The sequence below is a fragment of the Diadema antillarum genome, unplaced genomic scaffold, assembly GCF_040938485.1.
Source record: "Diadema antillarum isolate AM-2024a unplaced genomic scaffold, OU_Dant_1.0 seq00000846_RagTag, whole genome shotgun sequence".
NCBI classification, from domain to species: Eukaryota; Metazoa; Echinodermata; class Echinoidea; order Diadematoida; family Diadematidae; genus Diadema; species Diadema antillarum.
This window is the reverse complement of record NW_027271720.1, coordinates 114020-258198: the sequence shown is the minus strand read 5'-3', so window position 1 is coordinate 258198 and position 144179 is coordinate 114020. Positions and strand designations below refer to the sequence as shown.

Below are 144179 nucleotides of genomic sequence, written 5' to 3'. Positions count from 1 at the left end.
TTGGAGAAACAGCATGCAAAACAGTATTGCGTTTATCTACTCACAGAAAGACGATCATGGTCTCAAACGCATTTCAAATCGCCCTGTGAATTGCGTTTCAAATCTGTGTTTCTAAACATGTTTGAAAACATGGTTGCATATTATCGCCTAGCCTGATCAGACGCCATGCAAAGCACAGCGTCCCTGTGCATCAGCATGGCCGTGACACTTGTGTTCAGCGACAGGGCTGTGTATAGTTAATTATCGCCCCAAAATGCCTCAAACAAGTTTAGGATTACGATTCTGCCTCAGAACATTTTTAGATAAAGTGCAACTGAAGTGTTTAGATTCTTCTACTTGTATACAGCACTAATGTGATTTTTAGTAAGTTGAATTTGCGCTGTGCTTGTGAAGATGGTGGAAGAATATGGGGTGGATTCTATGTTCAGAAAGTTTCTCTGGGTAGAAATATTCTCTTCAATAGCTCTTTGAAAACTTGTTCAATTTTTTTTTCTTAATGAAGTTTCCCTGACCTTAAAATGAACCAAGCTACACTCAAACACTCTTTGTTTTAATTTGAGGTAAAGCTCAGTGGTGCAAATGGCTAAGTACTTAAGATAACCATGGTTTTTGCAAATTTGAGATCCCTTATTTGAGTCCTGTGGCAGCAGCAACTGTGCTCGATATCCATATGCAACGCACTCAATTCCTCGTTGCCTGTGGTCCAGTTCTGAATCGACAGGATTTCTTGCAGCTAGTCCCATGGTTTCTTGCTTGCAATATTATATTCAAGCATTTAATTGTATTCTAAGCACCAACACAAAATCATTGGAAAACTGTTGTACATTTGATAACTGCAAATAGCATAGGCCTGCCAGAATAGAATCGCCTGTCAGTGAATGTGTGCATTGAAGCATTCAACTCCAGTGGAGATCCTTTGGCTCTTTGCGTAAGTTTACATCATAGAGATCAGTGAAAAAAATGCTATATGTATACACAATGCACAATTTGTTATAACAGGGATTCTCATATGATCGGAGACAGGCCAACTTTCCCATTGCATGTATGATCTCCCCATGCCACCATGCTTTAAATGGGATGCAGGTCGATGACCAAAATGTCAGTCTAGGTAGAATTGACCCGGTCATATGTGTCCTTTACCAATCTCTAACTTCTCTTCACAACTTCTCTAAACTTGCCAATCTCTAACTTTTCTCCTCATCTGTATTTAATAAACAGGTCATAGCTGAGCTCAGAATCAGATAGAGAGAGAGAAGAGCAACTAAAGAAAGATGGCATCCCCTGAAGAGAGGTTGGAACTCATCACGAGGAATCTGCAGGTGAGATTGAATAGTGATAAGACATTTGCTTCTGCGACAATTGCTCCAGTCTTATTCTCTCCAAGGACTTAGGGTTAGGGTTAGGGGTGTGACAGGGTTTTAAGTTTAGTTTGATGTGAGGATTAGGAATCGGATTAGGGTTAGGTTTATTGTTTAGGTAGAATTTATGTTTCGCTTTAATAGTGTGAAGATATTTCATTGGAGCAATTGTCGCAGGAGCAAATGTGATGAAACCAAGATGAATGGCATGCTTGCAAGAGTTATTCTTCGTACACCTGTAAATAGGAGAAACAGGCAGATGAGTTTGCCTCAAATTCACTGCAAATTAGCATGCATTATATTGATATACATGTAATATGTAGTGATATTCACGATACACCATGCGTTTGTAGTGTAATATTTGTTTTCCTGCTATGCATAGTTTATGTCTTACTGCTCAGAGCCTAAATGGAAACAAAAAAATATCAGTCGTCGCCATCCATTTTGTTCAGCCTGCTTAGATTTCCAGTTAATGAAGCTACATGTATGTCTGCAAACTTTCAGAAATCACTAACACAAGAAAAACTGGAAATGGATAGTTTTACATGTGTTGCACATTGTGTTGTACAAGAAACACCTGATAACGGATTTGCATACAGATAACATTCAGACGAGACTTTTTTTTTTCTTAAAGCATACAGCTGTTCTAAGACTATCTTAAATATTGTGTCTTCATGCAAGCAATCACACACACAAATGCACACAATACACACTTGCATACTCTCTCATTCTTCCATTCTTGGTGTGTGCAGGAGACGCTTGGCCGCGACAAACTGGAGCAGCTGGTGAAAGAAGGCAAGGATATCTCGATCTACTGGGGTACTGCTACGACAGGCAAGCCTCATGTCGCCTACTTCGTTCCCATGAGCAAAATCGCCGACTTCCTGAAAGCGGGCTGCCAGGTAAAAATAACCATGGGTTGATAGGCAGTGTTATCTTAAAACTAAATGAGGTTTTAATCTTGAGATTCTCACTTGTCGCGTGGCAGAGAGTGGAGGTACAGCTTAAATAGCATATTCATTTATCCCCCTCTCCCCACACATTGCAAAGAAGCATTCATACTTGATTGGTTTACAGGTCATGGTGGGATTATCATCCTTCATCTGAAACAAGCTACCAGCTCTTACTCTTCATACAGTGCATATGTGCGGATGTCTTATTGATCACTCAACATATCATTTTCCTCTTATTGATTAGGTACCCAAACATGCCAAATTTGTCAGGCAGGGAAAGGGAAAACTTCAGTAATGAGTGGCTTTCTCCTCCTAATCTTTGAGACCAGTGTGAACACATAATCTGATTGAATTATATGTTACAATTTATCCAGCTGTGGTCAAGTAGTGTGTGTACATGTATATTCACTGTTAATAATTTCTACCGTAGGGAAAATGCATAGTACTTGCAACTTCACCTCTTTGCATGTGTGTATGTCTGTGGCATTTTTATGCTGGTGGTCTTGATAAGGTTGATAATAAAGAAATGAAATTACAGTGTGAAGTCTAGGCCTAGCTTTATTCCCGGAAACCAGAAGTCTTGTGAGATAGTGACATGGTCCATTCCCATGCATTTACAGTGGAGTTTATCAAAATCCTGCTGAGAAAAATTTTGTTTGTCCTCATGTGCATCTATGAATACATTTAGTGCTTCCCCATCAGAAATCTAGGGATTTTACCAGAAAGGTTATGGATGCATTGTGTTCTTATATCTTCTCCATGAGCATACCTCACATGATGTTCTCTCTTTGTTCAAGAAGATATCGTAAACTAGCAGAATTTTCATGGCACACACATCAAGTAGATGGTGATCCTTGCTTTTAATTTTAACAAGGGGTGATCTATGTTGTGTGTATGCATGCTTTTTTTTTTCTTGCTGCGTGACAGGTCACCGTTTTGCTGGCAGATCTCCACGGTTACCTCGACAACATGAAGGCCCCGTGGGACCTGCTGGCGCTGCGTACGAAGTACTACGAGGGAATCATCAAGGCCATGCTGGAGTCTATCTCCGTGCCGATCGACAAGCTCAAGTTTGTGCGCGGCACCGACTACCAGCTGAGTAGGTGAGATGGCAGGGGTGGGATGCAGTCAGTGAACAGTTTACAGTCGCCACCTCTTTGATGGGACACTTGGTTACAGTAATGACTAGGATCCATGAGTAGTAGATGCCCTCAAACATCAGTGGATGTTAGGCACCGTGTAGTGTAGCAGGATTGATATATCTCTCTATCTGCAGTACTCTTTGAAAGGCAGTAAACAAAGGGTTAATGCAGTAAGGTAACTGCATGCAGTCATTGCTTCTTTGATGGGATACTGATTACCATTAATCGTTCACAGGACTTCTGTCAACAGGAGATGTACCAGATAGGCTGATATGTTAACATCTGTTGCATGCTTATATTGGTATAGCTCCATCTCTTTTTTTTTAAATCTCTAACTCCTTGTCTTTCTCTGTGTAGTATATTCTATGAAAGATGTTAAGCATTGTGTAACAAAGTCTTTTATTTCTTTTTTTGTGATCGTAGGGATTTTTCAATAAGATGACAATGTCTCCACTTTAAAAAAAAAAAATAGGAATAAGCAATAGTTGACTGGCCTGGATGATGTAGGATATATCACGAATCAGAGAATTAAAGGAACACATGTGACATTCTGATGCATTAAAATGCACACAAGTTTCATTGCTTTCACCAAACAAGGAGCACATTTTCAAATGTAGTTACCAAAATGTCCCTTTAAATCTGCTTTTAAAAATGGTGTTTGTTTCCCCATTAGTGTGAATCTTAAGATATTTATACTGGAATGGTACTGTAAAAGCTGTTATTTTTGCAAGGGTTCAATTTTCACAAATTTTGTGAATCACTGTTGGGCCAAGAATTTGACAATATGACAAAATATTGCTACACGATTGGGTATGTACTAGTATCTGTGGCATGCAATTGTGATAGCCTTGGTGTCAATTTGCAAAAGCAATATCTTGTCAAAACGGCTATAACCTCATTTGTGAAAATATCTGTAGGACAGAATAACATCTTTTTAATACAGTAATGCAATTATGCTAAAGTGGTTAGAGAGCTGTGAGAAGCCACGTGTTTGAAGTGATGAAATGGCATTAATCCAAACCATCTTTCGGGGCTGAGCAAAGTTCTGAATGAGAAAAACGCTTTCTGATCAGACACGTGACTTGTAGTACTCGCATGATGCTGTTTTCAGCAGGAAAAGTCAGGCTGCCTTCATCCACAGCGCACCTTATACATTATAACTTTGACAGATGAGATTATTTCTTTTCACATTTAGATCTCACCCACCAATAACCTGTGTGGTCTTATTTTTCTTGTAGTTCAGCAGAGCACAAAATTCACAAAAACTCCCACACTGCAAATACTTTGCACTCACAGTAACACACGAGGGGGCTATACATGCAATTCCCGCCCACAGGGAGTACACTCTCGACGTCTACCGCCTCTCCTCCGTGGTCACCGAGCACGACGCCAAAAAGGCCGGGGCCGAAGTGGTCAAGCAGGTTGACCACCCTCTCCTGAGCGGTCTGCTCTACCCCGGTCTGCAAGCACTGGACGAGGAGTACCTCAAGGTCGACTGCCAGTTTGGCGGAGTCGACCAGAGGAAGATCTTCACTTTTGCCGAAAAGGTGAAGATCTTACAATTCTATGCAAATCTTGAATTTCATGTGCAAAAAATTAACTTGTTGAGGACGGTTTGATTTTGCTACAACACGCATTTCCCACAGACACCTGCCCGAGTATACTTTGGACTCATCCTCAATGGGTTAAACTGTACAGGAATCAGATCAAATTATCTTTGTTTCATAGAGTGCTAATTGGCCGTCCTGATACATATGTAACTTTTCTCTCTGTAAGCATCAACATTATTCATTGAAATGCTTAAGCTGCCCTTTTTTCAGAAAAGGTTTAAATGTGCTTGCCTTTATAGATTTTCATGTATTTAAATGTAAACTGAAAAGACTCTATGGCATGGAAAGCCTGAATGAAATCATTGCAAAGTCTCCCCAACCCCCCCCCCCCCAAACGGAGAAAGAAAATAAAAGTGAGAATAAAAAGCTATTTGTTTTCACTTGCTTAAAATTTTTGTCGTTGTGGCAAATATGATGCCTTCCAGATCGTTGCAATTTCCACCAATAGGCATTTCTTCCACTGTGAATTCGGCTGGAAACATTGTATGAAACACTCTAGTCTCTATTATTAACACTTACAGAGGTCCTTGTAGGTATTGTTGCTACAGGCATCTGAACTCCTGTTATGCTACAGAATTATAAGATTTGTGTTTGGCGATATATGCCCATGTCATGAAGGTAGGCATTCAAGATTCGGCATCCTTTGACCCATGCCACAGTGACTGCAAAATTTTGTGGACCATTAGAGTACTTTAGCTATATTGTTACATTTGTTTACAATATGTACAATATCGATTGTGCTTTGAGATGATACATTATGTGGAAGCGGTTACTGTAAAAATAGACATTTTCATGCGGCTAATTTTTCGTTCTCGGCTGTGCAAGAAGAAGTTCGCATGTTTTTAATTACATGGAATCAAGACATCAACTACTGGAACACACGGCAAGCAAAAATATTTGTCTGTTTTTATTTTTGCGCTAGTGTTAGGTTTCGCAAAATGTGCAAAAATTTCCACTTTTACAGTACTCTGTCCCTGCATGCAAATGTCACAGAACAAAAGTGAAGTGTATTTTTCTCTTATTTTTTCTTCGTTTGTCTTACACTGCCCAGAATTCTACAATGACCCTCCCCCCCCAAAAAAAAAACAAAAAAAAAAACAGCAGCAACAAACAAACAAACAAAGACTTGTGGCAAAGAAAGGCTGAGTTGTCCGTGTTGAATTTCTAAGTTGTGTGATTGAGAATTTTTGTTCCAAGTATTTATTGATATCAACAAAAACACACCTAACTCTTTTCTTACAGTACCTTCCACAACTCGGCTACGCCAAGAGGATACACCTTATGAATCCAATGGGTGAGAAAATATTCCCTTCATCTTTGCATTTTGGTGTTGGTGGTGTTAGTTGTGTCATCTCGTTCACTCATCATATCCTGCTAGTATCTTTAGCTCAAATGCATGAAGCTTCAATTTAGTTTTTAGAATACCAGCAGAAAGAATTTAATGTAGATTTGGGTTTGTGTGGTGTGTTTGTGTGTGTTTGCTCACATTTTTTTTTTAATCTGTGTACGTGTATCAGATGAGAGCAGGCATTGAGGAGATCGTTCATTCAAATCCAATCCGAGTATGTATGCCCCTGATTTTTTCATCTTGGCTACTACTAAAACACTGAACAATCAGTGCTTATATATGTCAACGTCAATGAAGTCCAATTTATTAATCAGTTGCAGCGTCAAAAAATTTGACACGGGTGCCACAGTGCTGATGATAAACCCAGGAGGCCGTAGTAAAATGGGGTGAACAACATTTTACTACATCTACAACACAAAGAGAGAAGACCATACAGCAAAGAAAGAAGGCCAAATCTTGAATTCAAAGAGGAAAAATAGCCAAAATCTAACAGTGCACTACGTTTCAAGCAAAAGAGGCTGCCATAGCCACCGGGAATACAATGTCAATGTAACACAAAGACTTAATAGGTATATTGATGTCATTGTGTTTGGTACACAGTTTTCACTCTGATTGCTCATGTGATCACTTTACAGTACCTGGTTTAACTGGCACAAAGATGAGCTCTTCCGAGGAGGTGAGTCCTTAATCTGAGTGTGTGACACGGGGTTTGTTTGTTTATTTGTTTTTGTACTGGAACCAAGATGTCAACTATCACTTCTCTTTTTGCAGTACCATTATTTTAAGCTGTTCAAAAGTAATGCAGGTTTCATGGAAAATACTGAAGTTTCTAAATTGTATTACTTCACACATTTATTGTAGGATAGGTAGATATACAGTATACTTTTTAACCCTCCGAATGCTGCAGTGCTATTTACAAGTTTGGCATTCCAGCTAGAAGCCCAATCCTCATTTAAGCATAGTGCCATACGGTATTGATATTGATGTTGTCTCTGTATAGTAATCTAAGATGAACAAACTGGTCGAGGCATACTCAGAACTGGACATACATCTGTACAATGTAAGATGAGCAAGTTGCAGAGTTGTAAAATCTCATATTTCATCAGATAGTAATGAATGTTGTTTGCAACCACTTGCAAAATGTCATTTTTGCTGTATCCAATGATTTATTTTGGGGTAGATTTTGATTGAAGAAATTCACAACATGTATGTCTGTATATTCCTTCTGCCAAGTAACAACATGTCTATAAAACATTGTCAAGCCTTCTCCTCCCTAGTGTTAGGGTTGAAAAGCAGAGTTCTGTATTCGCCGAATATTTCTTGAAGTTTTGATTTTCGTGAATTTTGTGAGTCCGGTGCTATTCATGAATTCATGGCTATATTGTAGGTTTGGATTTTCAAGGTGCCATCAATCGTAATCATTTCCAAAGTAACAACAAGCTGACTCTCATTTGTCCCATGTCCCTCTCGTCTTTCCTTGCAAGGATTCCAAAATTGATCTTCTTGATGATGCTGCAGCCTTAAAGAGGAAAATCAAGAAGGCGTTCTGTGAGCCGCGCAACATCGAAAACAACGGAGTGCTGTCTTTTGTTAAATTTGTGCTCTTGCCAAACATCAAGACAGGTAGGACAATGTTATGGTGCTGTGATGATTTTTGTTAATTCTAAGGTCCATACATGTATTTTTCTTGGAGAAACTCTGTACGTTTAGTGATTCTTGTTTAAAGATAACTGAAATTACTAAGTTGTGTCTTCATTTATGTGGTCAATATCTATGTCATGTGCAGTAGTTTAGCATTTTCATTTGCAGGGTAGGTAACATGGCAGAATGAATGAATTCCGTTGACACTGGCTCATTAGCCAATCATATGAAGTGACTTCTTCATCCCTCATCAGTTGACATGTGAACATTTCCAATTGCAATGTAAAAAAAACTGCAGGTAGTCAATATTGTACTCTAAGGACAGAAACAACACTATCTTGTACTTGTCCATGTGAAAGTAAATATTATGTTTTAACTAAAATATGAATGTTCATCCTCATCATTTTGTTTTTGATCCGTCATTTTTATGCAGACTTCGTCGTCGAGAGAAGCGAAGAACACGGAGGAAACGTTAGCTTTTCGACCTACGAAGCTCTGGAGGAGGCCTTTGCCAAAGGAGTAAGTTGGAAGCGTTTGTGACATTTTAACACTGCCTGTGCTAACGTCACATATTCTTTTCCTATGGCATTGTTTAATGTAAATTCAATTCTTCTGTGTGCTTGTATTTATAGTTTGCTGTTTTCAAGTGATTTAGATTGATAGATTATGAATATAAATACTACATGAAATTGTCACATATTCTGATGTTTTAGAGCAAGAGATCACATTCAGACGCACACAGTGTTATCTCTACAATTTAAACAGTCAGTAATCTAGCATTCCAAGGTTGAAAGAAGCACATCAGGTGAATAGATTTTTTACTGATTACACTTGGCAGACAGACATTTTTAGAAAATGTTGGCATTTTGAGAGTGTGGGCAAATATGTCTCCTCGTGGTAGTGTGTATTTACAACTTGGATAATACAGTCAAACCTGTCAATAGTGGCCATCCAAGGGAGATTAAAAAGATGCCGTTATAGACAGGGTCGTTAACATGGCTTTTCTCTTGAGGGGGGAGGGGAATTGCATTTAGTGGTCGCATACGGCAGGTGGCCGCTATAGACGATGGTTGCTATAGACAGGTTTGACTGTATCTGTTTCACTTCTAATAAACAATAACTTGTACATTAGAAATTTTCTAGTAGGCATGACTTTGTGTTCTGCTCAACTGTTTTCACTGAAGATGTATTCATGGTATTAACAAAATTTGGCATATGCTTATGTTCTCATTTAAAAGAATGAATAAAACATACACAAAGATTTTTTTTTAAAGTGATGAGGGAACAAACGTTAACAATTTTTTATTTAATCTTTGGTAAGCTGATTATTTTTGGAATGTCCTTGTGGTCATCTACTCTTACAGGACGTCCATCCCGGTGACCTTAAGGTGGCAGTGACCAGAGAGCTCAACAAACTCATGGACCCCATCAGGAAGAAGTTTGACACGCCCGAGATGAAGAAGCTGACGGCACAGGCCTACCCTCCACCTCCAAAGAAGAGTAAGAACTTGTATTTGCAACTACTGTTCTAAGATACTTGATTTTCATTTTTCTTGTTTATCTATTCTTTAGTAATTTGGATCCAATAGAAAGAAAAGAAGTGGGGTGGAGGAAGGGTGGGGGCTTGGAAATGCAGGTTCTGTGTCATCCTGTAAGATCTGAAACCTTTATGTGCATTTTGTAGATGTCACTGGAAAAAACAAATGCCAAATAGATATAATTTATATTAATGGAACAATACATAGATGCATTGATTGGGACCGAGAGCATATCTGGACCATTACTCCCCCCCCCCCCCCCCCCCCCCCCCGGCTAAATACTGGTTAGTGATAAGGTTAGCTTAAAGATTAGGGTTAGGGTTAGGATTAGGTTCAGGCTTAGGGTCAGGGACTGGGGTTATTGTCCTAGAACCAGGGGGGGGGGGGGGGAGACAGACAAACAGAGGTAGAGAATACTCCTGTCAGTTATGCTTTCAAATTAAATTTGTAGTACCTATTTGTGGTATGATATTTTTTGAGATGATGTGTATGAAGTGATGATATGGCATTTATCCAAACCATCTTTCGGGACTGAGCAAAGTGTTTGCTGAGTAGAACGCCGTCTGATCACACACGTCATGTGGTTCATGTTACTTCCCCTGTTAGCTATTTTTGGGTGGTGTAGTGAGTGGCTGGAGTAAAATTGTTTTCTCTCGTAGAAATTTTGAGGCATTCAAATTCTACTACTACTACTACTACTTCTACTACTACTACTACTACTACTACTACTACTGCTACTACTACTAAAGTAAATATCTGATTTCTCTTTTCTCTACCCAACTTACTTTGACCTTACTTCCTACAACTTCAACATAGATATGTGGGAACCCAGTCACATCTGTCTCTGACATTCAAAGTACAGGGGATGTATCTCAAATTTCTCAGAATAGGCTGTATGATTAAAGAGGACTAACCTTGGTAATGATGGGCATCTTCAATTTGGTTCCTCTTCCCCAGAGGGGGGTAACAAGGGTGCGACGAGCCAGGCTGAGGAGGAAATCATCCCATCGAGGCTGGACTTGAGGGTCGGCAAGATCCTCTCAGCTGAAAAGGTGAAGATTTCTCCCCCCCTTCTAAACTTTTTTATGTGTCCCTGTACCAAGGAATCATAACAGTCTTTGCTGAATTGCTCTTTCTGAAATGGATGCAGTAAGAAAATGTCAGGGTCTATATACTTTACTCTGAATCAGTGTAAAGCTGAAATGATTATTATAACAGAGAGTGTAAGTGTAACTGCCAAATCATTGACTGGAAAAGTGATTTCAGTTGCATATTCTACTCATGACAGCATTATCGCTTGATCTAATTTGCATGTGTTAACCCGTTGAGGACGAGTCCTGAGTATACTCGGGCAAGTGTCTGTGGGAAATGCATGTTGTAGCAAAACCAGTCCGTCCTCAACAGGTTAACATTAGCAACAGCATTGCTTTGTGAAACCACTTAAGTTTTAAAATTCCATGACTGTTCCTATATCTAGTAAAATTTTCATGCCACTTTTGTCATCCCCCGTCTGATGTCATTCTATGAATAAAAGTAAATTTTGAATCTGGAGTGGCATTTCAAGTATCCTGAGAGATTCTCAAATCAAATTTGTCACTATGACAGTGAATATATTATGTTGTCACACTTTAGGGCAGTAGTCACTGTTGATTATTCTGCCATGATACATTTTCTTTGTGGAAATCATATTGAACAGACTATAGCCACGGTCGCACTGGGTAAAACTTCACAAAGTTTTAAATCTTTCACGTTTGGCCATTCTGAATGCAAACTTCTAAAAAACTTTTCGCAAGACTTCCCACTAAAACTCAAGAAATTATCGGAACCCCCTGCAAATCTTCTGGAAGTTTGTGCAGTCGGAATGTCCACAGCCAAAACTTTGCAAAGTTTGTCATGTGTCCAGTCCATGTCTTATCTGCAGTGCCTCCAAAACCATCAGATGGTGCATGCTGTTTTCTTTGTTGTGCATGCGTGCCAGTGACCCAAATTTTGAGAATTATCAAGAACTGAAACGTTCTCAAAGTTCAACTTCTCTCAAAAATTTGCCAGTGTGATCTCGACTATTGTGAAGACTCTAAATTACCCAGAGCAGTGAAGTAGATGTACTGCAAAATTGTGCCAAATGTTAGGGATGATGTACATGTAGACAGAAAACTGTGTCATTATTTCCTTGTTGATTGATAGCACCCAGATGCAGATTCTCTCTACATAGAGCAGATTGACGTCGGGGAGGAGAACCCAAGGACGGTGGTCAGCGGCCTAGCGGGCGTGGTCCCCCTGGAGAGCCTGGTCGATCGCACGGTGGTGATGTTATGCAACCTCAAGCCCCAGAAGATGAGGGGTGTGGAGTCGCAGGCCATGCTTATGTGCGCGTGCAGGTAGGTTTGATGCCAAAAGTTTGGCTCTGTTACATTGAAAAGGGAATTCCATCCTGATATGTTGCTTTGTATTAAAACCATTAAAAAAAAAAACAGAGAAGTACATTAGTCATTATGAATGAGGGGATTGCTAGATGTAGGATCGTTTTGTCATGCAAAGGTGCATTATGTTGGTAAAGGTGACAAGACCATGTATTTCAAATTTTGATGAAAATCACTCTTTAAATTGAATGTCAGATAATTACTTAAGTGATGTTCTTGGTGAATCCTCTTTGTCTTACCCCCAAAATGAAGCCACCATGGCATGTTTTGTGTCAAAAGGAAAAGATATCCCATTTGGTAAAGTGCTTTTGAAAGCTGCCATGTTTTTTTCACTCTCCTGAACATTTTACATTTTTTTTTTAGATATGAGGTTTTGTTACTCCAACAGTAATTAGTCACGAAAAGTAGTGCCCAATGCTGTGCACAATTTTGAAGAGTTGTTGTAATATGAAAGTTCTCTAGCCTTCGCCACCATTGAGCTCACAATCCTGTGGGAGACGATCATCTGATTTATCTCTCCTGTCTTGCTTGCATCTTTCAAATGCAGGGAAGAGCCGAGGCAGATTGAACCGCTTTGTCCTCCAGAGGGCAGCGCTCCCGGGGAGCGAGTTTTCTTCGAGGGATACGAGACGAACACACCAGATGAGGAACTGAAACCCAAGAAGAAAATCTTTGAGAAAATCCAGGTGAGGGATTACTGACTTTTGTGAGTGATGCTTGTCATTTGCGTCAATGTTCAAGTGATGTTCTTTGAGCCTACAGTGCAAATTGTTTAAAAATTGGAAGTTAATGAAGCACTGAAAATATAAGTGTACTTTAGAATTGGTAATGGGGGAAAAAATGTACATCATAGCAAGCCATGTTGGTGACAAAGTGCTTTTGGAGAAGTATACAATAGTAAGTGCCATTGGTCGTTAGTTTCTCTTTCCAACTAGAGACACATCAAAACTACTCTTGAGGTTATACAGCAAGGTGAATGATTTTTTTTATATTTTGTGTATCATATTCCTCCATTTTACTCATGCTGTCATTCAGGTGCCTCATACTGCAACATTGCATTGTCCCTTTTCTTCAATATTTCATCCTTTTACTGCTGGCTTTATCTTCCCCTGGTGAAAAATACACAGGTTGACCTCAAGACTTCGGATGATGGCACAGCGGTGTGGCAAGACAAGCCGTTCCAGACCAAGCTGGGCTTTGTCAGAGCGCCGACCCTCAAGAATGCAACAATACGCTAGAGGAAAACATCTCAATTCCAATACTGTATATGTAATTAGAATGGAAAGCTTCCTCTGTGGATTCCAGTGCACTGAAGCTTCGAGGAAAAAGAAGAATCTTAAGCTGTAAGGCTTGTAAAAATTATCTGATTTTATGTGGGTTACCGGCATTTTCTCCTGTCGCTCAATACTTAATATATTTATATTTTCATTTTCATTGCATTTGGTCATTTCCGCACAAGCCTTATTTTAAGTGAAATTAATTTATTAATGGATGGATTACTCACAAAGACATCTTAAGAGACTGAAACATGCAGTCATTCATGGTGAAAACTGAATTAGTTCCCTTGAAAGTAACAGAAGGTTGCAAGAAATCGAAATTTGAAGTTTGTGTCAATTGCACATTGTTAGAGTAAATTTGAGGTATTGTAAAAGCTGTTGTTTTCACGAATGAGGAGATCGGGGACATTTTCGCAAGATGTTGTTTTTGCAAATTGACACAGATGGTATCGTAAAGTGCACTATTACCCTAGCTCATGGCAACATTTTTGTGTGTTGTTAAATTCCCGGTCCATCAGTGATTTGTGAACTTCACAAAAATGAAACTTTTGCAAAAATACAGCTTGGGCACCATATACAGTAATGTGTGTCTGCAAAATTGGAACCATTATGCAGCAACTTCAACTCTATGCACTCTATGCAAATGACAAGCATATTCATCCTAATTTTGTCTTCCCATTGGAGCAAGATTGGGAACTCTTTCTGCAGAGGAATTGTATCCAGGCAACTTTGATGTTTAGTTTTGCACTTTTGACAGTTAGTTAGTTTGTAATTACGGTCAGTGCACCATAGTAATGTCATATTCTAGAGGGCACTTCAGCCTACATCTCGTTACAGACTGCTGCCATGTTGGTTTGAGTCCAGCAGCCTCTAGGCCAGGCACTTTGTCTTCATTACTTCGTCCTTCAGAGGGAACTTAAAGTCCTTGGTCCATTGGTTGGTTGGTTGCTTGGCTTCTTATGAGCATTCATTGCTCTCTTTGCGGTCACATAAAACATATACAACTGTATCTTCAAATCAATCAGTCAATCAAACACTGGAGACCTCATGCAGGCACTTAAATTTCCAAGCAATACATCTTTAAAGGCATTGTTTACCATTTGCAGATGAAACAAAAACCCAGCTTTAGTGCTTCTAGATAGCTCCAAAATGTGAGTTAGGAATAGAAACAATCAGTTTAAAAAGCTAATCAGTATAATCAATGTTAAGAAGTGGTAAACATACAAAATGTGAACAAGAGATATAATAAGATTGTTTCTAGACTAAACCGTCTACAGTTATGCTATAATGAGAAAAATAGTGATATCTCCTTATATTTTAGGATTTATTGCAAAATTTTTATATGGTAGAATGTTTTTTTGATACAACTGACCTACACATATGCATCAAATGTGATAACTCCAAAAATTTTTAAATCACTGCTCCCAATGGTAAACAGTACCCTTTAACTGATGCGTGGTACAACAGGAACAAGAATATGTAGATTCTCTAGTCACTTTCCAGTCTAACAAACACACACAGAAAGAGACAGACACTCATTCACAAAAAACAAAACAAAACACCTCAACATAATGAAGAGTGAATAAATCGACATTGTAGATAACTCACATACCTCTTTTTGGTGTCCAGGGTGTCTTTTGGTAAGCTTGAGGTGACGGTGAGAAATATCTGAAGGTCATGGTGTGCTGTGAACATTATATTAGTTCTTCCCGTATTCTTCATCATTCAAGCGCTTTTCAATTTTCAATTTTCAATTACTCCAGACAAGTTATTTTTGTTTTTGTTTTTTTGTTTGCGAATATGTGTGTGTTTTTGTTGTTGTTTTTAGGGGGGTTGAAAGGAAAATCGGGTACACCCTGTTTTGCCAGGGAACTGTTGGCTCATCTGATATCAATTTGATTTTCAGATTTTTTTTTTTTTTTCCTCAGTAGGATTGTGCTCAAAAAGGCGTTTGAAATATCAATTTCCATGTTATGGAGAGTAACATGAATGTAAATATGTAGAAATTATTCACAAGAAGGACCAACATATTTGATGTGCTGTAAGGTGAATGATATGCTCAGAACTATGGTCAAACAATGACCATGTAATCACAAATATGATTATATGATGAGGAACTCACTTTTATTTCGTGATTACATATCGCTTATATTATATTGAAATTACCTAATGTTAAGTCAATCACAAAGTTTAAGATATTAAAGTGTTGTGCAATATTCTCCCTATCGTAGAATTCTATGGGTGATTTGCAGGGCCGGCGCACTGTTTTCAAAAGTGTGGGGGCCCACTTCTGGGTTTCATGAGCTAACAAGCAAAAAAAAAAAAAAAAAAAAAGAAAAGGTCCTCAGCTCATCTCTCCCCGTCCACTTCCGGGGTTTCTTCAGCTAACAAGCAAAAAAAAAAAGGTCCTCAGCTCATTCTCTCCCATCCCATTTTAGTGCCTCTTACATACTTCCGGGTTGAAAAAAGTGTGGGGGCCCAAAGTGATGACACCTTATGTATTCCTTTGTATGGTGCACAAAAAGTGTGGGGGCCCGGGCCCCCACGGCTGCGCCGCCCCTGATTTGGTATAATGCATAAGTAAACAACAGAGTCAGAGACTTATTTTCTTTTTTTCATTTTCCTCTCAAAATTATAGGAAAGTCTGAGTTATATCTGATATATGGCTGAGACTATTGTATGGTATACCAAGAATATACCACCATGCAACTGTGAAGCTGCCCAATGCTGAATGAAGTCAGAGTTATTTGAATTTGAGGCAAAAACCTTTGGGATAGAACATAAAAATGAAAGCATGTGATTAGATTTTTTTTTTTTTTTTTTTTTTTTGCTGAGAGTATATCATATAGGGCAAGCCTTGCCAAAAGAAAATTGTGTTATCAGAGAGAGATAGAGGGGGAAAATACACTTTATCATATGGTGAAATGAGATAAATACTGTACATGATCGATAGAATGCTACAAGGTTCCAAGATGTGACATTTACATGTTGCACATTGTGTATTTATCATGTAGAGATGTTAAAATCTCGAAAATAAGAATGACCAGGTGAAATGAAAATGTCAAAATACACATAGCTCTGTGCTGTCAAATTGATTTATTGTCTGTGTGTGAGTTTTTGTACAGTACTGCCTTTTCTGAATCTGTCGGTGATAATATTGGTAAGGCAGACCTCTCTATGGTGTACAATGACTCACGGAACGCAGTACACAGTGTCCAAATTTGTGTGTCTATGTGTTTCTTTGTCCGTGTCTGTGTTGCGGATGTTGAATAAGTGAGATATGTACCTGTGTTAACGTGCAACGAGTGTGATACTTTAGCATTGTGCGTACTAAGATGATTCAATGAACATTGGTTGAGAAATGGACAAGACATAGAAGGAACCAAGTACAAGAAGATAATAATGGACAGACAAACACATCTTAACATAAAACATACAGATGCTTAGATGAGAAATCTTTGAACTACCAACTGCTAATTAAAGAAAACAAATACAAAGAGAAGAGTATAGAACACTGAAGTTTATGCGAGCAGATTGAAGTGACATTGGGTGGCGTTTCCATGTGATGTTTGGATCTTGTTTTGTTTTGTTTTGTTTTTGGTGCATGTGTGTGGATGTGCAGGGGATGGGGATGAAAAGGAGGATAGAGGTAAAAAAAAATGGGCATAATGATAAAACAAATATACAGGAAGAATTTCATCTCAAGGTTTTTTTTTTTTTCCTTTTCTTTTTTTGTTGTTGCAACAGTAGATGTGTATCTCTGCATGATAAATTATAGTTCGATTATGATGCTCCTCATTATAAGCATCACATACTTGACAATATCAAAACACATGTACACACAAAACATAATGTAAGCCTGTTATATGAATATATGGAAATATGAAATGTATGCATACACAGAAATGAGTCGAATGGTGTACTTTGTATAAATGCCAGGAAAGAGAATTCAGAGCTTTGAAATGGAACTGTGAATTACTGAATTACACTGTCCTTCAAATGCAAAAAAAAAAGAAAGAAAGAAAAAAAAAAACAACAACAACCAACAAAACAAACCGTGTAAGCTGAGTCATAAAAGATGTCTGTGTATAAACAGGGAGGTGACCTCCCTGGCATAAAAGTATGTGACGCGTGGGTGAACATACAAAGATGTTGAGACTACGTTTATTTCGAAGATAAGTGTGTAATTTTTTTCAGACCCAGTACTACTTCCTGCTAGTGTCAAAACATACATGGTACCTGCACGCTGGCTACATTCTGAAAAAAGGGCCAAAAACCTTTTATTGCTGTAGTTTGGGCTGCCATGACAGCAGAAAGCCGGGGACAGATGCACGCTACCACCGCATGCCGTAGCTGATTTATTACAATCTACTACTATGAAACAGAAAAAAAAAAAATAATAATAAAACACACCTGAAACCCAAGACTAGACTGCAACTCGCCGCTACTTTCGTTTCTTACGGTATTCTGTATGGAGAAGAAGAACTCTCTGTGAGTCAATACCAAATTTTCTCCAAAATGTCTGCAGATGAAGACACAGAACTGAGAGATCTCGTTGCTCAAACCCTCGAGAATAATGGCGTTTTGGGAAAAATACGAGTAAGTCTTCATTCTGTCCTATAACACGACAGTGCAGTGATGTTGCAACGGCAACTGTGTGCTCTATGTATGTATGTATGTGTGAGATATTGCCAGTCCCTTACGTTCAATAATGTGTTATGTGATTAGACACTAGGCCCTACGTTCTAAAGTTAGATCTAACGTCGTTAGATTTAAAATTTTATTATTGTAAATCATAACATAACGTTACATTTTACATGTGTAGATAAATTTACCCCTGCCCTGGCTTGACCCATTGACACTGCAATGCAAAATCAATATGTTTTGTGTCTAAGCTCTGCCTCTGCTCTGGTTCGTAAAATCAGTCGGGGAAACCCGCTCATGAGGACCGCTCCCGTGTACGAGGACTGCCCCGCCTGCGTGTTTTTTTTTAGACGGCGCAGATTGGGGACCCTACAAAATCTATTGGGGACCCTATCCCTACACCTAACCCTAATCCTAATCCTAACCCTAACCATCAAACCCTAACCCTAACCCTAACCCTAACCCCAACCCCAACCCCAACCCCAACCCTAACCCTAATGCACTTGTCAATGTAATGACGCACCCCACTACCCCCGGACATGGGTGCGTCATGGTCATTTTTTGACTGACCACACGGGGTTTTTGACGGACACCACAGTCACTTTTTTGACGGACATAACGCTGCAAGTGACGAACACCACAGTCACTTTTTTGACGGACAACACGTTGAAAGTGACGCACACCTCGGTCACTTTTGTGACGGACATCCTCGGTACATTTAACGCACCCCCGTAAATACTGAAACGATTTTTGCATACGTTTTATTCAAGCAATTTCATTTTCTTTTGGTTCGTACACACAATTTGTAAAAGTTTCGGCAAGTTTCCCTTACCATGTAAGCACCGGCCGTATTGTCATTCACCGTACATCACGCTGCTGCTACGATATTCCGAACAGTAGTATGTATTCTGTGCATGCAATCCATACATGACAATCACATGTTCCCATGTGTGCAGAATGCGCTGTGTGTGCGCGGCCATTGCTAGTGCGGTGGATGCATACTGCTGCAGCGCAGGTAGGTACACACCACGCCACGGCATTCATATTCCCGCTCGAGTACTGCGTAACTACAGCCTAGTCGCGGTACGTAGAGATCTTATTCGCACAGCTAACAGCGTCGCGCGCGCGTCTGGCCAGCTGGTCGGGCTATCCCGCGAGCAGAAAATAGCATGCGGCAGGCTGTTCTTCTGCTGCCGTTTCGACAGGAAAGATTGAACTAAGTTGTTACATCGCTGAACAGTCCCTGGTTTGAGATTGAGTATGCATGATTTCATGGGTTTGTTGGAGGGAAAATGTAAGGAGAAAGGGTTGCTTTTAAATTCTTTGCTTGCCAGATTCTGGCAAGCATTTTTTCCTCTTATTCCAAAACGCTTCCCGACTTTGATTTTCACTTGCCGCGGGAAAGCGCTCACTGTAATTTCACCCGCGGTACGTGTATCCGGGACCGGTAGCGTGCAAAAATGCGTGCAGTTTTCCATAGCCAAGTAACGTACCATGACGCACCCCTCGGTTCAAAATAATGCGTGTTATTTTCCATAGCCAAGTGACGTACCATGACGCACCCCTCGGTCAAAATTTTGACCGACATTGATGGGATTTTGACGCACCCCTCGGTCAAAAATTTGACGGACAAAGCTGGTAAAATGACGAACACCTGGGTCACAAATTTGACGGACCAAACGAGGAAATGACGCACCCATGTCCGGGGGAAGTGGGGTGAGTCATTACATTGACAAGTGCATAACCCTAACCCTAACCCTAACCAAAAACCCTAACCCAACGTTTTTCCCATAGGTTTAACACGCGCCATGCCCCAATCTGTGCCGTCTTAAAAAAAAACGCGCCCCGCCTCATGAGGACCGCCCCCACGCCTCATGAGGCCCCCTATTCACTTCTATTCATCTCACATCTGATGTATAAATTGTCGCAACTTTGCACGGTGATTTTTTGTTACACACACATGTCCACTATCCATGATGAAAAGAAGAAAAAATCCTATCTGTTTTTTTTTTCAAAAATCGAGTTTTAATCAACCGATGCAGAGCGCCCATTAAAACACTGTGTTTCACCTTCGTGAAAAAAAACAAAAAAACAAGCAAACAAACATTTGATTTTGAAAAAGGAAATGAGGAAAAAATGTCTTCATTCCAGCCAAATCCAGATTTTTTTTTTTTTTGATTTTTTTTTTGTGTGTGTGCAAAGACGTGAGTACTGTTGGAAAGTAACTCGGAAATACTAGGAATCACAGGATATGGTACTGTAAGTGAGAATTGCATGCAATTACCACAATGTATCATTATGATTCTGTGTGATAGTCCTATTTTACCTTCAACCTTCAAACCTCCAAACCTTCAAGCAACACATCCCCATAATCCTCTTTTCCTTTTGTTTTATGCTCAACAAAAAGCTTACTGAGACTAGAAAGATAACATAATCTTTTCTTTGTATCTCAGGCAGAGCTCAGAGCCAGCGTGTTCCTAGCACTTGAGGAGCAGGATGCGGGAAAGAAGAACTCACCATTCGTGAATGAAAATCTGAAGAAGTTCTTGGCTACAAAAGAAGGTAAAAATGTAATCCAATTCAAATTTTCACACAACATACCAGGGTAACTGCAGAAAATGAGCTCTTTGCTATTTATGCCCATTTCCACCATTTTAATTTTCTTTGAAATACAACCATTCACTTATTTGTAACACTGAGTTCTTGTATCAGTATTTTGTCTTTCGACAAAGACAACCCACTAAGTTTTTGTCTTGTCAAGAGTGAGGCAATTATTCATATACAAATGATGCACAGGATAGAGTGCGTTAGTGTAGGCGTATAGTGCACTCGAGGGTATTTACAATTGTGAAACATGCACGAGGCGAAGCCGAGTGCATGTTGCACTACATTGTAAATACCTGAGAGTGAGCTACGCCTCCACTAACGCCACGAAATAATCCTGTGCATCATTTGTTTTATAAAATGGGTCGAAAATTCGAAAACTAACAGCATTTTTCAGCGTTTTTCACGTACCTTTGTGGGTCAAGACGTCCGAAGATGTTCGTCCCAAACATTTACGCACGTCGCACTCGGAAATCCCGCACATACAGTATAAGTATGATGGGGGGTTGGGTTTCCGGACACTTAAGTTCCCGCATGAAAACTTACTTATTTTACATAGAATATGCACCCTTTACCTTAAAGACATGATATAGACTCCTCATATAGGCCTACTAGACAACATACTCTGAAAACGGCGTGAGAATTAACCTGCTAAATCGTTGGATTTGCCCTTCAAAGTGACTCCATGTACGCGTCCGGTCCCACAACGCTTGGTCTACTGTACTGTACAAAGTGTACGTACGTAAGAGTATCCGTACGCCACACATGTTATGCACAAGGGAAGAAAGGCCAGCCGGCCGGCAGCCCGAACTAGAAGTTGTTTACAGGATTGACAGCGCGTATGCATGCAATTCAAAGGAGCCGCCGTGCGCACAGACGATCGGCAATAGGATTTAACACGCAGTGCAATGGGACTAGAATAAAGGAAGCACATGTGACTCATTTCAGCGCTTCCTATTGGCTACATTCTTGAACCCATTTTATAACATGTTTTATAGTATGCCTCATTTGGACGCATACACAAATTAGATGATTTCCGTCAATTGAGAATGTTGAATTAGTGTACCAGCAACAACCACAATCTTCCTCTTACATGTATGTCCAATACTCTGAGACGAAAATATCACAGGCAGCAAGACACTTTCAGCATGCTACATTGAAGAGCCTTAACAGATGTATTGTACATGGATGTATAGCATTGTAACTGTTGTTTGAATCATATAGCATGTGTAGCTTTGGGATTTTAAAGGTGCATGGTCCCGGTGTTTTAGTCAAATGCGTACGCCGGCGCACGGAGCAAGTTTCCTATAGAGACCTACGCTGTCGACTCCTCTTTAGCGCTTACGCTGTGGCCCACTTCCCCGAGTCCAAAGAAGTCCGATTCACTGTAGTCAGTGGTCCGATCACAGTTCGGCTCATGATTCGGCTGAGGGGGATGACAGCTTTAGCAAACCTCTTTTGTGATGTCATAATAACAAGCACATATGCAGGCACCCTGGCATTACTACAGACTGCGCGATGCGCAGAGAAGACAACGAAGGCAACGTTACTTAGCAAGACATACGCACTTTACTCTTGATGACAGCTTAACTTCGGTAATCTTCGTATCAATGCTGACGGTGATCGGCAGTATCATCAGCAGTGCCATCTACACTACCGGGACTATGCACCTTTAAAGACTGAGTGAGAATTGTACATAACTACATTGTAGGCCAAAGTTATGCAAATGAGTGGATCATGTGGGGATGATAGATTATCAGAGCCCAGAGCTAAGAATTTCCACAGATGTTGATGTGATATAATGGATGGCAAGAGGTATCATTTTACTCAAATGCAAAACTTTAGATCTCTTTTTGATAATGAAATGATTGAAAACAGTCTAGAGATACAAAGACTTTTCACAGATGCTGATGTACTATGATGGATAACAAGAGGTGGTTTTGAGTGGTTTTTTTTATGTAGTACAATGTATATGCACCAGTACTGAAATGGGTCTCAAAGTTTTGACATTTTGGTGTTTGCACATTTGTTAAAGAAGCTTTATTTGTGCATGGGCTTCAGTGTATGCACTTAATCTGCTATTTCAGCTGAATATGGGCTATACTGTAAAACGAGGAATGTTCGCGTGCATTTTAATTTCGCGAATTTCGCGAGCGCCAAGATTCGCGAAATTAAAATACACGCGAAACTTCTTGTCTACACTATATGTATTGAATGCCAGTGGCATTTCGCGAAAATTTCATGCCGCAAAAAAAGCCGTCGGCTCCAATTCGCGAAAAATTGATGCCGCGAATATATCATGTTTTACAGTAGCCATTTTCTCAGATGGAAATGAAACAAACAAAAATTACACTGTACACTATATACAATGTATATGTACAGTGTATCAGTATGTGTGTGCGGGATGTGGGTTTAAGCCAATGATATTATACATTCTGTCGTTCTTTCTTTTATCTACAAATGATAGGTTTCCAAACAGCTGCCTTGGTGAAGGAATTCCTAGAATACTTTAATCTTGATTTTACGGCAGCTGTCTTCAACCCTGAAACAAACATTGTAAGTATGCATCTGAAGTATTATAGACTTCCTACTCAGATTTTTAATTCAACACTCTCAAATTATCAGAAAGTTTCAGTTTTTCTGCTCTGTGATTTGTGTAAGGAATTCATGTTGTTGGTAAATTGCCATCGCTGTGTTCCATTTAAACTTTTCTTTTATGTTACGTTGAATATGAAAGGTTATTGTCAGGATGACTTTATGCTAAGCTTCACTTTGAGTATCTACCCCCGTTGGCTAGTTACAAATTGTATGTGATTTTCATGTAAGGCCTGTTTGTGAAAATGTACCTAACATCAAGATTGAAATCAAGCTAAGAGAGAATAAAAAAAGCCCAGCAGTTTCTAATGATTGATTATTCAAACAATCAAACAAAACAAACAAATAGATAAACAAACAAACAGAAAGACAAAATGAAAGTACACACACACACCTAAACTGGGGACCAGTCAATACTATGATAAGTGGTTTAAGAACTTCCTGTGTGGCAGTGCAGCCTTCACATAAAAAAGCTATGAACCCAGTTTATAGGGAAAATAGTTCTTCGTTCATAATATATGAACATGTGTATGTGTGATGTTAATAGCCATGTGTCTTGCCAACTTAGGGCTTTCCTGGGGAACAAAGGAGGTTTTGGATAAAACTAAAGATATCCATAAAGCATCTGCACCTAGAAAATTTAAGGAGAAAAAAACCCTTAAGAGGTGTTATCCCAGACTCAAAACAAGTGTTCACACCCAAAAATTTAGGGAGAAAACCCCTTATACGATGTTTTCTTAGGCTCAATACAAGCACTCACATCCAAAATCTATGGAGAACACCCCTGAAGAGGTGTTCTTTTTGAGGTGTTCTTTTAGACTCGAAACAATCACTCACACCTAGAAATTTCTTAAAAGGAGAAAACCTGTCAAGAGGTGCTGTCCCAGACTTGCAAACCAGTATGAATGCACTATTGAACTTTCAGCGTAACTCATTCCTGAATTTAGGGCGAGGCCTATGAGGGTAGAGATGCCCTGGCGGCAGAACTGAACATCAAGGGGGAGGACAAGACGCGGGGGAAGCCGCTGCTCTGTGAAGTCCTCCGGAGGAGCCAGGACGGCGGCGAGCCCAAGGGCAGACCGAGGGCGGGGTCAGAGGCCGAGGTGAGTTGTGCAGTCTGGTGATGCGGGGGATACTCAGATTGGGATGATATTCAGTTCCATGGCAACAGGCCACATCCTAGGATCCTTTATGTGCGTTGAATATTAGTTTAAATTGTTGCACAATACAGTTGTAGCTTGCTACAAAATGTATGATTTCACACCCAGTAACAAGAATGCTGACACATTTTCAACAATTGCGCTGCAAACAGAACTACATGTACAATCATAAACATGAAATATTTGCTTCGTGTATATTTTCTGTGAATTTTGTGTGCAGCTGAACTATTTAAGAAGATCACAGCACAGAAAATATCTTGTGGGGATGTTACATTTGTATAGAAATACTCTCATCGACAAAATTCTGAACATGTGAAGCTCACTGAAAATGATCCAGGATGAAACATTTTTTCTCTCACACAAGTACCTGTAAGTTTTCACCTTTCGGTAGCTTATGATATTCAAGGGAAGTTGAAATAAATTTTACGTGATTATCTACAAGTGTATAGTATGTGTCAAGTAGACAATGCCTGTATGAAGCTTAAAGCAGATTAAGCATGACGCTGTTTAAAAGAGACAAAGCAGTGTTGACCTCTTTGTATACCAAAATCCGAATTGTAATGATCCAAAATGCCAGGAGTGTATTTATTACAGTGTTGGTAAGGCATCGGTCCTTCATACAGATCCAAGTAAAATGTTATGGAAATGTTGAAGCTTAGGGCCTACATCATGTTGGTAAATGATCTATCCTGATTATGCAAACACCAATGATCTCTTCTTTTTGCAGGATGACTTTGTGATTCCAAAGGTAGACCAATATTTCATGTTCGCCTTTGGCCCATAATGCATTTTGCCACAATATTTTCTTTCACTAGACATATTAGGCGTTTTTACATCAGCCCAATGTTTCGAAATAGCGCGCTATTTTCTGACTTGGGAAATTAACCCGATCACGAAGTAGCGCGCTATTTGATAATGTGATTACAAATTAGCGCGCTAATTTTATCGCTCTGATCAAGAAAATTTCTCAAGTCCAAATCGGGAAATTTCCGAAATTGTGGGATAATTTGCGAACTAGCACGCTATTTGATAATGTGAAATCGCCTCAAGAAATTAGCACGATGCATCCCATTATGCCTAGCGTGTTTTTTTTTTTTTTGAAAGCGCACGCTCTACTGGTATACCCGACACTGTTTGCGCATGGTCAGCTGTCTAATTAGCTCGAAAAAATTTCGGGCTAATTCTCTTCTAGCTGATGTGAATAGGAAATGAAATAGCGCGCTAATTTGCGATCGTGAAAAATATCTCGAGCTTGGATTTTTATCGGGCTGATGTGAAAATGCCTTTAGTTGCATACATTTGCAATTTGCATAATATGATACACTTTACTTTGTATAGTCCCATCCGCAAATATGCATGCTTCCCTGCTCATGTTATGCATAAAGTTCAGGCAACTGAGTGAAACTCAATTCCATATACAATTCAAGAAATAGTCAAACCATGGACCTACTATACATGGACTAGAAACGAAGGTCTTTCTTTGATCCCATCATCACCGCCGCCACCCGATTATATGCATCTTTACGAGTACATTCAGGTGCTTGGATAATGACGATTATGCAATCGTGCATCGTCACTGACAAAAGAACCGTTTCCCTCATTGCGGTCTTATTTTGCTGAGGTGCCTTTTCAGACTCAGCTGCCTTTGAATAAACACGGATGAAAGGGAGCAGCAAACCCGAAACATGACATTTTTCCTGTCGCAAAATTTGAAATTACTGAAGTGGACACTTGTGGACAAGCATGTAACATGGCTTAGTCGTGTAGGACATACATGTCATCTACAGTTACTGTCCATGTTTACTCTGGAACAATGTGCAAAATATGGGGGAAATATATTACAAATCACAACCAACCTGTCAAAATGATTGCTTACCCTTGTCAGGTACGCGCATTTCGCAAATGAAATTATGTGAGCGATCCCAATGTACACTACAACTGCACATATGCATTTTTCTTGATTTAAGATAATTACTATCTTCTGCGCATGTAGTTTTTAGATTTCTCAAAGCATCGTCTTGTTTTTATCCTGGCTGGTTGTCGGCGGTGATGATAAGATCAAAGCAAGAAAGCACGCTTAAAATGGTTTTGTGACACTTTTGACAGAAACAGGTGCATGAATTAATTAATGAGCGATGAGTGTCCATGTATAGTAGGTCCATGGTCAAACCAAACAAGAAGGAAGAAATTATTTACAAAAAAGCTGAGAAGAATCATGTTTTAGATCCATAGTCTTGAGTCTTCTTTATGAGATTCTTTTGAGATCGCAATCTTAGAATGAAATTTTGTTGAGCATACAACTTCTTTTCAATCACTTTCAAAAGAAGGTGTTCAGAGAATATTTGTGTGCAAGCCATTTAAAGAGTTGTGACTGATTTTAACCAATAATGATGTTTCTTTAAAAAACATGTTAAACTCCAGGATTCCATCACTTTCTCACATTTGTCTGATTTGGTTAAAACTTTTTCCCTCCTGTTTGTGTCATTTAGTAAATTTTAGCTAATTTGAAAGCTGAGTGGAGTTTCTCTTTAAGCTTTTATGATACATTGTCTTCCATCCTGTTTGAATAAGTAAATTGCCTATTAAAGCAAAGCTACTATTGAAGTAGATGAAAGAAATCTCAAAATCATTTATGTAGTGCAAACTGTCATGAATCTTGATTTTACAAGTAGCAATTTAGTGTAAGATGCATGCTTCAAAATTTGAACAGTGACGCAGTTTTGATATCATGTCAAATACATGTATATATTGTTGTTTATTAAGTGAAAGTAAAAATCCTTGATAAGTTGAATTTCAGAGACTTGCTCACCTGTTTCATCAATTATAAGAACCACATAATAAAAATGAATTAAAACATACCATCAAAAATTGTGATGATGATCAATCACATCCAAATATATCATTTTCCATCATATTAGGATCTTTACATCAACACTTTATGCACTGGATACCATTTCATCATTATCGTCTTTTTGTTTCACAGCAATTATGTATTTCTGCACAATTTACACTACTGTATTCTTCATTCCAACCATAACAACTGTATGCATTAATCATATTCATGGTGCTACAAAAGACCGGTTTTCGAAAGGAAATAAAGTTATGACCCTCACAATATGAAAATCAATTTTGTGATACAAGTTCTAACAAAGCAGAGCAAAAGTTGTCATCCATACGAGATATTCAATCCCTCTTATATCTTGCACTCCACTTAAAAAGTGAATGTAAAAATGTAATCTGTGAAAATCCACTGTTTGTTTGTTGTCATTGTTGTTTTCTTCTTTTTTTGCAGTCAATGCATATTAGTTGATTGTCAAAAATGTCTTTGCTTGTGATTGCAGCTTGATAGGGCATCACCTTGCTTGTGACTTGGTCATTTTTGTATTTTTAGTAATTAATGCAAGCAAATGTTGCACACAGTGTAAAAATGCTCACTTTATGCATGCATCGTAATGTTACTCAAATTTTTCCGCCTCTCAACTTGTTTCACTGCAACGCCATGCCTACATGTAAAGCAGAGCGATCATCGTATATTATGTCCGGACGTATATTATGTCCGGATGAATGTCACATAGGCAGCTTACTTTTGTACATTGTGGATGCAAAAATTGCATGTACACTATATACATGTGTTGCAGTATGGCAGGTAAAATGTGTGCATGCATGAGATCCTATGCGGCTTACAGTATTTGTCCCCCTTGTGCTTTACAATGCACCTGTTTGTGTAGAAACCGTCAAGACGTGAAGTCTTCCCACCCCCGGTAAGGCTGATGCTGCCATCTCCTGAGTGCAGAGTATTGATATAATTGGTGTTAACCTACATTGTATAACCTTTGAATTGAACCTCTCCTGACCATAGTAACATTTAACATGTGATGAAGTAGAGTGGCTTACAGTAATCATAATGATAGGTTTGTTGTGATGTGGAATTTCATATGATTCAATAACCTTCGAGCTTTTTGAAAATCTGATGCTAAGGTCTAACATGTCCTACCAAATGATATGAAACCGAAGGCCCTACACGTTAAAGAGGTGGAGGCCTTTTCTGATATTTTCATGACAATTTTGAAGCATTTGATGGCATGTAATAAATGGACTTTTATGATAGAGTTCAACTTCTGAGTTCAGTGAGATACATGTAATCTGTATCGTGAGTAGTTTAATGGAGACAAGTAAGTAAATGTAGATGACATTGAGTGTATTAATTGCTTGTCCTTTGCAGCACATTAAGAATTTGATGTTGAGGATACTGATTTGATAAGTTTGTATGTCAGAAGAAAAAAAAAACCTGATTCAATACTCAATAGGCAAGCAGAAGATCACTCAAAAGCCTGCCCTCAACATTAAAACACAGCTCACTACTACTCACCCCTATTTATGCCAGGGACTTTGGCCAGTGTGTACAAGGCTGTGGGGTTTTATGTGCCAATCGGGATTATCTGTTGAGTTTCAGGGTACTACAAACCCAATTGCCTTGGGCAACTATAGTTACATTCAGACGGTGATCCTTAAACTCGAGGATAAGCTATCTTTGAGGATAAGCTCTGTGGGATGCCAAGTATTGCACAGACGATTTCTTTACGAATTCGACTGTTTGACACTTGGCACCCCATAGAGCTTATCCTGGAAGTTAGCTTGTCCTTGAAGTTAGGATCACCATCTGAACATAACTCATGTAACACCCACTGTAGGGGCAACTGAAAAGAATGAATTCTTACCCGTCAAAGGGATGGGGCTCTTGCCCAAATACCAGTTCCTTTTGAGGGCAAGTGGGAAAGCGTATAGGTTTTCGTAATGTCTTGAATATGCCTGTTTTTACTAGTTCTGATCGATAATTTTGTGATTATTTGTTGTATTTCATTTGCACACCCTGTGTAGCTTGAGCATAGACTTCAAGAAACTATTTAGCTACATACAGCTGTATGCAAAAGTTATGCTATAGACTAACTGTAAATTTCACTTTGTGTGACCTGCACTGTAACATGTGTGTTGTAAAGCTGTTGGATTTGACTCCAGAGTGCGATAACTTAGCTGCGAGAAAAGTAGCATATTATACATTCATGAGTTATTCCATTCTTCAATTCTTCTACAAAGTCTACAGCCAATAGCTGTGATACAGTGTAGCTCTGAAAAAAAAATTGAGACTTTAGGTAAAACAGAGATATTTAGCTCCTTTTATATGAGGTAGCAGCTGATAAATATGAAGCGCTCACAGATATTCAAGCAAGTAAAAATTGACACCCCTGAGAAAAGAATCTCCCTATTTGTAATTCATTAGAAATCTTACCATTGCCCTTAACATGTACCTGTATGTTTTCTGTTGCACATTGTTAATGTAAATTTATCAACATCAACTACAGTTTATTGCTTGACAGAAACTGACTGTTCGTTTGCTTTGATGCATAAGTGCTGAGTATGCTTGAAATGACAGAAATAGTTCAATTTCTAATTCACTGATATATTGTGTAATCATTTTTGCTAACATTTTCTTGTGTGTTTCACTCAAACAGGACCTAACCACTGCTCAGATCGCAGATGCCAGAGATAAATTCGAGAAATACGACAAGGTGAGAAAGTTTGCCAGATAAGTTACACTGCAAGGGTGCATTTTCTTTATTCAGAGATTTCACAACAAAGTCATTCCTGCAGTATGTCTAATGAATGATAATAACAAGGGAGTCAAGAATTGTACTCATTAACTTCATCAATAAGAACAGCTCTTTGTTACACAAATATTGAAATTCCTTGTTTGTATCATGCTATGTATATACATACATGCATCTAAAGAGTACCACAAAAGATAATAATATTTGGATAACATGTATATGAATGACAACACATTCTGCACCATCTTCACAATAACTTGTGCATGTTTGTTTTGTTCGTCGCTTTCCCCAGGATAAGAGTGGATCCATCGACAAGAATGAGCTGCGGAGTCTGTTTGTGGACATGTTTCCTACCTTCCACAGGTTAGCATGTAGTGCTAAATGTAGACACTGAATTTCAAACACTGAAATAAAGACCAAGATAAAGGGAGTATTAAAGGAAAGGGGGATGAAGGATAGAGGCAGTTACTGCTGAGTCTTTTTCCTTTGATCACCAGAAGGTTTTCTGAAAACTTTGGACTATATGTCTGCTTGTCATGAGAAGAAAATTTAAAGCCCCATTCAGGAATAATTTTTTTTGCCTTTCGAGATGCATGTAACAAACAGATAACTCACTGATTCTTTTTTTCTATCATTAACCTCTATGTTTTTCATGTGTGAATTTTGGTAGCCCTGCATTAGCAGCCAGACCTTTAGCATGTGATGTAAGGTGCAAGATGTACCAAACTTTCGTAGAGAGGAAATCCACTCCACAAATAGATAAACTTCAAAAGAAAGAGAAAAATATTCCCTACAGAGTGACACAAAAATGACAAAAATCGGATAAGAGATAAGGAAGATAGGACATTTTAAAACTTCACATTTTTTCTGAAAACATTTCTTGACCAGTCCTTATGAATATTCATATCAGCAAGTTGACGATGTCATGCTTTCACAATTTCTTATCTATTTCATACACAGAAATGACAAAAATCTGATACTTCAGTTGTATAAATGTATATAAAAACAGAACAAATATCAACTCTAATATATCTTTTTATGGGAACATGCTTTTTACCTTTATTAGCTAAAAATTTTTTTTTTTCTGAATTTCATATATAACATACATTTAACCTGTCTATAGCAGTCAACCGAGGGAGACCAAAAGTGGCCATCATAGACAGGTTTTTAACATGCTTTTTCTTGGAGGGAATTGTTTTTTTTTTTATAGTGGTTGTAAATGGCGGGTGGCCACTATAGACGGGTGATTGCTAAGACAGGTTTGACTGTATGTTGTGACATGGTTGCTATCAGATTCAAATATGCTTTTTTCAGATGTGGATGATAATTTACCAAAAGAGGAAGCTTTGTGGTTTTAAACTGGGATTGAAATACAAAATCTTTCTACCCTGTCCCTCCAAACATTTACTTCTTTTTATTCCCATATGATTGAAAGTGCAGAACGTAAGTAAAGTATACTGTACATTGATACTTCTGATGCTATTTAAAAAAAAATTTACTAAGTCATATGAATGTATTTGTTTATGTATTTTTATTTTACCCATTTTTTTTTTTTTTTGTTTGTTGGACAGGAACATGCTGGAAAGATATGTCAATGATGAGTTTCGGGCAGGAGACCGGGATTTCAGTAGTGGTATGTATTCATACAGCAAATAATTTTACAGCTGTTATTTGCATGGGGCTTTAATTTTCGCAAATTTTGCAAATCACTGTTGGGCCGCAATATGAACTACATGCAAAAATATTCCCACTTCATGCACTCAGGTTTATACTATTGTACATGTACACTAATGAATCAGAGTGAACAGACAGGCATTAGTGTACTTATGATAGCCTCGGTGTCAAATCACGAAAACGACATCTCACAAAAATGTCTGTGACCTCCTCATTAGAGAAAATATCTACACAAAAATAACAGCTTTAGTAGTATGTTGCTATTTTTAGCTGTCTGACATGAGCTTTGGAAAAAACAACTATTTTGTTTTTCCATGATAAGCAGTGCTTGTAGAGTTCTCATAAATGGTCTTCTACAAATTTGTTGAAGATTTTCTTGAGTTCTGTATCGCAACATTGTGAAGTGCACCAAGTGTGGATTCCAGCAGCTAAGATGCAGTTATGCTGTTTTATGACAGTAATAATTTAAATGATTATAGAAACTGGGGGTATAAACCATTCCCGCTCTATTTTGATAATCAGTTCACAGGGAGGCACAAAAATTTGTAGTGTGATTGCATATTTCTGAAGAAATGTTGTATATCATTTCCGGATATTGTGGTGTGATTTTGATCTTAAAGTTTTTTTCCAGGTATACCCTTGCACAAAACCACAATTGCTGTGAAATCAAAGGTGTATAAATGTGTGATGACTTGTAAGAAGGGACATTCTTCTATCATTGGGCACATTTTAAATATAGGGGTTGGAGGACAACTACAATGTATCCCTGGACATATCCCTGTCAGTACTGCTAATGTAATGCCCTGCTACTACCCTCCAGAACAATTTATCCCTAAGACAAAAATCCCCGCAGAAGTTTCTTCATGGACAAGTATCCAATGACACCCCATCGTCTCTAATGAAATTTGTGTTTTTCGCCATCCACATTTCAGTCATCGACTTTGACGAGTTCCTGGCCATGTACCGGAGACTGTTTGTCACATGTCGCAGCGTAGTGTCACATGACATCAACGACATTGTACCGTCCTCAAAGGTAAGGTTTGCAGAGGATCATGGCCAGACTTCAATTTAATTAAATTTGTTTATTCCACATGCTATAAAGAATACAAAAATTCACTTTTATACACATATTGCACATCACGTTTACATGGGAAACAGAATATCTGGGTGCGTTAGAGCGCTCTCCTAAAGCGAGCTGTACCGTATCGTACCCGTGCCGCTCCTAAAGTGTACTGTACTATACTGTACTGTACCGAGCTAAAAGTGGACCACTTGCCGATGTGCTCCAAAAGCATACCAAAGCATACCAAAAGTTCGATGTAAAGCATGAACGTATCATGCACATAAGTCACAATGCAAAGACATCATTCTCTTTGTTTGGGACAGCTGTAAGTAGTTCAAGCGCCAGGTGGTTGACATTCTTGCTACAAACAAGTATGACCTTTTCTAAAAATAACTAATGAGGTACGTTTTCCCGACAGAGCACTCGAACGCTCCAAAACTGGCACAGTTTGGTACGGTACGCTTTAGTTCAGTTCGCTTTGGTTCGCTTTAGATCGTTCAAACGCACCCCCTGAGATGCACTTTTGTAGCTCCTCTATCCACATCCAGTAGAAGGACTTGTATAGATGTTTTACTTGTAATGCTTTTGCAGTGCTATCAAATCATGCCAGAAATTTTGAAGCATCACACATCAAAGCAGCTGAAGCCAGGAACTTCAAACTTTACATCCTTGCCATGTTACTTTGGTATTACTCTCTTATTCTATGAATTTGTGAAATGACCCTTCATTCAAATTTTCCCTCAGAAGCGCAATATTCTTCTTTACCTATTTCAAGTATATTAAAGGTTGTATGCTGTTATGCTATAAATTATGTACATTTTTTATGCTTCTTTCTGATTTAAATGAATCATTTCTTTTGATAGCAATGCATTTGATGGCACTATCTTTACCTTTATGTGTGGTTAATTGTCTTCATGTTAAAAACTATTTTTAGTTCCCAGTTGTAATTTTCTGTGAAATCTCCTGTTTGTATTTCACTGTGCTCTTTAAAAGAGAAGAAAAAAATCCAACTTATGGTTTTGTATACCTCATGTGTACTATCACTGCCATGTAAGTAAAGAAATGATGAAGTAGATGTATAAAGAGGTTAAAAATCAAATCGTGTTGTGGCAATGAAGCAAATGAAGTTGTCATAGCAAAGTTGAAAGCCAAAATTCTGCACTCTGAGTAAGCAGTTTGAAGCGGTAGCAACCATTACTGATGGTTTGATTTTTAGTGGTATTAACTCATTAGAGAATAGATAATCCATGTCTACATGCTCGTCCTTATCATGTTACCTATTTGTGTTCCATCTGACACCTCATCCAGCCAACCCTGGTACCTGCCAGTGAGATCAAGAAGAAAGAGGACAGTATCAAGAAGGCGGATGATGATGACATCTTCTCCCCCTTGGCCAATAGAGGGCAGGCTTCAGCAGCCAAGGGAGGCAGTCTCAGCGACGACGGTGACGCATTCTTCGACGATCCTCTACCCTCGGGCAACAAAGCATTTGGAACGAGGTACTGAAGCCAACAGGAGCAAGTGTCTTGCATTTGTGCAGAGTCTGCTATTAAATGATAGTCTTCCCGCCCACACTTGCTATTGTTCTACCTTGAATTTTTGATAGCTGGGGCCTGTTTCATAAAGAGTTGCGATTGATCTTACACTCAAATTATTGAGCGTAACTCATTGAATCGAGCGTGAATGTAAGTCCTGTTTCATAAAGACACACCTGATTTCAAGAAAACTCGAGCGTAACTCTTGGTAGATTGAGTGTTACTTGCGGTCAATCGCAAAGTTGTTTATGAAACACAATTTGGGATTGATTTTAACTTGCACTCAATCTTTATGAAACAGGCCCCTTGTCGTGTAGAAGAAAGATTTGCCTTGGCATTGGTCTTCCTTCTCATTAAAAAGATTTCATTTTGCGGAAGTCAGTATTGATTGGCTATATATGATGCGATCATAGTGTATATCATGTTTTCTGGACTCGGGTTTTTTTTATAATGAGACAACTTTTCATGATACAGTGCACTCCCATTATAACGAACATGGCTATAACGAAATTCTTGTCACAACAAAGTAAACATTCAGCTCCCCAAATAATCATGAACATATCTAAATGTATTTTACTGTTAGGATATAACGAAATTTTGATATAACGAAAGAAAATCACCGGTTCCAAGGACTTCATTATAACAGCAGCCCACTGTATTCTTCATTTTTAGCTCACCTGAGCCGAAGGCTCAAGTGAGCTATTGCGATCGCTCTTCGTCCGGCGTCCGTCGTGCGTCGTGCGTCGTGCGTCGTCCGTCGTGCGTCGTCCGTCGTCCGTCGTGCGTAAACTTTTTACATTTTCATCTTCTTCTTGAGAACCCCACGACCGATTTTCACCAAACTTGGCAGGTAGCATCCCTAGGGGGATAGGATCTCAATTTGTTCAAATGGGCACCATGGCCCACCTGGGGGGCCCCAGGGGGACCCAAACACCCTAAAATTAAGGAATCTTTAAAAATCTTCTTCTCTAGAACCAGAAGTGATAGAGCTTAGTTAATACTATGAGTTAGTACATTGATGACTGTAGTTTCAAGTTTGTTCATGAGGGAATCAGGGGTGCCCCCCTTGGGACCCAGGGGAGGGAGATGGGGAGGGGCCCTAATGGGGCCTAAATTGTACATTTTCATCTTCACTTTGTTATCCCCATGTCTGATTTTCACCAAACTTGGTAGGTAGCATCCCTAGGGGGATAGGATCTCAATTTGTTGAAATGGGCACCATGGCCCACCTGGAGGGCCCCCAGGGGGACCCAAACCCCTAAAATTAAGGAATCTTTAAAGATCTTCTAGAACCAGAAGTGATAGGGCTTAGATAACACTATGAGTTAGTACATTGATGACTGTAGTTTCAAGCTTATTCATGGGATTGGCGGAATCAGGGGTACCCCCCCCCCCCCCCCCCCCCCTTGGGACCCAGGAGAGGGGATGGAGAGAAGTCCTACACTACAGTTGTAATGAGGCCTGAATTGTACATGTTCATCTACTTCTTGAAAACCTCATGATGAATTTTGGCCAAACTTAGCAGGTAGCATCCCTAGGGGGATAGAATCTCAATTCCTTCAAATGGGCACCATGTCCCTCTTGGGGGCCCCTAGGGGGCCCACCTCCCATCCCCTCCCCCCCCCCCCCCCCCCCACATTAAGGAATATTTAAAATCTTCTACTCTAGAACCAGAAATGATAAAGCATAGTTGATACCGTGAGTTTGTACATTGATGACTTTAGTTCCAAGTTTGTTCATCATAGATCCAGGGCTGTTCCCCCCCCCCCCCCCCCCGCCCTGGAGTTGGGGGGGGGGGGGGGTCCATATGCAGACCTAAGTTTCTAATGTTCTCACTTAAGAGTGTGCAAGAATGCGTGGAAGGGGAAATTGCGATACTCAGGTGAGCGCGTGACCCGCGGGTCTCTTGTCTTCAATGCAACCTATGCAGGAGTTCAAAGCAAGCTCCGCCCTCGTCTCCGCCCCTCAGCCCATCCAAAGCAGGAGCCCTGAGTTCACTCAGCAATGCCCCGCCCCTTGTTGGGAGTGGCCTGGGATCACTGACAGGAGCTCCACCAATCAGCCCGGTTGGAGGTGCCAAAGGTCAGCATACATATTCATTGGAGAGTCTCAGTTATGAATTGCTAATTTGGTGCCAGTTTATGTTATGGACTTCATTTCTCTGTACAGCAGCGCCATTTTGTACAGTCGTACTATTTTGACATTTTTCGTTCTAACAAGCTGACAACTTGTGTTTCATTTGCAATCAATCTCAACTCCATTAGCAGAGGATATGAATAAACTCATCAGTCCCCTTATGCAATCTATTTCATTGGATGGCCATTCATTACCCACGCCGATGAAAATCGGCAGGGGGTTATGTAAAGGGTTCCGTATGTTTGTTTGTTTGTTTGTTTGTTTGTTTGTTTGTTTTTTTGTTTTTTTGTTTTTTTGTTTGTTTGTTTGTTTGTTTGTTTGTGTACAAGATAACAAGAGAACGGGTAAACGGATTTGCACGAAATGTTCAGGGAATGTTTGGATAATGACAGGAAAGAATCGATTAGATTTTGGTGATAATCGGTTGACCCTTGCAAATTCTGTGTGACCTTGAAGTTTTGACCCCATGGTATAGTGACCATTCCGAAAATTTCCCGTTTCTCACTTTGCGATTTTCCGCTACCATACGAAGACATAAACTCCCCAACGATCCGACTTCGCTGCTCAAATGTTCGTAAGAATTCCGAAATTTACGTTTAGGCCTATTTGAGGGACTATGTCCTTCTAGATTTATGAAAGTTCGTTCTCCGTCATCACAAACTGGCCCGTATTTTGATGATTTTTCAAATTAACATTGATTGTTTTTTTCGTTGGAGGAGCATTTTGCTCGGTCGCAGTCACACTGCACGATATGCGTGCTCAATGTCAATGCGTGTGCAAGGCCGCTGAAAATGCATCGCGCTCTACACTGTTGGTGCAAAATTGCACCGGGGACGTTGCGGCGCTCGTTGGTGGCCGAATACTGGTGCAGTAGACATTTGCATTCAACCCTTGCATTGAATAATTCCCGTAGACACTAATCATAGGGGTAATTGCCTAGGGGGTACGTAAATTTTGTTTTTCTTTTTTGCTTTTGTGGATACCATCAAAGATCGTACACTCATACGACCTTTGATATTTGATGATTTTTCAAATTAACATTGATTGTTTTTTTCGTTGGAGGAGCATTTTGCTCGGTCGCAGTCACACTGCACGATATGCGTGCTCAATGTCAATGCGTGTGCAAGGCCGCTGAAAATGCATCGCGCTCTACACTGTTGGTGCAAAATTGCACCGGGGACGTTGCGGCGCTCGTTGGTGGCCGAATACTGGTGCAGTAGACATTTGCATTCAACCCTTGCATTGAATAATTCCCGTAGACACTAATCATAGGGGTAATTGCCTAGGGGGTACGTAAATTTTGTTTTTCTTTTTTGCTTTTGTGGATACCATCAAAGATCGTACACTCATACGACCTTTGATATCATCACACTCTCGGCTTGCTATAATCAAAATATCCCGCAAGAAAACGGCGTATTTCTCGATTTTTAGCGCTTTTTCCGCGACCCGTCGCGTAGACAATACTCTTAAAACTGGACTTAATTCGCGCGCGCTTGGAAAAGTTCCGATTCTGCACTTTTGACGGTGGAATTTGGGATTTTCGATGGATTTTTGGAGGAGACTTAAGGACTTTCCTGTACGTGAATGAGTGTTAATACCGTATGTGTAATTATGTGATTTGCGTGTGATGTGACTGTAGAACCAAAGATCGTACACTTCAGTGTACGATCTTTGGTAGAACTCACTGGCTGGTGATAAAGCACACTGGCAATTAAGTGGCCGAATTCTGGTAGATGACCGAATGCACATTATGTTTACCCCGACTTTGTACTTAGGCGTGGGTCTGCCGCCTTTGACGGCCCCTCTCTAGTTTTGTATGAAATGAAGTTTTATCAAGCGAAAATATATGATTTTTAGTACCATCGTATGTTGAACAATAACCCTGAAATAGCACGAGAGAGCATCTAGAACCGTAGAGCTTCCAGGGTCTTAGACCCCGGCTGCATTAAGGGACTTTATGCTTCGCGCTCGTGATGTGCGCTTCATGCACATCAAGTTGGAGTCTCCAGTTTCAGGCAGGAGAATCTCCAGATCAGAAGGTGCTTGGGGTTGGAGTCTCTGGGGCAGTCATTTGTGGAATCATTCAGTTTTACTTAGAAAATGAGGTGTGAGGTAAAAGAGATGGTCACATAAAGTACCAGCCCTTCCAAACAAGCTACTTTTGATAAACATACCATTTTGAATGATATCATTGATCTCATTATAGACCCTCCTATAAGATTTAATGCCAAATGTGAATGTTACTGTGCAGGGAATAGATAGTAGAAATAGGAGAATGCCTTTGCAGGCACACTCGGGCCAAATTATGCTAATGAGAGCATATAATGTTATTCAGATCATAACTGGCATCAAATCAAGCATATATCAAGTCAAACAATGGAGAGAAGAAAGAGCAAAGACTCAGAACATTTGTCAAACATCTGCTTGTGTGAGTGTTCATTGTATAAGATTAACTATTTTTTATTTTGATACGGATAATGAAACATCTGATTGCAACTGATTGACAAACTGCCCTTCATTGACATAAATGATAATTTATCAACATCAGTGAAGTGCAATTTGTCAATCAGTTGCAATAAAAACCACTCGCCACAGGAATTCATTACTTTGAAGAAACGTGGTGTTAAAGGACAAGTCCACCTTCATATACATGTGGATTGAGTGAATCCAGCAGTATTAGTAGAAGCCATCAGTGGACGTTTGAGGACAATCGGACAATCCGTTCAAAAGTTATGAATTTTTGAAGTTTCTGCGCAGTCACTGCTGGATAAGAAGACTGCTATAATAGCTTGTGATGTCACATGTGTACAATGATATAAAGAAAATATTAAGAAAATTCAACATAATTTCACTTTTCTCACATAATAAAAGGACACTTGACTCCCCTCCTCCAGAAGGCAAGGGGAATAATTTTACCATTAACATACGTCAGTGACAAGTCAAGGAAATGTACACTTTTTTCAAAAAATAAAATTTTGTGAAATTCTATTTTCCTTATATCGTTCTACGCACGTGACATCATACACTGTAGTAGTCTTCTCACCCAGCATTGACTGCACAGATACTTTAGAAATTCGTAACTTTTGAACGGATCTTCTGATTTTATCCAAACTCTCACTGATGTTTTCTATTAATATTGCTGCATTCACTCAATCCACATGTATCTGTGACCCGCTACAACAAAAGGATCCGAAAGTCAGGGAAGGACAGTTTTCTGAAAATTGCATGACATTATTCCCTTACTCTTCTACTTTAATTTCATATATAGCTCAACTCATAAAAGTACTCGGTTGTGGAGATATCGATGATTTTATTAGCGCATGTCAAGTGGTTGAGGAAATCAGAGTTTCGAGAAAAACGCCTCCAAAGTTATCCTTTCAATGCTATCATGATCAAGAGGAGGCGAGACAGTTTTCAGCGCTTGACAATAGAAGGTATGCTCCTAGCAACCTCTGCGATGTTCATTCAAGCTTAGCCCCAGCAGTCTGCGCACGACCAATCAGTAATTAGGATGCCACGCACTGACCAATAAGATAACTCCCTCGTTGCTGGGGGCGGAGCCTAGCTGTGGCGCTAAAGCCAAATCTTCAGACACGTTTCTGTTATGTTGAAAGTCGGAAAATCATGGCCCAGAAAAACGCTGATTTCTTGCCTTTCCTTTGATCATTTAGCTTCAAAATTTCGGCATATAATAGACAAAACATTAGAGTACAGAATTACGCCAAAAACAGAAATCCGACTATTTTGACCAATTTTGATGATACGTGACTTCAAACTCGATTTTCTCGGCTCAGCCGTCAGCGACATTAGGATCCTTTTGTTATAGCGGGTCACATATGAAGGTGGACTTGTCCTTTAATGAGCGTCTGGTCTCTTGATTGCAGGCTCCCGCAGTCCAGACTGGGGCGATCTGGAGGAGATCGACAACAAGATCTCCAAGCTGGGCTTCGATCTCTCGCAGAAGAGCGAGGCATCGAACAAGGGCAAACCGCTGCAGAGCGATGCCAGCCAGGACTACGAGGATGACTTCCAGAGGTGAAACTGGAATAACTTTGGGTGTCTGTCCGGCATCACTGACCGGCATGGTCCTCCTTGTCCTTATGCATGCATACAAAGGGACTTTATAATCATTCAGTCACTTGTGACCACTGTTTAGACTGAATTGTCAGTTTAGAACCAGAAGGTGTTAACTCCATGAATAATGTACAGTAGTAATGCCCTTTTGATTGTCAAAAGGTGATATATAATTACTTATCTTTAAGTTTGGTATATAAATGAGGTAATTACATATCAGCATGAACTTCAGGCTGTATTCATTGTGAAATGGCTCCATAGGCTGTCCTCTGTGTAGATGCAGGAAATAACATATAATTCATGGAGAAAATCATTAAGAAATACCTTTAAAGATCTACATATGTACAATATAATTGTAACGTTTTACACTGAGGATTTGTCAGAACTTCTGGGTACAAGTTGTTGAATGAATGGCCTCTGAATTTCCCGTGCAAGCTGTGTTAAAGTGTATTACTTTATAAACACACAAAGATTCAATGTATTGCATAATATTTCTTCTTCTTGCCCTTGATGGATGTTTAGAAAGCCCAAACACCAATATCATGTTTCTCGCCCTCAATGATTAATAGCAGCTCACAGGATAGTCCGAGCCAGACGCCAAGAGGGACGAGCAGCCAGAGAACGAACAGCATCACGGAGGAGATCTCAGAGGAGATCTCAGGAGATGACAGCTTTCTTGCCAGCAGCCAAGAGAATGTGAGTACAGTCTGTAGGTGGACTTTGTTCCACGCCATGTACGGTAAAAGTGGAAATTTTTGCGCATTTCGCACAACCAGACGCTAGCGCAAAAATAAAAGCATGCGAATATTTTTGCATGCCATATGTTCCAGTAGTTAATGTCCTGACTCCGCGGAATTAAAAACACATGAAATCCATCTTCCCCGGCCGGGCGCAAAAAATTACTCGCGCGAAAATATCCACTTTTACAGTACTCTAAAACCCAAAATGTTCACATGCACTGTAAATTTTAAAATTTTGCAAGAGCCAAGATTCGCTAAATTAAAATGCACTTGAAAGTGCTTGTCTCCGCTATAATGCATTTGATACACCAGTAGCATTTAGCAAAAATTTCATTCAGCCAAAAAGGCGGTCGGCTCCAATTCCCAAAAATTTCATGCTGGGAACATTTCCTGCTTTACAGTATACTCAACAAATTTTAAAGGTCATGTTAAATTTGAAGGGTTTTATTGCATAACGAGGCTACCTCCATTCTTGTTATGTTGTGATATTTGCAATTTTACAAAAAATAATAAAAAGCAAAGAGAATGATAAGAAAATATCGACATTTTTAATCATAACTACAAGAATATTCTTGTTCTGTTACAAGTGAGGTATCACTAGAATGGTTTAATTTAGCTCTATCTGATTATGGTCTTACTTTAAGATGCTTTAAAATAGCACGTGGCCCATTTTGCAATGAAACTCTTCATTTGTTCATAAAGCCAAGTGTTCCAAGAGGTTTATTGAGATAGCATGGACTAATTATGTTTCTAAATTGTACCACGTCATAAGTAACGTTTTTGCCATGGTTTGATGTCAAATTCAAACTTTGCTGTAATCACAGAGCCAAGGAGATATCTCTGTTGGATATTTCTTTTTCTTTACCTTAATGTTGGTGAAATGTATAAAATATTGATAAAAAGAGTCAGACAGTCCAAAAGCTGGTTTAGTAACTACTCACATAAATGGCCAACTTGACAATTTCAAAGAGCCTTTGCAATGACTATGCTGAAGGCTGCAAAATCCTAGACCATTCAACTCTCTCTTTGCCCACATCCCCAGTTCGATGATCAGACTTCGGATCGCACCGTCTCGCAGCTGAGCCAGAGCGGACCTTTCGACTACATGGAGGAGGTTCGGCCGCCCGCCGAATTATGACAGACGCCGGACGGGAGCCCTCGTGAGGCCAGCCCCGGCAGCAGCAGTCTCTATGGTTGGCCGGTGTGATGGCTGCGCTGTGTATCGAGAACCAACTTGCATCAAGGTGTGGTTTTAGGGGCTGCGGCCAGAAGTGGTGGAACTTTTGCACTGAGTGAACAGCACAACCGTGTGCCCCAAGCGAGTGCATAAACATTGGAAATTTACATCCAAGCACCTATGATTCCACAATATGTCAATGTTTTTTAAAGTAATTCTGATGAGATGCATATTTTGCGATAGATGCGGGTTGTGTGTGATTTCAACAAAACTTGCATGCCGTGATGTGGATATGTCATGTTTTCACATATGTTATGTTTGCACAGGATTATGGTAAGGGTCTGCTCAGCCTTCGTGGCATTTTAGCTGAAAGTGGAGAGTAGTTCTACTCAGGCTCATAGAATACCATGATATTGTAAAGGATGTTGGTTTAGTCAAATGTCTATAGAAAACCATTGTTCCACATGTGTACTTTGACTTGTGCATAGAATTAGATTAAAGCACAAGCTTGAATTATCTCCCACAATCTTATTTTATGAATGAGAGCACTTGCCGCAAACTACTTTTTAGATGAATTACATACAAAACCAATATGCTCTTAATTCCATTATCCATGCATACAATACAAACAAGACTATGGTTAATAGAAATCTTATCTGTGATCTATGACCAGAAAGGGTCATATTGATCCTCCTAAAGTTTATTGAAGTTAGATACTTATCAAACCATTAAGTTCACAGAAACCGTGTTTGTGTGATGTGGTGTTGTATCTTTAAATCATGTTTTTACTGTTCAATTTTTTATTGCTTTGCTTCATATAGTAGAACGAACAAAATTCTCCTTCATTTGAGTCCCTGGTTAAATTCCTAAATTTATTCCTAGTTCTCAAATTGGCAACACATTTAAGAAGATCAAAATGTCTTCATATGGCAAACTGCTGTATATTTCCTTCTGATGTTGTCCAGATGTAATGAGTCTAATGAGTTTCATCCTATCTCTCCCCAATATAAGATATGCAGTGAAACTAAGTAGTGCCAATTTGATGATGAATACAGAGGAAGCAAAAACCGTTATGTCTGGGACAACACTAATGTGGGCATAACCATCTGTGTTTATGATGCATAAATCATCTTTAAAGTTGGTGTGTATTCATATTTATTAAACCATGGTGACTGTTGGCTGTAAAATATACGTACCTGTGCTAACCACTGCTTCGCATGAATCTCCATCCAGCATCCGGACTGTGTGATAAGAATGCCTTATCTGTCTGAATCTTTTGCAATCCAATGGTAACTCAGAAGGGTTTGATATCCGCAAGTAAAGATGTTTTGTAAATTTTTTGTTTAATTCACATTTCTGTGAATGATTCATCATTGTGTCTTCCACGAGTTCAAGATATGACATACACGGTTTCCAGTATATGGGACTCGCATCATAAGCAACATGGACTGAAAATCAAATTTGTTCCTATTAAGCCCTGTCCCCTTTGTAGATCCTTTTTGATGATTTGCACAAAAATGATGTGATTGGTGACTTTATTTTGTGTGGCCCCAATTAAGAAAAAATTGCTCATATGTGAACATCATGCGAGCACTGGACGAAGAGTTTTAGAACTTTTCCAAACTTCTAGTCAGCGACACTATATCACTCTCTGCAGAGAGCATTACTGGGGTCACCTGTAAGCATAAATCAGGAATGTCATGAGTGAAAATGTGTGACGCTGTCTTGGGAACCACAGTAACTATTTTAAAGAACTGTCAATTTTTGTATGTTCTTTGTGTTTTATGACCAGACTGTAACATAAGAACTCCACAAGAATTTGTATTTAAATGGTATGCTGTAAAGATGGGCTTATGACATAAACAATGGCAAGTTTGGTCATAACCTTGCATCATCAAACCCCACAAAATCATTCACAAGGGTTGATTTTCCAGTGTGCATGAAAATATGCTTGTTGGGGGTTTTGGTGGTTTCTTACAGAATTACAATCTTACCTAATTTTGAAGGTTTGAGTAATAAGTGGCATATTTTTGATAATTTTCTTTAAGAATCTGTCTCAGGTTTGTTTTTAATGATTCCATCAAACAATTACAGAAAAGCATGAGAAAACAAAAAAACCTGTAAGAACTTATAGCAGCCGGCAGTACCTTTGATACTTTAGTGTAAATATGAATACAATGTTATTAATTGGTATAATATTATGATGTTTTAGGTGAATCTGATAATACTTTCACAGTGGTTAGGGAATTCTGAATCCAGCGACATTAATTAATTTTTTTATAGCAAGGTTACAGGTGCCCCAGTCCAAAGTACTGATGACTTAAGGGACTCAAAGTTAGGCTGTTGATATATCTAACCTTGATTAGCTGCCGCTGACTTGATCCCCATCAGGAGATAAAGATGCCACAGCTGATGCTCTTAGATGTGTAGTGTGCTTGATTAGCGCTGACAAGAAATCAGCTATGCAGATGTTGCATTGGGTTAAGGTAATATAATTGGTAATTTTCTTTCCAATACATTGTTTGCTTGCCAAATTAATTATCTACCTACACTAATTCACATTAAAAAAAAGGAAAATGTTCATGTCTTTTGTCTTTTCTTTCTGAAGCCTTGGGTAAAGATACATTAAGAAGTGTACTTTATATGCCAAACTACCATATCTCCTCATTCAAATTTTTTGTATATGTAACATCAAAGCCCTTTGTCTTATTTACCTGTATTCTGGGGTGCAGATTCTACCATTTCAATGAACTGAAATTTGAGGAACTGAAATTAAACTGTTGTGATAGACACTGTTCAAACGTACCCCCTCCCCCCCAACATACCACACCCAGCATCCCTAAACAATGGGTAAACATGAAAAACTAAAGCAATCATCCAGACATTAGTGGAAATTATTTCTTGTTTAATGTCATGTACAAATCATTATCTTCTTCTCCTTGTAAAGATCATGATTGAATGAATTAATGTTGATTTTATTTATTTCATAGAAAAAAAAACAATATATTATTTATCTTTTTTGTTCACTTATCTATTATTGTTTGTTTGTTTGTTTGTTGTTGTTTTTTTTTTGGGGGGGGGTTCAAATTGGACCTAACCACCGCTTACCCTATGAAATATCGGGGTTCCATTTATTAGTTTGTGCTGTCGTAAACTTTGAACCAAAATATGAGAAAAGATGCTTAATGCCCATTTTGAATGCCTCTTGTGTTGGGACAAATAATAATGATAGTTTTGACAATTATAACATTGATTTGGCCTGTTGCCTCCTGTTCAAGACTGGTTGTACTTGTTGTCTTGGTATGACAAGTGAAGAAGCGTATGTGTATTCTGCAGAGGGGGTTATTAAAGGTTTCGGGGGGCGGGGGGGCGTTTCATGAAGGAACGTGTCGGATAAAATGTCCGACAAGTCAATTATACCCGACAAGTTCAGAGAAATCAGCCAATCAGACTAAAGAATTTCTCAAAACTTGTCGGATATAATTGACTTGTCAGATATTTTATCCGACAAGTTCCTTCATGAAATGCCGCCCTGGTCTTCATGATGATTCTGCAGGAGACTCCGTGAAAAACATTAATAGAGAGCTTTAGATTTGTGACGCGGACGTTGAAGACGACGATTGCATTGGCCGTTTTCCTCTCTCCCTGCGTCGTGTTGCAAAGTATCTTTAGATTACTTTTGCAACCTCTACAAAGTAAAATGGTGCCCCCGTCATTATGATCATTGCATCAAGTAGCTCTCTGTGTCGTGAATAAGCCAGTTCATAGTTCCACTTTGCGCATGAGCAGAAACAAGGTCATTCGGACCAACAGGCATAATGGTTTTTAAATTCACTGGGATAAGCATCTGTAATGTAATGATTATTCATGAGATACTTGTAAATGCTGCTTGCCAGCACATCCACCTGACAGCAAAAGTGATATTTGGCAATATCAATAGAAAGAGATTGTCAATACATTCAATGCAAAATGATGAAATGGATGCTTTCCCAAGTGTAAATTGACGGATCGTTCTGCTCATCTGGTCTACGCAACTCTATTCTTTGTTTGAACAGGATTGTGAATCCCATAAATTGTTATGTAAAGCTTATGCATTATGTCGCTCTAAAACGAGTGAAGTGCCCCTAACCGACTGAGAAAAGAGAAAGGTCATTCGTACCAATGCGCCCATGAGCTAACTCCGAACTACCTTATTGAGCGGATGCAATACATGTAATTGCTCAGAACGCTTTGTTTTGTTTTTGCTCTCAACGTCGCGAAAATAGAAAGTTTTCCAAAATACCAATATGTCTTCACGTCCCCCAAACAACACAATACAAATACAAATTATTCTTTCTTTCTTTCTTTCTATATTTATTTATTTTTACATTTTGAGAGGCATGCATGTAAGTAGGTAGCACACAAGCATCTCCCTGCCATTAGCCCTTGACTACTTACATACCGAAGATTTCATCCGTTTAGGTTTTTCATAAGCGGCGTGTATGTAGTGAAGTTACACTATATGATATTACTGTTGCAAAAGACCTGCAAGAAATTACAATTATGACAACAAAGAGAATCTTCACCTACATTTATGACTGTCTGTATTTATTGGCTGCACACAATACAGTGTAAGCACGAATGATCGTACATGTATTAAATATTGGCGAGTTATTAATCTTTCTTCAGTTCGTTGCCTTTCAATTACCAGTTATAATGAGTGTTGTTTGCGGGTATACGAGGAAATCTGTGGGTATATTTGGATTTCTTCGGTCAGCAGGATTGACTACTGTATGTTTCTCTCTTCTCTTCCCCTACATCTATAGATCCATTTTACTTGAATAAACCATATGTACATACAAGTACAGTAATACTATGCGTAAACAGTACACCTCGTGAAAGTCTTACACATGTCAACATTCGCGTAGTCGACATAATTATTTTCTCCGCTCCCGTTCCTGCCGACAAAACTCTTTAAGTTGTCGCAATATACGCGTACTGGCCGGTCATTCGTTTCATCAACATTAGATATTGCACTTTTTTTTTTTTTTACTGTCCTACAAGACTTTCGAGTGGCCTTTGATCTTGTGTTTTACAGATTAGCTTGGCAGTGTACGTCAGAGTTTTCGAGGCAGGCTCTACTTACGAACTGCATTTATAACAACAGATTTCCGAAGTTCATGTAGCAAGAAGACGAGCACCCAATGACCACTGCATCTAAGTATATGCTCATCGTTTTAATTGTTTATCTAACTGCAAATGCGATCAAAATAAAGCGTCATAGAAAACGCCATAACTCGTAATTATTCGCGGAAGGTTTAGACCTCTCGCAGCTATAACGAAAATTTGGTTCATTTCTGTACAGCTCAAAACAAACACAAACTGAAATGACATCCTGACAAGATGATCTTACATCAGAGCAGAGTCTCTCATAGATTTAAGATCCCAGTTGGAAAGCTCAAACACACTTCGGAATAAGCAATACCATCAAGTTCCGTTAAAATGTATTCCACTCTCTTCATAATGTAATGTACAGTAATGAGATTGCAAGACCGCCTTATATGCCATGACCAAATAGACAGTGCAGAATATTTGCTCGGCGTTGCTCATCATGTCATCTGATACCATTATTGTTGGTGTCCACAATCATTTGCATTTTTCCTCATGGGAAATATGTTTTTAAAAGAGTCTCGATTCTCGATCGGGTTTCCTCGTCCTTCGCTTCACCCTTCAAGGCAGTCAGCTTTTCCACCGCTGGAAATAAAGATGAAGATATTTGATCATAAATCCACATTCATTTATCCACAGAGTAGAAGATGCAAAAGAAAGTGTGACAATCTTGATTACAGTAACATGTTTCCGATTTTCAAAACATCCTCGCTTCACTTCTTAGAAAAAAAAAAACGAAATGAAAAAGTGCTACGGTAAAAAGCACTAAGGCAAAGAGCTTGAAAAATTATTAGAATGGAATTAATGAATGAACGTAAAGATACTCGTATTGTGGGCGGGGATTTCACGAAGTAGTAACATTTATGATAAACCTTTCACTTTATACAAAGGCGTGCACAGATATGCAGCCAGTATTTCGATATTCCCTCGCAAAGTGCTACAGTGTATTTTGTGATCGCCGATTAACGATCAATGCGACGTAATTCTTAATGTTACTCCTACGAAAATCAGAATCCCTTTGTATATAGCATTTCATGTTTGCGATATGAATATAAATTATACATACGGTGGTTCTGATTATTTTGATGATAAACCAGTTTAATACCACAGCAGGCGTATAATAATTACAACAGCTTTATTTGTACAACTAGCAGCTGATCTATCACATCTAAGAGTGGAAAATGGGGGGGGGGGCTTTGGTGGTTTAAAAAAGATAATAGTCTTAATGATCTATATGCGATCATGGCGATTATCACTGCAATATCGGCTTTATGATAAACGTGCATGAGAACCTCGATATTTCCCAAGGAGGTACTATGCGAGCCCCTAGTACCTCCCAAGGGGCGTCCCTCTTCGAAAGCGTTCCCCGGCTCCATCCTCCTTGATTTACCTGAACTCTTCTGGACCATCTGGGCATGGGCGTTCCCCGTTCCCGACCTCGTGGCGTCCTCCTGACCTATTCTGAGTATTCTGTCCATCGCCTGCAGACACGCCCCTCTAGAACTCTCCTGCTCCAATAATAATTCCCGATCCAGGACTTGGCAGAGACCGGCCACGCCTCCTTGTGCAACGAGATATCTGGAATTGATTTTGATTTCATACATTTCAGTTTGCATATTGCAAACAGTACAAACTAAAAGATTAACACAACACACAACTAGCTGATTGGAAAAGAAGGGAAATGTAATCACGGAACTCCGTATAAAGACGGTATACATTTCTATCTTCAGTCCGCTTCATTTTTGTCTTCAGTACAAAAACAATATAGTTATAACAATATTTCTATTTCATCTACACTTGCTGAAATAATTCCAAATTTTAAAAAAAAAATGCAGAGGACCACCATCCATAGCAATTGTTTGACAATTATTAAAATTCAGCTGTGTAAAAGATATTCCATGGAAAGCTTACTAAATAAATTCATTGTGTTTGAATGGACATGATGGAGCAAGCTTTGAATTACACTGCATTTCGTTGTATATTCACCTATGTTTTTAAAGGAAGGGACTAGAAGAGTAGCTAGAACGTGGTGTTAGGGCCTATATAGGACATTTCAGTTTCACTCTTTCTTTCATGATTTGAGTTGGGTTTTTTTACACAAAATAATGTTGGGTGTGTTGTGCCTTCATCTGTGGGAATATTGGCTGATTCTTTATACAGTGGACTCCCGTTATAACGAAGTCCTCTGTACCGGCAGTTTTCTTCCCTTACATCGAAATTTCGTTATAGCCGAACAAATAAACAATAAAAATAGAGCTGATACTATTTTGCGGCTTGAATTTTTATTTCGTTGTAACTGGAATATCGTTATAACCGTGTTCGTTATAAAGGGAGTGCACTGTAATGTATTCGACTGTACCTACCGCACGTGATCTTCCGATCCCCTGTCGATGATGTTAGTGATAACTCGGAGAGTTTCGCATAGCGTCTTGGGACCGGCTACACCGTGCAATTTGATGACATGCGGAACAACTTTGGAATCAACGAGAGCCTGAGGAATTGAACAAGCAAACATGACTTTAACAAGTAGATGGGTATTAAGAGGAAGAGTCCAGCACTACTCTTGACCGAAAAGTAATGCTTTTAGATTATCATATTGTCCTGTATTATTTCTTACTAAGAAGAAATTTATAACAAGCTGTGCACACAGTGATAACCATTCACTTCAAAACAATCCGGTATATGTTGATATCACGTAGGCACCCTACTTTTATTAAAGTTGGAACCAGAAAATAATAAAGACATGGCTTGAATTCAGTGTCGTTTCATCTATAGTAAATAGATTACAATAATAAATATTCTCACCTATCCACCGAGCCTTCTCTCTTTTTCTCTTCCCCACACACACACAAAACGAACGCAGAGTTACAAACACAGAAGCTCACTCAAACTGTATGGCTTTGCTGTAAACGACAAATGTTAAAAACGTCAGTGTATCCAGTCCTTGGAAGTCGGAGATAATGATACACTGCTATTTTGACTCCGAAATGTTGCATTTTCATTCGTTGAATGATGATAGAAAAAAACGCGCGCGCATTCAAAGTTATTTTTAAAAAATGAATAAAAGCGTACGTGTACAGCAGGAACCACGCCATGAGCATTAACCTGAATTTGTGACGGAGATCCAGCGGTGAGGTTAGCAAGTGTCCTAGCTGTCAGGGTTGATATGACGTCACGTTTTCCTCTGTCAGCCAGAAGACGTGGGCAGCTCGAGAGAAAGCCGCTCTTTATTACCGCCTGCCCCCAAAAGAGAGAGGGAACGGAATATTCGACAGAAAATGACTGACTTTTTTTTTTTTTTTTTTTTTGGGGGGGGGGGGGGGGGGGGGTCCTCTGTAGGAGTACTTTATTCATTCATTTAAAAAACACACACCAAACGAAATTCATAAACAATATTGAATGAATACATACACAGAAACAATAGGCCTATACACAATCTTCATTGGTTAAATAGTCGTAGTGTGTTTGATATAACCTCAGAAACATTATCTAACAGTATTCTTATTTCTAAAAGTAATAGATATAATCTTTTCAAATCGATCATTGCAAATTATACTTTGTATGCATTTTGTTCCGAAACAGAATCTTTTAGTCATGTTCTTTATGAGTGTCCTTGTTTTGGAAAAAAATATCATTGCAAACATTCAGTCTATTTTCAGAGGAACAATGTTGTTAAACGAGAAGTTATTGATCACTGGAGTAGAATCAAAGAACCCAGATGCAAACGAATACAAAAAAAAAAAAGATTATATATGGCCAATATGCAATCCATAAACAGTGCATGATGTATTCATTTCAAGGATATATACATACGATAGTTTTGAAATATGGATTACTTTTAGAAAATGACTTATAGACGATATGATTTTCACGACACAAGCGGTAATACTATTCTTGCTTGTGTATTCACTTAATATTTGTTACAATTAGGAGGTTCAAATCTACCGCTGAAGAGTATATGACTTTTAGATCAAGGGATTCTAAAAAGTTATAGAGCTGAATTGTTAGCTGGTTTGTGTACACACCATGGACTGCTGTTCGTCGCCGTTTGCAAGTTGACATATCAATTCTAATGCAGCTTGTGCTTCAGGCAGGTCCTCGGAGCTGAATATGAATACACACACACACACACACACACACACACACATACCAACACAAGGATAACAAGAAAATTAGACATACCACTGCTTGGAAATACTAGTATTGATGGAACATCAAATCAAAAATGAAATATCAAACTTTTCTCCTTTTTTTTCTGCCATGATTGTGGAACTTTAGAAAATAAGCAAACGCAATATGGATGAAAATATAGTGACAAGACAAGAAAATGATCAATAGAAGTTTGCTACCAATTCTAAAACAACACAAAAAGCAATTTGACGTAATTGACATATCAGATCAATATTCAAACGTAATAGATGCTAGCTGGAGTGCTACACCATTAAGATCACAGAAATATATATATTTTTTTTTCATGGCTCGATCACTGCATTAAAGGCGATGAACAGAAAATGAAATACTACGAGGGGGACGAAATTTACGTCATCAAAGGAACTCGACTGCATTGCTTACGTCACAACGTCAAGAAGGCGCGCGAAGAGGGATGCGTCAGCGAACTGTTCAATGTGTCTCTTGCCGCCCTTCTCGGCTATGAGGGCGAGAGTGCGACACGAGGTGACGATTATATCCTCTTCGTCACTCGACGCCGCTCGACAAAGTGGGCTTATGAAAGGTTCAATCTGTGAAAATTACGTTCAGGAAATTTTTAAGGAAAGGAGATATTGTAGTTCACATGGACTGCATTTGCTTGACAACAATCCATGTGGATATATGTTTGCAAACTGTACGATCAACACTCAAAACTTAAACTCTGCTTCATAGTCAATCTAACTTCGAATAATTGGGAAAAATTAAGGGAACAATTTGTATTAGTGTTTCATTAACTCTTCAAGACTACAATTTTTCCCCAGATGTTCATTAACTTCTCATTGTTCCATTTGTTTTTCGTTATATTTAAGTCACATTGAGTTTCTTTTTCAACTACCAGTGATACTTCCTGTCGTCATGATACATCATATAGATTCATGTCTTAAATACCGGGCGCATTTTGACATTTTAGGACAATGCGACAAAAGTTTATTTTTCAATTCGTAGAGAAAACTGAAACACATCAGTGTAAAAAAAAAACCCAACAACAACAACAACGTCATAACCGACGCGGAATACAAACCGCGCGCTCTCTCTGACTTTCACATTAAAATTCGGGGCAAAATGTCGGATTTCAAGATTACGATTACAAAGAACGCAAATGAGTTCATAAGAAAGAGACCGAGAGGAAAAAACAAATAAACCCAAAACATGTTAAAACCTTTGTCCTACGTATATATCACAGCGAAAAGTGGTCAAGACTCCTACCTTTTCAAAGTCCGGGAATGGGTCAAAGCGACAGAAGTTATATAACAGATGGACCACCAGCTGCAACAGGTGTTCATCCTCACTGTCTTCAGTGATGCTGTAAAATTAAAGATTATTATTGTTATCATTGTTTTCTTTTCTTTTTTCAGTTTTCTTATCATTCTTACCGGAAAAATACCAAGCTGTATACGGGTGGTAGATGTTCGATAGTCCGAATATGAAGTAAGGTTCGTTTATTCGAAAAAAAAACAAAACCCGGTAAATGCTAACACGTCTTTGGAATTATACTTGAACCTTATTTCGTTTTTTTTTTCGTTTTTAATTAACGAACTTTAGGAATAATGAACCTTTTTCATTAATTTCAGTATAAACAAATCTTCGGAAGGACGAACCTCATTTCATTTTCGCATTAACGAACCTTCGGAATGACGAATTGTATTCGTATAGAGGGCTAGTAGAATGGATAGGCTACACTAGTCTTACCGGCACCAATATACGCATATAACTTTATTTCTATGTTATATTCTATCCATTTACTGATATGTTCATTTATTCATTTATACATTTGTTTACTCTGGAGTGCCGCACATCTTACCTTGAGCGGATCTTTATGTATTTGCTTGTATTTCTGACCATCCGCTTCACTTTTTGTTAATGGATAAAAGTCGGCAAGATTTTGGCAAAACTGTAGACAATAGTATAGACATTGTAGCAATGAAACCAAATCTTGCACGAATCCTTGTGATGAACCCACTTAAGAATAGGAATGGTCGTTACATTTCGCACTGTTTATGTTTACACCTGTTACCTCACCTTTCAAGCGGTTCTAATATATCTGAGTTGAGGACCAGATCTCTTCCCTGCGTTCCCTCGTCCGTAATGTTGCCGAAAATTGCGAGAGTCTGCACGGAAGAAAAAAAAAATGTTGAGATAATTCTTTAACCTAGACTTCACAAACAGGTTCGGAAGAGGACAAAGGTCGTGACCTGCTCCTGAAGATCTCATCGTTAATAATCATTCGTGGCACGTTTTCTTTCTCTCATACGAACTCTCATAAGAAGAATTAAAAAGGGTGTGTACAGTTCTGGTCGAGGTAAAGATTTAGCTTTTAACGTTTTGCGAGATATTCAAAAACCACTCTATGAGATGTCAAAGAGCATGCAGTTCTAAGGGGTATAAAAAGTTTATTCGATGAAAATCGGTTTTGAAATAGCTGAGATATCCCAAAACAAGGTGAAACAAAGAGATCCTAATAAAGTTGTGGCTTGTCGTCTTTTGTTATTAACACTTTTTTGATATCTCAGCCATTTGAAAACCAATTTTCATCAAATAAACGTTGAATCCTTCTTAAAATTACATGCTCTTTCATATTTCATAAAAGGCTTTTCATTATCTCACTTAGGAATGTTCAAAACATGAATCCCTACCTCAACCAGTACTGTACAGTCCTTTTAATGTTTCCATGAAAAAGTAATGACTAGTAAAGATATGTTTTTTTAGAGTATTAAGAAAAGCGAACAACAGCACTAGAGGACAAATGAAACAATGATGCTCATCCTTTCCCAGGGTTTTTTTAATTTTTTTAATGAGGGCTCAAAGTAAGCTTTCATGTATGTATGACATTGCATGTATGACATATACTGTAATTTCGGCCTCACTAATAGGGCATCTCTCATCTTTCATTACGTTACCATGGTAACTCACAACATCCAGGACGATGTCGTTGTCGGAGGATAGGACTGGTATGAGGAGTGGGATGATTCCCGCCTCGACGGCCTGCTCGGTCTGCTCCCAGCTGCCAGACGTGATGTGGATGAACATATCCAAGGATCTTAGCTGTGGTAAATGCACAAACGGGAGCAAGTGACAAGGGGGGGGGGGGGGGGGACGGGGATGGGGAGTGGGATGTAAGTCTCGAGTTTAAAGGAAACCATAGTCCAAATTGAAATAACAAAATGTGGATTGATTGAAAGCAGCAATACATGTATTAATAGAACACATTACTGAAAGTTTGAGGAAAGTCGGACAATACGATCGATTAAAAAGTTATGATTTTTGTTTTTAAGTTTTGGTGCCGTCATTGCTTACTACTACTATTCATGACTTTGGAGTATGACCAAAAATCTTATATCAAGGTTGATAAAAGTCTATGATCTGCTCCTGCTTTATCTTATGTACTCGAGAGCGTATACGGTCTATGAGACCTTACGGTTAATTCTGAATCTAATGGATTCAGAATTATGCAATTTCAAACTCATTTCATAATGATCCGCTGACTTATTGCACACGACATTTAATTTCATTTAACCCGGCACATTCGTATTCTGCTTACTAAAATAAAGTTACATTAAAAAAAACCTCTCATACTAACAATAACAAATAACGTAGAAATAGGTGCAAAAAAAAAGTGAATAATGTTGAGTATCAGCTAAGAATTTGTAAACCATCAAAGACAGCACGCCTCTTACCATTTTTTTTTATCTCACACTTTAAAAAGTTGGACTTATCAATAATATTAGCGTGAAATAGTTCAAAACGCAAAGATGTGATATCCCTCTCTATGAAGCCACTGATCGTGCATAATACATTCTTTTTTTTAATTTCTGTATATAATCAAGTGTAAATTATATTTATTTGACGCTTATGAAAACCCACACAAAATATATGATATATTCCATATACAAACTATGTGCGTATTTGTGTATAATCAATTTATAGACCATGCATTTTGTGAATAAATCAAATCAAATCAAATGGGTTAATTATTCTATTTACCAATATATCTTCATCACCTGTCGTTGCGATGATTTCCATCAATCTCGGAATCATTTGACAGAGACCACTGATTCTCTCACCGGCGACATCCTCGTCCTCTGCATCTGTGACGTAACTGTCCAATTCCTCCAAGGTGAGAAGCAGAACATCGGTATTTGTGGTGTCCAGTCGTTTCGCAAATTTTTGCAAAGTTGAGTCCTTTTGAAGAAGGGAAAGAAAAGATTTATTTATGTACAGTTGACAGAATAATCATTCATACTCTTGAAAATTTTTTGTGTTTTTTATATCATATACCAGGGGCGGATCCAGGGAGGACAGCAACCGGCGCACGCCCCCCCCCCTCCCTTTATTTTTTTTTGAAACAAAAGAAATAAAAAGAAAAAAAAATGGGGGAGGGGTGCGTGCGCCCCCCCCCCCCTTTATTTTTGTAAACACGCCCCCTCTTTACGGAATTCCTGGATCCGCCCTGTATACGATATGTTAATGATGAAATGATGGTACATCGGTACGGCTTTGACAGCCCTTCGATGTAACTTAGTTGTTATCTATACCAATTAAAGTCAATTTGGTTTTAACTTAATTTCCATAACAACAAAAATATTGAGATTTCCAACTTTTGGGCTGTCCTTCGAATTATTTTATTATTTGGGGGAATGTAAGAATTCTAAATGGGAACGTGGTGACATCCAGTGCATCAAATGCTGTTATTACAAACAAAAATAATTGTTTGGGATCAATACTGATGACTACTGTTCAAGTTGGAATAAAGTCTTTTGTTATGCAAATGAGATGAAACTGGAAATAAAATGTTTTGAAGTATGACAATGTAAAGTATGAAACTGATGCCTGAGTGCCACCACAATTAGGCCTATATCATTTTATGAGAAATTGGAATTCTTAATCCTGTGTCTCAGGAGTCAGAAAACGAACAAATAAAAAACAACGTTTACTCACACAATTTTTTTCCAGCACAGCAGTTGCCTAACTTCCACAAACCCCCATTGTTTTCATATTCTGTGACTTTTCTTCCGTACACACAATGATGCTTGTAAAGGTTAGGCAATGTCAATCTTTTCTTTTTTAACAAGGGTAGTCTGTTTTGTGTCTGCTCTGCTCTCCTGTATTTAGGCCCTGATCAACCCAAACCATATGAATCATTTTATAAGGCAGGCAAAATAGGCTAATCTTTAATGAAACATTTTGTCGAAGCAAATACACACCTGGCAGAATTTGATCTTATGTTTAATATCTTACCTATAGCAGACCTACTGTATAGGTCCCACTATAAAGCGCATATTTTGTAGAAATAATTGGAGGGTCTATTTGACTACCCTTCTAATCCCAGGGCACTTGTACGACATCTCGAGTGCCATATGGATGGAGAGCCACTTTATAACTTCAACAACTATAACAACACATTCAAAATGCTTATACAACACAGTTTGGGAATATAGGTACGTACCATTTTAGCACCTGCGATCACGACTCGACTGGAAATCCTTCACTTAATAGCAACATTCCCAGAACTCAGTTTTGTCCGGACGAATCTTCCCCGTATGTTTAGCCTACATACTCATATCAGTGTTATTTTCACTCTACCCTAACAAGCTGCCAAACCGTTCCACATAATTAGCGATACCACGACCACCTCCTCATTGAAATAAAAAACAAAACATAAAACGTATTGTTGACCTTCGTCACATCATTGTTCCTGAATATGAAGCTTATCAGTCCGATAACTTGTTGCAATAACATAGTTACTTATTAATCATTTATTCAAGTACCCGTTGTTTTCAATATGCAGTACAAAAACGCATCATACATTTGTACATGTATAGTTTCACGTTCTATAAACAAATTCGCTGGGTAATTCTCTCTTTCTGGCTCATGCATTGTATGTATCTTACAAATTGCGAGACATCGTGGTAATTGTGTTAACATTCAGCCCTTTTGCAACAGAACAGCGTAAGGTGTCTTCAAGGCGTCAAAGATGCGCTGAGCCAACCAAATGTTGTTATTGTTCAAGCCATTAGTTATTCGAGTAACATAAATTTTAAGCTGGCTTTTTCTACCATACACCCACCCCCCACACACACACACATACACACACCACACACACGCGCACACACACACGCACACACACACACACACACACACACACACACATACACGTTATCAGACCTTAATCATTCCCTTAAATTATGACCATATAGTTGGGGAAAATTATATTTGCCGATGAATCATCGCAAGGTACCAATCCGTAATACCACTCGGCAATCTTGTGTCTAGTCGGACTCTGGTTAATATTCAACTCAAACCACACAAACCAAAGAGCGTACCAACAAACAAAATGGTTGACGACAAGGCAAAGGGACTGCCAGGTTAAAACACACATCAGCATCTAGCAATGTTTGTACTACTTCGCGGTCGAGCGGACGTTAGATTTAAGAATATTCCAACAATTACCATTTGCAAATTAGGGCTTGTTTTAAGCCATGTTCTGAATGCTGATTCACTAGCAGAAATGCACTCTATTATTACGTTGTTGTTGCTGCCTGTATCATACTCAGGGTCCCTAGGTTGTTTCTTTTCCTAATGCAAAATCTATTGAAATGTTGTGTCAATAGTTCTGTGATATAGGGTCAGGTCCATCTGTTTAACGAGATATGCAGATTGTGGTATAAGATTGGTCCCCCAGAGCGTGCGTGAGGTATACTAGTAAATCGTGCGCGCGGGCGCACCTGTGGAAATGGTTATCGAAGCGCCAATTTTTCGTAGCGGCAAGGCGTGAAAACGAATGACACAAGGATTCAGCTTTGGAATATTTCTGGGACTAAGCTACCACAACAGAAATTCGAATATTATGGACAACGTGAGCTTGTTACTGATACTCATCGCCCTTAGTGGTAAGACCTTTGACATTAAACTTAATTCTTGTTCCATTCGGGGAATGCTAAAGCATTGTGTCCGAAGGATATATGCCCCATGTATGTATGTTGGGTATTGCATGTTGAGTATTGCATATATTACATGTACGGTCATTATGCATCATAACTGGGCGTGATGGGTCCGGTACATATGTCAGCGATAAAGAATGTGCTTTAAGAGATACACACATACAACATGTACACTGTGACTTTTTTTTCATTTTACAAGCTTAATTTCTTTGATGCACGACAAAATAATATCAAGTGGTATGTTTGAGATAAAGGAAGCAGTGATATGTGTTGACTGGAATCTTCTTTTTTATGTCTGTTTTCTTACAAATGCATAGGTCATTTCAGCCGTCTATGTGCTACATAATGCATTATTATATCCTTCCTGCCACAAACAATGATTAGACCCCTGTATTGGCCTATTGGTCCCATAATCAGAGAAAGCAACAAATCATTGAGTGGTAAAATTGTCAGAGATTAAAATGCCACAGGTAAAATCACACACACACACACACACACACACACACAACTTCAGCGGTAATCATATCAGTAGTATAGAAACAAAGAGGAATATGACATTAGTTAACGTAAAAATTCATGGGTAAAAATTTGTAGGAAATAGAACAACCTGATAAAGATAGCAGTCAAAATACTGCATTTCACTGTTACACTTTTACCTCTAACATGTTCACCACTTCTTCCTCTGACATTTTTCATTTTTTTTACCAATAGCATATTCACTTTCAACATTTTGTCAAACAGTTTATATCGAAACTAAATCTTTACTTTGTGGCAAAATAGTCACTCGCAGTGACCGTCTTCCCATTTTGATACTCAGGGACGGTGATTGACGTGGTGAGTGCCCGAAGCCATCCCGCAAGGAGGAATCGACGAGCTGCTCTCGACTTAAGGCAATGCGATCTGTCTACACCGGTAAATTACTGTTCGTATGATTCATATATATATATATATATATATATATATATATATATATAATATATTTATAGTTTAAGGTGAAGCGGGCTTGGCCTCGTACGTTGTGGGTGCTGCATTATCTTTAGGTATGTGTACGGAGGAATGACTCGCAGACGTGTGATAATATTGCCTTTCCGTTGCTTTCTATATATTTGTTTGATTTCTTTGATTTTCTTTTGCCTTGTTTTTTCCTCATTCTGTTTAAATGTATGCAAATTGGTGTGAATGTCATGTTGCTGTCTATATTCCGTTTTATATTTATTTTGCCTTATTCTGTTCAAATGCATGCAAATAGGTTGCTTTTCTGCTTTTATGTTTATGTCTCATCAAGCCCTTGAAAAAGACAGCTTGGGAGAATAAAAGGCCATAGTGAACATTACTGCAACGTCTGCGAGTCATTCCTCCGTCACACACACACACACACACACACACACACAGACATATATATATATATATATATATATATATATATATAAAATCATATATGTTATATAAAGAAACAAACTGGTATTGCATTATTGGCCAATAAAGAATAAGTTCATTCGACTCAAATTTTTGGCGTCCCACGCTTTCTTTAGGAGTCTGAAAGAAGACGCGTGGGACGCGGAAATTTTTGAGTGGAATAAACTTCTGATTTGTTGGCCAAAAGTGCATTACCATCAGTACCAGTTTCTTTCTTCATTTCTTCGTGGAGCCAGTACGTCAAATCTCCCGACGGATATCTACCCAAGGGATATGTATATATATATATATATATATATATATATATATATATATATATGTATATATATATATATATATATATATATATATATAGGCGTACCTGTGTTTTGGTGCCTTGTCTGCACCAAAACACAGGTACGCCTAATATGCTCTGCTTTACAGCATCGAGCACTTTTCAATCCTCAACAAACTACATATTCCCGACGGATATATACCAAACGGATATATATATATATATATATATATATATATATATTGTGACGAACTCGCCTTCTCGTCGTGAATTAAGAGAGTGTATTTGACTGTCTGTACAAATGTCTCCGCGAGCCGTGTCAGGATGGCCGAGTAGGCGGGGTTCGTTTTGTTGCAGTTTACAACGATCCCTTTAAATTATTAAAACTACTAGTTTGTGTCTACCATGTAATATGTTGTGTCAGAAACAGCTCACCGACACAAACGGCAGACATACCAAGTTCAGCATCACTTAAAGTATGTCACTTCCAAACGTCACTTGTAGAAGGTGTTAAATTGGTACACTTATTTTGTTACCAACTTTTACTACCAACTCTTGCTACCAAGTCAGTCACGCTAACGTGGAACACCTTTCACAACCATCAATGGTGGCACAGGTATCGGTGATGGCACGGGGTAAAGTGCTATATCGCACCGTTACCAACTTCCTCAGGCGACGACTGGAACTTGGATTGGGCACGGACTATGCGACAAGTCACATTACCATTATACCCCAAATCTAATGACGACGACTGGAACTTGGATTGGGTACGGACTATGCGACAAGTCACATTACCAATATACCCGAAATCCAAAGACTTGCTAGGTGATCTTCTCAGGAACATGTACCACCACTCTCCAAGCTGTTGTATCGTGGTAGAACACTCAAGAAGACACAGTGAAGTCAGCATTACAGGAACACATGTACAGTTTATTACATAGAAGCAAACAATAACAACACATTGGGAATGTATCATACACGGGCTACTTGTTGCGGACTATGTCACACAACGGCCACTTTACATGCCTCTCCTCCTATCGCGGAGTAAGGAGGCAATCCCGCACGGCCGTAAGCGAGGCGGAAAATACCCGCAGTAGTCATTCAAATTATTTACAATGTTGGCGTGGTTATCAAGTTCGTACAACGATTATACGTTTTAGCAGTATCTCTTGTACATGGTTACTATAATTCGGCATGTATCATCGGTCTAAACCGGAGTTGGTATTAAAATAATCCAGACTTGCCCATGACAAACAAGTAACCACATATTTAATAATAAATGTTAAAACTCATAATAATGCGCTACCACATTATAATGTTTGTCCAACATTCCGATAATGCGCCCATTTATATGCTATAGGCACAATCGATCATAACAAATTATAATCGAAACGATTAAATCGAATCGGTTCCACCGAATTTCGTTACATGGCTTCCCTCCCCATGCAGGCTTCGTCCCTGGAGCCGAACACATAGACAGCAAAAAATGACAACAAAAATGTACTACTACAAACATTATTGAACGATTTGCTCCTGTACAAAACTCTACGTACAGTCCATAACAACGTTATGAGACAACTACAGTCTTTTATAGTTCAAAGCTGTACAACTGTCACAGACTAATTGTTCGTCACAAACTCATCTCTTAAGAGTTCAACAGTCTCTTCGTTTGCTTTCCTGACCTGGCTGCTCCCTTGCAGCAGACAGGTCGCCACGAGAAATGTCACATTTCACCCTGGCATGGTGCGCCAGAATGAATCCGATGTACGACAAGAAGAACGGACGTGCCTCAATGGAGATCGGCTCCTCGATCGGGGGTAGATAATCAGGTGGTCTCCCCGGTGACCGAGAATAGCGTGCAGGTGAGGACGAGTCGTCACACACTCGTACTGATGCTGCTCTGCTGTCGTTGACACGCTGGTGAAGTGTAGCCCTTCTTCCCAGCTCTGCTCGGCCTGTAGAGAACACCTCTGAGTCGTCTCTCAGAAGCTGGCATGCCGATGAATTGCTTTCTGGGGGAGTTTCTGTCAAACTGCATTGACAGAAGTCATCCAGATATGGCGGCACACGATTCTGAAATATACCTCCGTCGAGAGGCATGGTCTCCGTGTCGTCCTCAGCAAGGCTGGTCAGGTTGGCTACCTCTGTTCCTTTTACCAATGTTGGTACTGTCGTTGCTGCACATTTCTGTCTCTCATTGTTTATACATGGGAGAGATACCCATGGAGTATGCAGCTGCATGTTCTCAAAATCTAGCGTGGTTTCCAGACCAATCAGGAGATCCAGACCAAGGATGCCCTCAGCTCTTATGTCAGCTACTACCAAGTCAACACGGCATAAGCAGGAGCCAAGCTGAAGTTCCATGGTAGCATGTCCCTTTGTTTTCAGCCGAGATCCGTCTGCTTGACGAACGATGCTTGTCACTGGTTCAAGTGGTGGCTTTCGCTCAGGTCTCATTCGCAGGTACATTCCTTCTGAGACATATGACTGCGATGCACCACTGTCTACCAGAAACATCACCTCCTGCCCATTCACGTTCAAATTCACGCACAGTCCTTTCTGGAACGTGGATGACAGAAGTGAAGCTGCAGAACTAGGTAGTGGCGGTTGAGATGTCTCTGGTTCGGATGCCTCTCTGGCTGGTGTGCACCCGTCGTCTGGAGGATTCGTACCCTCCTTGGATGTGTCCTCCTTGTTGTCAGAAGGCTGACTGTCCTCCTTCTGTTCGCTTGTAGGGAGTATCTCAGTCTTAAATGCCAAGTCGTTTCTCGGCACTGGCGCTGGCTGCTCCTTCTCCCTCTTCATGATGAGATCGCTCACTGCTTCGATCATGAGAGTGGTGTTATTTTCACACACCCCCATGGGTTTGTCAGCAGTGTCTTCATCCTTCACAGCCACGTCTTGTTCTTCCTTTTGTGACAGCAAGACACGGTTATACTGCCGACGGTCACTCTCCATCCGCAGGAAGGCTTCTGTGTTGAGAGCAGCTTGGATTGCCTCATCGAGCGTACGAGGCTGAGCCCGGAAGAGGCCGATTCGGATATCCCGGTCAACTATAGCATCGAGAAAATGACCTCGAGCCAATTTATCTTGGCCCGCTTCCTCGAATTCAGGATATGCCATGGATGTAAGTTCGCGAATGCTCTGTCCTAGCTCCTGCAAACTTTCCTTCGGTCTGCGTCGTCTGGTACGCAGTTCTGCCAGGAATACTTCTGAATGCGAAACAGGTCCAAAGCGGTGCTTCAGGCGGTTCACGAGTTCTTGGTACGTCAACTGACGTCCCGTCTGCTGTGCTAGTACTTTGACAGCAGCTCCTTTCAAGCTGGCAGCCAAATATTGAAGAGCTTCCACTTCCGTCCAGCGGTTAACTCCAGCGCAAGCTTCGAAATGGCAAAGATAATCCAGCACAGGTCCTTTGCCATCATATCTATCTGGTATGACAGCCGGTTTGCTGGTTCCGTTGCCCTGAACATCATAATGACGTCTCTGGTCCCAGAGCTCTGTTCGACGTCGCTGGTTCGGGCCAAACTGGTGTGGCATTACATCTGGTTGTCCTCCAAATGTAACAGGCTGGTCATTTGTACGAGATGAATGCGACTGCTGCATTGGAGTTTGATGCTGCTGAGGTAGTAGCTTTGCCGATGGCGGAGCTGACAACTCCACCTCATCATTCGCATCTTCAAACAGCTGAGGTGTCACGGCCACTGGCGAGCTTGGTCGTGACGACTGGTTAAGGCGCCCTCCAAGTGTCATTGGTGAGCAGCGTAAGTTAGAAACCGAAGTTGGTACTCCAGTTTGTTTGCGCACCGACTCTGACACCTGAGCAATCAAGTCGTCGATTTCGCTGATCTTGCCCTCCAGCAAAAGTGACAACTCCAACAATGGCGTTTCGCGTACCATAGTGAAAACACAGTTAACTACATTTACTCATACAAAAGTTACAAATAGGGATCCCACTCCTGACACCATGTGTGACGAACTCGCCTTCTCGTCGTGAATTAAGAGAGTGTATTTGACTGTCTGTACAAATGTCTCCGCGAGCCGTGTCAGGATGGCCGAGTAGGCGGGGTTCGTTTTGTTGCAGTTTACAACGATCCCTTTAAATTATTAAAACTACTAGTCTGTGTCTACCATGTAATATGTTGTGTCAGAAACAGCTCACCGACACAAGCGGCACACATACCAAGTTCAGCATCACTTAAAGTATGTCACTTCCAAACGTCACTTGTAGAAGGTGTTAAATTGGTACACTTATTTTGTTACCAACTTTTACTACCAACTCTTGCTACCAAGTTCTGCTACCAAGTTTTGTTACCAACTCTGTTACCAACTTTTGCTACCAACTCAGTCACGCTAACGTGGAACACCTTTCACAACCATCAATGGTGGCACAGGTATCGGTGATGGCACGGGGTAAAGTGCTATATATCGCACCGTTACCAACTTCCTCAGGTGACGACTGGAACTTGGATTGGGCACGGACTATGCGACAAGTCACATTACCATTATACCCCAAATCCAATGACGACGACTGGAACTTGGATTGGGTACGGACTAAGTTATGCGACAAGTCACATTACCAATATACCCGAAATCCAAAGACTTGCTAGGTGATTTTCTCAGGAACATGTACCACCACTCTCCAAGCTGTTGTATCGTGGTAGAACACTCAAGAATATACAGTGAAGTCAGCATTACAGGAACACATGTACAGTTTATTACATATAGAAGCAAACAATAACAACACATTGGAAATGTATCATACACGGGCTACTTGTTGCGGACTATGTCACACAACGGCCTCTTTATATGCCTCTCCTCCTATCGCGTAGTAAGGAGGCAATCCCGCACGGCCGTAAACGAGGCGGAAAATACCCGCAGTAGTCATTCAAATTATTTACAATGTTGGCGTGGTTATCAATTTCGTACAACGATTATACGTTTTAGCAGTATCTCTTGTACATGGTTACTATAATTCGGCATGTATCATCGGTCTAAACCGGAGTTGGTATTAAAATAATCCAGACTTGCACATGACAAACAAGTAACCACATATTTAATAATAAATGTTAAAACTCATAATAATGCGCTACCACATTATAATGTTTGTCCAACATTCCGATAATGCGCCCATTTATATGCTATAGGCACAATCGATCATAACAAATTATAATCGAAACGATTAAATCGAATCGGTTCCACCGAATTTCGTTACAATATATATATATATATTATACAGATTATTTGTGTGTGTGTATAAGTCTGTTTGTTTGTGTAGGTTTGTGTGTGTGTGTGTGTGTTGTGTACTTCACAAAATGCAAAGTATCGTGTCTTTCCTGTGTAGTAGCCTGATTTTCTCACATTGATTACTTTTTTTACGCTGACACATTTGTTTTCAGTAAATTGGTTGTGATGTGTGTACACTGCTCTGTTGATATGTGACCTGTTTCGTTTCCACCATTTTTTTTTACTTCGACAAAGACTATGTAAGCATTAATTTCTTTGAGGAACCAAATCTATATGTGTGTGTGTGTGTTTTTGATTGCATTTTTTGGTGTATGAAACAGGGATATGCCCCAAAGGTCACATTTGCAAATGCAAATTAGAGAAAGCGAGGAAATTATATATAGAATCACAGTTCTGTCATTGGTTTGTTTACAGATGTATACTAAAATTCTTCTTTTGCTTTTTCTGTTAACAGTACGAACCTCCAGGAGCGTTCGATTCAACGCCTCGTCTGCGGGAGCTCAGACGTCAGATGAGCTTGCCTGACTACCAGTACGAGGCATACATTATACCGGGCTACGATTCACATGGCGTAAGTACTTCCAGTCCAATAAAAGCTTCATTTGCATGTATCATTTGTTTCATAACATCTACCAATATAATGGCATTAAATCAGAGCTATTTTACCCGTTTATTACAAGGAGGCAAGTTTGATTTTCTCTTGGTAGTAAAAAAAGAAAGACACATTAGTGTACTGAATGAAACGATGTTGAGTGTGTTTGATGTGTCAATTTCGAGGATCACATCTATTTATAGAAAAGTAAGCTCTGCAAAGATTAATCGGAACACTTTGGTATAACGGATAAGATTTTTTTTTTTTTTAACTTTCAAACGGAGGTCTCAGGTTCGAGGCCCGCCAAGTGGTGAAATGTACATTCTATGATAGTATCAATTTTTCTTGAGCGCATAATAATAGGGACAATGCTAATTATCATTACACTGTATTATCATTACATGTTATTTACCTATGATGTCCATCCCGACTCACGTGTATAAATGGGTACCAGGCAATGTTGAGGGAATAATACTAATAAAGCCCACTTGGTAAGCAGTGCTAACACTAAAAAGGCTACAAAGATCATGTTGTAATCATCATGACAGTGTTAAGGTAACCGTTTTGAAAGCTGATATATACACATTGTGGAAATGTTGTTTGAGTATTACTTTGCTTTTATGTCTGTCTTTGAAAAAAACCTGTTAACCTTTGTATCTTAAATATATATATATATATATATATATATATATATATATATATAATATATAATACAAATCCAAATGGAACAGAGCGAGATTGTGTTATTATAATGACTCTGTTAAGATAACCATTTTGAAAAGTAATATATATACATTGTGAAAATGTTGTTCAACTTTCTCTTTCTGTCAATCTTTAAAAAAACTGTTAACCTTTGTATCTTTAACAAATACTGTATATGTAAAACATGAATCCAAATGGAACAGAGCGAGATTGTGTTATTATAATGACACTGTTAAGGTAGCCATTTTAAAAACTAATATTTACACATTGTGAAAGTGTTGTTCAATTTTCCTTTTATGTCTTTCTTGAACATCTTTCTTGAAAACAAAACAAAACAAAACAAAACAAAACCCCGTTATCCTTTGTATCTGTAACAAATATTATATATAATATGAATCCAAATGGAACAGAGCGAGTACCCAGCCGATCCGGACAGACGAATCTACTGGATGTCGGGATTCAACGGTACCGGCGGTGAGTATACAATCTGATCTTTCACTCCCATCTTCGTTAATTTTGTATTTTGTTTAATCTGCCTATACGTGTTTGTATGTTCAACTGGCCATTTTCAAACAGCTTTACAGAGGATAAAACTGAGTAGATTAAATTTGGTACAACGTACATTGTATACCTACCTGCGAATACACTTTTATCCGGTAAATGTTGTATTCTGTTGTGTCTTTTGTTTTCTGGAAAATAGTAATATTGATCATATTTCCCTACTCCAAGTGGGCGTTGGTGTTGTTTCGAAACACAGGTCACAATGATAATTATTTATGTGTTACTTTATGCTGACGAAACAATAGTTATGGCTGAGTCTGCTAACGAAATGCAGACTGCTTTATCAACTGTACACCAGTATTGTGAGCTTTGGAAATTGTCTGTTAACACAAGTAAAACAAAGATTGTAATATTTTCTCGTGGAAAAGTGCGCAGTTACCCCAAATTTACTTCTGGTGATAGTTCCCTTAATGTTGTGAATGATTATATATACCTCGGAACTACTTTTAATTATAATGGTCCCTTTAATAAAGCAATAAATAAACAGGTTAATCAGGCGAGAAGAGCTATGTTTGCTTTAATTAGCAAGGCGAAGAAATTGTGCCTACCTGTAGATATTCAGTGTGAGCTTTTTGACCAGCTTGTAGTTCCGATTTTATTGCATGGTAGTGAAGTGTGGGGTTTTCAGAAGCTAGATTGTATCGAGATATTTCATAGGAAATTTCTTAAAAGCTTGCTTAAATTAAATTGTGGCGCTGCCAAATGCATGGTGTACGGCGAAGTTGGTAGATTTGCTCTCGCAAGTAAGGTGGAGATGCGTATGGTTAATTTTTGGGCAAATATTAGCCAAGGTAAAAAATCTAAACTTTCTTATACCGTTTACAACTTGTTACGAAAACTTCATGAAAAATATGATTTCCATTCCAGATGGATCTTAAAAATTAAAAGTATTTTAGACAATTGTAGAATGTCAAACCTGTGGAATGAAGGTATCTCTTTAAATTTGAATTGGGTTAAGTCGTCAGTGGACCGTAGATTACATGATATAGATTATCAAAACTGGAATGAGGAAGTTAATAGAAATCGTTTATGTTTCAATTACAGAATTTTTAAACAGGAAGCCGGTTTAGAAAAATATCTGTTAGATTTGGAGGTAGGAAATTTCGATGTGGTAATCATAATCTGCCAGTTGCCAAATGTCGTTATTCATCTGATCTACCTCTTGAAAAATGTTCGTTGTGTATACAGGGTGATGAATTTCATTATGTTTTGGTATGCCCGTTTTTCATTGACGAGCGTAGGAAGTATGTTAAGTGTTACTATTACCGCAGGCCTAATGTCGTTAAGTTAAATCAGTTATTTAATGTTAAGTCTATCAAGCAACTAAAGAATCTTTCAAAATTTTGTAAAATCATCATGTCAAAGTTCAAGTAATTTTTTTAATTGTAAACTTATGTACAAACATGGTAGCTAAGACTTCATTTTTTTAGTTTTTGTGTTTAGTTATTAGTCCGTATACATGCATTTAATTTCAAACAATTCTTGCCTTTACTTGCTTGCTGTTAGAGCTTTTATTTATACATGTATGTATATTTTTTTTCTTCTTATGTATTTTTATATTTGTTGTAAAGTACTCATTTGTAAAGTACTCATTTGTATTTCTTCCATGCCCCTGAAGGGGCCGTTCAAGAAATAAAAATCACTGTAATCACTGTAATCACTGTAATATCCCACACGTGATCATGTGTCATCTGCAATCAAGTTGGTAATGTTTTTAGCTTCTATGGCCAGTTTCTTGTCTGATTCTTCTCTGCTTCAATTTATGTTAAAATTCTCTTCATGCCGACCAACTGGTGTCCTACATAGGATAATACCCCCATTTTGGCTGACGACAGAATCAGACGATTCAAATATATATAATAAAATATACAAACAAATCAGTCAAAGCACTTATTAATTCTACTCAACAGGATGATACGACACAACACCAGTACGTCAGTTTTATTTCAGTATCATTTTACGTTCATGGAAGAACTAAATGCTAGAGATTCAAAAGATATCACTTTACTTTGCTGGATCTATCACAAAGAAATGATTGCACAATTTATGATTAAATCGTATGTGGTATATAAATCCTGGTGTGTGGTCATAATGCGGAATGTTTTCATCTTTATAATGATAATAATAATAATAATAATAATAATAATAATAATTTGATAATAATGAAAATATCATCAATGATAATAAGGATAACAATGGTGATGATAATAGTAATAGTAATAACAATAATAATAATAATAATAATTTTCATTATTACAACTATTAATTTTGTTATTATTATCATTATTATCACATTGTTGTTGTTATTATTGTTATTCATTAATCTAGTCATTTATCTATTTATTTATTTAGTCACACATATATAATTGCAAAAAATTGTTGTATGCATAACGCAGAGTATCCTCTGAATAACAGTTCCTGTGTGTCTTCACCTCTGATTTGACTATTAGTGCGATGTCGTGTTGTCACTTTTAGAAAACGTCCAGTAGTGTTTCATTTTGTTTTGTTTTGTTTTGTTCTGTTTATTTCTATTTTTTGTTTGTTTGTTTTATCTATTCATTTATTTGTTTTGTATTTTTTTGTTCTGTTTTTTTTTTTTTTTTTTTTTTGCAAAACAGGTTATGCTATCGTGACTCAGCTGAGAGCTGCGATCTGGACGGAGCCACGGTTTGAGTACCTAGCTAGGATGCAGTTGATTTGTGATTGGGAGATCATGATCCTGGGTGAGTCGAAGACTGCATCCATTTCATTTATTTCATTTCCAACAAATATACAATAACAGTAAAATATTGACACATTATACACAATTACAGAGAATCAGTACAAAATTGTAATAGAGAAATTCATGAAGCACAAAAAGCGCTGTGAAATCAAAATTGTTGGAAATGGAGGGGACTGTTTAAAACTAGATAGGGCTTGTAATTTGCAGTCTCCTCATAGCGGTGATATACCAACTGGAAGGAGTCAGGGGTAAAACAAACAAACAAACAAACAAATACAACAACAGTGAAGAACAACATCATAGAAGTAAGGGGTTAAAATACTGACATGAGATGTGCTAGATGAACATAGTTAAAGACTCTTGAGCGAAAAATATATCCAATGGGTTTAATCACAGGCAAAATGGTCGAAGTTACACAATCAGAGCTAAAACTACAAGAGATTTAAGGAGATGATATACTGATATGAAGAGCTGAAATCTCAGAACGTAAAGTGTTAGAGGGAAATACAATTTAGTAGAGCCTTCATTTTTATTTTTTTCACACGTGGCATGTTATTCTTTGGCGATTTCACTTTAAAATGTTAAACCCTGAAATATGTACTCTTAGACATTGTGCTTATAGTAACTGTCTTTTGACTAGAGTAGCCTCTTCGGTGTTATCTCTATTCTTCCAGAGGACACTGCCATCGATATAACCCAAGCATTTCCAGGTACCCAATTATTTTACGCCCGAGTCGACAGGGATACCGTGGATACAAACGACTTGTCTGAGGACCAACGCACACGGCGGGATTCGAACTCGGGACCTCCGTTTCAAAGCCAAGAATCTTATCCACTGATACCACAGTGCCTCCACTGTTAATTCTTACACTTAAACCTCTCAATCTTTGATTTCTCTCTCTGAAACTGTCACTACGCCATTTTGTTTCCCTCTCCAGGAGATTCCAACTACCTGACTCCGTGGGAGTGGTTGATCCGGGACGACAAGAACCTGGAAATCGGCGAGCTGCCGGGCGCTGGGATGGACATTGGCTCTCGAGTTGGCTACGATCCGCTACTCATGCCTTACCGTAAGTTAGCACGACCCAAGGTCGTGGTAGTCGGAATCAATAATGGCTGTTGCCATGGTATCGTCATGGAAACCTGGAAAGTTTTGCTAAGTTCTTCCTACCCTCCCTCTTACTCCTCCCAACCCCAACATACACACATTAACACATCTATTGTGATACTTTCACATGATACCGCACACATGGAAATTTTATACGCTGATATAATCAAGCAAAGAAAAGAGTATGATAACGATTATTGGCACTTTGGAAGTGGAAAGGCTAAGCAAAACAGTGCTGGAAGGTGTGAATATAACTGTTACTTACTCAATACTGCAGTAAAGAACTGATACCTGCTTCAGGTACTAGAAGATAGGTCCAGTTTCTTTGATCTACATGAAAGCTTCAACGTCGTTTCTTTGTATATCTTCCTCAATAGCTTATCAATGACTTATACGAATGACAGACAAACTAAAAAAAAAAAAAATGAACACAAACTCTTACTTGACCCCGAGCTAACATTATAATGGGATCTAGAAGAAAGTCACATTTTATAAAACAAAAAAGCAACATGAAAACAATAGAGGAATATTCAAAGATCAGCCATACATTTCTATAAGTGAAAAGTGTTATGACTGGAGATCATAAAAAGCAGAAATATAAGGAATGGATGATCAGTGTTAATCTGATAACAGCCAGCTGAGTCCTCGAGTGAAGAAAAACATCATTTTTATTTTGGGCTGTATATTCATTCGTTACATTTTGTTCATGATATCCAGGAGACTGGTATAAACTGGAAGAGACAAACTTTCTAGAGGAGCGTTCCATGAACTTCTTGCATACCGAACCGGACAAAAATCTTGTCGATCTGTCTTGGATAACCCTAGAAGGCGAGAAGGACCCCTATCCAGGGGAGAAGCTCTTTGTTCAAGACCAGGTTGTGTACACAGGTAGGCATCGTCCCGACTTCCATCAAAACCTCATGAAGAGTTTGATTGCAAAAAGGTGTTAAGTGCCCTTTTTTAATATTTAATGTAAGTCCATCATCAGATAGAGCATAATAAAACATTTCCAGTCATACCTTACTTATTACATATCAAGAATAATAGTCTGGAAGTTATGACTATGATTAAGAATATTCTATATTTTCGGATCATTTTCTTTGACTTTGGCAGCTTTAAATTGCAAATATCTCAAAAAGACACAAGCGGAGTTAAGTCGTTTTGCGATCAAACTCATCACATGGTGCATGCAAAAAGCAACCATGTGCTACTAGTAATTGGCAGGTATAGATTTATTTCACTGATGCTGAGACCAGTGCGGTATTGAAGGGATCTCCACTTTCTTATACCCTGAGACTAAAAAAAAAAACAACATATAACATTGGGATCTTGTAACGTTTAAAATGTATCTAAATCGATTCTCATTCAATCCTTGTCTACGTTGCAGAGCTATCTCGCCTCACCTACGGGCACTTAAAGGCATAATTTACCATTTGCAGATGAAACAAAAACCCAGCATTAGTGCTTTAAAGTAGTTCTTAAATGTGAGTTTTGGATAGAAACAACCACTAAAATTTGAATCCGTATAATCGATGTTAAGTATTGTTAAATACACAAGATGTGAACAATAGTTACAATAAAAATGTTTCCAGACTAAACTGTTTACAGTAATGGTTTAATGAGAAAATGCTGATATCTCCTTATATTTTAGGCTTTATTGCAAAAATCTTACGTGGTAGGATGTTTTCTGATACAACAGACCTACACATATGCATAAAAAATGTGATGTCTTGACAAAAAAATTTAAATCATTCTTCCCAAAGGTAAAGATTGGTGTCGGGCCACCAAATTTATCATTTGGTTGGCCGATCTGGCAACTAAGATTAAAAATGGATTATTACTTTCGCATTTATTTCGGGTCACTGCACATCAAACAAAATATCAGATTCAAAGATTTTGGTGTCCCGAACTGGCTACACCAGAGAAAAGAGATAGTGTCGATCCCTGACTATTGTATAGTCTTCCTCCGTCCGTTTCTCCACAGGTTATACGTGGCAGCAGAAGATATTTCAGGAAATGCCGGACAATCCGGAAAACTTCCGGAACGTCCGGGAGATCATGGCGTCCAGGGGCGTGGATCTTCTCATTGTGAACGGACTCGATGAAATCGCATGTATGACAATATATTGTATATTGTATCAGATGATTGTACGTTCTGCTCGATTCTTAACGTCAAGATCAACGTAGTTGAAATAAACACACGGAAAGACCCACATACACATAGATAGATAGATAGATAGATAGATAGATAGATAGATAGAAAGATAGATAAATAAATAAATAAATTAATTAATAGATAGATACAATTATATACATGCATTTGTATGTGCATATATGTATGATAATGTTCATTTTAACGGAAAAATATTCAAAGCGTTTATGACCATGTAAAATTGGACTCATTATGGCTAAGTATTTCAAAACTGAAGCAACTATTAAAAAACATAGGTTGTTATTAGTCATATGTTTGAAATTGATGTTGCAGTTTGCATATTCAAATAATCAAATCCATCAAATAGTTTACAATGTTTGCCTTCACGATAGAATGTTACAGTCTTCAAAACTGACAAAACTATCAGTGGGATGGCATCATTGTCATTAACATACTATTGTATGTTGTAGCGGTGTAAAACATTTATAAGACTTTTTTAACAGAGTAGGAATCAATTTATATTTCATTGCTTAGTTAACTCAACAACTTACATACAATTAAAAGATATTATATATATATAATATATATGTTATAATAACAATAATAATAATATATATTATATATTCAACATATATTCTCATTCAGGGCTTTTCAACATTCGAGGTGAAGACGTCCCATTCAACCCTCTCTTTATATCTTATGCTGCCATCGGACTCACCTATATCAAGTATGATCCTTCAGAGTTCACACACGTCACAGTTGTCATGGTTGTCCATTATGTTCTTAATCTGAACTAGTCTTACAGTTAAGGTTAATCGGCGTCTCCTTCCTCCTTTGTTCATTCATAGCTTCGAAAAGCTAGCATTTGATATTTTCATCAGATAATGTATCGAGATGACATGGAATAGTACAGTGAGATGTGCCATTATTTCAAGTAGAGAACAACCCTTTTGCTTTATCATGTTTTTCCAAGCAAGGTCAACACTTTGATGATAACGTATCAGTTGTGATTGCTCATATTGAAAACTTTATGAATGTAACTTGTAGAGTTACATACTAAAAAAAAAAAAAAATTGACACGCCATTCCATGCAAATCCGAACAAATGTTCAATTTCACCTGATAGACTGTTCAACACGGCCATCATTAGGCCTACATTTACCGCGTGAGCTTTCATAGCTACAGGCATGGCAGAGAGCCAGGTTCTCTCCTGAGCCTCCTCCGTCCCCTCCCGCTCCACCACCAGTCTCCATCATGGTCTCCTCCCCTTCTGTTCCATTCCCTCTCCCTCCCATCTTTTACCTTCTACTTCCCCTCCTCCTCCCCCTTTCTCCCCATATACCCCCATTTTCTGTCTCCTTTTCTTTCCCTTCTCCTCCCCGTAAACATTCCCTTCTATTCCTTCTCCTCCTCTTCCTCCTCCTCCGTCTCCTCTGCTTTCTCCTCCCGTTCCCTCCCACATCCCTAGCCCTTCCCACCTCCTCATCTCCCCCTCTTCCTCACTTCCCCTCTCCCCTTTCTCTTCTCCCCCTTTCCTACACCCATCCTATTCCTGGCGTTTCACAAATGAGATGTAATGTCTTCATAACATCGCTCTACCCCCTACCAGTCTCTACATGTTCGATGCAGCCGGTCGGATTGAGAACGATCAGAATGAGTACAATCCCGTGCGCCAACACCTTGAGCTCGACACGACCCGCTGCACCGGCTGTAAGCACTCCTTGCATGGTTACAATTTTCTTGCGTCTGGTTATACTCAAAATGGTTTTTTTTTTTCATGTTCTCCAGGGTGTTACCAAGGAGGTACTTCTTCACCTAGTAGGCATACCTCCTTACACACATATATTTCTTAAATTCAATTCAATTCAATTCAATTCAATTCAATTCAATTCAATTCAGTTCAGTTCAATTCAATTCAATTCTATTCAAATAAATTTATCCGGAATTTTCTGCATTGAATATGTTACAAATGAAATACAGTCATTTCTTCTTCTTTTTCTATACAATAAGGCATACAGTGTGTACATGCGAACATAATTGAAATTTATACATGTACAATAAGCTGTTAACATATTGAAGAAAAGAATAAGAAAACACGTCGATTGGGAGTAATCAAAACAAGTGATCTGACTGAATTATGGTACATGTATTGGGAATGGGTTTGCAGAAGACTGTCGTAAAATATGCGTACACAAAACACACACATAATCATGAACATTATAATCTAACTGCGTATATTGTGCAATATATAATTATGCGTGTGTTGTGAACAGGATAGTTTTTATAATGATTTAACCGTATATAAATGTGTTTGTGTTTTTTCTATGTATTATATAGGATGTGTATAAATACATGAAATACATAAATAAATGTTTACCCGTGAGCGCCCGACAACTGTATGTATGCGTGTTAGCTTTTTTGTGTGTAGGATGTTTATTGTTCGTTTTTTCGTTTTGTATGTTCCCTCGATTGAAATTAATTGAACAATGTGATTGTTTTAAGCATGCTATATACTTTATTATATTTTGCTTCACTCCTTGCTGGATGGGAAAAAATAAATCTGAATTGAATTGAATTGAATTGAATTGAATTGAATTGAATTGAATTGAATTGAATTGAATTGAATTGAATTGAATTGATACATACAGTAAATACGTTAACACCCGACTGTGTGTGTGTGCTTGTATTCATATCTGTGTGTAGGATGATTATTCATACATAAAATATACAAATATACGTTTGCCCCTTACAGCGCCCTACTACTGTGTGCGTATGTGTGTTTGCATTTCTGTATGTAGGATGTTTATTTATACATAGAATATATAAATACTAGTATAATGTTCGCCCCTTAGCGCCCGACTGTATCACCGTGAAGGACGTGACAGCCTTCTACGATGATCTCGAGCAACCCAACGATCTGGTCTTCAGCCAGAAGATCTGGTTCAGTAATGACACCAACACCTTCGTCTACCAGGCCATCATGACGAAAGTCGGCGACGACGATGTGAGCTCACTTTTCCCGCTTTTTTTTTTTTTTTTTTTTTTTGGGGGGGGGGTATCTATCTATCTATCTTCTTACCTATCTATTCATCTATCTATCTATCTATCTATCTACCTCTATCTATCTATCTATCTATCTCTACATCTATGTAATCATCTATATATCTATCTATATTTGTATATCTATCTATATCTGTCTATCTACTATCTCTATCTATCTCTACATCTATGTAATCATCTATATATCTATCTATATTTGTATATCTATCTATATCTATCTATCTACTATCTCTATCTATCTCTACATCTATGTAATCATCTATGTATCTATCTATATTTGTATATCTATCTATATCTATCTATCTACTATCTCTATCTATCTCTATCTATCTAATCATCTATCTATATATTTATCTATATATATCTATCTATCTATCTGTCTATCTATATTTGTGTATCTATCTATCTTTAGCTATCTATCTATCTATCCATCTATCTACATATATATCTATCTATCTCTATCTATGTATCCAACTATCTATCTATCTATATCTATCTTAATCTATCAATCTATCTATCTAGCTTTATATCTGTCTGTCTATCTATCTATCTATCTATCTATCTATCTATTTATCTATCTATCTATCTATCTATCTATTTATCTATCTATCTATCCATCTATTTCTGTCTTAGCTGTCTCTCTCCCTAATTTTCTTTTTATATTTACTACGGAAACTGCAATCAAAATTCAAGATGAATTTGATGATACTATGATTATGAATCGGTAATATTGAACCAACAAAAACGGTGAAAGTTTCACTTCAACTCATGACATTGCATGTCAGATAAGGTGATTATAATTGTCGCCTCCAAAGTATCCCTTTTATAATGCCTTGTTCAAGAATCTTTGCTAAATTACATATATAATACATCATAGGTTCATTTTGTTTTGCTTTCTAGTTGCAATCGGAGCCAATGCCATTACCGAAATCTGAGTAGGTTTTTTTTTATAGATAATTTATGCATGTGGCGTCCATTTACATTTTTTCATGAATGTGAATACACATTGTAGTTTCGAAGTGACCTTGTGTGCACACTTAAATCTGCATTTCAGTTCGCAACGTGAATGTGAGTGTGTGTGTTTATTTCATTTTATTTTTATTTTAGAAAGATATCAGCCATTTATCCTATTAAACACTCCCATTAATACAGAGGAAATACCTGATGGAACCGTCTCCCATTCTGCTCATGAAGGCCGTGAAGAACAGTAAGGAGCGGGAAAAAATGGAGGAGGCCTTCGTAAGTACCCCATTGTAGTTGGCACCCAAACGTCTGGGGCACTGATGGGGGCATTTCATGAAGAGTTTCGTGTCAGATAGTTGTTGTTGTTGTTTTTTCCATCTGACAAACTCTTAAAATCCTTGCAACTGAATGGCTTAGACTAAATCTGAACGACAAATTTGTCGGACAAAACGCTTCATGTGATCCCCCCCCCCCCCCAGCAGAAATCACTGAGCGTTTTCTCCGCATTTTGAGAAATGTGCGCCGAGATTTTTACTGAATTTCTGGTTTTACAATTTACAGGAACAATGATCATACTCATACATTCAGTTTCCCATTCTTCCAAAGCTTTTGCTGAAAGATTAACGGTAAAAGTATGTTAATGTTTATTGTTTGTAAACGCTGATCTTAAAATGCATTCATTCTTCGAGTGAAAACTGCTTCGTTGACGCAAATATCACTCTTTAGATACTTAAAACTAATTAAATTTATGGCCACTTTGCATTTTACTCTTCTTGTTTGCAAAATCTTTATCAAATTGTATACTACAGATCAAAGGACACGATTAATTCAAGTTGAATTACTTAACCTCTGAACAATGGCTAAATATGACATTTTATTTTATGCAAGTGCACGTTGATTATTGATCCAATAAATTTGAAGACAATTTCGCCCATGCTACATAATTCTTCCCCTGTCATTGTTCTTGTTTCCTTTGCCGTTTAGCTCGTTGATTCTGTGTATATGGTAGAAATGATATATTGGATGAGCGCTAGACTGCATACCATGGACGTAAGTATCTCACGATTTTGCAAATGTAAACATCGCCTTAGTAAGTTCTGAACATTTCATAACAAAGTTGAATAAATGTATTATAATATAATAACGTCCAAAATAAGCCGTTTCCGGCGCTGCGACATTCATTGATTTACGTTATCGTATAAGCCTATACGAAAACAAAAGGAAATAATCACAGCACTTTCTGAGACAACTGCATGTATTTCATATTTAATAAATACAGCATATAGTTTCTTGAAACATTTGCTCTCTCTAAAAAAAATCATATATTTCTTTGTTAAAAGAATGATTATACAATGTGCCTTGTTTTGGGATGTAAATGTTGAAAGAAGATGAAAAAATAGAGACTGAGAGAGAAAAAATGGATAAAGAAAAAAAAACAAAAGAAAGAAGGAATGAAAGGAAGAGAGAAGAAAGAAAAAATTTAACTTGGAAGAGCAGGGCAGAAATCAATAGTGATTCCACAATGGCGGTGGGGGAGTGTCATTGTCACACGCCATGTGGAGAAGTAATACCCTACATAATGAAGTACATTGTAATTGAAACAAAGTATTTTATCCCCTCCATCTCCTCCTCTCACCCCAATTTCTAAATGGAGGATCCCACTGTGGGTGATATCAATACACTAACCGAATGGATGGTGTCAGAGCGGACCGAAACACTGCGAGAGTAAGTGGACATCATATAGAGACACTTTGATTGATGAACTTTCAAATTTCATGTCGACTGTTGACACTTTGATTGATTAGCTTTTATTTCATGTCGACTTTTATCTTTTGTGATTTTTCCCTCGTGTACCACAGTATTACTGAAATTCCTGTATATTTTCTCTCTTTTTTTTTTGGGGGGGGGGGTGTTTGTTTGTTATTTGATTGTACAGAACGATATTTCTAGCTTTGATTTGGCCTAATACTGTGATGAAATGAGAATTGCCTCTATGTTGATTTTCACGTTTCTTATTATGGCTGAACTCTGTGTGCATCAAATGATTTTGTATGAAATCATGGATTTGATTTAGATTTTAACGTATTCATCGGGGATTATGTTTTTTTCAAGCATCAGTTAGACTTTGCTCGTTAATAGTTAAAGATTGTGACGGATAGGATTTTAAGAGATAAAGGAGATAATGGAGTTTAGTGGAATGGCTGTCTTAAAGGAAACCAAAACCAAAAGAGAAATGTGGATTGAGTGAAAGCAGCAACATTATTAGAACACATTAGTGAAAGTTTGAGGAAAATCGGACAATCGATGCAAAAGTTATGAATTTTTAAAGTTTTGGTGTTGGAACCGCTGGATGAATAGACTACTAGAGGTTATGATGTCATGTGTGGACAGCAATATAAAGAAAGTATAAAGTTAATTCCACAAAAATTCACTTTTCTAGCTTAATGAAAGAGCACTTGACTAACCGCTTTCAGAAAGCAGGGGGAATAATTGCTACCCTTAACATATGTTAGTAACAAGTTGATGGGATGTGTAATTTTCATGAAAAATAAATTTTTGTGGAATTCACTTTATACTTTCGTTATATTGTTGTCCACACATGACATCATAACCTCTAGTAGTCTCCTCATCCAGCGGTTCCAACACCAAAACTTTACAAAGTCATAACTTTTGCATCGATTGTCCGATTTTCCTCAAACTTACATTGATGTGTTCTAATAATGTTGCTGCTTTCACTCAATCCACATTCCTCTTTGGGTTTTGGTTTCCTTTAAACCTGTCACATAATGTTACAATGAATAATTCCCCGTCACATCCGTCAGAGCAAAACATATTGTATACTAGTCATTATCTTCAGGCCATTTCTTCTAAACATTGATGCTTGTATACCAATTTATCATCTATTGAGGACACGTGCTGGATAATATCGATTCTTGTATAGGTATTCTATACTTTAATGCGTGTATGTGTGTACCTGTCTGTGTTCATGGCTCAGTGCACAGACGTCCTATATGTATCCAAGCTATGAGACCATAGCGGCCATTGGTCCCAACACTGCTGACTACTATTACCAGTAAGTACGAATTGCTATCATTATGGTGAATATTACTATTAATGATAACGTTGAAACTGATAACGATCATGTTAGAGTAATGGTAGTGCAATATCATTTTAAATGATACATTAGCACTCATAGGACTTTGTGATGTTAATGACTATTATCATTTAAATGGTAGTCACTGGGAATGAAGCGTGAGGGTCTAGTACTATTCATATGTCTATTAGAAAGAGGGTGCGGTACTCAACTGATAACTCTAACGGGTCCGCCTTTTTTCCCCGCTGGATAAAGTGGAATGGGATTGTGTATTCAACATGTACTCCATATATATTGTGCCACTGCTGCTAAGTTTACCCCTGAGTAGGTTCATTAACCCTGTAAGGACCAGCACCTGAGCATCCTGTTGATATTGTACATGACTGTCTTAACTTCGGGTATTAGGGTTAACATGGTCACGTCATCCTCCTATCTCTCGAACTCTTCCGTGGAATCCTTAAGGTAGAGTTATCAGTATTATGACTCGTTTTTTCACACTAGACCACATTTCTTACTCTTTGTTCTAGCATTAATCTATAGACGCAATATTTTACATAATATTGTTATATACAATATTGTGATACCCATTTTTTCTTCCTGTTGTTCCCATTGGGCGTGCTTCTTTTTTAACCCAGTCAAGCACATCTCCACTAAAGATTCTGTCATCCGCTGGATCCTTACTACCCTAAGTACAGAAAATTCTCGATTTCTTTGTCTGTAATGCTTTGAGTGCAATAACATCTTATGTGTTTCTTTATCCTTAACAGTCCCGAGGAGGAGGATGACATCCCTATCACAACAGGGCAGATGTTCCTTTATGACATTGGCGCACAGTACAGGTAAGATGGCATAACTTTACGGATGATTTCGTTGCCTCTTGTGCGTTTAAAATTAATCACTGTTGTAAGTTTCACCCATCGTAATCTATGCACGGGTGCACGTCACGGGCTCACGTCGCGGGCTCGACACCCGCGACTCATACAGTCCACAAGTCATACAACCTACGAGTCATGTAACAGCCCAAGAATTATACAGCCCAGGAGTCATACAGCCCACGAGCTTGATACTAGTACTAAACAACCTATAGGTCCATGAGCGCGACATCAAGTGAAATAGGCCCACGAGACCTATGTTACATCACGGGACTTAATCTACGTAGACGCAGTGTCAGTCTCATGGGCCTTGGTTGGCTAGTGTCAAGCTCGTGGGCTGTATGACTCGTGGGTGCTGAGCTCGTGGGATGATACCACCTGTACGTAGCCTACCAACTCGCCATGCGTTCTTAGTCAAAGTAAAGCCCGCCGAACACTATACGACTCACGACCTTACGACTGACAGACTTTGGATCCAAAATAAATCACAATATCCTCAGAATAAACACCGCTTGTTTATTTCAGATCCAAAGTCTGTCAGTCATTAGGTCGTGAGTCGTATAGTGTTGGGCGGGCTTAAGAATACATATGAAACTGATGGAAAGTAAGGCTGGCCTTCTTGATGAGTCATAGCAGCTCTAATTCCCTTCACACTATAGCTTCTTGTCCATAGGCGTGTCTGTGTTGAATTAGTGCACAATATTGACTCATTGGCATAAAAAAAGGATAAACGATGTCTGTTACGTGACAATGAAATTTTGAGAGGAAAGGGGAACACGTTGATTAATATTTCCCAGAGACCCAAAATAAAGCGATCTGAATAAAAGGTGGGACCCATCTTTTATCAGGAGTGATTGTTTTACTTTTTGGGGATATCCCAGTCATTTCAAAACCGATTTTCATCAATTAAACTTTGAATTCCTCTCAGAATTGTATGCTCTTTAACATTTCATGAGTGGTTTCTACTTATCTCACAAAAGCTTAAAATCTGTATACCCATCTCAACCAAAACTACACCATCCCTTCAACAATCAAAAAGATGTAGGCCTACTACATGTGCTTTCCCAGAACAGGCAACTGGTTGAGATTTGTTTGTGTATATTTTCTTATGTTTTCTCACAGGGAAGGAACAACCACTTTGACCCGGACGTTATTCTTTGACCTCGAGTATGACCTCCCAACTAACTACAGACACGTCCAACCCAGCGACTTTCAAAGAGTAAGGAGAATGCATTTACATTATAAGCTTTGTAATATGGCTTTCCTAAACTGTTGCCCTCTCAGTGATCTCCTCTCCCTTTAAACTTGTAGGTTTGGTTTGCACCGGTGTGATTATTTCACTCTTTGGCAAAAGAAAAGTTCCCTCGCTTGAGCCTATAGTTGAAATGATTACTGATAATCACGGAAGTTGGTGATGACCAAAAGAAAAAAAGAATGATAAGGATTACATAATTTTGATATGCAAAGTAAATGACGATTTTGACGGAAATGGGAGATGACAAAAAATTGATAAAGATTACACAATTTTGATGTGCAAAGTAAATGACTATTTTGACGGAAATGACGAAATGGTGAGGTTACCAGAAATAGCTTTTTATTTGTTCTCACTATTACTTAACCTTTCAAGATTTTAGACATTTTTCTTAAGATAATTAGATTATAACTTCTTTTTCTTCTTCTTTTTTTGTAATTCGTCCACTTTTGTTCATTTAACCGTTGTAACAGAATGACATTTCCTTTTGAGAATGATTTGATTTGTGTTAAATCGTGGTCTCTTTCCTCAAAGGAAATTTACACCCGTGTCCTGATGGGCCATATCGATCTTGCGATGGCGTCTTTTCGATCAAATGTTTATGGTAAGCTTATAGAATTGATCATTGACGTATTGAAGATGTTATGAAAATAGTACATCCATCATATATTTCAGCAAATACTTAGAGGAGATAATCATGATATACGCGATATGATGCATATACAACTGTATTAATACATATATACATATTGATATTCATGTATTGATGTTTATAGGCATAAACGATTATATAGACACATACTTGTTCAGGCGATTATGATTGCTCCGTAAGATAAGATCGTAATCATGAACGTTGTTATATAAGGCATTACTAGTTGGCCTTGTAGAATAACTTACTGCTCGCATTTTGAGCCAAGAAATTCATAAAAATAGTTTATAGTGTCTGTTTTGCCATTGATGGACTATTCGATTAGCTTTACTTGACTTAAGGGACTGTACAGTACTTGTTGAGGTAGGGATTCATGTTTTGAACATTCCTAAGTGAGATAATGAAAAGTCTCTTATAAAATATGAAAGAGCATGTAATTTTAAGAAGGATTCAACGTTTATTTGGTGAAAATTGGTTTTCAAATGGCTGAGATATCCCAAAAAGTGCAAAGAATAAAAGGCGACATGCCCCAACTTTATTAGTATCTCTTTGTTTCACCTTGTGTTTGGATATCTCAGACATATCAAAACCGATTTTCATCGAATAAATTTTTGATACCCCTTAGAACTGCATGCTCTTTGACATCTCATAGAGTGGTTTCTGAATATCTCACAAAACGTTAAAAGCTAAATCTTCACCTCGACCAGAACTGTACACACTTTTTAACAGATGAAATTTCACTTATCAGTATATAACGCGTTTCCAACATAATTGAGTATGAACATCGAGTTCTGTGATCATAGAATAAATGATGCAGCACACGGAAATCTACTAATTGTTGCAACTAATCTGTTTGTTGTTGATATTTCAAACACGCTTTTTACCGTCTGGTCCTATATTTACCAAGGTCGCCTCGTCATCGTACAACGATTCACAGGGCCTTGCTGTTATCATAAACCTCAAACCGAATTGTCGGGCGTCCATTGACACGCTTTGTGGAAAACAAGATCGTGTCGAACGATGATGGTACCCTGGATTCGAATCCGGGACCTCCTTTGTACAAGTCTGAAATACCATGGGTATTTCCCCACTTACAAAGCTTAGGAAGTTGCAATTGACTAACGAATAAAAGATTCTATGAACCTTTACATCGTTAACTTTGCATATCCACGTTGCTTTGCGTCTATTTAGGACGAGATCTAGACGCTCTCGCCCGCCAGCCTCTGTGGGACTACGGGCTGGACTATTTTCACTCCACTGGCTACGGGGTTGGCCAGTACCTCTTGGCCCATGAAGGTATATCTCACTTTGTATTGGTCTGTTCGTTCGTTTGTTTGCTTGTTTGTTTGTTCCTTTTGTTGTTTTTATTGCTATTGTTGTTTTATTGTGTTTGTTTGTTATTCATTCACCGGATATGTTATGGTTCAGTTCTCATGTTCTTTAAGCAACCCATTCCGATTAATGAGTCCATATATAGTACTGAGGAGTTTCATCGCAAAATGGCCTAAGCGCCATTTTTAAACATGTCAGAGTACAAAAGTAAGTCCATCATCAGATAGAACAAAATGAAACCTTTCCATCGTACCTCACTTGTAACACAACAAGGAATATTCTTGAACATATACAGTTATGTTACAGAAAATATCCCGTATTTTCTTATTTATCATTTCCTTGTTTTTAGCAGCTTTGATCGCAAATATCCCAACAAGAAGGGAGATAGCTCGTGAAGAAAATGGAGAAAATAAAAAGAGGAGAAAGTTTTCGGACCAGGTTGTCTCGTGAGAGTTCAGACTGTGTGCAAATAACTTGACTGTTGATCTTTTCGTGTTCGATTCAATTAGTGTTATGACTGTATAGATGTCTGTTCCTGCATCGACCGTTCCTTTATGTATACCTGTTATTGTTTTGACAGCGCCAGTAAATATTGGTGATTACACGCTCGACGAGGTGTTTTACCCCAACATGATCATTTCCAACGGTAAGTTTAAAAGCATCGTCTCTATCTTGTGTAATAATTATTACTGGCTTTCACGATGTTTTTTTTTTCTTTCTCGCGATTGTAGCCGGAAGGGAAATCAATTCAAGGATTCTGCTTAATTCTTGGTAGGATGATATTGTGATGAAAATATTTAGAAAACCACTGGGTTTGTCAAATAAATGAATTCAATCCATTGCCTTTTCTGATAATGGTAATGGCGGCAGTGGATTGTTAAATTTGCATGTCCAAAAAAAAAAAAAAAACTCTTTCCGGGATTTTAATATTTATAACCATTCAGTTTTTGTCAAAGAATCAAAACAGGCTAAAGAACTACCCACCTTCGAGAAGCGATTAATAGAGCTCATACAAGTTGAAAAAAAACCCCCGTATTTTTTCGTATCCGATTGCTAAAGGCGCAATTCGAAATCTCGTCCAGGCTGCTGATTTTTGTATTTTTTTTTTCTCTCATTACGGATTACAAGTTGATTATATTGACGACAAAACTTGACGTCACAAAAGAAACAATGTCTCCATGGAAACAACGAAAATATTATGCATGTGCCGGCGCAACATAGACACCTTGACGTATTTCGATCATACGTGTAGTTATCGTCCTTATTTCTCCTTGACTGTACATAATTCCTTCTTGTCTTCGTGACCTGCCCTGTCTTCGTCAACGGTTAAGCTGCAGCAACCATGGCAACTTCGAACGTTGGGCATTAGTTGTAGTAGATTTTATTCTTTATCGTATAAATGTCCTCCTCTATATCTAGGCCCTGGCTATTACTACCTGGATCCTGACCTGAACTCGGATAACGACTTTGGTGTGAGGCTTACGAACGTGATGAGAGTCGTGGAGGCGCAGAAGGAAGTAAGTTTAGACTTTTCAACATTGTGAGAAGTTTGCTGGATTCTTCTTCTCTTTGAAACAGAGGACAGATCGTCTTTGAATTTGAGAGAACATTTCGATTGCTGAAATAGCAAGGCATGTTTTTAATCGCCGACAAATGTTCATATGTCCTCATGAGAATTACAGCATTCATAATTAGAGCAAATCGATCATCTGTGGAAATTGAAGACCTTACATTTTGAGGAAAATACATGTTTAAAACATAACAACGAACCAACACAAAATCCAAGCAAATGCTATAGACATTGCAATTGTTGTTCATAATTTGCATCGGACAGTAGTTTAGACCTATCTATGGAATGTGGGCACGAATTGCTGTACTTTAATATTCTCTATTATGATAATACTTGAAGTAGAAACACCCAAGTCGAGTCAGAGCATCCCGTGCCAGTCTGCACATTAGAGAGCGCGATTCCTATCCCCTGCTATCTAATGAAGATATCAACTCCTCCTTTGTCATATTTATATTTGTTGCTCCTCACCAATGTTCTTTGCTTGTGTCCTTGTCCAATAGTTCTCGCAGGAGGGCGTCCAGTATCTGGAGTTTGAGATGATGTCTTACGTCCCTTTCGAGCCGAGGCTGATTAAGTTTGAATATCTCACACCCAAACAGGTAACAGTAAATGCATTATTTACCATATGCAGACGAAACAAAAACCCAGCTTTAGGGCTTCAAAATGGTTCTAAAATGTGAGCTAGGGATAGAAACAACCAATACAAAAATGTTAATCAACAATCAATGATAAGTATTGTAAAATATACAAAATGTGAACAGTAGTTTAATAACATTTTTTATATATATAATAAACGGTCTACAGTTATGATTTTTCAATTCAATTCAATTCAATTCAATTCATTTATTTTCATTCTTTTTCCAACGAAACATAACACATAATAAATCTGGAATTACATCATAAACATAAACATTCGACTTTGCAGAGATAAATAATACACATGAACAAAAGAATGCATACTGACAAAAAGTACAAAGTTATGCTTCAGTTGAGAAAAAAAAAAAGAATTGAGAGGTCCACTAAAAAGCAAGCTTGTATGTTGTGAACCACTCAAAAGAAAAAAAAGGAACAAACTTATGAATTACTTATTTACAAACACTTATCACAAATATAATTTACGACAGAACGGAACAAAACAGGAGAAACACAAAAAACATGACACGACTTGACAGAATAGATGGAAAGAATGGAAGGAAAGAAAGGGGAAAAAGGAGAATGCCTACAAGCTGAACTAGGGAAATGGAACAGGGGGTGATTTAGGATGTGCTTCAGAGAGCTGGTACTGCACGCAGCTGTGCAAAGATTGTGATGGCTACTTCATTACGTAATAATGAATTCAGTGATCGATTGATTGGTGGATGGATGATGAACCCTGAGGTTGATGAGATCTAACTAACAAAGAAAAAATATCAGAGACGATTTAACAGAAAGAATTTTAACTTGCGCTTGAAAGAATGCAAAGACGGAGAATCTTTTATTTCACAGCTTAATACATTCCAAAATCTAGGACCGGTGTATATAAATGTATTCTGAGCTAATAAAGTTCTCAGGAGGGGTACATGAAATTTTTTAGATTGCCTCGTGGTATCATTTTGAAAAAAAAAAATGGTTCCGTGGGAACATTGAATTGAAAATACAGGGAAGTGCATTTGCATTGTAATTAAACATAAACTGATCAAGTTGAAAAAGATACATATCTTTAATTTTCAAAATCTTATATTTAGTAAATAATGGCTCTGAATGGGAACGTGGCGGGACGCCACAAATAATACGAAGTGTTTTTTTTTTTCAGTAACAGTAATTTATCTAGTAAAGTTTGATGGGCACTACCCCATGCTAGGAGTCCGTAGTTAAGATAAGGTAAAATTAGAGAAAAATGCAATGTCAACAAAGAGGACAATGGAATATGAGACTTGAGCCTATTTATGATACCAATATTACGTGAAATTATTGTACTAATGTTAATGATATGCGGCCTCCACGAAAGTTTATCGTCCACTATGATACCAAGGAATTTTATATGAGATACACGTTCTAGCAGTGTCATCAAAAATGATATTTCTGCGTAAAGCTTCTATGGAATTGCTAAAAAGCATATACATGTACTTAGTTTTCTGGAGATTAAGTGATAGTTTATTAGCTCTTATCCACTGAGTTACGTTTTTCAATTCGAAATTAACGATGCATACGAGAGTATCTGGATTTTGGTGAGAAAAGAAAATATTTGAATCATCAGCAAAAAGTATAAATGAGAGTATGTCAGATGATCTGCAAAAGTCATTGATATAGATGATAAAAAGTAAAGGTCATAATAAGCTACCCCGTGGGACGCCACATTTAATGAATTCTAGATTTGAGTCGTTCTCGTTCAGAGATACGTATTGTTTTCGATTTTGTAGGTAACTCCTCAACCACTCCAAGGCCGTCTCCGTATTCCATAGTGAGACAATTTATAAAGTAAAATTTCATGATTTATTGTATCGAAGGCCTTGGAGAAGTCCAGGAAGATACCAATAAGATGAGAATGATTATCAATAGTATGCGCGGCGTGGTCAATAAACTTCAAAAGAGCATGAATGGTGCTGTGTTTCTGACGAAACCCAAATTGAGAATTTGTAAAAACATTATGAAAATTAAGAAAATTAATTGATCTTGTAAATATCAATTTTCCAAAATTTTAGATAAAGATGAAAGCAAAGAAATGGGTCTATTATTAACTATATCAGAATCATCTCCTTCTTTAGATAAAGGAAAAACCTTAGCTATTTTCATAAATTCAGGAAAAACACCATTTAATATGGATTAATTAAAAATATGTGAAAGTGGGTCAGCAATTGTCTATAATTCTTTTTAAAATAAATTCACTTATATCATCATAACCAGCACTTCGCTTATCATTCATTGCAGTAACAATATCTATTATTTCATATTTTGTAGTTGGAACGAAAAAAAAAATAGAACTAGAGGTGGATTGACCTAAGAATAAAAAGAATGCGTCTTTGACTGTGGTACTTTTTCTGCCAGATTTTCCCCATATCATTGAAAAAATAAGAGTTAAAATATTAACTTTATCAATGGGATCTTCAAAAATTTTATTATCATGTCTTAATTTTGTGATATTTGAATCCTATTTTGATATATTCACAGCCTGCTTCAATATCTTCCATGTATTCTTTATATCATGTTTTTATTATTCTAACTGAATCATATAATATTTCCTCTTTTCCAACCGTATAATCTTCGTTGAAATATTTTTATACGAAGTGTATTTATTTTTTGACTTCTCAGGGTTTTTTTTCTTCATTTTATTGAGGAAATAGTGATATCTCCTTATATTTTCAATTCAATTCAATAGTTTATTAATTTCCATCAAAGAAATAAAAAAAAGATAATTCAATGCAGTACAGGTACATGATTCTAAGCGATATTTTAGGCTTTATTGCAAAATGTTTATATGGTAGGATGTTTATTCTGATACAACTGACATACACATAATGCGATAAATGGAACATTTTTTAATCACTGCTCCCATTGGTAAACAATACTTTTAACCTTAACTATCATGTAATCATAACTACTATTTCTCTTTGTTGAAGTTGTTGGATGCATATAGACATATGGTTTATTTATCCAGCCAAATTTCTTATGTTTTGTACGAAAGACATCAAGATAAAATCACTTCATAACACATTTTACATGCGTTCTGCTGGTCTATACTTCAGCAAGAACGAGCGTGTATAATAGTCAAGAAAAAACCTCAATATGCAAGCAGAGATGACTAGTGTTATGTGTAGAATCTTCATTAGGACCAGCAGGTCACTTTCTCTTACACGTGTGACATGAATTAAATACTGAAATAGCATGTTGGAAACAGTATAAATAAAGAGTATTTCAGCATTTGCAATTAATGCAGTCGTGCGGTATAGTGACCGAGGCGGCGAGTTGTCCTTGTTTTCCATAGAGACGAAAACGAGCGACGATGCTTTTTTTACATGATTTGCCATAACTATGACAACATAAAAACAGAAAGCAAAGGCTTCTTTTTACATAGCGTGCGTTTATTATAAAATAATAAACATTCATGTCGGATCAACCTCGTGTTCAAATCAGAGACTTGATCTAAACATGTTTGTTTACTTAATTGCATCTTTTTAATTGCCTTGTGTTATCTTTGCAAATTTGATTTCAATAATGTGATTTCTCACTTATTTTAAATGTGTTTTGAAGAACTGATATTACCATTTGGAGTACATGTATTGACATTTTTTTCTACAGATTGACTGGTACAATTCCTACAACGAATTAGTCCGGGAAAAACTGGACGGTTCACTCTCTGCCAGCGCGCGGGAATGGATGCTGTCCCGAACTCGCTTCCAGAAGTATCACTACGAGTATATAGGCGGGGCGTCCACTGTTTCCATGGAAACGACTGTCCTCGTGATCACGATATGCTCGTGTCTGTTTCAGATGCTCACAAGATACGCGTAGTGCGACGTGGTAAACATGTGTGTGTGTGTATATGCAGTAGAATGCGTGGCCAAATTTCGAATAAACACTTTGTGTATAAAATGCCGAGGAGTACATCCCCCCCCCCCCCAAAAAAAAAGAAAGAAAAAAGCCACAAGGAATTTCAGTGGGAGACAAGTATCACGCCTTATTATTCAACAACGGGCGCCAGGACCAGTTCAAAGTAACCCGAAGCATAAGTGCACTTGAAACACAAAGGATCACGGTGAAATATGTAGCGATAGTAAGTCTGTGTACTGGTAGACCAAAATGTAATGAGAAATCCGATGGAATCCCATTTTCTTTGCTCATTTTTCCACTGAGAAATATTTTTGTAACATATTTCTTTTTGCTGCATAGATTTCAAACTGCGTAGATTTTTTCTTTGTAGTATATTATGGAATTGCATATTGTAAGTTTCAGCATGTAGGGCATATAGATGAAAAGTATAGGCCTATATTTTGCGCTGAAAAGAAGCCACCAACCGACTCTAAATCCTATGTATGAATCCGAATCAACTATGCTAAAATTACACAAAGCGAAGACCAATGAATTTAATAATCACAGAATGTCATGGTAAGGCGAAATTATCGCAAAGCTTCGAAGGCATCGCCTCCCCCCCCCCAATGTTCTCTAACGTTTACTCTCTAAAAAACATCGAGTGAAAATATTCACTCTTAAAGATTGATCTTTAGAGTGACCTCAGGGATCACTCCAAAATCTTCGAGTGATCCCTGAGGTCACTCCAAAATGAATGAAAATGAACATTTTCACTCAAGATTCACTCCAATTTCACTCTAAATTCACTCTTTTTTGTATTTACTCCCTTAAGAGTGAATATTTTCACTCGATCTTTTTTTAGAGAGTAGATTCCAGTTAACAGTTGAATTTTGTATAGTCTGAAAGAAACCAAAGCCGAGCTTCCACAAAAGCAAGCAAACTCCAGCTTGGAGGACGAAAGACGGAGAACAAAAACAGCAATGATGAGAGTCGGAATACCACTATGCATGAAACAAGGGAATTGAAATTGGATTCATTATGATATAAAAGGAAAAATTTAATACAAATGAAGACACTTAATAGCTGACCAGGGAAATTAGTTCATCAGTGTTGTATGAAAGTACAATACCTACAGTTGATTGTTTTTATATGTAAAAAGAAAAATGTAGCGAAGGGGATTATTGTCACTCTTGTCATATTTTGTAGTCTAAACTTTGTAGTTAAGTATGCAAAACTTTCTGAGTTTATCCGTGAAATTATGTGATACAATTTTTGTAAAGATTAAAAATTTACCACGGAAAATTTAGACGCCATCAATTTCATCGCAATAACATTTCTTTTCTTCTCTTGAAATAGAAATTGATAACTGTGGTTTGATCTGAATCAACATAAAAGAAACTGTGTTTGGATTTGTATGAATTTGCCATATGTGTATTTGTATATATCTGCATAGTCTGATTTGATTACAAAGTGTTTATCATTACGATGCATGTACTTTACGTATCAATACTACTGATAGTCGTCTTAGAAGTTTGTTTTTATCACAATAAATTAGATTGTACTGGTATCAGAAGCGATAAAGTGCTTTTGAGTGTATGTGTGCGTGTTGGTCTGTCTCTCTGTGTGTTCATTTTTCAGTAAGTCTTTGTTTTGTTTAGATTAAAGTACAGCATTGTAATCCCGGAAAATGTGTATAATAAAATCTTTGTCTTTACACACACACACACACACACACACACACACATACAGTGTATATATATATATATATATATCTTCTAAACATATACAACCAGGAAAATCAATTTATTGTGGCTATACAAAGAATTCGATAAGCATTAAATTTTCATTTGACATTGACGTATCATGTAAGTTTAGGAGTTTTTCCTACTCGCTCTGTCACCACGATTACGTACGTTTCTATGGAAAACCATATTTGTTTGTTTTTAATTTTTGACCAACATCAACAATAGCACAATACAGATGTAAACCAAAGTCTTCTTTTTTTTGCACATGAAACAGTAAGGATAATGAGAAAAAGAAGACTGGTCAGCAAGTGTTAATAAATAATTTATTACGCGAGATGCTTAGTCCCAAATTCACAAGATATCACATTAATGCATCGTGTCGCAACACAAAACACACTTTGGAAAACAAGACGCTCTAAACGCACATGAAACAAGAAGCCATGACATGAAAACACATGTCCACGTAACGGTTGAGTTATAGACATCATCAATGTCCTTAGCATGCTCAGTGGCCATCTTGTTGAGGAATTCTGGTTCATGTTATTTAAAGAAATCGTTTAATACTAGATCTATAATATAGGACACCATACATCATTAGTCAATATTAGTCTGCATGATTCTTATTGTTTGAAAGCTACGAGGGTTTTGAGAAGGATTTGAAAAACTACATATTGATTCGATTCAGAAAGGTTCTGATGCTGGAGATGATGAATGTACAGCTGTAAATTCGTCAACTTTCTACAAATTAGAGACTAACGAATCCGGCCAAGTAAAAGACACAGCCCCTAGATGGGATTCAGGAATAATGTTCAGCTGTGTATAGACATTTGTGATTAACGCTTCGGGAATGTTTTTGAGTATGAAGACTTCGACATCACGATTATCGGATACTTCATAATTTCACTAAAGAAAGAAAAAGGAAAAAGGAAATACTAGTTGTCTGGACATAAATTTGCTCGATAGTAAAACCTTTACGTATATACACATCATAATGCCAGGATGCGATGCGCACCATCCACCTGGGACTACATAGCCTTAGAGTGTGCATCAAACAATGATTACATAGACACCTTTCCTATTTGTGTTTCAGGTCACAATGAACATAGTTATCTGGGGACAGCATGTGATAACCACACAACATTTTCTTTGTCTGCATCCAAAGAGCTTTATTACAGTTTCATTTTTAATTCCAGTCTTCAAACTATTTTCTTAAGTAACTGATATGTACATAAGAATAGGAAAGAGATACATTTATACGGCCTTGAAGAATATCGCCGTTTAGGAGAATGACGTTTTAAACGTTTAGCTCTCAGTAACTATTGCACAGTGGCGAGATTAAACGGCGATGAGCGCAGAACGTATGATAAGAACGTAGCTAATGGCTGACGCGAATTTAAGTCACGTGTTCATACTCGGCCCTGCAGGCGTTGAACGCCAAACGCAGTTTTGTATGCCATGATGTATGCCACGCGGTTTTGATTGCTGCTCCGTGCCAGTCACGCATGTGCGTCTCCAAGGCGGAAAATGTCGCACACTGTCGGCGCACCTTTAACTCTTTCTGTACCATCGAGTCCACAATGTGCACAAATTGCATACACATACCTATAGACAGCAAATTAATGTGACATGCAGCGGGTTAAACACCAGAGCAAGGTGCACACACTTATAGTTCAGTCATTCATGTCGAACATGGTTTTAATCACTTTTTTATACAAGAAAATAAAGCGAGTACTAGTATTACTCTTGATCGCCGATAAAATACGTTGCAAGCATGATCAGTCGTGTGTGCCTAGCTGATTTCGATACACAGGTTATTTTCACCCTTTTACACACAAACAAAAACACTGATGTACCGTACTCCTCATAAAATTTTGTCTTGCTCAATTGTGAGAATACGATTTTTTTCCTCCGTAGTTTTGCATTCGTTATGTACGATTAGTCACCATTGCTGATTCATCAATTTTAGCCTCTTCATTTTAACAGAATCCATGGTATGCCTACAAATTGCTATATTTGACAATCAATAAATCAAATCCATATCTTTGCTGGTTGTCAACCCTGGCTACTTCCATCCACATCTGCTGTGCTGAAGCTGTCATGGAACATTAAAGAGCCAAACAAAAACATTCCTTCATATTTAAACTCCTCCCTTCACGGGTCAGAGCGTCAGGTCTCTTTCAGATCCGACAACAGAGAGCGACATTTGATGTCGCTACACGAACTTCAATAAAAAAGTCGGTGCGTTCCGTCTTCATATCGCGCAAGTTCTTCATTGTTGGACCATCATATTCGTCGAGGCCGGTGTCCCGACTGTTACAAAACGTTAAAATCCACTCCATGCCCATGGCATTATGGATGTAGCAACCTGCCGCTGAGGAGCAAAGTGATAATGCCATGCACTGTCAATCCTCTTTATTTTTGCGTCCTCAGATTCTTGAATCCGGATAGGAATCGGGCCTGACTTGAAATGGGTTGAATTTCGGCACTCCTAGGGCAGAAGAATCAAACAACAACAGCCTTAGTGAAAAGCATACCCATTTGTCAGGTCGATTACATCAGCCTTCCAAAACTCCAATACCAGCAGAAGGATGTCGGTACTTTCATCTTCTCACGCCTACCATTGCTACTATGCATTTCCTTTTTTTTTTCAATCTACCGTATCGATCATATGACTTTAAAATGTTTATTTCCTTAATCTCATCATTAATCATCCCAAGCATCGTCACTGACAAAATCATTTTAACTATAGCCTATTATTGTCGCCACACTTTTAATTTTAAATACATTGTATTTGTGCTCGGCTGGGCGGTGGTGGTGGTGGTGGTGGTGGTGGTGGTGGAATTGTAATTTTTCATTTTTATCACTGAGATATTGAATTACCTTCTTCGAAGATGATCGGTTCGTGGTTGAGGTGGCCGTTGGGGTCGCCCGTCCGCTCAAGGGTCAGTCGCTTTTGAAGCTGGGCTTGTCTGCTGCTGTTACTGAACTGTTGACCTGCGAGAAAACCCCGAGCACATAAATTAACGCCATTATCACCAACATATGATGCTCATGTGCAAAAGAACATTATTATCATAAATCAGTGCAGGATAATAGATTCTGGGTTGCCCGCACGGTACATACAACATTCTCGTTCCGACATGATTCACTAGCATACAAGCTGTTCATTTGAACTTTGTCATTCGAGTTCGATTTTACCTGTGCAATGTGCGTGCCACACGTCGACACAATGCGTACGCATCAACCGGTAAGAGAGACAATAGCTACATAATTATATACATGCCAGCAAGTAAAGACGGAGGGAGAGAGATACTGAGAGAGAAACAAACAAACAAACAAACAAACAAACAAACAAACAGGTTTATTCTTACCCGAACTGGTTTTCGCCAGTTCCTCGAGAGTGAGGCACTGCGGACACAGGATCGTCCTCCAGCCGAGCCGCACCTCCTCGTTCAGGACGCAGTGGAAGAGGAAGATGCAGAGCCCCTGGGAAGAGTTGAAGATAGCGAAGAGATAGCTGAAGGCCAACCCCGCGTCCCCTATCATGAAGATCGCCAGCGCCCACGTGAGCCCAAGGAGTACGGTGATGCTGAGCGAGGCGCGCAGCTGCGAAGCGCCGTCGAAGCTCTCCGACGAGGAGATCGAGCGTCGACGCAGGGAGCAGAGCTGGTTGGTGACCAGGCAGAAGATGACGCCGTTGAAGAGGAGCATGAAGAGGGCTGGAGCCGCGAAGGTGACGTAGAACACGACACTGCCCACCTCTAACCAACAACTGGTGGAAGAAAAACACATACACATACACATGCTTTTACATGATGTTACAATGACGTTTTCAAATAATTCAAACTTTATTTTCCATTTTTTTTCAACAGAATGTACAAAGAAATATGTGAAATTTGACATGCGTGTCGTTGAAAATATACATAACCCGCCAGAGATGTTCAACATGTTCATGTTCATGTCTATGTGATCAGTATTGAGCAGGTTCCTCCTTAACACTCAATCCAGGAAAAAGGAAGGGAAATTAAAGGGACAGAAATAGTATAAGAAGAGTCCATAGGTGGGAAAAAGAAAGCCGTGGCAAAATCAAGAAGTTTAACTAAGAGTAAGTATGATACAAGTTTACAACTGACAAACTGCACTTTACATCGATGAAGTTCGATTTGTCAATCAGTTCCTACGCTGAAAAACAACTCGATGGACGAATCAATAACGTGAAGACAAAATGTTGTAGTTCACGCTTTCTGTTACGTTACTTTTTTCTTGCGGAGAAAACAGAAGTCTCGCCAAACCAGACCTGACACACTGAGAGTTTAAAGAGAAAACGCATATAAACTCACAAGTCTTGGTTGAAGTTGTAATGATCCAGGTTGACCCCGAGAGTAACTCCGACAATGACGAGCGGCAAACCTAGATATAAGAAAGCAGCAGGCCGTATGACATCAAGGCATCGACAGCGTAATCAAATCTTGCAATAATTAGGACAAAAACGCGCGTATAACAGTCCACCTTTTTTTACATGCCAGTCCACGATTATTGACTTTAGAATAGGTAATTGTAAAATATTCTGACTTTCTGATACTTTATCCATACTTTTATGGAAAAAAATTGCAGATTGCCACAGGAATACACTCAGATGACAGAATGTGACCCATCATGGCAGTTTACGTATAACTATAGTTCCATCCGATTCTCCTTTTCCATACAAAGTCATTACCATTCATTATAAGTAATCCATTATAAAATAAATTTATTAATAATGCTGATTTTTTATTTTACCATGACACAATGTGAATATGAATAATTATCTATACTCATGATGCCGTTATTATTCCGCCAAGAGGGCGAAGTTTAGATATGGGGGGGGGGTGCCTAGAGACCATGGCATCACTCTAGATATCACACCAACAAATAATTATCCATAGACATATTATTTGTAACAATTAGAAATATCATAACGCCTCTTTGAATCTCACGATATAACAAGATTCAATGTCAATTGTGATTCACATCTTTAACAAGCCAATCTGTTTCACTCCAGTTCTACAATTTTCGAACCTGTTTTTTTTTCCTGCTCAAACTCCGCTCAGAGGTATTTAGGCCTGTAGCAAAAGTACCATTTCCCCAACTCGAAGGCGGCACTAATTTTTTTTTTTTGTGTGTGTGTGACACAAGCCGAAACAAGCACAGTTCTTCTGAATCGAAAAGAAAACGCTTCCAGTCTCCAACTGATCGATGCATTATTTTCGTTAAGAGATTCGCTTGTCTCTTCCAAAGCTAGTAAGTTCTTATCAACCGGATTGCCTCATTTTTCATAAAATCTTAGCAATTTATTTTACTATATTTTCGGACTGGTCCATTTTATTTGCAGTTGTGAGGTCTGTACGGACCGGTGACTCACCCCAACCAATGGCAGCCATTTTCTTCATGAGGTGTGATCTGTAGCTATCGAAGACCTTCACCAAGGCGAGATACATGTGCCAAGCCTCGAGACCCATCCACGCCACGGCTGTCAGGAGCCCAAAGTGGAGTAGCGCCCCCAGGAGTTTACAGGACACTTTGCCCGGGTAACCAGACTCGCTGACGGCGGCATCGACGATGAAGAAGACGTTCATGAGAAGGAGGGCGACGAGGAGATTGAGCAGGACGCGAGTGCGACGATCACTACGGAGTTGTCTAAGAGAGGAAATAAGGAAAATTCCCACCAAAGTATTTAATGAATTTAATGTATATAATTAGGCCTACTAGAACAAACAAACAAACAAACACTGTATTTATCAGCATATTCATATGAAATAATCTCTGCTAGTGAGAAAGACGTACGAATATTTTTTTTTTTAGAATTGAATGTGATGTGTTCAAAATGGTCTAACAAGGTCTTGGCAATGATTTCCAGCTTGTTGCAGTTTACGAGTCAACAATGAGACAAATTTTGTCTATTCTTTTCCATGCTTGCACCTTTATAATTCATATAATTTACTCTCGCAGGGAGAAACGAGTAAAACTGATATTTGGTTTGGTCAGAAAATTTTTCAAATCAGTAATGATCAATGTTGGTGTTTGGGGGGGGGGGAAGATGATGCTTGAAATAAAATGGTGCAGGAATTAGCAGTCAAGAAGAATGAGTACGCTGAAACTTAAAAGAATTAAGGTAAGATATTTCCTACTCTACGCGTTACTGAACACACAAACACAGGCATGCAGACGATGCTACAGACAGTGACGCAGAGGGAACAAAGTAACACGATTGGAATAACAGTGCGTATAGCTAGAAGGTAAGCTAAGTATGTCATACAAGTTCTGTCCTAAGCATACGAATCCCTTTCATACTGTACATATTAGAAGTCATTGATGATAAATGAAAAAGAAAAGATGGACTATGCCATCTACCCAGGTTGTCCCGCTATAGTGCATACACAGTTCTCCGAGAGTAGCCCGGCCATGAATTACCGCACCACTGCTGTGCACTATACACCGAACTTTATAGTGTGAAGTAATCTTCGATCCTAAGCTAGGCAGGATTCGAAACCAAGATATCCAATACACAATAGATTCCTCCAGATGGCGTACATTCAAAAAGTCGAGTGGCAAAGCAGAGAAAGGAATGATTTCAGATGTTGAACTTTGAGACTTTTATTACTGCAATCGTGGACAGTTCAGATAAGGATAAAGTACCGATGAGATACATCATTTCTTTGCGGTGATTTGTGATTTGTCGAGTCTCGCCCGTGAAACAAAGTGCAAATAGTTGAAGTGTTTGGTCGCAAAATGGATTAAGCGCTATTTTCAAATATTTAAAACTAACTACGTCATCAGATAGAGAAAAATTAAACATTTTCAGTGATACCTCACTTGTTATATTACAAGGAATATTTGTGAAGTTATAATCTAAACAAAAATCATATTTTATTATCGTTTTCTTTGTTAGTGGGGGGGGGGGGGGGGGCTAGCAGCTTTAATCACAAATATCCTAACTCGTTTTGCGACCAAACTCTTCAAACATTGTTAGCTGTTGGTGACACAGAAGAGTGGTATTAAGTCACCTTGTGGAGAGTAGTGAAGACTTTTCAAAATCTGACAGAAGTAAGCAAATTTCACAATGAAAATCAAGGAGAAGTGTGGCACAGAAATAGATATCTTTTATCACAATTTGATGCAGAATTGAGCAGCGATGGGTGAAATACACAGAGTGGTCAATATTATTCACAACTTACCATCGTATCATAATATCTTGACAAAAGACTACGGTGCACAGGAATCACTTATGGTGGTATCAAGTACCAAATACAATTGTAATAGATTTAAAGAAGAAATTTATAGGAAATAATATCATATAAATTGACTGTTTTCCATCATTTAATGTTATTTTGGTTAATTTCTGACATAAATCATGCAATACAGTTGTCTCTGCTTTGAATATAAGAATCTTTATTTTTACAAAATTTGAGCACTGGAAAAAGTTCGATACGGCTACGAAAAGTGCCAAATCTGCGACGTCACCAAATGTGTATGCAACCCAGTGGGATTTACGTATCTATAGGCAAACTGTGTGCACTTTTCAGGGAATTTGTGTGTAATTTGTTGTCAATCTAGAATAAATCGTCCGCCAAAACTATATATTCACGTCGTGAAATTGTTTGTTTGTGTTCATTGGAATCATTTTTTACACCCATAAATTTACGGAAAAACAAAGTTTTAAAAGCACAAAACCTATCGTCAGCTCAAGATTCACGATCGCCGTGATCAGCTGTTCCTTCGTACAGCCACAATTTGCTGTTATTATTCAATATTGACACAACAAATCGATCATTGTTGGGGAATTGCGTATAGCTGAGGTAATCTTACATACTCATGAAGGATGATAACTAAGTCAAAGAGCTGTAATTGATTGGAAATCATTTTTACACCCATAAATTTACGGAAATACGACGTTTGAAAAGCACAAAACCTGCAACATTTCCGTGCTGAGCAGCAATCGTGTTGCACGCAAGCATGCACCGCTGCTGCAGCGATCCCCATAGTATAACACGTAGGTTGCACGTATTTCGATCAAGATTAGTGTCTTGGTAACAGGCTGTTTACGCGTCTGGGAGACGATTTTCATAAACTTACGCATGCTTCAGACGAATTTATGAATGAAAGTGAGTAGCATGACATTATGCCATGACCATATTTGGAATAAGCAGAGGTAGAGCTTTCTGTAGGTACCAAACATGTCAGGGTTCAAAGCAGAATATCTAGGACACGATCGCCAAAAGAACAGTTATTATCGCCGTAAGCGAAGGCGATTTGGTCTTTAGACGTAAGATTTTGGCCAACTTTTGAGATTGACATCCCACTTTTCTCTTCAAAATTCCACATTTTGTAGGTTATATTTCGAAATATTGTTGATATCAATCAGAAACTAGAAAATTTCCCCTACAACGTGATACCAAAATGTCAATTTGGTCCCTGAGGTCATTTCTTTTTTTTTTACCTTTTTCGGGCTGTAGCGCGAAATCACATTTGCCGAGAAGTTTCGGGTTTTGCCAGAGCGGGTCTCATATAGCCGTACGGCAAATCAGCTCATACACATTTGATGACGTCGCTCAAATCCGAAGTTTCTTGTAGCGAACGGAGCTACGTGGTCATAGAAATTGGGTGTTTTTTCAATCTCAAAAACAGTTTGGGGTAACGTTACATCGTCTAAAAGATATCCAGTTTTGTTAACTAGCTTCTTGGCTTTCCGTAGATATCAAACTTGTCATATTTCTAGATTCTCTATAAATTTCTGCTTTAAGAAAAGGACAAATGATCAAAGTAACATTAACATACAAAATCCTCACAACCACTTATACATACACAGCTCCTATCCGCGTGATGTCTGCTTTTTAACCAAGATTTAAAGAAAATATGAAGAGTTGTATTGCAAAATGAGCTAAGCGCCATTTTTTAAACATTTCAAAGTAAGTCCATTATTAGATAGAGCAAAATTAAGCCTTTCCAGCAATCCCTCACTTGTTTTTAAACATAACAAGGAATATTCTAAAAGTTATGATTAAAAATAGCCTGTATTTTATTATCAGTTTATTATTTTCTTTGTTTTAGCAGCTTTAATCACAAATATCTCAATTTAACAGAAGTGGATTTAGCTCATTTTGCGTTAAAGCTCTTCATAATATGTTCTCTTTCTTCGTCAAAACAATAAGGCAAATCAATAATGAAATACTTGAGTAATTCCACAACGCATGCACTCAACGAACATTATCTACAGCTTGAAAGAAAATGATTGTAGCGGGAAAGGTTTTTTTTTTTCCTACAGATGTCAGCAACTTCATTCAGGATCGTCGGATTAGAGAGTGAAAAGCTACGAAGAGAAATGGAAATGAATCCCTGTACACCAATTGAAGAAAACGAGAAACAGGTGATACGTTTAATACGTGTTAAACAGTGTGCAGGATTCATGCAATGGAAAATAGGGGTAATGAGAGGGGGAGGAGGAGGGGTCACTCTGTTACCTCTTCTTGTTGGTGGCCATCTTTACGGTCCTGAGAAATCAAAACACGGATATCTGATTGCTTTAATCGCCGGGAAATAGGATCGAATCTAGTATAAAAAAGCAACACTGAGGAACATTCGTCTTGATGTAGGCCTACATTCAATGAAAATGTACGCGTGAATAGCGTCATAACTATACTTCACTGAATCTTTAATTTTGAGAAAAAGCAATAATTTAACACCATGTTTACGTTGGTTTTACTAAAGAGAGGAAATTTAGGTGAACAGAACAGGGAGGTTTCATGAAAGAAGTTGTTAATCACGCAATTTAAGATCAATTACACAACTTGTGTTACGATGTTTCGAATTCTCCCATTTTTTGCGTCTTTCACTTCTCAAAAGGCAATATAAGTGAAAACTTGCGAGTAGTCCTAGGTCGATGTAGACTTGTGGGGCTTTGATATCACTACTTCTTGAAAATAAAATAATGAAACCCTTTAGATGAAACCCTAAAAACAGAAAAGACCCAAGAATAAATTTCTAATTGGTAATAAAGAAAAAAACTTGCGTTAACATCCTCATCTACTATGTTTTCATTATCTACACCCGAAATCATTACACACTGTTTCCTCATGTGTCACACTGGATGATTTGAAAATGCTTGCTCAAATAGAATAGCAAAGAGCCAAGACCGTCCAAAGGATCTCACCTGATCATCATGTAAGATATAAAAGTCAAGGTAAGTCCAATGATGGACAGGCCGCAGCCGACGTAGCTAATGATGGAGAGTGCCCTCTGATGCCCGTCATCGTACGACGAGGTGACGCCGTAAAGATCCTGATTACGCGAGGAAAGAAAAGCAAAATTCAATTGTTTAGACGAAAATGACTTGAAGAAAGTGACCTTTAATACGCTAAAGGGGTGTTCTGACTTACATATTATGCAGTTACTAATAGTTGTCTTGTTACAATTGCTTTAAATAAGATCGTATGCTCGATCTGTCATCATGAACACCAAGTGAAAAAAAAAAAGAATCAACATGGTCCCGTTTCATAAAACTTGTTATCAGTGACAACTGCCACATTTCTGTGACAAATTTGCTCTTAGCCAATCAGATGCGAGGATTTTAGTAGCTTATAACAACTATGACAACTTGTCACTGATGACAAGTTTTATAAAAAAACGGGGCCCTGGCCTGGGATATGAATAAGACAACGAGTAAATGAAAGAAAGGTGAGGCTTTGGCTATTTTGTTCTAACATCATGGTGGTGTCACTGCCATAGAGTGGCTTCAGCTCAGTGGTTGTGTCGCTGCCCGGTAAGCGGTATGTGAAGCAGATTCGAAACTCACGCTGGTTCCTTCTTTTTCACTACGGTGTTTATAACAATACAGATCGAGCATACGATCTTATTTACTATAATCTATAAAGTAAAATTAGTTTCTTAAAACTTGAACATAACAAGGAAGTTAAAGAACTTTTTGTGTGTTTACACCGAATATTGATAATGGCGCAACTATCCATAAAAAGGTCATCTGAGGTGCAGATGTCATCACCTCCAAAGCTCTTCGAGTGGATCTCTCCAATATTGGTCTTTGGACTGAGATAATCCGACAAATCATTAAGTTTTTATTAATAACGTGCAACCATAGCCATTTTCATCCTTGAAGTAAAAAATGCTAGATAACACTAACACATACAAATCAAACCAGGGGATAGACTTTATTATTGCAACTGATTGACAAATTACCCTACATCGACGTAAATAAGCACTGAATTGATCAGTGTGTATGTTGTTGTTTTTTTCCCCTCGGGCGGAAGCTGATCTAGTGGTCTAGTGGAGATGACGCCTGTTTGGAGATCAGGAGGTCATAGGTTCGAATCCTGCTCGAGTATGTACGCCCGTGATTCTTATCGTGGCTGCTACTAAAACACTGATCAATTCAGTACTTATTTACGTCGATGTAGGGCAATTTGTCAATCAGTTGCAATGAAAACATCTTGACGGAAGAATTTCATGAATTTGGAGGGATAGGCTTTTATCAAAACATTGTCTCATGAAAAAAAAGTTCAATTTTCCCGTTTAAGTTTATATACGCTGTCCCAACTTAAACAAGGTGTGAGACACCGGTATGTTCACAATATTTGATTGACAACATAATAGACTATACAGTTTGCAGAGAATATGACATGCCCGGCGGGAAGTATGCACCATAGAAACTAATTGATCACAACTATTCGAAAAAGTAACACTTGAAGTCAGAGTCCCGCAAGTAATTAGTTTTGATACGAAGCAACTACGAAAGGTAAAGTAACAGAATTTCAAGATCGGATTCATGTTCAGTGCGATCAAATTACGAGCAGCCTGATGATGCATGTATACTAACCATGAGAAGCGCAAAGTTGGTGAGGTGGTCGCATTCACACTCCGTCCTGTTATCCTCACTTGACAAAACGCTGCAACCTTCCGACGACCATGACCCTTGACCCGGTAAGTGAATCCCATTGGAATGCAGAAATTATAGACGACAAAGATTTACAAAATAAATGCTCTAAAAGCTAAATAGTATTCACTCGACACATACATGTGAAACTTTGGAGTCCAAATTTGATGTTATAATAAGGTATGATGAATTATGAGGTTTTTGTTGTTATTTCGAAGACACTGCCAGATCTTTAAGAGGCAGGACGTCGCGTAGTCCTGGTAGCCCGCTAACCAACAAATTAAAAAGAGGAAAAAAAATAATAAATACGAAATATTTCTAGCAGGACACACGGATACCTAACTAGGCATTCTGTTTTCTAATAATTGACTTTTGTACATTATGATTTTTTTCCTTTGGTTTGGTTTGGTTTAGTTTGGTTTGTTTGTTTGTTTGTTTTGTGTGTTTGTTTACAATCACTCATGAACACATCAGAGTTGCTCAGCACTACGTGCAACATTAAATTATGCATAAATTTTCTTCCCATAGGTTATGAAATATTGCTACCGTAGCTGTGTATACTAACCTGATCCACTGGAGTTCCAGAATACACAAGTGGGATTTTCCGCTCTCTGAAAGAAGAACCAGTCAGACATTTTATTTCATGTATCAAATCAAAACTGCTTCAGACTAGATAAGCAGCGTGCTATCTGTAAACATATGACATACAAAACTGCCAGACAAAATCAGTCATTTTGAGTTAAAACAAACAAACAAACACACACAGAAAGGTTTGGTGATTGTGAAATATTTGCTTATCAGACGTTTGAAGGAGTATGGTAACGCAGTTTCTCAGAGTTTACAAATTCCATATTCGGATTAACAAGCCCTATTTCATTTTCGCATGAACAAACTTTCGGAATAACGAACTTTTGGAAAAGCGTCATTTAAATGTTTGGATTAACGAGTCCTATTTCATTTTCGGATTACAGAACTTCTAGAATAACTAAGCTTTTGAATAGCGCTACAATATGTTTGGATTAACGAGGTCTATTTCATGTTCGGAATAACTAGGGCCTATATATCACTTCCTATTTTTATTTTGATCTCACCATTGGGCTCTGGTGGATGAATGACGTCTTCACACCATCATTCAGCCCCGTTATAGCGAGATCCCCTACAGTGGCCGAGATGACGACACTGTTGAGGGCATCCCTTTCCACGTCACCGGCGGACGTGTTAACCACGGCAGGCGTGCTCGTCCTTTCATCACTGTAGCGCGTCTCACCGGCTGCGCGGATGACCTGCAAAGCACGTAACAGAGCAATATGTTAGAAATTTTGTCCAAGGTCGAGCTCAGAATAATGTGAAAGTTATGAAATTGTTCAAAATAAGACAAATCGAGACAAGTTTTCACGATATTGAGCTTAGTATTGACATTTCCTTTCGAGACGCGATCAAAATTATTCTCGGTAGCATCACTTTAAGTTTCGTCGTGCGCGCATGCGCTTTCCTCAGGAGATGTTCTCCTTCGGCGACCGAGATACTTGGAGAGTGCACCGTTACTGCGTCTTCTGGAGATACAGTGCCTGGATGTAGATGGCTGCTTGGGATCGCATTCGACAAGACGTAATAGGACGATTCGTAGAATCAACCCCAATGTATGCACTGGTATAGGTTAAGACCATTTATGATGAAAAAGTCTCTAGGGAAACAAAGCATTCTCTGCAGTGCGAATCGAACAGCATCGATGCCATAGATTAAGGAGATTCGTGATGTTTCCTTCACCAAGCCACCGCTATGATCTTTTCCAGACCATTGTCATTTACTTTCCTATGCATCCATTTGCATGTGGTACTAGTAGGCTACCTAAGATGATGCTCATGTATCTATGCATCAATTGATGTACTTACCTATACATTTATGTATCAATCAATGTATTCATTCATTTATTCATTCATTCATTCATTCATTCATTCATTCATTCATTCATTCATCCAGCAATATCAACTTAATCATCTACGAGTATTCGGTTAATCATTAAGCTGATTGCAAATAGGCCCTACAGACAAATTGGCAAAGCCGGAGAGGAGGAATAGTAGAAATAAAAGAATAAAGAATATGTTATGATCACGTTTACTCTCAGAAACATTCACTAAACCACAGCAGTTAATTTGTGAGTGCTTGTCTGTAAAAACACCTTGCCTCTTATTCGGCGTCTGGCATGAGGGCAATTCCTCCACCCCACTCCCCCCTCCCCCCCTCCTCTCTCTCTCTCTCTCTGACTGAATTTGCATAAAATCCTGAAGGCACACTTCTGATATTGGAGATCAAAGCGTTTACCTCAAAATAGGTGACGTCCTTGTATATCACGAACTGCAGCCTGTCGAACATGCCCTTGTAAACTGCGAACAGCGTAGCTGGGAGCTCAACCGACGCCTGAGCCGCGGGGTTGGGTTCTGGGTCCGTTCCGTTCAGAGTGAGCACGGGCTTTATGGGGTAAAAACGATTACGTAAAACAGCATAAGATCGTGTGAGGAAAGAGAAATTAAAGTTTCAATGTATAGCGCTTCAAGATATATGAAGGGATGTCACTAAAAGCTTTGCCATCATTGTGTTTCAGATTTTTGAAAAGTGAATGAGGGGTTATGTCAGATGCATTTTGCTTCTTCTTTTTCCTTTTTTTTTGTTATCGGCTGAACTCCAAACACAGAAGTCATGGTGCATGGACAAGTACTGAAAAAGTTCAGGTTATTAACTAAGATAACGACCTTTACACAGGGGAGTAAACGTACGTAAATACGATATAGAATCATAATGAGTCGAGATAACAATCAATAGAGAAGACAGAGGATCCATAAAATTGTCTCGGCAATTTGTGGAGAAATCTGCTAAAAGACACACTATGAAATTTTATATTATATCTCCCCATTGTTACCAACTTAAATGACACACACACACACACATACACACACGCTCACACACAAACACATAGAGACAGAGATAGCGGAGAGGGCGTAACTCACCACTGCACGACCGTCGTCTTCGAGAACGCTCCTCAGCGTCACGCCCTTAACGTCTCCTTCGATATGGACAACGACGAGGTCGACGCGGTCGGTGGTCGCTTCTAAGACGGTGTTCTCGAAATGAACGTTGAGGGCTAAATCATCGACCAGGTGGAGAATTCTGTCGTATGAATTGGGAAAAGTGGCTAGAATTCATTCCTCTATGAATCCGCCATGGTTGTGTGATACATTCCATGTTTTATTTTAGATGGCATTCATTAACAGTGGTAAAACCGGCAAAACATGGTGGTAGCTAAATTTCATTAATATCGGATATGAAATGAAGGGAGATGTGATATCTTATGATTCACGTGTAGCATTGAGCATCGTCATGTTATTTAACTCGCTACGTGCCACATTTGTTACCTGTCCATAGGTTTGTGTGTGACATTTTGTGCACAGTTGACTCACTGGCATAGAAAGGGTTAAAGAATGTAGAATGGTTTCATCCCCTCATCTCGCTTTGCACCTTCTTGCAAGTCTTCACTAACTTAAGTTATCTTCTTCTTTTCTAAGAATCAGGTGTTTCTTTCACATCAAAACATGACATTATAGGCTTGGAAGACTATATAATTGAGTACCGGTAATCATTTTTAGTTACAAGGGTTTGCAGTTCCTGAATTGTCGACCAAAACATTACATGACTCGCTCCACGACTCTCTGCGCATTGTACAAAATGTATATATTATATTGCACAGATAATATGTATATAAACACACACACTCATATATATATATATATATATATATATTTATTTATTTATTTATTTATATATTCATAAAGTTTGATGTTTTGAGGTGATGATAATCACCGCCTCATCTCACGTGTCTATTATGACTGCGCCTGATATCACTTGGGTTTTAATGAAATAACGCTCAAAACTTTCTTACTTTGTGTTCAAATTTAAATGACTTTTTTTTTCTACCCTCCTTTTGTACCATCACCACTCACCTAGCTGCACTCTCATCTCTCTGTTGACTGGCGAGCAGGATCTCCATCTTGGCTCCGGTGAGGTTGGCCACCGTCTCGATCACGTTTTCCACCACGGCTTCGCTGTTGTTCCCGAAGTCGCCGGCGACCTCGATGATATTTTCCATCGTGTCGACGGCGAGGGTAATGTCGTCTTCTGTCAAAGTTCCCGGCAATCTCGTCAAGGTCAGCAGTTCGGAAGAGATATTCCCCGCATTTTCTGCATTTTCGGAGAAAAAACACCATGACGTCAGAAACATCGCTAAGTGTAGCACTACTGGCGCCGCACGCATACTCTAGTTTGCAAGCACAAACCCTTGTTGGTCATACAGGAGTCCGTGCCAAAGCATCTCTTTCATATTCCCTCTGCTGTACAGCTGCTCTCAACGAGGGTACAGTACAGGGCCTATGGGACAGTGCCTGTGGCGCATGTAGCAGTCTTGGCACAGATTCCTTTACGACCAACAAAGGTTTGTGCCTGCAAACTATACATACTCTAAAGCAGTGCTACGTGCTCAATTAGGATTATTATCATTATATCATATTGAGACGCAGTTCAGTTTGTTCTTGTTTTCATGATGGATAAGGCGGGCTTTCCCCTGTCATGTGACAGATCAAGGGGTCTTCAACCAGTCCAGCCTTTAAATAGGCATCTTAGATTACAAATACAATCTGACAAACCAATCAGAGAATAATATTAAGAAAAAGCGGCAACAAAAAGGAATTCAAAAAATGCACTGCGTAGCTACGGTGTGATTGTAAAGCCAATTTTAAGTCTTAAGATAAAGGTTAGTTGTTTCGTCATCTTACCAGGTGTTACAGTAGTGTTGGCCAGCATCAGCAGTGCAGTAGTTGCATTGAGACAGCCGTCTAAATCGGGATCGTTCCAAACGGCTTTGTCAGAGACTAGGGTGCTGAGAAATGGATACATCCGAAGATATTGTATATTATATGAAAATCAATCAGAAGGGTTTCTAGGCGTGTCTGGACTCACTTTACGTCACCATGTGTGACGGATGACTCTGGAAAAAATATGCAGCTGGGTTTGATACAACAACAAAAGAAAAGCATCAAAACACAACTAGAACACATGCTATCCATCGTAGCATAAGGTGCAGTCGTCGCAAAATAGTATCACAGATCACTTCAATACGAAGCAAATCCTACGATAAGATCAAGTGTAACGAAACTCCCTCTCTGGACGGGACCTCTACCACTATACCGTGTGTGGTTTCATGGTGTAAAAGGAATTTAATAATTATACAATTCAACATAAAGAATTTTTTTTCTAGGACAACGGACCAGCACTACTTCAGAAGATACATCTCAGAAACAGAAAACGAGAACGTGAAATATGTCATTTTAAAAAAATGAAGAGGTGTCGGATAATTAGTCTGTCTCGCTTACACATATTTTCAGGATAAATTCTACCTCCCCGCCCCCCCCCCCCCCCCCCCCCCCCGAAGATACAGCAGACTGGCGACTGACTGTTGGCGGCGTTGTCTCGACGCGCATATTTTATACTGCTCACCACTGCCTAGAAGCTAGCGTTGACGGTGAACTGACATAGCCGTAAGGACAAGCTGCATCGGCTATCTTACGCGGAGCTGTCTCTGCCCATGTGATTTGACCGTGCTCGTCCGATAGGGTCTCTTCGGGACAGGTGGTCGAATACTCGGACTGGTTCGTCGTCATCGAGCTCGTGGTTGGACGCGATGTGGCGGCTGCAGACTGCCACGGCGTAAAGGTGGGCACAGTGCTGGCAACTGGGAAAACAATATGGACGTATCTGTATTAATTTGCCTGAGCACATAGGGTCTACAGCAGACAACTCATGTAAGTATACTGTGTACATTGTTATAAAGCCATCATCAGTGGTATGAAATGTAACATTTACAGAAAAGTTGAAGGAGTGCCAACATTTAAAGTATTGATTCACCAAATCATTTTTTTTTTAAGAGTGCACAACTCACCACACTTGATCACGCCACTCTCTAGCAGTCTGGTGTGGCGGACATTATTTTTTTATGCCTCCGCCACGAAGTGGTGCCAGAGGCATTATGTTTTCGGGTTGTCCGTACGTCCGTACGTACGTCCGTCCGCATTCGTTTACGCGATAACTTGAGAAATATTGACTGGAATTTTACCAATCTTGGTCAAAGTATAAAGTATGATGGGGCAATTGCTTGATTAGATTTTGGGTGAAATCGGCAAGGGTCAAGGTCAAGGTCGAATCATGAAATTGTATCCGTTTACGCGATAACTCAAGACTGGGTAGAGCAAATTTCACCAAACTTTGTCTGAGGATGATGTATGATAGGACAATTACATGATTAGTTTTTTAGTGAAATCGGACAGAGGTCAAAGGTCAAAGATCAAGGTCAAATCCTAAAATTTATCTGTTTACGTGATAACTCAAAACTGGGTGAAGCAGCTTTCACCAAACTTGGTCCAAGGATGATGTATGATGGGGCAAATAGTTGAGGGTTTTTTAGTGAAATCAGGCAGAGGTCAAAGGTCAAAAGGTCAAGTTCAAATGCTAAAAATGTTTTTCCCCCATATCTATGCAATGCCAGAAGGTATTTTATTGAAACTTAGTGTAGACATGTACTACTGTGTACAGATTCTCCAGAGAGAGTTTCATGTCATAAGGTCAAAGGTCAAAAGGTCAAAGATTAGGTGAAAATGTTGCAATTTCACTTTTCTCTCAAATGGTTCAATATATCTTCATGGAACTTGGTACATATGCATGTACTGACTGGCAGGGATTATTTTAGGGAATTTAGGGGTCATGGGTCAATAGTCAGGGGTCAAAGGTCAAGGTCAACTCCTCAAAATTGTACTGTTTCCCTCATATACTAGTATATGCAATGCTTGCATTATTAGTTTTAAAATTTAATATATACATGTATTACCTATTGGAGATTCTCTGGGAAATTTTCAGCCAGAAGGTCAAAGATCAAAGGTCAGGTTTAGATGTACTGTGATTACACTCTTTTTTACTGTAATTACACTCTTTACAGTACAAATGTTTTGTACTGTAATTACACTCTTAATCTTCATACCTTAAAAATTACTCAATGCATAAACTTATAACAAGGTCGGTCAGAAGTCAAGTTAAAATCCTCAATTCCCCAAATATATGTACCTGCACTCTTAGACAATTATAGCAAACCCAGTTTGAGAAAAGTGAACATTCAAGACATTTCTGACAAACCTGTCATATCAATATTTTGCCAGTTATGTGAAACTGTCATCACACATTGTGAAGACATTGTACTGTACACCTATTGGGAGAATCATGCATTATGGCGAAGGCATCAGTCACCATAGCGACATTTCTAGTTTTCTTTCTGCTTTTTTTTTTCTTGTATTCTCCGAGGTCTATAATTCCCTACTTCATAATTTGTCATTTCTTTCAATTGTAAATTTCTCGTAAAAATTCATCTCACGTCAGCATCTGGGAATCTACGCCTTACAACAAGTACAAACAGAACATTTATGTAACTTCCTCATATTTCACATGCCTAACTATTTTGTTTGCTGTATTCTACAATTCACTACTTCAATTTCTTGTTTTGCTTGTGATTTATTTTGTTGAATGTGGAATACGGAACTACAAAAACAAACAAACAGAGCTGTGGGATTGCGGTCTGCCATAATTAAAATGGGATGAGCTGCAAGAAGAGCTTGGATACCCTATTCGACTGTGCGTGATTTTATGCAGAGTGACATAATAATCATATCAGTGTATAACATTTTCTAGACAATATCGAGTAACAAAAGACGTTTTCAGTATGTTTTTCCATAATGCATTAGCATTTAGCAACTCTAAGATTTTGATGATGTAGGCTTACATAAAAAGTAACGCAATCAAAAAGTGGTTATACACTTATGCTTCTGCACTGTGCTTCTCCTGTATGTACTTTTCAAATGGTAAGGACCAAAGACGATAGAGTGCTGGCGGGTTAAACGGGTTAAATTAAAAGATGAATAGAAGGACGGATAAGGTTTGAGTAAGAGTACGTGAATCAAACATTTGCATATGTAAAAAGATGAGAAAATCAAGGCTATATTATTGAAATTTTATTGTGAAAAGTGTGCATTGCTTATTTTTTTTTCTTCATTTTGGTCATAATAGAAAGAAGAGGACGCATCGAACGGGTACAAATAAATCAAAGGACACTTCATGTTGACTTTTCTCATTGTAAATATACCAATTTGGGGTTATAGAAATCAAAATACAATATGAACAATAATTTACTCATAGAGAACCTAACACATTAGAAAAGCAAAAAATAAATCAACGATCACAGACTGAAGTGTGATACATTGAATTATCAAAGAAAGTCTTACATTTCTAGAGGTCACTTTGCTGCACGATGCATTCCTAAAAAATTAATTTCACTGCTGATGGAGAACACCACGCTATTTTTCCACCTGGTTCCTATAAAGACATAGACTTACTGAAGAGCTGAGAATAAAATTCATGCTGCTTACCTGAAGTATTTAATATGTGAATGTGAAGGGAGTGTAGTTATTAATCGTTTACAAACGATCATTATTTTAACACAGGCCTTGCGTTACTTTTCTGCACATAATAATATAATTCATGTGCAGCGCATTATTATTGTTGTTGTTTTTTTATCCTTTCTGTGCCAGGGGGTCAAATGTCAAGAATTTTACACACTTCAGCCTATGGACAAGAAATTAATCTGGCACTCTGAGGGTAAATCAGCTAAAAGTTTGTAAAGGGAAAAGTGATCTCGGAGGAAACTCGTAATCATAATGAAGTGCCAAATTCTTGAACACAATGCATTTGAAATTAGATTCCTACAATTTCCATGAATTTACTTTTTGCATACTTCTAAAATAATCAAATCAGACACGTCTTATAGGGCATTTTAAGTGTGTTCCCCGTCTAATCCAGGTGTACCGTGCCTGAAAAGCACCCTGAGATAACGATGCCCCTTTCCAAAATGGCGGATGAAACCTATGTCGGCGCACAACGCACGTGACGCAGTCCACCTTATATTCGTTTTATAGTATTATAACATCTTTGGACGGTAAGTTGGCGCGTGCTATGGATTATAGTGCATGGATTTGGACGTGCACGCCTGAAGTACAGAATAAGTAATGTTTGCAGCATGTGGTAAACTCTTGTGCGAAGTGTGTCGAAGTTGCTGTTGATATAACAACTATATGTCTACATGAAATACGAAAGAAAAGAAAAGAAAAGGGGGGTAATGGGTGATGCCCATGTACAGGAATTGATTCACTCGCTATAGTCAGAATAAATTAGTGTATTTGCTGGTGCGTTTTGTTGTGTTCTGTTGTGTCAGAAATGCTTCTCTGGGCCACAGCCAATTCATAGTACCTACCTAGAAGATGAATATGTTGGAAAAAAAATTGGTGTGATATTTCACCGTCTAGCTTATCTAGAGCTGTCCATTGCTAAAGTTGATATTCCCATACATTTTGTTTCTCTTCAAACCATTTTACATGTTGATGAACCTGTTTTCAAGGACTGCCTTTTCTGTTTTTGCTGGTCTTTCTATTAAGTAGGTTTCACTGACACAAACACAAACAAACTCACAAACAAACTCACAAACACACACACACACACACACAAGTGGTGGTAGGGAGGCGGGGGTAAAGTGGGTTTTAGACCGTTCCAAAATTAAACGAGAGCATCCAATTATCACTGCTATGATCCACGAAATAGGCCTGTGCATCATTTTGTGTTATAAAATGGGCCCGTAAATTCATGAAATACATGTACAACCATTTCCCCTTTCATGCGTCCGGTAAACCTACTACACTGTACAAGACTTGAGCCATAAGTTCGGATTTTACCGGACGCATGGCTCAGTGTGGATCAATAAAAATCAATGCATGACAATTGACCAATCAGATTGCAGAGATTCTAAAGCCCATTTTATAGTATGTGACTGTGTAATCAAGTATCGCCCACGGGCTGTTATCCCAGTCAAGCAAACTCCTTATTGATGACAATGTCCTCTAACTATACCTCACGATCCAATCTAACATGCATGTTCGTGCACACAGACAATTATATCTATATTTCTTTTAAGTACTTACTCTTTAAGTCCTCTTATCCATATTTTCATGTGAGCGTTTATTGTTATGTCATGATAATTTGTTTTGTACAAGTGGAGAAATAAACCAACCTGAAACTGGAACTACAGAGCGTGAAGTTACCCCTCGTATTAGTAGTGTCTATAAACTAGGCCTAATAATAGTTGAGACCATTGCGTTATTGCCAGTTATTTTTGTAAAGAGCCACATCTATTATTAATCATTTGAATGAAATGACAACATAATAATTCAGCCTGCAGCGACCTTCTACTTTTCAGCAGTGCCGAAGTTTTTAATGTCTACGCGAAAGATTTCAGTTTTTCAAAGTTTACTTTGATCCCTCAATAATAGGCGAACAAGGCGTAGCATGATAAACTTATTTTATGATTGTGCTGTGTTTTTTTCTTTTTCTTTTGCTGTGTTCAACAGAGCAAAAACGATAATTCATGCTGCAAAATTATCCAGACATTTATGAAAGCTTCTGAGGCTGTTCCGTGCAAAGGTTTTAAGGACGTGGTATAAATACTCGGTGCTGGTCTTTCCAAATTGTTGTCTAATCCGCCGTCATTTTTGGCCTGGCGTCGTCGTATGAAATCTAATGAGAATGTGAGCGGGACCACACTGAATCATTATACGGACAGGATAGAAGATTTCGGCTCCATGGTGAGACTGGTGCTCAGAATCAAGAAAATAAAGATTATTCGGGGAATCGATCAGGGTGGACTATTTTAGGTGGAAGTGGTGGTGATGGGGAGGGGGAGGGGGCTGAGGGGATGGAGAGAGTGAAGGGTTCGGGGAAATATGAAAATATGAAGCAATGTTTGAGCTGAGATATTTTAATGACAACCGGGGTAGGGATGTGGGGATGGGTTGGGGGGGGGGGGGGGGTTGGTGGGTGGGCGGGGCATATTACAACTTTGTCAATTCGGAGGTAGGAAGATATTATACTCTTCCACTTTCCTGTTGTAACCAGTTACTTGATACATTTAGCATTTAGAGAAAAGTATGATTATCATGATCATTATAATCATTGACTGGCACTATCATTCTCAATCATTAGTATAGTCCGGCAGCCATAGGGGGTAAGATTGCATTGGAATTTTATAGTTTTTTTTAAATTGATATTGACTGTTAAGACCTTCTATTTTAACAATTCACATGCCGGAGCTCTGTCAGCATTGAGCAATTTGAGATATACGCGGAAATCCAAGATGGCCGCCGGCGGCCATTTGAAAATGCTATTTACTTTTTTTTAACCCCCCCTAGCGCATCAAAAAATGGGCATTGAAGGTTTTTAGGGATGAAGAATTCAAATCTGAGCTTAGTTTCAGGATATTACTATGTTTTGATGTCTTAAAATAAAAAAAATATTTTACGTGTAACGGCTCATCAACTTGTCACAATGACCAAACGAGAGAGGCGAGAGATATAACCAGCCATCCAGAAGAAGAAGATGAAATAGATGCATAAACAGTAAGTATCTTCAGGAAAAAGACTGATATTCAGGAACAATAGTCATGATCCATACATCTGAACCCAAAAGAGATCAATTTCAAAACTATCAAGAAGTATTTAAAAAATCATATCAAAGAGATACCTTGAATGTGTATACTAATAATGTATACAGAAAAGCAACATGACTATTTTGAATTACTTCTGATAATACTACAGTCGAATCCTGTTATAACGAAATGCTTGGGATCACATAAAACACTTCGTTATAAGCGAGTTTCGTTGTGCTACAGGTTTGTATTTACAGAGAATCGGGACTTCAGCTAGCATTGCTTCGTTGTAAGCAGTCATTCGTTATAAGCGACTTTGTTATAACAGGATTAACCTGCATTATTTTTATCAATGAATCTAAGCTTTAGGCCTTAATCTTCATATTTTTTTTTTTTACATTATGCACCTCCCTTGTCCAAAAAAGGGGGAAAACTTAAATGATAAGTCAGGTCTTTGCGCGATTCTACATAGTCTACACTACAGCATGTTTATATGGCGGCCATCTTGAAAAATGGCCGCCAGTTTATTCTAAGACATCAAAGCATAGTAATATCCTGAATCTAACCTCAGATTTTAATTCTACATCCCTAAAAACCTTCAATGCCCATTTTTTATGCGCTAGGGTGGTTAAAAAAAGTAAATAGCATTTTCAAGATGGCTGCCGGCGGCCATCTTGGATTTCCGCGTATATCTCAAATTGCTCAATGCTGACAGCGCTCCAGCATGTGAATTGATAAAATATAAGGTCTAAACATTCAATATCACTTAAAAAAACTATAACATTCCAATGCAACCTTAGCCCCCAAATCCGGGTTTGGCTGCCGGATTAGTATCATTATTCTAATATTTATCGATTGGCTATGATTAAACTCAATAAAAACATCATGATACTTTGGTAAAAAACACCCGCAACTACTACAAAACTGGGATGAGGGAGGAACTCGTTGAAGAGAAGGGATAGGGTAACAGATTTAAGATGAAAGAAAGATTGATTACTGTAAGGAAACACGTACGTGATGGTTGCATTGTTGAACTTCTTCCCGATGGAGCGGTTGTTGTCTGCTCTGAGAAATTGGGGTCGGCGGGAAACCCGGGTAGCACATAGTTGTCTGTAGAGTTAAATAAGATGGAGAGAAATAGAAAGGAGAGGAAAAAATGAAAATATCACACACACACACACACACACACACACACACACATGAACTCTGTGATATTTATAGGTCAGGCTAAATAAGGCGCTGGTCATCTCATTAGCAAAGGAAATTGGGGGTTCGATCAGCCACAAAGTGCGTGCACGCACGAGCTTTTGCATATAGAACAACTCTTCGCAGCAATTAATCCACACAATATATGTATATATATACATCTATCTATGTCATGCTTCAACATCACTACTCCTACCCAGCTGGAAAGAACTCAGTGTCCCACAATATTGAGAAACACAGTGTGAAAAAACACAGTGTGAACACAGTGTGAAATCTCTTCACACTGTTAAATTCGAGCGTTTAACAGTGTGAACACAACGTGAGTCATCAATTCACAGTGTGAAACAAAGCATTACTATGTGAACACTCTATGAAAACCACGCCGCAGTGTGAAATCATCTTCACACTGTTAAATTCGAGCGTTTTCACAAATTGAGCGATGTGAACACACTGTAAACACATTGTGGGACACTGTGTTATTTCTAGCAGGGTATACATCCAGTGGTCTGACATGATATTAGGTATTGAGAGTCATATGTGCAATTCTTATAAACATCCTACTTGGTTGCTTGAGTGTGATAGTGTTTTTACACATAATGATGACAAATTCAAGACGAGCAACCTGGCAAGTGTATAATTTTTCAATAGATACGAGTTGTTTGGACCAGAGTATACCAGGATTTTCTTAAAGATAGCACTCCAAATAGGGGCCTAACTGATTTGAGTACTCCCACTTCCTTGTTGGTGTTGATCTAATTTACTGAATAAGCAGTCATGGGGACGACAAACCAAAGTTCGTTGTGTATATTGATTGCCTCGTTTATCATAAAAGAAATGAAACCACAGAGTACATGATTGTAAACAGAATCAACACATCCAGACCATAATAAATGATAGAATCATTAGCAGAGGCACGTACTTTCTATAGCAATCCACCCAATCATATAACATGCCCGCACGCACGAGTTTAAATTCATTTGAAATAACAATGAGGATGCTAAAAAAAAAAAAAAAAAAAAAAAGGTTGCGGAGCAGACGGCTGAAACTACATTCCGGTGGACTATTCAGTGAGTGAGCAGGCCCTACCCATTTCCAAGACTAGCACTACCTCTGCTGCTTAGGGATTCAAGCGAGATCCCACTTATCGAGACTGACCGCCTGGTCTAATCCCCTGACTACTACTAATGATAATAATTTTTAAAAAGTCTTACTCTGTACGAATGTGTGAGAAAGTGTGGGTATACACGTTCCCGCCAGAACTTACCGACAACCCCTGAAGCGGGCCCATTGCACAGGTTACCTTGGCAACACGTGCGGCACACAGAGTTGACGCTTCCATTGTTGCAGTCGTTGACATTGTTGGCAACATTGTTGCGACAGGCCTGGAGTTGCTTGCAAGTCTTCTCGATGCTATAAACGCCGTTGGACACCCGTATTTCGTTCTGACACGCATCCTGAATGGAGCAGTGGGATAGATGATACAATAAAAACTAAACAACGCAGATAAGTAAAGCGCCAATACAACTTATCAAGAGTTCTAGACTTTAGGGCGTTTATCTTCTTAGGCCTAGAAGGAGAGGTTAGGTCCAACTATGAAGTGGGTCTGTTATATCGGAAGAAAGAGGTCAATTAAACTGCAGAATTCAGTGACATTTTTAGCATTAGCAGGTGTTTTTTGTCAGAAAAGTTATGACCAGTTCAGTGCAATCAGGTGGATAGACATGGCTTCATGTTCGGACAGTTATTGTTCGTATTCTTCATTTTGTCGCATTTATCAAATATCTCTAATTATACATTTCCTCCATAGAGGTGCATTGGTTTCTTTGACGTTACTCCTGAATCATTACTTTGAAATATTCTTGGGGCATATCATGAGGTAATAACGTCAGAATTTGGTGGAATTTCAACAGAATCAATTTGTTCAGAGCAAAGAACTGTTCGAACAAGGAGATATTATCAAAACATTGGGTAATTATTCATACATTACTCGCAGTAGCACAATCAGAACCGAAAGATGTCAGTATAACAGTTCAAACTGCCTAAATCATGTCGCTCTTATTCTCTTAGGCTGTCAATATTCTCCCATGATCAACTGCTGATAGCACGTTTGTTTATTTGGTAAGTTTTCATAGAGTGTTCAGACCTTCGGCATAGGCCCTATATTAGCGCTTTAACAATGATAATATGTGATTATAGTTACTCGGCATCGGCTCGGAACTACTTACAACAGGAATGGCGATGCGCATGCTATCATCCAAATAGGATTGGCCGTAATTTGTGTCTTTAACAGGGAATTTCAACAAGCTCATCTCAACAGGAAGGAGGAAGGGGGGGGGGCATCCTTTATCACAATGAACTTTTTCTCATTGTTGCCCACAACACAAGCCTTTGGCCCTGACTCCCCACCCCAGACCTCCCATCCTTGTTTACCAAAAGCAACCAACCGACAAAGCAAAGCAGTGTATCACTATTTTTTTCATCCATCTACGTATACTTGGAGACTATATAAACAAACCAGTCCTGACTTTATATCATAGTGGTAGGAAAAAATTGACAATTACCTCTTTTTTTAAATTTTAACATTTGTAACTGCCACCTTGGGCCCTCGTTGGCTCTGCATCCAACTTGAACAAGTTGAGATCTCATGACTATAATAGATAGTGTGATCTTTCAAGGACAGGCCAAACGACGGTGGTAAAGACTCAAAATGGTTCGGATAAATGCCAGTTGTCATGGAGTTGAAGACTTACCTCATTCGTGCTACATTCTTGCTCTGACGCCGGCTTATTGTTACAATCCTCATCGCTATCCCCTACACAGGAGTAGCACCGACCTGGAGGGATATTAAGTTAGAATCATCTTGAGGTGTTAGATGATGCAGACATGTTGTTTGCTAGTACACTCATTCTTCATTAGTTCATTAAAAGCTGTAACCTAAGAAATTTCCTCCTCTTTTCGGATCGGGCATCTGTACAGAGCTCTCGAAATACGAAATAAGTCAGTCATTATAAAATAAGTCCACTCGATTACCAATACTCACAGCAGCCAAAGTTTGACAGCAAATACATGAGTGACAAGTCGACGACGAACTTTACATTTTCCATCTCATTTGTTTCAAATTTTACCATGTTTACAGGCCTGGAAAAGGGAAAATCGGCAAAATTCATTATTACTTCTCTACAAAAACAAGCTGGGACTTGTTTCACACAGCTGTTCGTAAAATTAAGCACGACTTTACGAACGACTTAGATATGGCAAGCTAAGTGGTTTCTTAATCACTGTTAATTTCAATAGCTGCAATTGAACTTTGCAGATGATGATTATTTTTACGTTTTAACACACGTTTTTAGTTGAAAGTATATTTTTGCCCCAACGTAGATGAAATATTGACTTACAGCTGTACTTTGTTAAAATGTAAGGGGAAAAATAATGGGCACACTCATTGGCACTTCATATTCCAGTCATTCGTAAAGTCATGCGTAATTTTACGAATATCTTTATGAACCAAGGCCCAGGTTTGTCTTTGGGGCTTATGCCTCATGCCTCTATGTGACTCATCTACCTGCTGAGCGCAGGAACGAAACAGGAATTAGTCCAAGAATAATGCAGAAAAACAAGAACGAGAAGAACGGGTCCTCAAACGAGAATGAAATCAAGCTCAAATAAAAGAACGCAAAGAGCAAGAGCAAGGACAAAGAAATGTCTTAAGATGTATTCCTGCATTCTGTATTTTTTCAGTAAGCCTCACACTTTTTTTTCCAGCAAGGGAATAATGTGTGTTTTACATTTGTATTGATCTATGCTATCACAATTAGGTAGAAGTATTCTTTCTATATTATACCGTTGTATAATGTATCAAACCATGTATGCTTCCATGTTTGTTTGTTTTTTTTTTGAAAAAAACAGAATTATAAATTGAAATAACATCAAGCAAGAAGAGCAATTTTACAGCAAGAACAAAAGCAAGAGGAAAAACCAAACAAGTTTAAAAACAAGAACAAAAGCGAAAGCAAAACAAGATCAAGAACAAGAGCAAGAGCAAGTGCAAAAGCGAGTGCAAAAAAAAAAACAAGTGCAAAAGGAAAAGCTAGAACAAGAGCAATAAAGAACACGCGCAAAAACAAGATCAATAGCGAGAACAATAATTTATTGCAAAAGCAGAAGTAAGACCGAAAACTAGAGCAAGAGGAAAAGCTAGAAACAAGTGCAATAAAGAACGGGTATACAAAAACAAAACCAAGGGTAAGTTCAAGAGCAAAAGCAAGCACAAGAGCTATAAAGAGCTAGTGCAAATGCAAGAGCAAGAATAAGAACAAGAGCTATGTATAGATCAGAGCAACAACTCACCGGATGAGCAGAAGCCGGCATCCGTAATGGAGCTCCTCAAGAACTGCTGCGGCGCCGAACAGGTGGCGCCCATGATTCGGTGACCGAGGTGGCCCGTGTTGTAGAGCCAGTTCCTGAACCAAGCAAGGTCGCAGTCGCACACCAATTGATTGCCAGTGAGGTCGCTGATCCAGAAGACGAAAAAAAAAAAAAATAAAAGACTGACATGATACACATTTCCTGTAATTATAACGTTCAAATGAAAGGTGGAATTTTTTCTTGTGTGCGTGAGTGTCTTGTATGTGTGTGTGTGTGTGTGATATTTATGAGTGCTTTCCTGTTTCATGAAATATTCTTAACGTGTTTGTTTGCTTGGGACTCGTGTTAAAAACGTCCTCAATATTTCGCTATGTAGAAAGTTCTGTATAGAGCTGAAAATGTGTGATGACTGCATACTTTCCAGTCGACTCCTTTGAAAAATCTCCCTGTCGATTGTGTCGCCTTGAAGAACACGAAACACATCGTGTGCATACTCATGGGTTTCATTTAAGCTGACATGATGGGTTGCGTATACAACTGTAAGGCCAGAGCTGTCGGAGAGCCCCAGTACAGGAAGTTACCACGGTAGCATATACTTTTTCATTCCAAATATCAATTCGTCTGCTGATCTCTCTCTCTCTCTCTCTCTCTCTCTCTCTCTCTCTCTCTTTCCCCCTCTTTCCAGCTGTCTTTCTCTCTCTCACAGTGTCATATATATATACACGTTTATATTATATGTATATATATATATATATATATATATATATATATATATATATTATATATATACTGTATATAAACTCACCTTCGTAAAAATGCTATTTGAGTTAAGATCATGTATGTCATAACTATTATTGTAAAATGCGCAGCAGAGTATCAGAATCATGATAGCTGTACGATATAAACGTCATATATATTATATATGTACCTCCCACTCAAATGAATGCCTTTCCCTGCCACAAACGGATGAGTTGTCTGGGTTGTTTCGGTTTTGAAATATTTCGTTACACATTCACACAGTGAAAAAAAAAAACGTCTTTTATAGTCGAAGAAATTCACGGAGACTTCTCCTCAGTTTCGGTATGCGGGTTTGTCTCTCTATAAACGATAATGTTTGGTAAGGTATCATCTGATATTGGATAACAATGTGACATTTATTACCTCTGTTATTATCTTCTGCGAATATGACACGACGGGACAGGAGCTAATTGCCTCTTGCAATGTCTTGCTATGGATCCTGAATAGAGGTTGGAGCCGATCGTTTTACTCCCACACAGTACTCATTTTCCGATTCTAATCACTCTCTGAAGGTGCTGAGTTTGAGAAACACACTCATCACACACACAGACAAATACAAACACACACACACACACACACACGACAAACACACGCATACACACGACAAACACACAAACACACTCACACATAGCCGTCACAAGCAAAACAAAACAAGGGGCAACGTGTGACTTACAGTTTCTCAAGACGATCCAGTATCCGAACCGCTGAGGGGTGGATTGTATGGATATTGTTATTGGTCAGTGTCCTGCAGAGAGCAAGAGTGCAAACGAGCGAGAAAGGGAAACGAGAAGATAGTAAGATGGATAGATAGGTTATAGATAGATAGACACACAGGTAGATAGATAGATAGATAGATAGATAGATAGAAAGATAGAATGATTGAATAAGAGAAAGAATAAGAGAGAGAGAGAGAGAGAGAGCGTCTAACTTATCAGACTTCGGCAAATGATTATGTTAAAAGGATTGTATAATTTTGGTTGAGATTTATTTATCACAAAAGAAAAGCCATAATTTACATACATTCGCTTTCAGTGGCATACCATTGCACGATACCATGCTGATAAGAGATAGTGCAACGACGATGATGCTTATCAATATCAATATAGTCATTTTATAACTCTTATTGCCAAGGTATCAGGAATATTAATACAAACACGACGATTATAAATATACACTTTTTGTAAGTTTTATCTCTATTAATAATTTGATATCATCATAGTAACAGTGACTGATAACAAAATCATGATACAATCATTTGGACGTTTGGATATAATAGCATGCAGGTAATCAAGCAGTACTGCTTGGGAATGATGGGAATGCAAAGCTTTTCTTTTGTACATGTACTTGTTGCATTGCTTATGATATTTGTCCATAATGTACTGGTACTCCCATTATAACAAGAAATTTATCCATTCATGTACTCTTACGTTACTGTCATTTCTATTGCCATTTCCAATAGAATTACAAAGCAATATATCGAATTCGTGTAAAGTCTACAAATTTTCGTGCATAAATGATTGAAAGAATATTGGCTCATCGAGCTCTTTATCCCCTACTATGTAGCACAACATGGTGCCATTTTCCATCTTCTTCTGTCTAAGCTAGATTTATTTCAATTAACGCAGCAGACAACCATTGATGAATGTATGTTTTGACAAGCCAAGCTACGACCCGGAAAGAAGAAATAAACTTGAACCGCTCCACATCTGACTTCTCCCCATAAAACGTGGATTTATCCAAAAGTCTCCCTTCCCCTCGTAAAAACTCGCAGATAAATTATAAAGGTGTGCTCGCAAGAGCAACATTCCAATTTGAGTATCATGTCCATCGCTACTCGAACCCTCTAAATTGGAGGCAACGAGGGTAACTCTCTTATATTATACGAGGCGCTTCCCCTGTCCAAAAACGAGTGAATTGATGGAAATGACATTTGGGTTTGGATTTCAGCGGAATTTTGATTCGCTTTGATTCCTCATTCGCATGCAGGTGTGTGTTACACTGTGTATATTATTATAACTGTCTATAGGCTATCCTTTAGCTAGTGATTCTCTGTCTTTTCTTTTCTTTTTTATTTTTGGGGGCTTGCTATTCCATAAGTTATTATGACCCGGAGGTATGGTGAAAACGTTTTTACCAACTGCCTGTCAGACATAATGCATAGTAGTAGTTGTCGTTGTACAGCAGCAGATTCTGTGCTTATTGCTATCATGGAGTTTCCGGTTTCAGTAAGTTTTTGTTTTCACTTGTAAAGAAAAAAAAGTACGACAAAATCAAAAATAGCAAATTGATTCTAAGTCATGAAAATATAGACAAGACTTATCATTACAAACATATGATCATGTGAACAATACGTAAACATATTTCATGGCATATCTTTGAAGTAGACAGGTGGAGGAGACCATTATCGATAAGCAGCTATCGATATTCAGGAAGAAGATCAAAATGTAAAAGGTTTACGCACGACGCGCGAACACGACTGGCGGACGACAATGAATAACAAACTTCAGAGCTTTTGGCTCAGATGAGCCAAAAATGTTTCCTCAATTTCGAGTCAACTTACAGTGTTTTGAGGCCCGTCAGAGGTCGAAGGCTTTTGACCATGACATCAGAAAGTAGGATGCGGTTCCCGGACAAGTCCCTGATGTTAGGGTGAATAGATTAGAGAAAATATGGGGTCAAAGTCATAACAAAGAAGAAATTGGAGGAAAACACAGAAAATACGACTTCCACATTTCATATCTTCCTTCTCTCCTTTCCTCTTTCTTTCTCTTTGTTTGAATATTGATATATCATATAAATACATAAGTAAACAATGTATATGGGGCCTATCTAGGCCTATATATATATATATATATATATATATAGGCCGTCGGGTATTCGAGCTTGGGTCTGCCTGAACCGCTATGACGTCTCCGTGGCCGAGCGGTTAAGGCGTTGGCGTTCCATGCCAAAGACCCGTTTTCGATTCCCGGCGGAGACCATATATAATATATATATATATATATATATATATATATATATATATATATATATATATATATATATATATAGTAGTACATAATACAGCAGTGTACATAGAGTACAAGTGCTAGCAGAAAGCAACATGTATATTGGTAATTTCAACCATCGGAACCGTAAGGCTCGTTGCATCGTTTCTACTAAAAAGTGTGATACCAACAGTCTTGAACAAGGCTCACCGGCACCGTACGCAGTACAACCGAGTTGAGTTCAAGAGCGTTTCGCGTTTAACGGATCATTACGTGTTAGGTTCGCGACCTCGATCACAGAAATCTTGATGCGGATTTCTCCGATGACAGATACAGGAATTCTTTTCACTTCCATGGCTGAAAATTTTTCTCCATTGCGAGCTCTGCCCCCCCCCCCCTTATTCTCCCGACTTTCTATTACTTTCTATCTGTACCAGTTATCTGAAAACGAAAGTAGGTCAGGACTACGTTCCACTGGGAAATTAATATCCGTGATATTATTTCGTGTATGATTCCACGGCCGCCACACTTAGTGCAACTCTCGATATTATACCCAAATTTTCGTCTGGGGCATATACGTCCTTCTACAGGTCAAGTTTTTCTCTTTTATCGATTATCATTTTGATATGTGATTTACGGACATATCAATTGCTAAGTGTATTTTACACCATGTCTGGAGTCCTGGGCAGGGGGAGGAGGAGGGTTTAACATTATCTCGTTTGAGCATTCGATATAGGTCATTACAAACCATGTTATGATCATGTTAGTAAACATGACGTATTTACATGTACGTCAAAATACTTTGACACATATTATTAGTATGATTCTTCAAAACCGACGCAAAACGTGAAAGAACTTCTTCATGGTTTACGATTTATTTGTCTGCTTATGATCGTCACGCAGTAATGTTCGTCAGATTACAGCGATGATGACAGGCCGACATTGTCCTGACGTCACAGAGATAGCACAGTTTCCCGCGGATAACGTCGCAAACTTGATGGGAACTCTATACTCCTGCGACACTAACTAGGGTGAAAAGGTCTGTAATGTACCTCATACCGTTGTCAATCGATATTCACACCAGGTATATGGTGAAATGGTAGATAGGAAGGCGAATGACAGCAAAAAGGGATTATATTGTGATTTTCGAAGAATTTGTTAAGGAAAGGGAGGTGGTAATATCTTGATACCAACTGGACCTCGTCAAAGAAGACGACGATATCGGAAAGGAAAATAAAAATGTCGATAATTACTTTGAGAAGTGTTTTTTGAAAGAAAAATTGGCGTAACTGATAATAAAGATTGTAAATCCTGAAATGTCTGAACTACTCTTGTTTCCCCTTACCAAACCTTTATAGTTTGCACTTGCAAAGTACTTGAAATTGAGGGAGAAAGATGGAGAGAGAGAGAGAGAGAGAGAGAGAACAGGGGAATACACTGTAGGCCTTCAAATCTTTAAGGATGCATGGAGGAAGTTAATGTCCACATTCTCAACAGATTTTTCACATTTTGAAAGGATATAAAATACGGTTATGTTCTTTTAATCAACTCCACATTTATTTATCTTTTTATTTATTTCTTCAGATCACTGTGTCTGCTACATTTACTTACAGGGACGTCAGGTTCTCCAGCCCGCTGAAAGCCCCGTCGGCTATCAGGTCGGTCCGCAAGCCGTTGTCCTGCAGCTGACTAAAATGAAAACATCACCAGACGAGAATGACTAACACGTCTTGTCAAATCACGTCACACCCATTGTTGCATTTTGGCTCGAAATCTCTTCATTCATTTCATTCTATTTCATTTCCGACGAAAGCATACAATATGACATTAGCATAATCCAAGCAAAGTAAAGTAAAGTCTCTTTAGATAATACTTTCTTCGATCGTCCTTCTTCTAACGTATAGGTTAAACGACGCTAATCGAACAAGTTGATATTACCTTAATTTACACTCTTTAATGCAAGATAAGAAAAGAAGTTGTCTTCTTGAAATCAAACTATACATTGATAGATAGATAGATAGATAAAAAATAGATTGTTTAAATGCATATCGTTTTTATGCATTGCTGTCTTTGCTGATAATCATTGAACGTATGCATCTATATCTGTGTCAGTATGCCATTGACTTGAGAATATACTCACAGTGTTTTCAGATGGTACAGGCCCCGAAGAGCAGAAGACGATAAAGACGTGATCGAATTTCCTTGCAGGGAACTGTCGGCCAAGTGAAAACAGAAGCAGTGTGGTTCAGAATAGAGAAAGAAGGAAAACAAAGAAAATATTTAGATCAGAAATCTAAAAAAAATCTAAAAAATCATGAAGTATGAAAATACTTTTCAAAAGATGTGTATCAAGTAGTTACTTAGCAAACTGATTTCACAGCGTTTCTTGCGTTTACACATACGTAGAACAGATTATTCTACTTTTGCACAAAGAGATTGACGAAATTGCCATTGATTTGATTTGATTTGATTAATTCATAAAATGCATAATATACATTATACACAAATATGCACATAATTAGTACGTGGAATATGTTATTATACATTTTGTGTGGATCGTCATAAGTTATAAAGCTTGACTGGGACGTCCAGTATTAGGGATAACTTACACATAATTATGTACAGAAACTTTTTTTTTTAAAGTATATTTATGCAGTTCAATGGATTCATAGATAGGGATATGAGCGGAGAGAGAAAGGAAGAAAGATAAAGAGGAAAATAAGAAGAGGGGTACTCTACATCATTCAAAATTGATAATTCTGATAACATGGAAAGACTCAGTCCTCTACGTGATGCACGCATGACAAAATTAATCTGTGAACTTAAGGGTGCAGGCAAAAACCATGCAACTGGTATTGCTTAAAATATATTTGCAAAGAAGAGTATTCTTTACTTGTCTTCTAAAAGTATATTTTGTTTGGCACAGTCGCATTTCATGAGAAAGAGAATCCCAGATGTCAGGACCAGCATAATGTATGAATTGGTTGGCAAGTGTAGTTCTTGGATTTTCTAGGAGCACGTTTGTCGAGGTTCTGGTTGGATAAACTATGAATAGCCAGGTCATTGCTATAATATCATATTCCATCTCCACGCATCGCGACATGCATGGAGTCAAGTTTCAGTGCAATTACAAATTGCAGGGTGAGTGACATCGATTGATAGGCCTATAACTCGATCACTATTAAGAGTGTCGTTTGTAAATAGATTTGCTCAGTTAAAAAAGAATAGAACAAAAACTCTACATTATGAATGAATGAATGATCAATTTGTTCCAACATAAAATAGGTGATGTTTCTTATTCCCAGAGTTCGTTAATCCGAAAAGTGAAATAATGTTCGTTATTCCGGAGGTTCATTAATCCAAAAATATATAAAAACAGTGAAAAAGGGGGACACTAATGACCCTTTAGAATTGCGAACCTTATTTCGTTTTCGGATAAACGGACCTTCGCAATAACGAACCTCGTTTCTCTTTTGGAATAATAATTTTCGGAATAACGAATCTCCTGAATAACGAACCTTATTTAATTTTTTTTTTGATCAACGAACATTTGAAACAACAAATCTTCGGAAAAGCAAACTAGATTTTAAAAAAAATCGATATCCATCTGCAGCAACACAGTTGAAAAAAAAAATCCTCATACATCATCATGGCTGTGAATATAGTGACTTATTGTCACAAGTATAACGAAATGTTTATCAAAATGATGCTCCACTCATTGTTTCCAATTAGTTTTGAACAAAAGAGTCAAATCAAAGAAAGAACATTTTGGTGTAGTGTCATCAAATCAGACACAGAATAAGAAAGTGAGATTATTCTAAAGTTTAGAATGTTTCTAAGAAGCATTTTGCACATATCAGCTAAGATGGAGATGTCATCCTCTCAGACATCTCTCTCGACCTGCCAACGAATGTATAAATCTACATCGAAATTCCCTTCTGACTTGGATTTATGAAGATGAAATTGTAATAAACGCAAACAAAGGGAAACTGATCAGGATCGAATAATGATTTATTAGTGAAAAATTGAACAAAGAAGAAGCTTGAACAAAACATGATAAAACATATTGTATGCGAGTCGTGAAGCAATAACACTTTTATAACTTTATTGAAAATAGTGAAATCGTCAAATCCCATAACTTTTATAGTCCTTGTCCGATTCTCATAAAACATCTGCTATTATTTTTGCAGGATTTTTACTTTATTTATTAACAATCAACTTGAAGATGCAGTTGGGTTTTCTTTAAAGGACACCTACATAGACACCTACATAGACATGTTGGTTGAGTGGATGCAGCAATATTAGTAGAACACATCAGTGAGAGTTTGAGGAAAATCGGACAATCCATTCAAAAGTTATAAAATTTTGCAGTTTCTGCTCAATCACGGCTGGATGAGAAGACTACTACAGCTTGTGATGTCACATATGTACAACGATGTAAAGAAAGAATAAAGAAAATTCAACAATGGCCTACTTTGACTTTTCTCGCATAACAAAAGAATACTTGACTTCTCTCTTTCAGAAGGCAGGGGAAATAATATTACCCTTCAAATACGTCAGTAACAAGTCGAAGAAATGTGCACTTTATTCAAAAAGTAAAATTTTGTGGAATTCTATTCTATTTTCCTTATGATTATCGTTGTACGCATGTGACATCATACAATGTAGTCTTCTCATTCAGCAGTGACTGCGCAGATACTTTAAAAATTCATAACTTTTGAACGGATTGTACGAGTTTCCCCAAACTTTCACTGATGTGTTCTACTAATAATGCTGCATTCACTCAATCCACATGTATAAGAAGGTGGACTTGACCTTTAATGCTTTTTCTTAGCGTGAATAGCCCGAAAGTTAACTAATCACAATATTTTATCGATACACCGCGTATTTCAAGAGTTCGTTTGAAGTAGCTTATAAAGACAATTTAGTGACTCTATCATGCACTCACAGGTAAGCTGTATTGGCCGGGAAGCCAGGTGGAACTTCGGTCAACTGTCGGCTACTGCAGTCCACAACCGAAGCGGGAGGGTCCTGGGACGCGAAGCAGGAGCATATCCCTGGTGTGACATTTCCATCCGGCGAGACGGTGCAGGCCGGTAGCTGGGCGAAGCTTCCCGAGAAGGTCCCGCTCAACCACAAGGTGAAGAGACAGATAATTGATGCAAAGACTGACATCTTGGGTAGTGGAATGGTGGCTCGGATGTAATCGGTACTCTAATTATACTATGGTACGGAAACGTATCTCTTCCGATTCAGATTGTCAGCCAAAAGTTATTCCATGTGTATTCCATGAATGTAAACACGTTAAGTCTCATTAACCACTTATAGACTATAGCAGCTCTTTGTCCTGTGTGTAATTGCAAATGTCCGGGCTTCCTAAAACTTCCAATGTCTATTTATACACTAGCTTTCCCTTACGATAGGTCGATAGGCTTGCCAGTGGTACATTGCAATCAATGGGAATACCAAGAGAATGTTTCGGTTTAGAGCAATCCGAACACTAATACATCAGTGCGGAACACAATCCTGTTTCACCAATTTGCTCCAAAAGACATCAAGGATCTATACTCCATTTACGTAAGAAAACGCAGCTGCACCAGCGTCCACTGGAAATGGAAGGCTATGCAAATATGCATTTCTCCTGATCCAACCATTGAGTTTCCCCCGAAAGGACATCCTCCCTTTATGGCGTCCAGTGAAAGCAAAGTGTCAAATTCTTTGGTTATATTGTCGCAGTCGCAAGTCCGAGAAAATACTGACTCCACATACTGGTGGCGTAATACTCGATTCAACGTCCAAAACTTCAAGTAGCCAACAAGTCATGCGCAGCTAAACATCCAGGCATGTGTGCATCCTTTTGCACGTGGTTCCGCCAGAAATACTCCTGTCACTGATGAGCCATGAACTATCACTGAAGAGCTGCTCTCGACTTTCCAACCCCGCTCGATTTTTTGAGATTCAAGACGTACAGAGGGAGTAAGAGAGAAACCAAAGCGATTGTGACGTCATTTTCAGCAGACCAATACGTCGCGCGGATTCATCGTCTGTATTTCACTGGGAGGAATGGTTATGCATTGTAGTTTGTATTCCTGGCTCAGTCGCAGGCAAGCATGAAATCGTCGCAGGTTGCAGAAATGTAGTCAGTGTTTTTTCCATCCGGACCTTCGGTGCCTTTTAAACACTTCTTCGCATGTCTCTTCTATGTGTATCTATAAATAGATATTCAAATGAAAAACGAAACATTGGTTGTCACGGGGCAAGTCCAACAGTTCCGAAACTAGTATACATGAAAACAGAATTATTGATGATGAACGTGATCTTACATCCGACTTACATCCGATGTTAATCAACCGCCACATAATACTTTGTATAGTATATTTCTATTTCCTGTCTCAAGCGTTGTCAAGGCAACTAGAAAAACGCATACAATTCGACAAAGCAATAACCTTGACTGCCATTTTCACTTTTCATAACCAAAAATAGGAATGCTTAAGTAGAAAAACTGCTTTGATACCAAAAGTTATGTTTTTATGAACAATATGATAAAAAATGCATATTATCTAGTGATCAGCAGTTTTGGAAATAGATAAGCATACATCTATAATGCCTTTCAACAGAGTTAAGTGCAAAGCAAATAAATAGGTGCAGATAGACAATTATCTTATCACCCCATCTGTGCACTGTATAAGACATTTCAACCAAGATCCTTGCTTCATAAAAAAAGCAAAAAACCCAAACAATATGACTGTTTATGATTTCACCGCCTTCTATATTTATTTCAATTCAGGAAACTCTTTCTATGTTATCCTTGTGTCTTTATACTCGTTTTTTTCTCTCTTTTTTGGTCAACTTGGATATGAGGTGGAATTCTCCTTATGCACGCGTGCATGGCGCTGACCAAGCACGAAACCGTTCATGTAACCGAGGAAGATATATTAAATGGCTTTTGATGAACTTATCACTTCCAGTGATTGATAACATTATAGTACTATGATCCATTCACTTCCACTTTGATAGGAAACCAGAACTTGCACGGGTCAATGCTATTTTCATTCTGCGGCTATTATTAATCAAATTTCGTAGAGAAACTCCGATTCATCTCTATAAAAACTCCCCAAACACGGAAGTGATAAAACATCGTGGTTGCAATAACAAGGTTACTGTTGATACCACAATATTACGATACTCGCTGTGTATGTGTGGCCTGAAAGAGAAAATTGCCTCATTGATATTATGACTCAATCATACCTTAGTCATTACATTTACAGATTATTGGTTTTATAATCATTATTTTAATGTAATTTTAGTCCGTGTTCCACCTTGTTGTATTTAGATCATAGCAATATCAAACATCACCAAATGAACGAGGTTTCATCAAATTCGAACCTAAAATAAAAAAACAAAGAAAGTTAAGGATTGTTTAAAGTTTCACACCTTGTCATAAAATACAAAAGTAGAGATAGTAGCAACCATAAAAGCAAGATGGAGAGTGACCTCAAAAGTCTTCATCAAATTTCCTGTTCTGCAAAAACATGACATGTTTCCTTCTTCCGTTAAACATCCTGAGGGTGTTTCATGAAGCTGTTCTTCAAGTTACGAACAACTAACGAGCAACTGGTTATCAGTTGTGATGTGCTATACTTATCAGAATTTCAATAATTCAGCACAAGAACTGATCAATAATCGTTCGTAAGTCGTTCGTAACTTAACGAACAGCTTTATGAAACACCCCGGGTCCCATTTTATGAAAGATGATAGAATAGCAACTTTTGCTAAAATAACAACTTTTCGTAGCAACAGCCAATAAGGGAGATTGCTTCTTGTCGTTATACTATGACAATTGCTATTCCAGCAGGAGTTGCTATCATAGCATACGTTTTTTTTTAATAAAATGGGACTCAGTTGTGTTGCAACAATAGCATATATTTATAGGAAAGGTATGTCGGTTGTCAAGATCCACACTTGATTACTCAAGGATATAACTTTGATTGACAAGTTGTTATCTTTCGAATACGTTTTGATGCCGCCGGTTCCTCCGCTGCTTGAGAGTATAGAATTTCCCAATCGACTTAAGATGTTTCTTCAAAAAGTCTTGCCAAAACAAAGGAAATCCTCATCAGGAAATGATTGCCTCATACAGAGATGTCTCAAATGCAATTGGGTGAAAGGTTGCCCCATCATTACAAGACTTCCCGCCGTTACTTGGTATGGTCTTTGAAAGTAAAGCTTCAGTTTATGCATCTTTGATAAAGGTATAAATGCACTTGGACATTGTTGGGGGAATTTTGTAAGTGCAAATTTGCCTAATCATGAGGATATATAACTGAGTCACAAGGGGAGAACAAAAATATCATCGTTCATAAGAACAACTTAACTGTGTTTTTAAACTGACTGCAAAGAATAGAATGGGATTTAAATTAAATCAATCCCTTGAGGTGATGATGTCATTCACACCGTGCATGCATGCAAGTCTCCCACTGCTTGACATTACGCTATCTCCAACGTCTTTATTTATTTTTCTTTTGATGAAAAGAGTCATTGGCATGATTGGCTTGGAGTATTTTGCACCTGTATAGTGATTTGGCTAAGATGACTCTTTATAGAGTTGATATTAATAATAATAATAATAATAATAATAATAATAATAATAATAATAATAATGATAATAATAATAATGATAATAATAATGATGATAATAATAATGATAATAATGATGATAATAATAATAATAATAATAATTATTATATATATATATATATATATATATATATATATATATATATATATATAACCTTATTCAGTGTGGTTTATAGGCAACCCCGGATCTCTGGAATCAATTCCCTGATAGTTAGATCAAATGATTCTCCATTTCATTAACGTTCAAGTCTCATCTAAAGGCTTACCTGCTCGTATAATTGTAAATTTAAGTTCTATCAGTTCCGTCGTTTTCATGTTCGCTAGATGACTTGTTGCACTCATGAAATGCTCTAAAGCGGCCTATTTTAGTTCAAAAAACACTTTTCCTCTATTCGGTGCAAGGAGGTATTTCCTAAAGTAAAAGTAAGTTTGGCAGCTCTCTTTGGAATACATTGATAGGCGCTTCCTCTTGCTCGAGTTCATGCATGTATGGGACCTTTTACATTAAATCCAACGAGGATGTCATAACGGCAGAAAAGCGCCGAGTGGAATCATAGGGCCTACTTCGACGCCTGTATACCAAACTCATTTAATTCAACTCCTTAATCAAATGTTAAACTTGTACTTCATTGCAGCGACGTATGTTGAGAAAGAAAAACAAAATCACATGTGAAACATTTACCCAATACCACCGGTATGGGCTGATTCTGGAATATTATGACGGCCTAATTATGTTCTAACACAGAGTGTGTTTTAAAGCTTGCTTTGTGAAGCGAATGCTATGAACTAGTTGACATAACTACATCAAAGTAAACGTACAGAAATAAAGCCAGACAGACATCGAGCAATGATACGAGAAGGTTATAAATGTCGAGCAACTGAAAGAATAATGGTCTTTTGAAACTAAAACCAAACCAAGACAAGAGACGAATGATATTCAAGGGGGACATTGCACCCAGTCAATACAGACTCATTGTCTTTGAGAAATGTTAATCCTATCATGCGTGTCAGTTCAACAATGCTTGGGGTTCGATTCAATATCACATTAATTTACAGAAAGACAATGCACGAAAGGAGAATCCACCCGCACACGGAAAGTGATTTTGCAAATTTGCACGCACTCACGCACGCAGCACATTCTTAAAACACGCACTTTCTATCGATACGCCACTCTGACCAACTATCTCTATACGGTACAATGTTTCACCACGTGCTTGCCCTCATAAACTCATCCAATAGCCAAACTCCTTTGAATTGGTTGACTCGAAATTAGTTTGTTCTTTGTCTTTTTTCTTTTGTGTATCCAGTATCACTTCAGATTGGAAGCATCCGATGCTGTACACGAGTTTAATTAGTATTACTCACGAGCATTTATACCGTTGTGAACTCACAGCAACGCCGACGATACACAGGGGTTTAAATCTTGTTGCACTTTGATCCTTTGAAAATCAGCACCAACTATGGCTGAAAGGGAAATCTTTCCCATGAGTGGAGAATGAATAAATAAATTTTAAAAGAAAATCTACGAAAGTGTCAAGAATCAATTGCAGACAGTGTTCAAGTTGGCCTTCAGAAAGAGAGTCAAATCTGACAAACAGAAAGGTAGAATCTGCATAAAGATGTAAAACTAAGAAAGCTGGAGAATTCTAAAGGGATGGCATAGTTTTGGTGAGATGGGACTTTTTGTTATGTAATGAAAAACAAAACCCTGTGATGAAATATAAAAGAGAATACCATTCTATGATAGATTCAAAGCTCATTTGATGAAGATTGGTTTTTAAAAAGGCTGAGATATCCAAAAATAATAAATAAAAGGTGGGAGCCACCTTTTATTAGGACCATTTTGTTTTACTTTGTTTTTGGATATCTCAGCCATTTTAAAACCGATTTTCATCAAAAACACTTTAAATTTCTCTGAGAATTGTATGATCTTTAATTTTTCGTTAGTTGTTTCTAATTATCTCGCAATAAGTTAAAATCTGAATCCCCATCTCAGCCCAAACTATACCATTCCTTATAAGGCTTCACACCTTATTGATGATGATGAAGCCAGCAGCCTACCTCCCCCCCCCCCCCCCCATTTATCAGTTTTGGATTCGAGAACCCTTTCTTCTCATTTTCGGATTATAGAGTGCTTTTCATCATCAAACTCAAGAAAAGCGAGCCGTCCGAATAACAACTTCCATCCAAAATAAAAATCTTCTGATTAACGAGCTTTAGCAGGTATGCGCACTCAAAGGACAAGTTCATCTTTTATATACATGCGGATTGAATGAATGCAGCAATATTAGTAGAACACATCAGTGAACGTTTGAGGAAAATCAGACTATCCGATTAGAAGTTTTGAAGTTGCTGGTGTTAATGAAAAACGAAGCAGGCCCTATATCATTAACGCATTCACTTGATTGATTTATGTGAATATTGAAAGACTTTTTTTTTTAATCATGGCATACGAGTTTCACCTTATTGCCACAATCCGAAGTGTCTCTTACTGGATTCACTTAATGACGTTGTCATATAAATGTTTGGCGCCAATTTGAACATAGCGATGCGAGTGCAACATTATACCATTACCGCCTCTCTGCTCCCCGGAGACTAGCCCATCTGCCGTCTTATACGATTGTCTAAATCGTGCGTCTAATAAATGTAATCAGAGCATCAGTCATCTGTAATTTTTTATCGGATATCATATTCAAGATTACCTAGGAGGCGGATCGGTTTTCGGCTTCCCACCAGCGAACCGCGAAACAACAGGAAAGACCGAGTAACGTCACAATGGAAGGTGACGTGAAAGTCTCCAAAGAGTGATCACGTGACATATGAGGTCCTTCTCCGTTCACACGGTCTAGTCGAAATGTTCTACCACTGTAACGGATATCCGTCGCCCGTTCGACGCAGTGTGTAGTAAGTGCATAGATACTTTTACAACTATCAAGTTGAAGCATAATTCCAATCGTTGTTATATGACGCAGTCTAATTGACTAAGTTAATTATTGTAGTTGTTGTAGAAACTCATCTACTCCCCTTACTTTTCTCTCTTGCTCTCCCTCTCATATTAATGTGTAATGACATATACACCTACGTCCTGGAATGATGTGTAATTGCCATGGTGATAAAAGATGATCACCCGCTGATTGTCACTAATCACGTAATAGATGGTTGTTAGAAAACGTCTGATTCAGAAGGTGTAGGGTTGCGATGAATGACAAACATCAGATATGAACAGATGATTTCCAATGTTCTTTTTCATGATCTTGCAGTAGACAACCTAGGGGTAAAGCATGTTATCGAATTAATGGCCACCCTCTGTTTCGTGCTGTAATTTGTGTGTGTGCGTGAGTTTCACAGGAATAACAAGTTTACAAAAAGGGAAGAAATGAAAATGACGAACGAATTCGTAATTTGGAACCTTTTTTTTTTCATTGTTGGCAATGGGAGGTACGTAACAAATATTACATCCTAATATATAGTTTGTTGATGTGTTAAAAATATACAAACAAACATAAACTTCGCGTGAAGTATATATGAGATTATGCATTACATTTAATCATATATAATACATGTATAAATTATACATATCTCCTAAACATGTACACATATAAATATATACTTATACATAGTACATATACATACGCATACACATACACATATTCATATGCGTATACATACACATACAATACATTTGGTACTGTTCCAAGTCGTCGATTCTTTCTTTACATACTTGCATATAGATCAAGCAGAGTTCATTTATCATTGGTGTAATTATTTCATTAGGAATGTGATTTCTCAATCATTTTGAAGAAATTCGAATGAAATTTAGGGAAAAGTGTATTTTTTTAATGGTGCCTATAAACCACTGTAGCTGTTTGTTGATAAGTTTAAACATCATCGTGTAGAAATCTTAACTTACAACTAATTCATTTTCATCAACAAAATATGTTACGCTCAGAGCATATTTCTGCATCGCATTGGCGTTATTGATTTTTACAATGTTTGACTCAACGGCTTTACTTCCCGGCTTTACTTTAACGATGTCATACAATGTTGAGGTATTAGTGTCGCCCCGATTCGTATGTGCAACATATTCTGGTAGTTAAAACTTGACAAGTGGCTTCGCACGGGGTCGTGTCCGGGGAGAAAGTCGGAAGAAAGTCAAAGGCAACGCCGGTACATGTCAATTATTAATCACTGCCTTTGTTTATGGGTAAGTGGGCGGAATAATGTGATCGTAGAATTGGCTGTTTATTTTGATCCCTTGGAAGCGCGTGCTTGCAGGCCAGACGACTGTGAATTCGGCATCCGCAGAGAAATAAGAAATGAAAAGACTCCGATCGCGACGACTTGGCCAACGACATAGGTACTGGACTCCCCGCACAGTCAACTGACAGTCAGAGATTTACTGTGCACCTATATAAGAAATCGAGGGAAACGAAACCGTTCCAAGAGGTTCCTTCTTGCTAGAAGCTTTCAAGTGCCATTTTACTTTGCGACATGGCGAGATACTTAAATTCATCTTATCAAGTCGACTCAATATTCATAATCATGTCGACATGTCAAAATGATTATGTAACTTACCATATCGACTTAACAACTTAAAAAAGTCGGCATGGTGACATAGATTATCACGCAAAGTCGACTTCTCAAAGAGTGTAAGTTAACATGCCATGGCCACACACAGTATATCGTCAAGTCGAGTTCCCCAAAAGTATGTCGACATGACGATATACATTATTTTGCCAAGTCGACTTCGCAAAATGTGCATGTCGACATTGCGACATAAATTATTTTGGCAAGTCGACTTGTCGACATACATATTTTGGAAAGTCGACTCATTTGACAGACTTCTAAAGAGGTCGCCGAATACAATGGTGCACACTTTTGTGCCATTTCACACACCGCTTGAGCTGCTCTAGTCTGGCCAACACTGTGGTTTATAGTACAATAAACCTCTGCCAGTAACAAAAACATATTTCTTCTTTTTTTCTTTTTTAAGACATGTATTTGTTTCTTGCTTGAAAGATTCTACTTTTCAAGTTAGTACATGTTGAACTCTATGTAAGCTCACTCCTGACGTTGGGAAGTTTAAATACATAGCGATTATAAAGCGATGTACTAGTATAAATCAAAGAAAAATCAATACTGAATAGAGCAGTGCGAGTTGACTATTCTGGTATAGACTGTTATCTTTGTTTTGAAATTTTGGCTGCAGTGTGATGTATATGGCAGATATTGAATTTGCAGTAATTTATCAGCAAACCCATCTAAAGCATTCGCGAAGGATACGAATTTCTTCATCCATTACAGAGCAACAAATGGTTATAGAAACAGGATGAAGACGCAACCACAGCTCTGATTGTAACCACACAGATCTCTCTCACTCTCCGCTAAATCTCGGCAGGAATGCCTTATATCCAAATTTGGAAAATTGAAGTCATCTCGTTTGTGGATATTTGTCATTGGCAGGCACTCGTGGACTTCTCGCGTTGTTTATTATGCCGAGTCGAGAGTTAGACAGGGTAAATTGCGCCCTGGCGAATATTCATGATAGATTTTAGCTTGTCAGGCGTTGATGAACACTCTGTGGTCCATACAGCGCACACACCAGACGACACGATATGACAGCAGCGATCGATCGATCACGATTTCGAGACACGATATCGTTAGTATCATGTCGCGGGCAGTGTGGGTAAATCGATATGAGGGCCCCTGGTTGGTAACATCATGGCTCCAGCATTGTGACTTACGATACTGTTTTCAAAATGATCATAAGCAACAATCCACTTATTGTTGGTAAATCAAACAGGTCAAATTAATTGACCAGCAACTACCGAAACACATCAAGTATGTTTATTAACATGCACGTGCCATACTATACCAGCATCCTGGAACGTAATTATAATTGTAGGTATCAACTAGCAGCAGCATGCAACAAACAAACACACAAAACTTTCCCCTGGGACTCGTCAAAGATAACTCACGTGACGAATAAAAAATGAGACGTCATTATCAATGATATAATGACCGTCATAAATAGGGACGTCACAAGTGCTGTGTTTGCTTGTTAGTTTGTCTGATTTTTTTTCAACACTCACTTTGCTAGCATCTGATTGTTTTTGTTATGTTCAACTTGGATTTCTTTCTGATTCTTCGGAAATTTCTATCTTTTTTATGAGGGTTGTAGGGCACATGTGTCACCCACATTAATGGGCATCAGTAATGTTCTATATCTTTTTTAAAACTCCATTACTCACTAGACAGTGGAAGGTATCCACTGGGGGATGATTGTCAACATAACTATAGGACTAGGATGATCAGGAAAATACGGTGAGAATATTTGTGATTATTTTCTTTTGATTTTTGTCAAACTGTCAGACTGGCATGTATGGCTAATATTCTTATCCTCTAATATTATGAGAACAAAATGACAAAGATTGCTTCCCCCAGTTTCTTCCCTTTGCATTTGTGAAAATAGAGGTGACCTCGAATAGCTTAGTCGCGTCTCTAGCAAAATATCGAGGCTCAAGGGTTGAGTACGTCACGAAAATCTGAAACAAGTAATTATTTTGAATGTTTGTACCTCTGCAAATGGAAATTTAAAAAAAAACCCAGTGTGAAACATGGAGAGTTAAATTTGAACGTCTTAACAGTGTGAACACGGTGTGTTCCCATCATGGTCGACTCTTTGAACGCACCGCAACCAGTACTCTCTAAAAAAAAATCGAGTGAAAATTTTCACTCTAAAAAGAGTGAATACAAAAAGAGTGAATTTCGAGTGAAATTGGAGTGAATTTTGAGTGAAAATGCTCATTTTCACTCATTTTGGAGTGACGTCAGGGATCACTCCAAAATCTTCGAGTGATCCCTGACGTCACTCCAATATGAGTGAAAATGAGCATTTTCACTCAAAATTCACTCCGATTTCACTCGAAATTCACTCTTTTTTGTATTCACTCTTTTTAGAGTGAAAATTTTCACTCGATTTTTTTTAGAGAGTAGGGTCCAGGATTCAGGGCAGTGTGTTCACGGAGTCAATGATGTGAAAAACTGCAAACACATCTTGACAAACAGTCACTAAATGTGCGTCTTTGTTTATTAATTCGTTTATGACTACAACACAAATTGAAGCGGTTTCTGAGACCTCATCTCATAAAATTTTGCAGGCTATACTGCATTTAAGCAATGCCCTTGAACGGAAAGGCGATTATTTCTGTTATGTTTTCCTTTGGTAAATCAACGTAAGTATGCCTACTACTGCCATGCTCGTCAAAACTAAGCGCCACCAAATGAAATATTATGTCATTATAGCGACGCAAGAGGATACGGGCAAAGTCGTTAAACGGAGAGTAAAGTCAAATTTATCAGACCGACCTCTTGACTCAACAAGTGGATTCCTTGTACATCCCTGGACAGTATGTTTATCTATCTTGTCTAATGCCCTCTTGCTCACTCATAATACTGTATAGTACGAAAGGTAATTCTGTGATAATATCAATGGTAGGGTCCTCTTCAAGAATGGTGTGCTGACACTGAAACGGCACCGTTCAGGATGAGAAGACAGTATTGATATGACCATTGATATATATCATGATAACCCTTAATAGTATCAACATAATTTTCATTTCACTATTTCATCGATGTTTTTTAAATTATCGTGATTACATATAACTATTATTTATCTTCATGACTTTCGTCATGACATTGTCACTGTGATTTTCGTCATCATTTTACTATGAAAGACAAGGTTTTACAGTTGCAAAAAATGAAATTAAATTTCATTAAAATGATTAAATTTGATTTTGTAACGGATGACAGCTCCTTGATAGCATTGATTCAATTCAATTCAAATGATTCATTTTTCATTCTCATTTTTTTTCCAACAAAACATAACACAGAATAAATAAGGAATTACATCATAAGCAAATATGAATTAGAATGTGCGAAAGATAAACGGTGATTAACAAATTGCTGCGGGTGCATCAATTTCCTGTACATGGGACGTGACATCGAAAACAATTCGTTGGAAAAGACTCGATTATTGTTACCATGAACTGGTGAGGAAAATAGATTGGTGTTGTGATTTCCTTTGAAGATGGAGGACAACAGATGACTTACATGCCACGAGGTTTATCACAACCAAATAATCACCATAAAAACCGATATGTATGGCACAGTATAGCCAAGAAAGTGAGGTTGACGATATTCCCGAAACCCGGCGACCATCCATACCACTCGGATCAATCGATCACATTTATTGGGGTATAAAATAGAACTGGTTTACATGGTGGTTCGGGCAAGGGTGTGGTTCATGATACATTATCGGGAGGGAGGAAGAGGGTGGAAGGGGAGGTCTTGTCTATGTACAGGGAAACGAATTCTGAAACAAAATAAAACTGACAAGCTGTCGAAACTGTCTCTTGAACATTGCAACAAATATGGCTGAATTAATGATGTATTCATCATGCACCTCTCCTCTCTCAAGAACATGACTTGTATAACTTGATTTATGTCTATCAGACTTGGCTTCCAAGACATTTAACGCTACTTGTCAACCCACCCTTTAAAATGACATGGTGTTGGTCCGTCTCACTCTCCCTCTATCTATTTTCTTTCACGGTTCATTTGATGAGTTTCGGCTCTCATTAGATGCTGTAAGTGACAGACATACATGACGTCCCAGGAGTTTAAGGGCTAGTTAATGATATTAACTGGTCCTTAAACTCCCAGGTCAAAGATATCATCTACTCCCACGTTCAGGTTGGATAAGCGCAGACAATAGAACAGAGAAAGTTCCATGAGAATCTGACACGAGGCAAGACAATCTTGGAATTATTATACTTACAATGATATCATGACCCCAGTGATATACACGTCAGTCATTACCTATAGCACAAATCCCCCTCTCTTCCTGTTTAGTTCAGTTCAATTCAATTCAATTTTTGTTTCCAACAACAAAAAAGTTGTAACAAAATACATTTTCTCTTTTTTGCCCATAATACATGTGCGACATATATATATATATATATATATATATATATATATATATATATATATATATATATATATAATATATATATGGTGTGTGTGTGTGTGCGCGCGCGTGTTCTAACAGAAGAAACTTTCTTTACACCAAGCTATTCCAAAAATGTATAGCAGAAAGGACGTAAGGAATTATTCAGAATATAGGAGCAATGTTACCATTATAATACAAAGTATAATACAAAATGATAATGTGAGTGACACCCTGTCTAATGTCTGTGAATGACAAACAAGGACCTTAATCCATGACAACAATGATTATACCAGGGAGGTGGAAGCTCCATCTCCCCGATTACACAATGAAACAATGGCTTGCCTGTCGTTGATTGTTTTTTTGAAGATCAATTGATAAGCCACCAGTGAGCAAATGGTATAGAATGTTCTGGTCCTGTTGCAATCGAACTGAAGTCATAAAATCAAACATAAGTCAGGCATCAGTCAACTCGAATTGAGTATTTCGAGACTTATATTTGATTTTCTGACTTGAATGTGTCTGATCATTACTTTCATGCAACAGGACCCAGGACGCTCTGACAGTTGTACTTGAAGGGATGGAACAGTTTCGGTTGAGATTGAGTTTTTTTGATGATGATTTCTTTTTTTTTAGGTAATGAGAAATCTCTTATGAAATATGAAAGAGCATATAATTCCAAGAGGAATTCAAAGTTTATTTGATGAAAATTTGTTTTGAAATGCATGGCTGAGATATCCAAAACAAAGCAATCCTAGTAAAAGGTGGGACCCATCTTTTATAAGGATTGTTTTGTCTTGTTTTTTTTTTTGTTTTTTTTTTGGATATCTCAGCCATTTCAAAACCGTTTTTCATCAAGTAAACTTAAACGTGTTTGACTTCCTCTCAGAATTGTATGCTCTTTGACATTTCAGAAGTGGTTTCTATATCTGATAAAAAGTTAAAATCTGCATTCCCCATCTCAGCAAAAATAGCTTAAATATCAACAGTATTTAAGAATATCTGAATTTGAGGTTTCATTATTGGTATTTTTGCAGAGGGACTCGACGTCTGAAACAGATTGACTGATTAAAACGATCTGGAAAATCCACCGACCTCTTTGCCTCCTTACCGTATTTGTCGTTTTGTATTGACATTTATTTCATTATAACTATGGGGTACAAAACACACAATATTCTTATGATCATGTCTTATAAACATTGGTATAGTTACTGGTCTATTTTTGCTCAAGTCTTCAAA

The 144179-nt window shown here is 38.2% G+C and overlaps 5 protein-coding genes and 1 long non-coding RNA gene across 6 annotated transcripts; 4 read left to right on the top strand and 2 right to left on the bottom strand.

Moving 5' to 3' along the window:
• The first annotated feature begins 1271 nt into the window (after nt 1-1271).
• LOC139740287 (tyrosine--tRNA ligase, cytoplasmic-like) lies at nt 1272-13281 on the top strand. The gene is made up of 13 exons (XM_071650868.1): nt 1272-1319; nt 2111-2260; nt 3239-3414; nt 4790-5000; nt 6306-6357; nt 7047-7087; nt 7896-8034; nt 8486-8571; nt 9417-9552; nt 10548-10642; nt 11775-11968; nt 12558-12696; nt 13138-13281. The coding sequence occupies exons 1-13, from the start codon at nt 1272-1274 to the stop codon at nt 13246-13248; spliced, it is 1578 nt and encodes a 525-aa protein (XP_071506969.1). The 3' UTR covers nt 13249-13281.
• Nucleotides 13282-17805: 4524 nt separating this feature from the next.
• On the top strand, nt 17806-43808 carry LOC139740286 (centrosomal protein 43-like). Its single transcript, XM_071650866.1, has 15 exons — nt 17806-17886; nt 20385-20493; nt 23003-23091; nt 24078-24233; nt 25018-25038; nt 29801-29857; nt 30189-30259; nt 31468-31529; nt 32503-32603; nt 33718-33734; nt 33962-34132; nt 36099-36250; nt 40168-40339; nt 40951-41074; nt 42161-43808. The coding sequence occupies exons 1-15, from the start codon at nt 17806-17808 to the stop codon at nt 42254-42256; spliced, it is 1479 nt and encodes a 492-aa protein (XP_071506967.1). The 3' UTR covers nt 42257-43808.
• Nucleotides 43809-47936: 4128 nt separating this feature from the next.
• On the bottom strand, nt 47937-56635 carry LOC139740262 (uncharacterized). The gene is made up of 10 exons (XM_071650845.1): nt 56630-56635; nt 55634-55831; nt 54563-54694; nt 53672-53760; nt 52859-52955; nt 52016-52182; nt 50516-50627; nt 49807-49934; nt 48777-49021; nt 47937-48028 (listed from the first exon to the last, which is right to left on the bottom strand). Exons 1-10 carry the CDS (start codon nt 56633-56635, stop codon nt 47937-47939), a joined length of 1266 nt encoding a protein of 421 aa, XP_071506946.1.
• A 1858-nt stretch (nt 56636-58493) lies between these two features.
• LOC139740285 (uncharacterized) lies at nt 58494-66134 on the top strand. The gene is made up of 3 exons (XR_011711552.1): nt 58494-58539; nt 59408-59502; nt 65982-66134. It is a non-coding gene; the product is annotated as an uncharacterized lncRNA (long non-coding RNA).
• An 865-nt stretch (nt 66135-66999) lies between these two features.
• Nucleotides 67000-91301, top strand: LOC139740284 (xaa-Pro aminopeptidase 1-like). Its single transcript, XM_071650865.1, has 20 exons — nt 67000-67295; nt 70001-70105; nt 71043-71174; nt 71930-72100; nt 73197-73325; nt 74010-74091; nt 74973-75073; nt 76216-76367; nt 77576-77662; nt 78371-78436; nt 79041-79111; nt 80382-80459; nt 81248-81319; nt 82475-82571; nt 83139-83208; nt 84445-84549; nt 85166-85231; nt 86005-86102; nt 86656-86754; nt 90431-91301. Exons 1-20 carry the CDS (start codon nt 67223-67225, stop codon nt 90641-90643), a joined length of 2067 nt encoding a protein of 688 aa, XP_071506966.1. The 5' UTR covers nt 67000-67222; the 3' UTR covers nt 90644-91301.
• Nucleotides 91302-94832: 3531 nt separating this feature from the next.
• On the bottom strand, nt 94833-130471 carry LOC139740261 (adhesion G-protein coupled receptor G6-like). Its single transcript, XM_071650843.1, has 25 exons — nt 130245-130471; nt 127437-127508; nt 126908-126985; nt 124870-124947; nt 122983-123054; nt 121494-121657; nt 119897-119979; nt 118411-118600; nt 116955-117050; nt 114965-115033; nt 110095-110105; nt 109078-109084; nt 108322-108559; nt 107332-107491; nt 106649-106795; nt 105418-105609; nt 104891-104937; nt 104270-104372; nt 102593-102720; nt 101904-101933; nt 97808-98082; nt 96747-96816; nt 95778-96178; nt 95287-95400; nt 94833-94894 (listed from the first exon to the last, which is right to left on the bottom strand). Exons 1-25 carry the CDS (start codon nt 130469-130471, stop codon nt 94833-94835), a joined length of 3114 nt encoding a protein of 1037 aa, XP_071506944.1.
• Nucleotides 130472-144179: the final 13708 nt, after the last annotated feature.

Bases quoted from the DNA above. Each gene is read 5' to 3' on its own strand.
- LOC139740262 (XM_071650845.1), bottom strand. The intron at 52,183-52,858 runs GTAGGAGTCTTG...TAATTTTCACAG, and splicing joins CATTCCCGGACTTTGAAAAG to ATTGAACCTTTCATAAGCCC. The intron at 49,935-50,515 runs GTACGCTTTTAT...TCAATTCCTCAG, and splicing joins GCGTGGTTCCTGCTGTACAC to GCTCTCGTTGATTCCAAAGT.
- LOC139740286 (XM_071650866.1), top strand. From the start codon at position 17,806: ATGTCTGCAGATGAAGACACAGAACTGAGAGATCTCGTTGCTCAAACC. The intron at 34,133-36,098 runs GTACTGAAGCCA...CAACCTATGCAG, and splicing joins AACAAAGCATTTGGAACGAG to GAGTTCAAAGCAAGCTCCGC. The intron at 41,075-42,160 runs GTGAGTACAGTC...CCACATCCCCAG, and splicing joins TTGCCAGCAGCCAAGAGAAT to TTCGATGATCAGACTTCGGA.
- LOC139740284 (XM_071650865.1), top strand. From the start codon at position 67,223: ATGGAACAGAGCGAGTACCCAGCCGATCCGGACAGACGAATCTACTGG. The intron at 73,326-74,009 runs GTATGACAATAT...ATTCTCATTCAG, and splicing joins CGGACTCGATGAAATCGCAT to GGCTTTTCAACATTCGAGGT. The intron at 82,572-83,138 runs GTAAGGAGAATG...CTTTCCTCAAAG, and splicing joins AACCCAGCGACTTTCAAAGA to GAAATTTACACCCGTGTCCT.
- LOC139740287 (XM_071650868.1), top strand. From the start codon at position 1,272: ATGGCATCCCCTGAAGAGAGGTTGGAACTCATCACGAGGAATCTGCAG. The intron at 7,088-7,895 runs GTGAGTCCTTAA...TTTCCTTGCAAG, and splicing joins AGATGAGCTCTTCCGAGGAG to GATTCCAAAATTGATCTTCT. The intron at 11,969-12,557 runs GTAGGTTTGATG...TTTCAAATGCAG, and splicing joins ATGCTTATGTGCGCGTGCAG to GGAAGAGCCGAGGCAGATTG.
- LOC139740261 (XM_071650843.1), bottom strand. From the start codon at position 130,471: ATGTCAGTCTTTGCATCAATTATCTGTCTCTTCACCTTGTGGTTGAGC. The intron at 115,034-116,954 runs GTACGTGTTTCC...CATTCTCATTAG, and splicing joins TTCAACAATGCAACCATCAC to ATTTCATACGACGACGCCAG. The intron at 106,796-107,331 runs GTGAGTTACGCC...TACCCCATAAAG, and splicing joins AAGACGACGGTCGTGCAGTG to CCCGTGCTCACTCTGAACGG.